General features: G+C 41.9%; 1 protein-coding gene and 2 long non-coding RNA genes across 13 annotated transcripts; 1 reads left to right on the forward strand and 2 right to left on the reverse strand.

Moving 5' to 3' along the window:
* Positions 1–1,992: 1,992 nt before the first annotated feature.
* Positions 1,993–102,496, reverse strand: LOC117557338 (NLR family CARD domain-containing protein 3-like). 11 transcript variants are annotated; one of them, XM_034233140.1, is made up of 16 exons: positions 102,441–102,496; positions 102,101–102,205; positions 94,334–94,438; positions 49,061–49,216; positions 48,780–48,884; positions 46,262–46,366; positions 43,754–43,858; positions 39,639–39,743; positions 38,476–38,711; positions 36,478–38,281; positions 20,372–20,545; positions 18,026–18,196; positions 15,473–15,487; positions 9,533–9,691; positions 4,747–4,790; positions 1,993–2,248 (listed from the first exon to the last, which is right to left on the reverse strand). In XM_034233140.1, coding segments are annotated over exons 3-16 (3,231 nt in total). In that variant the 5' UTR covers positions 94,384–94,438; positions 102,101–102,205; positions 102,441–102,496; the 3' UTR covers positions 1,993–2,246. The 11 variants fall into 11 exon arrangements, with proteins under 11 accessions (XP_034089031.1, XP_034089034.1, XP_034089030.1 ...); XM_034233143.1 differs by lacking the exon at positions 15,473–15,487 and having other exon boundaries at positions 9,533–9,706; positions 36,478–38,278; XM_034233139.1 differs by lacking the exon at positions 15,473–15,487 and having other exon boundaries at positions 9,533–9,706.
* LOC117557339 lies at positions 23,391–27,374 on the forward strand. Its single transcript, XR_004570696.1, has 3 exons — positions 23,391–23,547; positions 26,303–26,441; positions 27,188–27,374. It is a non-coding gene; the product is annotated as an uncharacterized LOC117557339 (long non-coding RNA).
* On the reverse strand, positions 73,635–78,463 carry LOC117557340. The gene is made up of 2 exons (XR_004570697.1): positions 78,308–78,463; positions 73,635–73,890 (listed from the first exon to the last, which is right to left on the reverse strand). It is a non-coding gene; the product is annotated as an uncharacterized LOC117557340 (long non-coding RNA).
* Positions 102,497–109,929: the final 7,433 nt, after the last annotated feature.

Consider the following 109,929-nt stretch of genomic DNA (forward strand, 5'->3'; position numbering starts at 1 on the left):
TGTAATTTAAAACACATTTCCTACATGTCTACACCACCTTGCCCTCTTTGGATTTAATCAAGAAACATTAACCCTGTATAATGTTAAACAAAACTGTAAAATTATGTTATATTACTAAAAACGTATTATTGGGAATCGCGAGAAGTTTCAGAGCGACAGAGACACAGAGCGTCCCCGTAACCATGGTAACTCACTCTCACTCCTGCCTGGTGCGCATGGCGCGAGAGGAGAGGGAGAGACGCAGAAGTGAGACTGATTACTTTGAGCAACATGCATGGGAATAAGTTACAATATAATACATTTGTGTATATTTCTCGCTATTCAGATGGTCATGGTGCTGCTGTTGCGCAATGTGCAGAAGTGTCTTCTTTTCGCACCATGACATTATCAGTTATGAATTTGTTTTTCACTGCTTGAGAAAACGGACTTGTGGCTGAGAGCGTGTGAAAAATGTCAATTGAGAGTTGGCAGCCCTGTGAACTCGCTTGACATTATTATGTATGAAACTGCCAATCAGATTTATTTACTTATTAATCGAAGGTGCCGGAACGCTGTTCTGGATCGTTCCGGCCCACTTTAACCCCTGTGTGTGTGTGTGTGTGTGTGTGTGTGTGTGTGTGTGTGTGTGTGTTGTGTGTGTGTGTGTGTGTGTGTGTGTGTGTGTGTGTGTGTGTGTGTGTGTGTGTGTGTGTGTGTGTGTGTGTGTGTGTGTGTGTGTGTGTGTGTGTGTGTGTGTGTGTGTGTGTGTGTGTGTGTGTGTGTTCTGAAATGCACTTCAAATGATCACTTTTCTCTTGATTTCCCTTTGATATTTTCTTTAGGTACAGTGTTACTTGCAGCTAATTGATTGATTGTTTTATGGGTATTCTGTGTTGAGATGGTGCAAATATTTTTAATACATATCTAATATCTTTCTAATACATTTCTCTTGTGTTGTTCTTTCACATAACTAAGATTATAGAAGTGTAAAAAATAGGCTACGTCAGATTATTCCAAGGGACATACATGTCAAATCAAGTACATTTTTATTTATATAGCCCAAAATCACAAATCAGAATGAGGGGTTCCTTGGTGTATTCTCTATCTTGTAAGGGGTCCTTGGCTGAAAAAAAATTGAGAACCTCTGCCCTAAAGCATGCAGACAACAAAGTATTAGAGATTAAAACAATAAATTATCATTAAAAAAAAGTTACACATTTTACAAAATACACATCCCGTAACAGTTCTGAGGATTTAACAGCCAGATATATATTGCAGTTTTAACGGCATATATATATATATGTATATTGCACATAGTTGGTATTTAACAACAAGGGGTGTTATAGTCTGTGTTGTTGTGTGGGGGGTCTACTAGGGGTCGTGGTGGTTATATAGTCTGACCGCTGCAGGAAGGAAGGACCTGCGGTATCTCTCTAATGTGCAGGTGGTCCAATACTTTTGTCTATATTGTGTATAATTGAGTATCATCTGCATAACAATGAAAATGTCCCGAGTGATTCCTTATCGCCTAAAGGAAGCGTATATAATGTGAACACAATAGGTCTGAGCTCTGAGCCCTTATGCTTTGCTGCGGCAACACTGGCTGGATTCAATCAAACAGAACTCTGAACACATTTTCAGCTCTGCACACAATCTGCAATTCAACTCTGCACTTTCTAAAACCCTGCACACGGCTCTCTGAGTAACACACAGAGATCTGACATATCCACCTGTCAGCCATTTTCAACACACTGCCATTAAACATGCTACATATGAGCCAATGAACAGATACACATGCCAGCTGACCGTTACCGCCTGGCTGCTGTACTGCTGACTCATCAATCAGGATATAAGGACAAACAACAACATCCTGTTTATGAAATACACAAGAAAAGAAAGAAGATTGAAGTCGTTGATTCAGGAGAAAAGCACTCTGATAGAAAGTCAGAAACATTTGATTAAAAGAAATGTAAATAAAATGTCCAAAGAAAGTATTCAGAGTAATTCTTATTACAGTTTTATAATTGTTTTATATATTCCTCAAATGATCTGCTTTGACTGCAGCTGGAGAAGCTTCTGGATTCAGTCTGAAAGCATCCTTTTTTAACTTTAAACATGATCTTTAATAATGTTGTAGTTTAGTTGAACTCTGAGAGGTCGACTGGCTGGACTCCTCACTGGGACTCTGGTTCTGGACCAGCTTGCAGGGTCCAGGAGTTCTTGGAGAGAAGGAGCGCTTCCTGCCGCAGGACTCGGGGGATGGGAGTTCCTGAACATGGAGAAACAGCTTCAGTTATTATGCTCCAAATATCTGGAACAAAGTCACAGAAAGAATGTGTCTGCAGCTCAGAGAGTCCTGCTGGGAACCCACACATGTTGAGGAGCCCAAAGTGTGATGATAGACATGTACAGTACGGGTCCCCAGCACATAGAAGCTGCCGGATGCTAACCTGCATATGTTGGGAGAGCTTTACAGACCAGGAGAGGAACTAAGTACATTTACTCAAGTACTGTACTTAAGTACTATTTAGAGGTACTTGTACTGTACCTGAGTATTTCCATTTTAGGCTACTTTGTACTTCTACTCCACTACAGTTCAGAGGTACATGGTGTACTTTTACTCCACTACAGGTCAGAGGTACATGGTGTACTTTTCCTCCACTGCATGTATTTAACACCTTTAGTTACTTCACAGATGTGGATGAATGATGTGAAATCTAATCAAGTGTTAAATCAGACTTTAGTTCCACCTGGAGTAAATCCACCAGCTACCCTGCAGTATACAAAGCCATTCAAACTAGCTGCACCTTTACCAGCTTTGAGAACACTTTCATGATCAATCATTATAAAACATATCATATATATTATTCTGAAATGGACCAATCTGCACAACGACTACTTTTACTGTCTCTACTTTCACTATATTTTGATGAGAATACTTTTCTACTTTTACTTGAGGAACATTTTGAATGCAGGACTTTTACTGTGACAGAGTATTCCTACACTCTGGTACTTCTACTTTTAATAATAATAATAATAAATGATATTTATATAGCGCCTTTCAAGGGACCCAAGGTCGCTGTACATGGTGGACAAACAGACAATCAACGGGCAAACCAAAGAAATAACTAAAGGATGCCGGGGGGACCAGAAAAAGGGCTAGGGCCCGAAGGCCAGGGGTGAAACAGGTGTGTTTTTAGTGATGATTTGAAGATGTCCAGGGAGGCAGCATTACGGATCTCGGCAGGCAGTGCATTCCAGAGGGTGGGGGCCGCAACACTGAACGCCCTGTCACCAACAGTTCGGAGGTGAGAGCGGGGGATGGAGAGCAGGCCCGTGTCTGAGGACCGTAGACTCCGAGAAGGAGTGTAGGGATGGAGGAGGTCCGATAAGTACTGGGGGGCGAGGGAATGGAGAGACTTGTACGTGAGGATGAGTGTTTTGTATTGAATCCGGGACTTGACCGGCAGCCAGTGTAGGTGGATGAGGGTGGGGGTGATATGGTGCCATGGCTTGGTGTGGGTGAGAAGCCTGGCGGCAGAGTTCTGGACGTATTGGAGCCTATCCAGGGTTTTGCTGGGAACCCCGGACAGGACTCCATTGCAGTAGTCCAGACGGGATGTAATGAAGGCGTGTACCAGGGTTTCTGCCACAGAGTCAGAGAGAGAAGGCCGGATTCTGGCAATGTTTTTAGGTGGTAGGAAGGCGGATTTGGTGACAGATTTGACGGCGCCTGGAAAGAGAGGGTGGTGTCCAGGATGACTCCCAGGTTGCGGACTTCAGTGGACGGGGAGATGGAGCAGCCGTCAATGGAGAGAAGCAGGTCTCCAACCTTCTGGAGCTGCGTCCTGGGAGCCACAATCATGAGCTCTGTTTTATTGCTGTTGATTTTGAGCAGGTTTGATGACATCCAGTTTTTTATGTCCTGTAGGCAGTTGACAAGGGATTGAGGGGGGAGCTGAGTGGACGGTTTGGTGGAGAGATAGAGCTGTGTGTCATCAGCATAAGAGTGAAAGCTGAGACCATGTTGGCGGATTTGACCAAGTGGGAGCATGTAGATATTGAATAGGAGGGGTCCAAGCACAGAGCCTTGAGGTACACCTTGGTTGACTGGGGCGGGAGGGGAGCTGCAGTCACTGATGGTGACAACGTTTTTCCTGTTTTACTCAAGAACAAGGTCTGAGTACTTCTACTTTTACTCAAGTACAAGATCTGAGTACTTCTACTTTTACTCAAGTACAAGATCTGAGTACTTCTACTTTTACTACAAGATCTGAGTACTTCTATTTTTACTCAAGAACAAGATCTGAGTACTTCTACTTTTACTCAAGAAAAATATCTGAGTACTTCTACTTTTACTCAAGTACAAGATCTGAGTACTTCTACTTTTACTCAAGTACAAGATCTGAGCACTTCTACTTTTACTCAAGAACAAGATCTGAGTACTTCTACTTTTACTCAAGAACAAGATCTGAGTACTTCTACTTTTACTGAAGTATCAGATCTGAGTACTTCTACTTGTACATTTTGATGATAATACTGTAGACGACTGGTTATAATGTTGATGTTTTCACGTGTTTTATTCTTCAGAGTTTATTTACATTTTACAGAGTGTCAGTGAACGCGTCACTGTGTTGATAGACAGTTCTTGTGAAGAGAAACAGCCAAAATGATGAAGAGAGAGAAACCAGAGTGTTGTTTTCCTCTGAGGACATGCTCCATCAAAGAGTCTCATATCTGGATGAATGGAGGATATTCAGTACTCACAGGTCTTCTGGATCGTGGCTCTGATCGTCTCATCTCTTCTGATCCTGTAGGGATGAACACAATCCAACAGTTATGGATCCAGTTTAAAATAAGTGTTTGTTCTTTGAGTCAGCTTCAGAGTCCTGATCTCATGCTTTACATCCCATCATATCTTCTCTGCAAACACTACGACTGACTGCCACAGCTCTCAGCTGCATGACAGGAAGTAACAGCCATTAGTCAAGGGCGCCGGAAGCGGGGGGGCCATTGGCCCCCCCACTTTTCAGCCCTGCCCCACATTTTCGCAGCAGCAGATGCCGCGGAAAACTGTACAAATCCCGTTTCAATAATTCCCCTCTACTCTAAAGTCGCATCTAAAACGCGATCTGGTCTAGCTGTGTATATTTTGTTATTTTTTATTGTTATATTCAATCTCACTAGCTACAGGCATGTTTGAAGCTTGTAAAGGGAAGATGACAGCTGGCCTCTCACTCGCCACTCTGCTGTTCCTCAGCGCCGCCCCCCCTCCCTCCCGCTGAAATTATGAATGTAAGGTGTATACTATAGTAATCATAGATAACACAGCAGGGTCCGTTACAGTTTGTTTTTATCTGATTTCAAATAAGCAAAGTCTTGGCTTTCAGAATATTAAACTTTTTTCGGCAAATTCAGATGATAAATACAACTTTGAAGCTTCGGCATAATTACAAGCGGAGAACGGAGTAACTTAACGTCACTGCAGGCATAACAACAGCCGGTGTTTCTCGTGAGTGTTTTCCCCGGGAAACAAACACAATACACACAAACGCAAAAATACACAAACACGTATATATACGCGGCACGGAACACTGTACAAATCCCGTTTCAATAATTCCCCTCTACTCTAAAGTTGCATCTAAAACGCGATCTGATCTAGCTGTGTACATTTTGTTATTTTTTATTGTTAATATATTCAATCTCAGTAGCTACACGCATTTTTTTAAGCTTGTAAAGGGACGAACACAGCTCGCCTCTCACTGGCCACTCTGCTTTTCCACAGCGCCGCTCCCCCTCCCTCCGGCTGAAATTATGAATGTAAGGCGTATAGTAATCATAGATAACACGGCAGGGTCCGTTACAGTTTGTTTTCATCTGATTTCAAAGAAACAAAGTCTTGGCTTTCAGAATATTAAACTTGTTTCAACAAATTCAGATGATAAATACAGGTTCGAAGCTTCGGCATAATTACAAGCGGAGAACGGAGTAACTTAACGTCACAACAGGCATAACAACAGCCGGTGTTTCCCGTGAGTGCAGTAATCCAAACGAAAATATCTTCCCTCCATAGTATTTTGATCATTTGCTCCGCTAATAATCAATCAGATCGATCCAGAGAAGAGGACACTTTAAAGGCCTTTTTCTCAAAATGATGACTATGTAACAGTCATTATATAATGTGACATATTTTGCTTAATATTTGGAGTAGCCTACAAAACAATCCTGATATCATTATAAAGCTAGGAATCAAAATGTGTCTTCGGGTCAATGCGACTGATTTCGATGGAGCAGCAGGTCACTTTGCATTAGTTAAAATAAAGCAGGCTGACATAACAGGAAGAATATGTTGGCCTACATTTTAACCCAATCAAATAGGACATTGTCACACCATTCTAATGTATCCATGTAAATTACAACCAATAAAAAAGCTTAGATTTGTTTATTTGTTACGTTGTTTACTTTATTTGTTACGTTGTTCTGTGTGTGTCAGCCGTTAACCTAGATATAATATATACACTTGCAAACATGTCAGAAGAACCAGCGCAGAAGAAAACTAAATACAGTCAATCTAAACTTAAATTTAACAACTGGAAGGTCACATCCCTGACATCCACATCTCCGGAGCCTGGACCTTCTTCAAACAGTGAAGCCAGATGAACCCAAAAGCAGCAGACGACGTCGTCTGCTGCCTTTTTTTTTATTTTCACAAATAGAATTAAGGTTTCACAAATCTAAAACCGTGCTATAAAGAATCTTTAGAGTCTCTGGGATAATCCAGTCCAAATAAATCAGCTATGCAGCGATTTAAGAGGTTCAAACACGGAGGATTGTTCGCTCAGCGCTGTCAATTAAATGTCCCTTAACTTTCCCCTTAACTGCCGAATCGGATGCTCTGAATCGGAAGCCAACTTCAGCGTCGTAAGCAGCAGCTCTGCGGCCGCAGAAACTGTCAAAACCGCCGCCGCCGCCGTTGTTGAACCGAAACAGGCTGGTTCCGACTGCATGGAGGTTTGTTGTCGGGACATTGAGGCGGGTAAAGCATACTTGCCAACCTGGAGACCTCAGAAATCGGGAGCATTCCAAAACCACCATGGGGGGGGGGGGGGGGGGTGCTAGTGGATCGCCGGAGCTGGATTAACATTAACATGCTTATTGTAGTTGTAAGGGCACTGCCTTGCGGCCTGTACCATCCTTTATGGAGCATATGTGAAGGACAGGAGTGAGCAGAGTTGTCAATTATTGTTCTGTTTTCTGTGACTATTTTCCTGCACCCTCTCAGACTTTCAGTTGCGTGCGCTGCTAAAGAGACGCGCTATGGAAACCAAACAATGGTGTAGCTGTATTAAAGTCCGAGTGGAAACAGTCCTGAGTAAATCTGATTTTGTCAGAAATCGGGAGAAATATGACCCTGGGAGGAAACCGGGAGAGGCCAGTGAAGTCTCCCGCGAAAATCGGGAGGGTTGGCAAGTATGGGGTAAAGCTGTACAGCCAGGGCCGTCCCTGGCCAACTTGGGGCCCCAAGCGACATTGTGAGATGAGGCCCCCCCCCCCAACCGACAGGAGTGAAACACATTTTTTTGGAAACAAAGTACTTTGCAAATATAATTCCTGTTTATTATTAGTATCAACACAGTTACTTTTGTATACAGTGAGGTAAATGGTAAATGTGCATGTATGTCGTTCAGTATGCGTTTACAGGTGAATACGTCTGCATTTCCTGCCAAATACTAGCCTCAAAAAGATTAAAATATAATGAATGCAAATAAACTACTTCTACTAATAATAATAATCATAATCAATTCAATAATATAAATACTATATTATTTTATTATAATATAGTTGTAATATAGTCAAGACAAAACATGCTATGACATGCTCAAAACTGATATTTCTTAAATCTGTATTCTAGTTCCCTCTGTCAGCAATGTGTCAACAACTACACACACATTTCTATCAGTATTTGTCTGTGTTGTTGTTGACATGATGATGACTGTTAGGAGTTAAGGGGAGAGGCTGAGCGTCACCATGAAATGTGCAAATTGACATAAAAATGAATAAAAGGGGAAAAATGCTCCACGTTTTTTAAGCTGTAAACTTGAACTGTTATGTAAGCCAAGTAGACAGACAGTGTATCACTCTTCCTCCTGTACATTAGCAGATAAAAGGCATCACATACATGAATGAATGTTAAATAAAGAATGCTGGAAATAACTGCATCTCCATTAGCCTATACGCTCTGCAGAGACTGCCTTCTTCATGTCGTGAATTGCAGCTGATGTTTTAATATGGCAATTGGCAATTTGACTTATACAACATTCGCAAGTTGTACATTTGACTCATACAATAACCCACCTTCGAGTGATGCTCTAGTTTCTTCATGTTTTGTTTTTTGCGCCGGACTGAAACTGTCTTTTCACCGACATCTCTTCACCTGCACTAGTGGCCGTATCAAAGCCGTGATTGGTCAGATCTCGATTCATTGCAACGGTGTCGGGTTACAGACGTGCTCCCCTTCTCACCTCTCACTCTCACTCTCGCGGAGAACTGAGCGGAGAACTGTGCACAGCAGCTGAGGCCCTCTGGGCGGGGCCCCCTGTGCAAGGCAGGGCCCCATGCAGCCTGCGTGATTGGCCTGTAGGGAGGGGCGGCCCTGTGTACAGCTAACTATCGGAAAAAAGGAGACCGCTAGTAGATTATTTGGGCAAAGAGAATGTACTTCAATGCAGAATGGTACAACAACAGAGAGTGGTTAATTCTTTGCAAAACCACTAAACGATAGTGATAAATTGCAATGTTAACAACCTCATGATAACCACATATATTTTTTAATTTAGGATGATACCTGTGTTTAGTCTAGAAAAAGGTAATTGTGTGCATTTTATTATAAAGTTGTGTATATTTACAGACTGTTGCAAAAACTAAGAAACTATAAACTAAAAAAACTAAAATAGCTTTACAAAAAAGTAACACAATTAAAGATGTTTGGAGTTGTATTTGATTTATTAATTTACATTTTTTGTCAAAGAGATGCTGATTTGAAACTGTTGTTAGGCCTACATACAGTTACGGCATTTCCTGTTTCTGCCGGAGAGAGGAGAGGCCGTCCCAAAGCTTGCTGCTGTGTTTACTCCCTCCATCTGACAGGAGGGAGCTTAATGTGTCACTCCACGCAGTTCACTCCGTCACAGAGGGGGAGTGTGTAGGGGTAGGGTGAAGGGCGTGGTTTGGGATTGGGCCATACACACGCACTTTTTTTGGCCCCCCCACTTCTAAAATGAATCCGGCGCGCCTGCCATTAGTCAAGGAACTAAAAACATCCCATCAAACACAGACTACCTTTTCCACTCTTCTGTCAAACCCCATATGTCTGGTGGAAAGTTGATGACTTACTAAATGTGGCTTTGCATTTCCAGCTGGCCTTCTCTAGTTGATGGAAGAATGAGAGAGCCTGCAGTCAGTGGGTAACATCACTGATCTGTTTCCCCAGTGAGAGAAACACCTCCCTGTGTTTCATACAATACTGCTGAACCAGCAGAGACCCCTTACTGACCTGAGGGTCTCCAGTCTGCAGTCTGGACTCTCCAGAAGATCTCTCAGCAGCTTCACATCTGAGTCCTGCAGAGCGTTGTTCCGACTCAGGTCCAGATCTTTCAGATGGAGGTTGGACTTCAGAGCTGAGATCAGAGCAGAACAGCTGATCTCTGACAACCTGCAGCCCCTCAGTCTGAATAAAGAAAACATGATGAGGATAAACATCTGTTTATAATCCAATGAGATGTTTCTCAACATTTAAATGAATCTGAACAGAAAAATTTGTCTACTTCAGAAAGTGAACTTTATCATGTAAAACTAATATTACTTCAGATGACCTTTATTCAGACGTTATCGTTTACTAAATATTAAATACACAGATTTACTTTTTACAACTAACATCTATTACAGTTCCTTTAAGAAACAGTCAACATTTATGTCTGCAGTTCTTACTTCAGTACGTAAACATGAAATATGAATATAAGGACATTTACAACTTTATGGATGTAAGTTAATAATGAATATAAATGAGGTTCAATTACAAAGTGACAGTGTTGTAGTCAAGTCACCAATTCACGAGTCCAAGTCACTCTCGAGTCACCATTCTTCGAGTTCGAGTCCAAGTCCGAGTCACCCAAGGAGTGTCTGAGTCGAGTCCGAGTCATCATTACCTGTGTTCGAGTCCGAGTCCAAGTCCGAGTTACCTAAGAAGAGTCCAAGTCAAGTCCGAGTCGCAAGTCTTCATGTATTAATCTTCGTGGATATATGTGTTGAAATGTTGTTGCTCCTTTACATTGCTTTTATCCTGTCATGTTATACTAATCTGTCTATTGAACTGCTGTGAAGCGAGTTTGGCTACAATTCTTGTAACAGGTGCTATACAAATATAAAGCTTATTACTAATATTAATATTATTATTATTATTTTATTATATATAAATAAACTATATTTAAAATGAGTTACCTTTTAGAGAAGTGATTATATATGTATGCCAATATTTTCCTATGGTAAAGTTGATAAGATCGGGACTCTTATTTTGAAGGAACTTTTATCTGTTAAATCAGTTTACTGAGCCAGAAAGCACATGGCTACTTAGCATGCAAAATGACATCATTCTGCATGTTAAGTAGCCATGTGCTTTTGTGTTATCGGCTGAATCTTTATTTATTGATTAGATCACCTGATGATAGTGTTCAAGACAGCCTATATGTCTGAACTCGATCCTTAGAGTAATGTGTTACGGAGCCTTCTTTTCAATATTGTTTCCACATAACGAGCATTTTGCGCTGCTCTTTTCCATTGTGGAAGCAGAATGTGTGAAAGCATACAGCATGATGCGGGGTGTGTCTCGAGACATCTGTGTCTCGAGACACGTGAACTCGCCTCGCAGGTGCACACGCCAGGATAGAGGACATCAGACTCCAGAGAAAATTAGCTCGAGTCCGAGTCCATGTCAGAGCGTCAATGTTACGAGTCGAGTACGAGTCATCGTGGGGGGAAAACTTCACTAGTCCGAGTCCAAGTCAGCATATGCGATAATTCACGAGTCCGAGTCCAAGTCATCGTGCGCGAGAATTCACGAGTCCGAGTCGAGTCAATCAGTGTGCGAGTCCGAGTCGAGTCACGAGTCCAGGAACTGACCTGAGAGTCTCCAGTCTGCAGTCTGGACTCTCAAGAAGATCTCTCAGCAGCTCCACTCCTGAATCCTGCAGATCGTTGAGACTCAGGTCCAGATCTCTCAGATGGATGTTGGACTTCAGAGCTGAGATCAGAGCAGAACAGCTGATCTCTGACAAACTGCAGTCCTTCAGTCTGAATAAAGAAAACATGATACATACAAATCTGTTTATAATATAATCAGATGTTACTCAAACATTTAAATGAATGGGAACAGAAACATCTGTCTACTTCAGAAAGTGAACTTTATCATGTACTGTATGTAGTATAACTGATGTCCCTTCCATCACATTAGTATGCATAAAAAGTGACAGGTGGGCCCGCTCCCCAATTATGCTAATGAACATCCCTTTGTTCGAGGTGTAATCACAGGTAGGTGTGAGATCCTCTGATGTGAGGGGTGAGGTGTAATCACATAGGTGTGAAATGCCCCCCCTCTAGTAGCGCCTTTGTTGTCTAATCTAATTAGCCTATGATGTCTGTCCTTTGATGCACCCTTGTAGTAGAGCTTTTGTTTTCTAATCTAATTAGCCTTTGATGTCTGTCCTTTGATGTGAGGGTTGAGGTGTTATAACATGCCTGTGTGATATTGCTTCGGTATGTTATAAGCCTTTGATGTTAAGCTATGTGTTGATTAAGGCAGTCTCTTTGAAGTTGTGTGTGAGCCTGTCTCCCACCGTCCCCCTCACAACCCCTGCCTCACACCCCTTCCTCTCACCCCTTCCTGTCACCCCCCCCTTCCTTTGGCTGTGAGGCCAGAAGATAGTGGGGGTGGAGTTAGGTAAAAGACTGTGACTCTAAAAGGCAAGTTTGTGATTTTAACACTGATTTACTGACACTAGGCAGATTTTGGCTTTTTTCTCTTTTCTTGTGTTACTAAGATACTTTTAGACACACTTTGATGTATGCAACACTTAAAAACTGGTAGAATATGAAGTACTTTGTAAGGAAATCGGTTTCTTTTAATGGCCGTTTTATAAACACTTGTTCAGTTAAACAATGTAGGGTTTTTTCTGATAACCTTACATATTTTAGTTATTTTCTGCTACCAAGATATTTTTAGATACACTTTGATGTACGCAACACTTAACAAAGGGTATAATATGAAGTACTTTGTAAGGAATGGGGTTTTCTTTAATGGATGCAAAACTTTAGAACTGGGTAAAATATTCATTAATTTGTAATGAATTGAGTTTCTTTTTTTGTATTTCCAACATACTATTGTACACAATGACTTTTCCATATATATATTTTTTCTGACAAACTATACTTTTGACTTTTTCCGTAAAATCATGATAAAACTATTACTTATTCTTAAATTTGACCTCTTGCTGCTTGGTTGGAAATGATAGATGAAAAAGCTACAAAGCTTAAAGAACTTTTTAAAAACTCTCAATTTCTACAGATGACTCCCCCCATTCAACGCAATAAGTCCCACCCTCCACTCAGCAAATCATCTAGAACGAAGGACCCCACTAAGACGACCGTTGAAAACTAGCCATGGATCTGAGAAAAACCAAGTCTCCCCCCGCGAGTTGCAGCCAGGAACAAACTCCTGGACTACCATCATCACAACCATTTTGGACACCCGAATCTTGCAGTACTACTGCTGCTGATGTTACTCCTGGGGCCAAGACGTCTCTGTTTATGGACACAGTGAAATCGGTGTTGGTTGATATTGTGGAGAGGGTGATACATCGGTACAGAGAAGAAATAGGGACGGGTGGCGCAGTGGTCTGTGCATCTGATCATCAGATCAAGGGGGGTGCTGGGGAACTCCAGTTCGAAACCCGCTCCTGCCGCCACTGCATCAGGCCGTTGTGTCCTTGGGCAAGACACTTCACCCGGATTTGCTCCTGTGGGTAATGTCCCACCAGTACATGTATGATTCAATGTGTACTTGTAAAGCGCCTCGATGACTTTGAGGCGTGAAGAGGACGGTTGTGGCGCAGTGCGCTGTGCAATGATCATCAGATCAAGGGGTGAAAACCCGCCGCTGCTGCGTCTGTAAAGCCGTTGTGTCCTTGGGCAAGACACTTCACCTGAACTTGCTCCTGTGGGTATTGTCCACAGTGACCATTGCATGTATAAAAAAAATATATATGTGTAATGTGTATTTGTAAAGCGCTTTGAGCATCTGGAAAAGCGCTATAATAAATGTAAGGAATTATTATTATTAAATATGCAACGGATGCCGAGTCAGTCACCCCGGCCAGAGGCAACACGATTGTCTGAATGACATGCCCGATTTTTTCTTCAGAAACAATTACAACGCGTTAATGAAAAGACTTTGGCTCTCCGACTTCATTACTGAGATTGACCAGACTCTTATTGATAAAGACATTTTCACGGATGAATGGAGGATCCAAGGCGATCCGAGGCTTTTCTGCACAATCTCAAAAATTTCAGACGCCTCAAGGAGAGACTTGAAAAGATCCATGCCAAGTTGGATGGAGAAAAAGAAGACTAATAACCAGACGGGGAGTTTTTTTTTTTCCGATACATTGACTTTTTCTTTAAAGTAAAATAAAAATGGGGAACTACTATGCAAAACGCTCTGTATATATTGATCAGAATGTAGTCAATACCCTTTTAATAAGTGTGGTGATGAGGACGATTGAAAACAGAATGAGTAGTGACCCCCGTGTAAACAGAATGGCTGAAGTTTGTAAACTGGAAGACATTTTGGATATCGTTCGTTCTGTTAGTACTATTCCGGGTTATTGGGAAACGATTGTAAACGAAACATTTAAAGTGGTCCTGGAATCTTCATTTCAACTTGGCATTGATCTTTTCAAGTCTCTCCTTGAGGCATCTGCAATTTTTGAGATTGTGCAGAAAAGCCTCCGAAGGGTGTCGGATCCTCCATTCATCCGTGTAAATGTCTTTATCAATAAGAGTCTGGTCAATCTCAGTAATGAAGTCGGCGAGCCAAAGTCTTTTCATTAACGCGTTGTAATTGTTTCTGAAGAAAAAATCGAGCATGTCATTCAGACAATCGTGTTGCCTCTGGCCGGGGTGACTGACTCGGCATACGTTTACTTTAGTTAACAACAACTTCATAGGGGCTTTTAAAGTTGTGTGAAGTAATTAAACATTAAAAATACAAGATCAGGGGGTCATTAAGATCTTTTAAATTATTATTACCCCTCTTCATAAAAGAGACTTCCTTATAGTTAATAAAGTAATTACACATTATTTCACAAGCCATACAACTTAAAAAAGAACATCTTTAGTTAAATCATATTAAAAAACTAATCTATTTTAGAGAGGGCAATACAAGTTTTTTAGGTGTCTTAGTGAGTGAAAATGAATGGCTTTTTATTTAGTTTGAGCGTATTTCTTTTTTACCTAACTCCACCCCCACTATCTTCTGGCCTCACAGCCAAAGGAAGGGGGGTGTGACAGGAAGGGGTGAGAGGAAACGGTGTGAGGCAGGGGGTGTGAGGCAGGGGGTGTGAGGGGGACGGTGGGAGACAGGCTCACACACAACTTCAAAGAGACTGCCTTAATCAACACATAGATTAACATCACAGGCTTATAACATGCCGGTGCGATGTCACACCGGCATGTTATAACACCTCAACCCTCACATCAAAGGACAGACATCAAAGGCTAATTAGATTAGACAACAAAGGCGCTACTACAGGGGGGCATTTCACACCTACGTGTGGTTACACCTCCCCCCTCACATCAAAGGATCTCACACCTACGTTTGATATCACACCTACATGTGATCACACCTCGAACAAAAGGAGGCGGGACTTAGCTCATTAGCATAATTGGGGGTGGACCCACCTGTCACTTTTTATGCATACTAATGTGATGGAAGGGACATCAGTTATACTACTCATGTAAAACTAAAATGACTTCAGATGACCTTTATTCAGACGTTATCGTTTACTAAATATTAAATACATAGATGTACTTTTTACAACTAACATCTAATACAGTTACTTTAAGAAACAGTCAACATTTATGTCTGCAGTTCTTACTTCTTACTCTTAAAAATGAAATATGAATAAAAGGACATTTACAACTCTATGGATGAAAGTTATTAATGAATATAAATGAGGTTAAATTACAAAGTGAACATGTGAGATCTCCAGCAGTAACAGAGAGTCAGTGAACTGACCTGAGAGTCTCCAGTCTACAGTCTGGACTCTCCAGAAGAAGCTCCACTCCTGAATCCTGCACAGCGTTCCAACTCAGGTCCAGATCTCTCAGATGGATGTTGGACTTCAGAGCTGAGATCAGAGCAGAACAGCTGATCTCTGACAACCTGCAGAACCTCAGACTGAATAAAGAAAACATGATGAGGATAAACATCTGTTTATAATCCAATCAGATGTTTCTCAACATTTAAATGAATGGGAACAGAAAAATGTGTCTACTTCAGAAAGTGAACTTTATCATGTATGTAATAGAAACATATTATACTCACTTACTTTAATAATATTATTGTGTGATTCTTATTTGCTAATGTTTATCTATATTTACTACTTCTCCCACTTCTTAGCTAAGCTTGGGGAAAGTCCTTATTGAGAAGATGTGTTGCAGTGTTGTTAGTGACTCTCTCTGTGCACCAACAGTATGACCTTCACCTCAGGTGAGCTGAGAACTTCCTGATACGGCCTCCCTAACTCCCTGACTCCCAGAATGCTCCTTCATCATCACCAAGCTTCCCCCTCCCTTTCTCTTCTCTCTGTGTTTAAATATGCAATCCAAACTCTACTCTTCGTCTTCCTCTCTGCAGACTGTGTGCTCTCTGTGTGACCGACTGAACTTTCTTCAAGGAATGAAATACCACAAAGAGCTGAATGCTTTGACTCTCCATCTGCATTTGATCAATAAATTCCCACCACAATGTAAAACTAAAATGACTTCAGATGACCTTTATTCAGACGTTATCGTTTACTAAATATTAAATACAGAGATTTACTTTGAACTACTAACATCTATTACAGTTCCTTTAAGAAACAGTCAACATGTATGTCTGCAGTTCTTACTTCTTACTCTTAAAAATGAAACATGAATAAAAGGACATTTACAACTCTATGGATGTTAGTTATTAACGTATGGGGTCCCCCCATCCAGGATTTGGGCCAATGAGAAATCAGGGCTGATTGAAAACATTAAATTGTTGTATTATTATGTTTAGTGTTGTTATTTGTAGGGCTTTGTCCTTATATGTATTTTTTGTATTAAACTATGTTGAAAGATTAGTGTAATATCATGTTTTTATTTAGCTATGAAACTCTGAATGAAAGTCTGTGTGATCTTGGAGATGTTAGTTTTCTACTTCCAGAGGACCTTGGCGTGGATAAACCAAAACAGGAATTCCTGGATAGTTTCCCCTCTCGGCTCTTCTCCGGGAAACAAACGTAGTTTTTCCAGCTCATGGTACCAACACCGACCCTGGCTTGAATACTCCGTGAAAGGCGAGGCTGCGTATTTCCCATGCAGAAAGTTTAAGGCTCATCATCATGAAGCATCGTTCACCGTAAAAGGCTTCAAAGACTGGAAGCATGCCTTACAAAAGGACACAGCTCTTCCAAGGAACATTTTGTGTGTGAGACAACACAATCAAAAGTCAACTTCATACTGTCTAATTACGCTTTCTTTATACATTTTCTTAAACATAAAAATGTTCTTACAGCCCTTTAAATCATTCAGCAAATAATTCCACTTCTTTACGCCAAGAGACACATCTGCTTTAAAGCAGGACGTGCAAACGTGCGGTCACCACTAAATGCACTTTAAAGGAGACCTATCATGCTATATTTGAATAATATATTGTAGGGCCATACCTATATAAGGTATGGCCATTTTGCATGATAGGTCACCTTTCAGAAACAGTCAACATGTATGTCTGCAGTTCTCAAAGGCGACTGGTCATTAGGGCCACAGCCCCACCTAGTGTCAGCAGAAAAAAGAATTACAAAAAAAATGCAAAAAAAATACATCTTCAAATATATTTTAAGATCATGTTTAATCATCTGATTCTTCTGTACATTGCTGTTTTAGTCTGTATTTTTCTAATTAGTGTCTACAGTGTGTCTATTGAGCCGTTTTGAGCGATGTGGGTCAAGCCCCGATCTAGCCGCTCTCTCTCACTGTCTAAGTGAATGGGTCCTGTAAAAACTACACTGCGCATGCTCAGAGTATTTTTCAATTCAATGTGTGCGGCAAAAACATAATCACCATAGGGGCCGTGTGCCTTGCATCCCCACCAAACGTAATCTCATAATTCAGAGAGCTGATTGGCTGTAAGTACTAGTGTGTGAAGAGGAGACGAGAGAGAGCAGCCTATAGAGGGGTGCAGTGACACGTCGTTGAGATTTTTGTCCAGAAGGATAGGCAAATGGACTTCATCTTCAAGTCAAGGAAAGATCCCATTTTATTGAAAATGGGATCTTACTAAGAGAGAACAATTCAATATTTAAATTATAAAATTAAATTTTGTGGGTATCCTTTTGTTGAACTGTCTGTTTAAAATTAATCGAAGCATCAGACAAAAAAAAGCTTTTGAAAAAAATATAATATTTTGATTTAGGTCAAAATATAATATTTGTAAACCTGAAGAGTCAGTGCCTCAGCAGCCATGAACCTCACTGCACGTCACTGCAGAAGCTTATATATAAACACCTACGTTTTTTGTGCCCCACCACTTTTGTACATATAAAAACGCCACTTACTTCAGTACGTTAAAAGGAAATATGAATATAAAGACATTTACAACTCTATGGATGTAAGTTATTAATGAATATAAATGAGGTTCAATTAGAAAGTGATCATGTGAGATCTCCAGCAGTGACAGAGTCAGTGAACTGACCTGAGAGTCTCCAGTCTGCAGTCTGGACTCTCCAGAAGATCTCTCAGCAGCTCCACTCCTGAATCCTGCAGAGCGCTCTCACTCAGGTCCAGATGTCTCAGATGGATGTTGGACTTCAGAGCTGAGATCAGAGCAGAACAGCTGATCTCTGACAAACTGCACCACCTCAGTCTGAAGAAAGAAAACATGATGTAACCAGTGGTTGCGTTAGACTTTTTCGTTGTCCGTCATTTTGACGGACAGGATCGTAACATTTCCGTCATAATCCATTATTACCCGTCATTTTATTTTTCATGTTTTAATGATGAGATGAGACATATTTAATATTTATGTTTGGGTACTGAGCAGCAAATGTTCATTCATTCATTATTTTTTAATGATTCATACAGAACTTTTAAGGGCATGGAGAAAAAAAAAGATGAACAGAGACACTGACCGTGTGGTCACTTTTCATGTCAACACGAACATGAATAGGCGCATTCACACCGCAGTACTTTTCCCACAAAGGTTCATGAGAACTTAGTTCATGAGAACTCTTTAGTTCTCATGAACTAAGTACAGATCGCGTTCACACCGGAATAAGCTCCTGAGGGAGGATTAGGCAAATGAAGCCGCTGACATCACTTCTTCTTCTTCTGCTTTGGGTTTACTGGCAGGCCGCAAACCACTTCACGGCGTGTACTGCCGCCCAAAGTCCCCGGCCGGAAAGTCCCCGGAGTTGGGGACTGGTTTCAGTAGAAGCTGCTGGGACTCCCAGCAGCTTCTTCTGAAGCCTTCCGAGTAAATCGCCAGAACGCCGACACCTCCTCATCTCCACCGCTCCCATGTTTTATTTTGTGTTGCCATAAGTTAGTCTCTCTGCGTTTCTGTGCTGGGCTAATGCTAATGCTAATAATGCTAATGCGAGGATAATAAAATGGCGGCTTCACAAAACTTTTTGGGAGTTTTACGGGGCGTGGTTTGCAATCTGCCCAACCAATCAGACATAGGAACCTTTTTCTCCCTGCTCTCTAGCAGGGACTGAAAAGGGGGTGAAAAGGTTCTCATGAACTAATTTTAGTTCCGGCTCTTTTTGGTCTGAACTCAACATTTCTGAACTATATCGGAACTAAAGTGGGAAAAGTACTGCGGTGCGCCTAAGGATTTTTTTTTCCTGCACTGACAGCACAGCAGAGGGGGGCAGAGGCCGCTAAAAACACCACGACCATTGTGCCTAAACAGGCAAATATGAACAATGCCATCGTTTTAAATGAGACAATTACAATCAAAATATGAACAAAACATTTACAAGAACAACTCAATTGACCTGCTGTAGCCTAGCCTGAATGCTGATCTCTGCATCGTCGTGCACCCTCGGACAAATCCGTTACTCATCTTAGCTTTTCTACAGATGTCGCAGAACATTTTGCCGTCTTCCCTCCTCAGCCACTTAAACTCTTGCTCCCACTGAACCCGGTACTCCCGCTTGAACTCCTTGCCACTTGCTTGCCCCTCTGCCGCTGGCTGAACGTTGTCAGTTTTAGTCTTACTGGCTTGTCCTTCATCCTCCACCGCATCAATCCCTCTTTTTTCACCTCGTTTATCCACACCATCACAACTACTGGGCTCATTAAAAAAGCTTCGGACGATCAGCTGCCGTGACATTTTGCGATTGCTAAAGCCGGTTAATCAACGAGGTCAAAAACAAGACTAGACAATAGCTACTTAATATACACACACTCGCCACCAACTGGACAGGGGTGTTAATGACTAAATAATAGTTACAGACTACAGTAGAGTAGATCGCCCTCAGTTGACCTGGCCACTAAGGATGTAATATAATGTGGGCCGTTGGTGAACATTTTGGCGCTGTTCCGAGTTGTGTTCTAATCGGTCAAAATGACGGATTGCTTTCAGATTTTTCCGTCATTGTTAGAAAAAATCCGTCCCTGACGGAAAATATTCGGTTAACGCGACCTCTGGATAACTTTAGAAAACAAAGTTCCTGTTTGAAATAACTCCAGGTTTAATAATCTGTTCACAGTTAAACAGGGTTTTAATGTCAGAGATGATGCAGAAACAATCCACTGATAATCTGGAACTTTAACTTTGATCAGATGTTGAACAACTCCTTCCTCTCCCTCACAGCTCCTCAGTACTGACAGCATCTCCACTGACTCCTGGAGCACAGGGTGAGTCTGTGGAAGCTCAAACTCTCTCCCTCACACATTCACCTTCTCTCTGTTACTCTGATCAATATTCAGTCATTAGCAGAAACGGAACAAATAAAAATAACATTGTATTTGTTCAAATTCAGAAAATCATAAACACAAACAGATCAATATGAACTGCAGTCAGTGAACTGACCTGAGAGCCTCCAGTCTGCAGTTTGGACTCTTTAGTCCAGAACTCAGACGCTTCACTCCTGAATCCTGCAGAGGGTTCTCACCCAGGTCCAGATCTCTCAGATGGGAGGGGTCAGACTTCAGAGCTGAGGCCACGACTTCCCAGTGAGTTGCTGAGAGGTCACAGCCAGTAAGTCTATAATAAAACATATATTACAACATGTGTTAAAAAAAGACGAAACATTATATTGACCTCAAGATTTGACATGTTCTGATAGTGTAGTGGAGAGTTACGGTACGTCCACACAGCCGTGTTAAAAACATCTTGAAAATCTTGAAGGTGGGCGTGTCTGAAGCTTGGGGATTTTTTGCGAGCAACGCGACCAACAACCAATCACATGAATCTCTCGCCCCCGACATACAAAGCAATAGCAATGTTAAAACGAAGTAAACTGGATATAAAATCCCCAAACAGGCGAAAACCTACCAGTTTCACCCACTGTCTCTGCGACCTCCCTCCATGCCTGGTTCCTCCGGTTTGTATCCCGGTAAGTTAATAGGGACTGGTCATAAAGAACCGGGTTATTTGCTACCGCAATAACTAATTTCTCCTCCATTTTCAGGAATGTAGAAAATGAACTGCGGTGGTCTGGCTCTCCCAGCTTGCACGTGGTTTGATTGGCTAGCGCTTGTACTCTCAGATATGCATAAACGGGATTTGATTGGCTGACGCTTTCACCTCAGCTTCAAAAGTTGAACATTGCTCAACTTTTGAATCCTGAAAATCCTGGAAATCTTCGCTTTGCTTCCCACAATGCAGTTCGGCGAAAAGTGAGGCAACGTGACGTCACTCCATTCAAAGTGAATGGGCAGAAGCGTTGGAAGATTTTTTAACGCGGCTGTGTGGACGGGCCGTTAGAGATAACTCAGTGTTGGCACTAGTTTTGTGTCTATCACTAGGTTCACCCCAGTGTGTCGGCAACACATACAGATATGTGTGTGTGTGTGTGTCTGTGTGTGTGGTTTTTCCTCTAAGGGAAATAAACAAAATACAATCAATATAAGATAACTTTTGCATACATAAATAATATACATAATATTCCCAAAGCTTATAGAAATAATAGTCTAGACAAGCTATAATAAAACATGTCTCCCTTCACCTATAATAAAAAACACATTAACACATGATGTCAAACACTCATTATCAGGGACACACAGAGATTCTAAGTTAAGCTACCGCTAATGCTAACGTTCCACTTCCGGTCTTTGGACCTCCTGCAGCTTTACTTCCGGCGCACATCACCCTCTGAAACATGACGTCACCCAAAACACGTGGGTCAGCCCCTCCCCACTATGAAGACACAACTAAACAGGTATCAACTCTGTATAATATATATATATATATATATATATATATACATATATATATATATATATATAACCAGGGTTCGAGTTATAAACTGAGCTCTATGGGGGTCTTTAAAACTAACGTGTGCGTACGCACGCTCACACGCAAACATTATACACCCACCCAGGCCACTACCAGTTTTTTTTTGTGCCATTTTGATGGATTTATTTGTCAATATTTACAGCGTTGCAGCCCATAGTGATAGCCCTATAGTTTAAATCTACTACCCCAGAATAAACACATGGATGTATTTAAAAAAATGTTCAAATGTATTTAGGAACCTATCCATGTAAGATATATTTTTTTATTTTGGAGTTAAATGCATTAATCTGGTGCACTTTGAGGGGAAAATAAATAGACTAGATATGGAAACACCCATATGAAACATAACTGTATTTAAATAATCATAAAATCATAAGAACATGGCCATAACCAATAACATACCATATCCAATATTACAAAACATTGAAACTTGTTTATTTATGTATTTCCCCTCCTGAATCAGCCTAACCTGTCTCCCTCCTCTCCCCCTGCTCCTCTTAGAGGCACCAGCAAAGACTTTAAAAGTGTATCTTACCTTTTTTCTCACCTAGTTAACATTTTCTTTCTTTTTATTCATGCATATTTTTCTAATCACTATTCACTACCCCCTCAAATGGAAATATGTGTTTACATAAATGGTGACCAAACCGTTTGAGAACAACTGAGATAACTGACTAAGTTAACTTGCCCATCTAAACACTCAGAGAGTCCTTAACCTCACACTGTAAAAAAAGATCGTAATTTTACAGGAAATAACTGTACATTGTTATAGTAAGTATCATGTTTTTTTAAATAACTTGCAAAATCCTGTAAAATGACAGATATTAACTATAAATTAACAAGCCAAAACATTATTTTAAGTATTTTGACGATAACAACAAATAATGTTTATTTCCTTCTTTTTTTTTTACAGTAAATGTACTATATAATATTTACAGTATTTTTGCACTTTCAGAAAATACATGCAGATGTACGTAAAATAAAAAGTATTATCTGTAATTAAATATGTAACTTGTAATATAAAAGTGTATTACTATTATAAGACTTTAAGATATTTCTTTGTAATTTTAAGGTAAACATAAAACTGTAAAAAAAAGCATCAAATATATATATTTTTTAAATGTAACACATTTTTACATAAATCATTTTCTCAATATTCGATTGAATCCACCACAAACATAACATATCCAATGTTGAAACAAAAGTAAATAAATATGTTTTCATTAAATTCCTAACTTGTAAACATCTACAGTTGACAATATCATTAAATAAAATAAAAATCATAGAAAGTGGAGAAATCTCTGCAGGGAGGACCAAGGTTTAAACACACACTGTTATTTACTCAACAATAAGTCACAGTTATCCTTGTTTTATTTATGTGTTCTGTTGCTGTGTTTTTTTTTTCTCCATTGGTCAATGTAACCAGTAATAAACCTTAGTTTTACAGTATAATGTATGGTTTTCGGATTCTGGCAGACAGCCAGAGCTACGGCACTTGAAATAGAATTCAGCCAAAACACGGCAAACAAGTCAAGCATGTTTGGAATGAGTCCACAACACTCCTGATTGGTTAATATAAACGTAATCAAATAAACCTGCCAATGAGAACTGTCAGCGCCTGCGGGTCTCCTCCAAGCTGTCTGTATGTCTGCTGCAGGAGTTTATGGATTAATATCGGGATCGTTTTACATCTACAGGTTAAATATGAGCATCGGGACGTCAACAAAGAACAGAAGACTTGAGATCTGGTGAGTCCCGCAACTGTAATGGAGTTAATCATGTATTTAGATAATCCTTAGTTTGTGAATGTTTTATTTTGTATTTAAGGTTACGTTTCTTCTTCTAGTTAGCTGAGTTTCTTCCCGTTAAGTTGGTATGCATAATTAATAGGTTGTTAAATGTTAAGAAGCCCTGAGATGCTGTTTCTTGCAAGATGTTGGTGCTCCCGGGAAACCCGGCTTAACAGGTGGCAGCTAACATTAGCTTACAGTTTATTGCAGTGCTGCCCCCCCTCTCGTCTCCAACACGGGAGAATTACACATAAACATGCAGCGGGGTGTCACAGTGTTGTCGCCAAGTTTAATGTAAAGTTTCACAGCTTTCTTACAGCGGAATCTAGTTTGTTAATGTTCAGTAGCCAACAGCTAGCATAGCATAAACAGCTAACCGCTAATGTTCGGCTAACTTGCTAGTTAGCTCTGCTCTATATATTACAAGCTAACATGACTAGCTAATGTCACACTGTGTGAACTAAAATACTTTTTGTATTACTACATCATACATGCTTGGTCCAAATCACTGCTAAAAGTAATTATTTTTGAAAATGCATAGTAAAGAAACACTCAGCCATGCATGAAATAACATAGCAAAATAATACAGGTAATGTTTGACCCATGTTGTGCCTTAGAAGTGTAGTGATAAAAACATGATTTTTATTCAAAAAGTAAGAAAGGGAAAAATAAGAATTGGTGTTGATCCAAAACAGGTTAATTGAGGAATACCTGGAATCCTGAATGGTTAAAGTAATGTATTGCAAATATATTTACAATTAAAACTAATTCGGGTCACTTTTGACACATGTTGGTTGTATGTTGTGTAGGGATGGGAATTTGAAAGCAAATGTATATTCGACCCCCCAAAAAGTATTTTTTTTGTATTTTTTTTTACCCAATTTTTTTTCAATAATTTTTGGAACTAAAAACATACATGTTCAAATAAGTGTAGAAACCAAGTCGAATTTGTCAAATGTATTGAACTGGTGATCACAGTTTGACAGCTATAGGCCTACAGCTTTCATGTGCGGAGGCGATTCACAATCAGCCCAGCTGTAGAGAAGACCATCTCAGCTGGAACGGAGGTTGCGGGTATAGCAAGGTATAGCACAGTGGTTCCCAAACGGTGTGCCGCGAGGCAAGTCCGGGTGTGCCGTGGGATTTTGTGCAACCATACGTTATTCTTGCAATATACAACTACACAAAAATAATTATTTTTTAATTTACTATCAGTACTTTGTAGGTTTATATGTACGTAATCTGCGCGACTTGTGCGTCCACATCTCCACGTGAAGTGCTGCATAAACATGGCTGAGTCAGCGATAACTCTCGAGGGGTGGAGGTATGCCCATTACTTTGAGTTTGTCCGAAGAATAGACAGGAATGTGACGGTGAGGTGCAAACTGTGTCCAGGCCAGAAGCTGTTATCCACTGCTGGAAACACCACGTGGTCAAACCTCAACAACACCTGCAAAGAACACATGCTAAGGTGAAGCTAACGCACACGCTATTTGTTGTTTGTTTATATCACGTTTAAAGTAATACATTTATAATTTATAATTTGTAGTTCAGGACCATGGACAATGCAGCTGCCTTGCATTGACAGTTCTCTGTGCTGAATTTCTGCTGGGTTTCCTTTGCCTCATTTTTAATGTTGTGACCTGTCTGGTTTAAATGAGTGTGTTGCTGCTTTGATGAAGCCTAATTTGATAAAGTTTCAAATTAATTTCTGAAATATTTCACGAGTAATATAGTTGTCTTTGTCACATTTTATTTGGCATTAGTAAATAATTATGCACATTTACAGATATTTTACATGATATGAGTGATAACACGTGTTATAAGGGCTATTTTGCACAATAGGTGTGCCTTGAGATTTTTATTATAGATAATAATAATTATAGAAATTATATATATATATATAATTTAATTTGGCATAGTTTGACCTCTACACCGCACTCACTAACCTGGTCGAAATATTACTCCTTTTTGACGCCATGTCTGTTGTGTAGGACTCTTCTTAGTGTAAATAATTACCGGACTATGACTGGTAAAATATGTTGAATACCGGCAAAACTAAATCTCTCCAGTCAAAATGTCTATGTACTTTGCCGCCACACACGGTTGCCAAGCAGCGCTTATTGTTGTTTAGGCTGGCCACTCATGTGTCGCGAGTGTTGACAGGGGGCGGGGGAGCACGCTCATGAACTGTTAGCGCCGTAACCTCGCAACGGCTGCGGAGCGCATTTGCGCCACATTTGGTTTGAGTCTGCGTGATCTGCGTGTAGGGAGGGGCAGCAGCCATATCTTTAGCTAGAACTAGCTAGATCTGATGGATTTGGACATAAACACGAGTGAAGTATAACCGGACGCGAGAGAGAGAGAGAGATCAGCACCTGCAGCTCTGCCCGCTGTGAGGAACCGGTGAGCGGAGCAAAACACACCTTTTAGACGTCAACTAACACATTTAGCTATGGCACTGTCGTGTGTATATATATATATATATATATATATATATATATACATTGAATTATTCAATTATTCAATTTGATAATATGTAATCAACTTAGGCATCACTCCCAAAAAAATAATAATTCATAACTCATATTTGAACACATGAATAATTATTTGAATACCTGAATAATTTCGAATATTCGATTAATTGTTCCCATCCATAATGTTGTGTAACAAATGGTTAACATGACAGCTGTGATGTTCACTCTTTTGACAGAGCACCAGTGGACAGTGAGGACCATGGAAGAGAAGATGTGATGGCTTTGTGTGGAAAGCTGCTTACGCCAGCTCCTCGTCAGTTTCTCCAGGCAGCACCCAGCTATTCTTCCATCTTGCAGATGAAAATACTTTGATATGTAAGTAATGACTAACTTGTGTCTAACATAATATTGAATGTGGTTTAGTAAAGTATTTAAAAATACCCCACATTGTACATGTACAGGACAATCAGACCTTGTTCAACAAAGATCATCAGACAATTGTTTTGTCTTTGAGGTACAGCCGCAGCAGAGAGTCTGAGTTTGAAGAAAACACTAACATTTTATTTAGTGTTGTTTAATCAATCAATATTTACTGGTCTTGAATTTCCTCACTGGATTACAAAATGCTCGAATCTTATTGTCCAGGGACATTATGCAGATGTAATCACTTGAAGATGAAAATATAGGTTCAGCGATATGTACAATTTTAAGGAAATAGACTGTTAGCGGTATTCACCGAAGCTCCGCAGCTGTAGCTAGGCGCTGCTAATGGAAACTCAAGTGCTCAATTTGTTTGTCTTCGAAATCCCAGTTGTACTTCGCTAACACGCAGTGCCTGGGAGGGTGCGCTTTATTGTTCCCACCCTTACCTCATTTATGGACTAGGTCATGTTAGACAAGCAACCCAGTGGTTAGTTTTAGGGTAAGTTCCATTGTGTTTTTATTTATTTATTCACTTTAAGAGAAAGGGATTTCAGAAACAAGTCTCAAGTTTTGCTCGAGGTAAAATTAACGTGTGTGTGTGTGTGTGTTATAAGATTTAGGGGATCTATTGGCAGCTGCTGATAATAACATCCATCATTATGGTTTACTAATAGTTATCACTTCACTTCCTCCTCCAGCACCTGGACACAGCAGGAACATACGCCAGGACCCTGTTTGTGGACTTCAGCTCTGCCTTCAACATAACCCTCTGGCAGGAGGCTGCGCTCCATCAGGACCAGAACCTCTCTCCATCAGGACCAGAACCTCTCTTCATCAGGACCAGAACCTCTCTTCATCAGGACCAGAACCTCTCTCCATCAGGACCAGAACCTCTCTTCATCAGGACCAGAACCTCTCTCCATCAGGACCAGAACCTCTCTCCATCAGGACCAGAACCTCTCTCCATCAGGACCAACACCTCTCTCCATCAGGACCAGAACCTCTCTCCATCAGGACCAGAACCTCTCTCCATCGGGACCAACACCCCTCTCCATCGGGAACAACACCTCTCTCCATCGGGACCAGAACCTCTCCATCGGGACCAAAACCTCTCTACATCGGGACCGACACCTCTCTCCATCGGGACCAACACCTCTCTCCATCGGGACCAGAACCTCTCCATCAGGACCAGAACCTCTCTCCATCAGTACCAACACCATCAGTACCAACACCTCTCTCCATCAGGACCAGAACCTCTCTCCATCAGGACCAGAACCTCTCTCCATCAGGACCAGAACCTCTCTCCATCAGGACCAGAACCTATCGCCACCTCAACAAGGCCCGCCCCCCCACTGACACGTTACCTCAGCCACAACGCAGACTCTATGCATTACATAATGGAGATCACAGGATGGTAAATAATGCAATGTTTAAATATTGCTTACAGCACATATTTTATATTCTATGATTTATTGCATTCTATTTCGTAAATAGTAATAGTATGTAAATTACTGCTTTATTTTATTTCTATCTTACTATATTTTTATTACAGTGTTCTTAATATCTGTGTACTTTTTTAGATTTTTATTTGTACGACACCTAGTCAAATTCCTCGTACGTGTGAACCTACCTGGCAATAAACCTGTTTCTGATTCTGATCTGTTTGTCCTCTAGGTTGCACTGCCACGTCTACAGTAGCGCAGAATGGACAGAGGAAACATGATTGGGCCTCGAGTTTTTTGCAGCCAATATTCATTCTCCTACAAACTTGGGATAGGAGGGTGAATGAACAAGTTATCCATTGGTTGGAACCTACCATTGTTAGACGTACTAAATCCTGCACACTGCTCCTTCAAATTGACAATGTGAACATATGTCGCCATTTTGCAATTTTTGTTATTTTCAGTTGAGAATGTTTCAAAAAAAATTCAACTTACTTTTTGTTTCTACTGTTTATAAGTATGGTGTTTACATATTAAATGCTGTATTCATTTGTTGGACTATAATTCTACAAATATTTTTATATTTTAAGTTTTCAGAGTAATTGTTTCCTACAGAACATTTTGTGATGTCATTTTGTTGAACCTGTAAAAAAACAAACAGCTGTAAGATAACAGTATTCTAGCTGTAGAACTTTAGGTTTTGTATTTATTTTAGTGTTTGATCATACAAATCTAATAAAAAAAAATGTAAAACTGTTTTTCTCATCAGAACTTTATTCAAGGTATTTTAATGTAACATTTTAAGACAATGGATTTTGAAAAGAGAGGAAAGTTTCCTCTAAAAATCTTTAAGGACAATTTCTGTATACTAATTGCTTTTGCGCTTTATTTCAGTTAAAGTATTTTTACTTTAATTTTATGGTTTTTGTTTGGCAGTCATTTTGACATTTTTTTTACGGATTTTTGCACGTAGAAGTTTTAGTGCTGTAATTGTATTAAAGGTTATTGACTGTAAAAAGAGACGATAAATCTTTAAGATTACAGTGTTTTCCTGTAAAATTGTTAAGGACTATTCCTGTAAATTAATGGCTTATTCACTTTATTTCAGTTAAAGTATTTTACTTTAATTTAAGGGTTTTTGTTTGTCAGCCGCTGCTGCCAGTACTTTGACCATTTTTTTTTACGAGTTTTTTTTTTTTATTACCCTTGGCACCTGAGCTATAGTTATCAGAGGCTCTCAGTCTGACAGTAGAGCTCTCCCTCCACCTTGTTGTTGAAACATCTCCTTAAATCCATTAGCGTAGCTAGCTAGCACCAGTGCTAACAACAATACAAGTAACCGGTGCGCGCGCTCTCTCTCTCTCGCGCGCCACAGGAAACCTCGCGGTCCTCCCGATGGCCAGTCCGGGCCTGCACACACACACACACACACACACTCAGTAGCAGCCCTCTAATGCTACAAATGTAAATATGAAAAGGTTCAACTATGCACACACATCATCTCGGCTCGCGCAGCACGCTCACAGGCATAGATTGGAGGTGCAGTGCAGGCATATTGTCATTCAAGAGATCCGTAGTTCTTTTGGAAAACATGTTTTTCTTTTAGCCTATTTACCTTGTTAAAGTAAATAATACTCATTACATTGACACATGCATTATTTGTGATTCAAATAATGGTTGTTGGTAATGTATAGAGTGGCGATGTCACGCCCATCTACTTCCGGTCCATGGGACTTTATTTCGGAAAAATTATGTATTGAAGTCAATGGAGAGAGAAAACGTATCTTTCGATCCAGTTTTAATTGTGCCATGAATCACACATGATGTTTGTCAATCTTAACAAATAATTTCCATGTCAAAAAAGTCACAGTTTGTTGTAAAACTGTTGAAATATAAGACTATGAAAAATACGCAACTAGAAAGACTAAAAATCCCAGAGTCGCGTAAGTGATGTCATAACTGTTTTCCTCCACTAAGAGATAGCTCAGATCAGTGCCATATAGATATAATCTATCTATATGGCGCTGGCTAAGATAAGATAACTTTAACAAGATGCCTGTGTGCTTATTACCAGGTTGTTATCATACCAGCAGTCTTGCTCGTTCTTTCGCTTCCCGTCTTTTCAAAGGACCAGGAGTGGCTGGATCAAGTTAGCTACCTAGCTAGTAGCTAGCACGTTAGTTAGCATTACAGCCTTGTCATTTGTATTAGCCTTAATATGAAGTAACATTAATTAACCCAACATGTTAAACAGTAAGAGTAGTAGTCATATTTCGTGAACCCTTTGAAGAGTACTGTCACACCGGTGTGATCATTCTATAATACACAATTTAAGCCCGGGGGAGAAATGCTTACGCTACATTGGCGATCGCCGATCTTTTCTACTTCATGCTATCTGCACAAATGGTTGACATTAAACATTAAAAAGACCAGGCAGTTCAGAGAGAATCAAAGGAAGGCAGGCAGGCAGCTTTGAATGACATTCTTCTGGACCTGTTTCATTGTGGTGATAGTGAGGATAGTTCATCCTTTTGTTGACAAGACAGTAGTGACGGCCATCTTGGTGACGTGTGTTGTTGTGCAAGACCAGAGATGTAGTTCATTCAGCGTTTCACACAAACAAATGTGTTACTTCACAGTTTTACGACACATTCTTTTCTTTTTGACTTGCAAAATTATCTTTTAAATTGACAAACATCATATGTGTAATTCGTGGCACAATTCAAACGGGATCGAAAGATAATCTTTCTCTCTCCATTGACTTCAATACATAATTTTTTCCAAATAAGGTCCCATGGAGGTCCACCGGAAGGGGAGGGACTTCGCCACTCTATTCGCGACCCCCACAGATGTATGATTTCACTGCGTCCGTGGGAGCTCCCACATAACTTGAACCCTGTATATAACTATAACTTTGGTGCCTTTTCTACAGATAGACCTTTGCTGTTAGTGCATTTAATATAATGTATAATAATATATGATAATAGAGTGTAATGAGTTGTCAGTGTGATCTGATCACATCTGATCTGTGCTCCTGCTGTCACTGACTGTTGCCAAAAGAAACAGAAATTAAATGAATCACTTGACAATATTAGAGATGTACATATTTAAATGTTAGTTAACATTTGGATGTGAATGATGGATGAAGGATGTTTTGGCTTCTCTGAGCATCTGGACATTTATTGCGCACACAAACACAATTAACAAACCAATAAAGTTTCAATATGTTCAACTTGATACCATCAGATTTTCCCAGTATATCAGCATTAAGACATAACTCTGTTATTGGTGGGAAATTATATAGATCTGATTTTAAACTCGAACACATTGTGATCAAAACATGTGTTTAATGATAAAGAAACTACTAGAAAGTAATCATTACAAAATGGGTTGTTGCTACACTTGAGGTTTGGAGGGAAGTCTGTCGTAATCAAAAACTATATGAAGATTTAATCTTCCTGAAAGGAATGCGAACTGATCAAGACTTCCCTCCTCACAAACTTAACAAAGACCATCACATGTTTAAACTATGGGCTTCTAAGGGCTTGAGGACATTTGGACAAATGTTCGGTGATAAAGACGTGAAATCCTTTGAACAGCGTTCGTTACAATATGATTTACTGAAATACCATTTATTCAGATTCTTTCAGTGATGAGTTATCTTTCCGGCATTTAAAAAAGAGATCTTTTCATGACATCAAGCCATTGATAAAATACATGCTTACAGTTTATGACCCTGGAGTGGAAACAACATTTCTAACTAAGATGGTTCAAATATTACAATTAAAAAATCAAGATGAACACAGTATTATTAATGCAACAGATCAATGGGGAAATGAATGATCCTGCAATATACCAGTAGATTGGGAACAAATGTGCAGAAACATTCATAACACAACCAACTCAAACTAATGAAGCTTAGCGCAAGTTCAAGCAGGAAGACCAAGCTCTTTATTCATATTACACGTCACTTCTTTACCCTCTCCTCCCTCATTAAGTGATCGGGGAGGTCACTCCTCAGCTCTCACAAGCCTATCGTTGCACCCGCTAATCCCTTTATATCTGCTCTTCCCTCTTGTCAGCTGTCATTCCATGTGACAATACGCAAATGGTAGTACACTAATACTCCTCTTCCGTTAAACACTCAGGAATATATAACCTCAAGATGTCTAATTCAGACTTTTCCGACAACGAACCTTTTTCGAAGGATCTCGATCCTGGCTCCGACGTACCTCCAGAAGTAGCTTCCAACTCCTCAAACCACCGGCGCATGAGCGCCCGTCTGGCTTCCCGTGGCGGCTCACGTACGGCAGAGGCAGACTTCCTCTTCTCCCATCTACTGCAGCAGGGTATTTCTGCAGCCCCAGATCTCCCTCTCTCCCAGCTTCGGGAGCTCTCGGACCAAGTCTCCGGCGCGGTCCCCCAGCCCAAGCCAGCAGCTCCAGCCAGCTCTCCCGAGAGATCAGGGTGAGGGCGCGGGAGCAGCCGCGGGGGAAAAAGGACAAGGAAGGCGAGTCCTCCACGAGCTCGCTCGTCGAAAAAATCCACCCCTTCCCAGGCTCACCCCAGCGCCGACCAGCCCGGGAGCACCGGAAACCAGCCCCTCACGGACGTTAGCTTAGCAAATACCCTGCAATCTCTGGCAAGCTCCTTGCTGCTAATCAACGCTCGCCTCCAGTCCATGGAAAAGGGCCCTGCTGGAGCTTCAACCTCTTCCGCGAACAGGGCCGGATCTTCTGCTTCGGTACCGCCAGGGTTTATGCCGGGTCAGTCTTTTACATCCACAAGCGGTAGCTCCCTCTCACTCCCTGGCTTCCGCCCTCCCAGCTCCTCCTTCAGGCAGGATTCACATTCCCCAAGCCGCTAACATTTCCTCACGGTTTAGAGCTAAAATTCTCGAAGGGAAAGACATTAATCTCGTCAGCCTTATTTTGCCTTCCCCGGAGTGCGACAAGTCCATTGCCACAGGAGGAAGCATCACTGCCGTCTTCAAGTCTTCAGACCCCCGGCTCCTCAAAGACCTCAGCATAGGGCAATTTCTGGTTGCTTTTGGCATCTTTCGGGACGTTCTCTGTTCAGTTTACCCCGAAAGAAGGATCGAATTAGATGCTTATCTGGCCATGATCGGTGATCTTCACCTTAAATACGGAAGATCCGTTTTCTACTTTTACCATAAAAGTTTTTCAAGCAAAGCAGCGCTTCACTTAGCCCATCACAACGTTCGCCTGGATTGGTCCATGCTGGACACCGAGCTGCTCGTGATGGCTACCGGCGGCCATCAAGTCGCTACGTGCAACAGCTGCGGGGCGCAGGGCCACACCTCCCCTTTCTGCCCTTCGGTACCTCTCTCCGGGCCTAGAGTCTTTCCCACGCCGTTTTACGGGAATAATAGTCAAAGCCGTCAGGTGCAGCATAGGCAAGACGAGAAGATTTGTCATAACTTTAACGAAAACGTGTGCTCCCACCCATATTGTACATTCCTCCACATCTGCAGTTCCTGCAAGGACGCTCATCCGAGGTCTGTATGCCCCAGGCGCAACCGCAGCTTTGCCACTACTTCGCGCCAGGAACCACGTGGCAGATAATCTTTCGAACCATCCCCCCCTACCCCCATTAACGCCACACATTAGCAGCGGCCTTATCTACTCACTCAGACACTCAATGAGTCTTCTTTTTTTTTTATTCACGGATGCTGCCCCATCCGTGGTTTTGGGGGGTTTCTTTCAGGGAGAAAGAGAAGTTCATGTAAGATGATAGAAGACAGTCTAATCACCCAATCCTATGTCTCACCGTGGCGTAATTAAACTGCTAATTAAGCTAGTCCTATCATTTTATGCTGCGCATATTGCACTCATTTATATTTGGTTTCATGCTCACATGGCTTACGATAAACCAGGGTATGATATTCATGCATTATTGTACTCAAGCTAACAGCTGCATTACATTGTCTACATCTCCCTCTTCGCCCGGACATCGGCTCGTGCCGGCAATCAAAGATCTCTCCAGTTTACCTATGGTAAACATGCATATAACTAGTGGTGGTGTCTTAATAGCATTTCAGGGCTTCGTCCAGGATAGGTGCAGCAACCCTGCCGCAATCAAGGTAATTATTCCTCATCCCTACAACAACCGGACGGTGGTCCTCCTCTGCCTTCACATCCTACATTCGCCCGGACAGCAACGTCGCACGGCCATCCAAAGATCTCTCTCTAACCTGGTATTTATGCATTTTAGTGGTAGTGTTCATCTGTGTATGTTTAACCCTGCATCGCAGGTCATCGACCATCGTGTCGGCAATGTTTAGTGGTAGTGTTCACGTAAGCCCGGCACTGATTCCGGCAGTCGACCTCCGGGTCAGCATCTTATGATGTACAGTAAGCCCGGCAGCGATTCCGGCTGTTGTTTAGTGGTAGTACGTAAGCCCGGCACTGATTCCGGCCGTCGGCTCAAGCATCCTATGATGTACAGTAAGCCCGGCAGCGATTCCGGCCGTTGTTTATTATTATTACATGTTACTTGTTAGACGCTTTTATCCAAAGCGACTTACATACTCAATACTGTGGGCAATCCCCACAGGAGCAATTTGGGGTGAAGTGTCTTGCCCAGGGACACAACGACATGCTGACTGCAGCGAGGTTTGAACCTGTGACCCCCTGATCCGAACACCTACGGACAACCCACTACGCCACACGCCTTTAGTGGTAGTACGTAAGCCCGGCAGTGATTCCGGCCGTTGTTTAGTGGTAGTGTTCTCGTAAGTCCGGCGCTGATTCCGGCCGTCGACCTTTGGGTCAGCATCTTATGATGTACAGTAAACCCGGCAGTGATTCCGGCCGATTGTTTAATCCACATGTTAATCTCTCATTTCATCCATAGATCACCGCAGTCAGCCCACAAGGTAAGAAACTCATTACAGCTCAGTATGTCATACTTCACTTCTTTGGGGGTTTCTTCTGAGCGGTTCTTCCCCTCCTGAATGATAATCCTGCAAACCGGGGCCTAATCGCCAAACACCATTCCATTCTCCTGTCTCAATTCTAGCAATCATTATTTCATTCATATGACGTGTCCAAGTAATAAATATGTATTTCATACATCAACGTCTCTCCTGATTGAAATGAAGCTTAGTGCAAGTTCAAGCAGGAAGACCAAGCTCTGCATTCATATTACACGTCACTTCTTTACCCTCTCCTCCCTCATTAAGTGATCGGGGGCGTCACTGCCCAGCTAACCAATCACTCCTCTCTCCATTCTCACAAGCCTATCGTTGCACCCACTAATCCCTTTATATCTGCTCTTCCCTCTTGTCAGCTGTCATTCCAGGTGACAATACGCAACCCTCCTCCACCCCTTTCGGTTCCCGTCTCCTACAGGACCAAGCTAATCCTTCTCCCTTCAGACCGGTCCCACCTACTTATCACCACCACCAGTGTCTAGACCCCGGGTGTTTCTTCGGAGCGGTTCTTCCCCTCCTGAATGATAATCCTGCAAACCGGGGCCTAATCGCCAAACACCATTCCATTCTCCTGTCTCAATTCTGGCAATCATTATTTCATTCATATGACGTGTCCCAGTAATAAATATGTATTTCATACATCAATGTCTCTCCTGATTGAACTGGAAAGAATACACATGAAGCTTTTAATTCCACACTTTAAGACACCCCAGATTCAAAGTGAATACAAAGAAAGCCTCACTTCCAAACGCTGGAGAGAACGCGCTGAGCAGAAACCAGACACATATATTCTGGGCCTGTAATGTGTTGGGAGACTTCTGGGAAACAGTTTGAAGAGAAATGTCCAATATCTTGATCTCTCAACAAAAACCCATTGTCCCTATTACTGGGGGAACACCAGAGGAGATACAAAAAGATTCCTATCTATTTCTGGTCATTAGAAAAGAGATCAAACAAATGACAAGGAATTGTCTGAAAGATAATAACTTAGTAAACTTACAATGGAATAACTTAGTAAATGAAATCTATGTAACGGAGAAAATCAACTAGATTAGAAACCAAATGCATATCTTTGAGGAAAGGGGGGAGGAATGGGTCAGTGTAGAACAATATAGTGAATATAATTAATGTGTACCTGAGTATTCATAATGTATTCATAATGTATCCATTCTTTTATTTCTAATATTATTAATACTATTATGTTATTGTGTCTTTTCTGATTGGTCATCTGTTATGTAGTTCATCTATGTACTGAGATGTGTTTATTTTGTTCTGAATGTTTTGTGAATATTTTCTTAAAAAGCAAAGAAAGTAATAATAACATGTTTCTGTGATAACTGTAAGTCCTGCTGTGTGGTGTGATCACATGCTGAGAAACCTCTCAAGTCCTTCATGTGTTTGACATGTCGCCTCCTTCACTCAATATGAAGAGAGAAACGCTTCAGTTTAAATAAATTTTAAATAAATAGAAGAACAGTGTTGGTTTTATTTTGCCCTCAGTATTTAAACAGCAGAAATGTTATCGTGTTTATTTGAATAATTAAACTCCTGATCCACTTTAGATTACAAAGTTAATCACATCTGGACTTACTTGGCCTTCCTGCAGTTCCTCACAGCTGGAAGCAGTCTATGTCGTCCATCCAATGATGTTTTGTACTTCTCCAGGTCAAACTCATCCAGAACCTCCTCTGACATCTGCAGCATGTAGGCCAGAGCAGAGCAGTGGATCTCAGAGAGTCTCTCCTCTGATCTGTTCTCTGACTTCAGGAACTCTGTGATCTCCTGATGTACTGAGAGGTCTTTCATCTCTGTCAGACAGTGGAAGATGTTGATCATCCTGTCGGGAGACATTTTATAACTGCTCATCTCCTTCAGGTTGCTGATGGCTCTCTGGATGGTTTCTGGTCTGTTGTCTGTGCGACCCAGCAGGCCTCCTAACAGACTCTGGTTGGACTCCAGAGAGAGGCCGTGGAGAAAGCGGACAAACAGGTCCAGGTGGCCATTTTCACTCCAGACGGATTTCTGCATGGCTCCCTTCAGGAAGACATCCAGGGATGGGTAATCCTGATCTCTGTTGTTGTTAAAGTCTCCCTGCAGGAAGTCCTTCAGTACCTCTGTGTCTCTGTTGGTGTAACAGTGCAACAAGTAGACTGCAGCCAGAAACTCCTGAATGCTCAGATGAACAAAGCAGTAGACTGTTTTCTGGAAGATCACACTCTCTCTTTTGAAGATCTCTGTACAAACTCCTGAGTGCACCAAGGCCTCAGTGACATCAAGACCACAGCGCTGCAGGTCTTCTTGGTAGAACATGATGTGTCCTTTCTCCAGATGTTCAAACGCCAGCCTCCCCAGCTTCAGAAGAACCTCCCTGTCAGCCTCCGTCAGCTGCTGTGGACTCGTCTCATGTCCCTCTTCATACTTCTGCTTCTTCCTCTTGGTCTGGACCAGCAGGAAGTGTGAGTACATGCCAGTGAGGGTCTGGGGCAGCTCTCCTCTCTGGTCTGTAGTCAACATGTGGTCCAGAACTGCAGCAGTGATCCAGCAGAAGACTGGGATCAGACACATGATGTGGAGGCTCCTGGAGCTCTTGATGTGAGAGATGATTCTGCTGGACAGGTCTTCATCACTCGATCTCCTCCTGAAGTACTCCTCCTTCTGGGCGTCAGTGAAGCCTCGTACTTCTGTTACCCTGTCCACACACTCAGGAGGGATCTGATTGGCCGCTGCAGGTCTGGAAGTTATCCAGACGAGAGCCGAGGGAAGCAGCTTCCCCCTGATGAGGTTTGTCAGCAGCACGTTGACTGAGGACTGCTGAGAGACATCAGACACAACCTCACTGTTTCTGAAGTCCAGAGAAAGTCTGCTTTCATCCAGGCCGTCAAAGATGAGCAGCACTTTACAGACAGCCAGCTGCTCTGCTGTGACCTCCTGTAAGGTTGGATGGAAAACATGGAGCAGCCTGAGAAGACTGTACTGCTCTCCTTTGACCAGGTTCAGCTCCCTGAAGGAGAGCGGGATCACCAGACTGACATCTTGGTTTCCCAAACCCTCAGCCCAGTCCAGAGTGAACTTCTGCACTGAGAAGGTTTTTCCAACTCCAGCGACTCCGTTGGTCAGGACCGCTCTGATGGGAGTCTGTTGGTCCGGTAAGGCTTTAAAGATGTCCTGGCACTTGATTGGAGTGTCCTGGAGGGGCTTCTTCTTGGAAGCTGTCTCCAGCTGCCTCACCTCATGTTGGGTATTAACCTCTTCACTCTGGCCTTGTGTGATGTAGAGCTCAGTGAAGATGCTGTTGAGGAGGGTTTCACTTTGACCAGTTCCTTCAGTCACACGTTCACATCTCCTCCTCAGACTGAGCCTATGTTCATCTAGAACCTCCTGCAGACCACGTTCTGCTGGAAGAGAAGGGAACGTGAGAGAATGAGGAAAATGCTCTGAGAATCTAATTATAACAATAAAACAACAAACAACAGACTGAGTTTAAATGTTGTATAAACAGCTTACTGTCTCTGCTCTACAACAGTATACATATTCAGAAACAAAGGAACCAGGACGAGGAATACAACGCTGCGTGTGTTCGGCCTCTTACCTCGTACAGTTCTGGTCTGGCTGGCTGTCTGCAGTCCAGCTCTGGTTCTGGGTCTTTCTCCACACTGGGGACAGGAGGGGTCTCCTGATGGAGGTCTCTGCTCCCAGTATGAGGTGATGCACTGTCTGCAGAACCAGTGTCCACAGCTGGTAGAGATTGGATCCTTCAGGACGTCCTGACACAGAGCACAGCTGGACAGCTGCTCCTCCACAGGAACACCACTCTTCCTCTTCCCTCTGTGGAGATGAACACATCCTTTACAGCACGTTACATTAGTGGAGCTGATTCTCACCAATGGGCAGAGCGTCACAAACGTCTCTCTCAAGACTCTTCTCCTCCAGTAGGACTCAGGTGAGGGTGCTGCACTTTTCCTTGTTCATGTGATGTTTTGGTGTTTTGTTTTGTTTCTTTCCGTTAACTGTCAAGTGGGAACTAAGTATTTTTGTTAGTTCGTGTTTGTGTTTCTCTTATTATCCTACGATGCTGTGATGTGTGGCTGTGAATAAGAACATATGAAGGACAGACCATCTGTTTATGTTTTTAGAAAGGGGCAGGTCATAGAAGATTATTTTCTGCTCCCTGCTCCTTTTCGGTCAAAGGTGTGTTCATAGAGACGTGTTTTGTAAATGTTTGTTATACGTTAAGTTGTGCATACCATGAACGGAACAAATACAAATAAAAATGAAATGAAAGATGAAATGTGTCACGCTGCACGAATACGCAGCTGACATGAATTTCACCTCTTCACTTTCTTGGTGTTGCCAGGCACGGATCTGGGTCTTTGCATTGACTCTACATGTAATCACACAACTCTGTTATATCTGCTAATGCTAAACACAACCAGCTCACCAGGTCATCACTATCATTAAGAAACATCTTTAAAATACATCATAAACATGCCCAAGTAGTAAAACATGTTTTGGACGATATATTTAGTTTCTAGTGAGTATTTATCAATATCTTTGCCATTTAAAACCATGTTCTGCCACTGATACAATGATGCTATCAATGCATATTGAAATAACCTCAAATAATGTTAGCTAGCTCTGCTGCCTTTGTTCTGTACTATACTGCACACATGATATTATTAAAGAACAGTTTAACATATTAGATTATATAAGAACTGGATCCTCTTCAGGTCAGGTTACAGCAGAAACTCTTACTTTGTGTCTGAGGGTCCAGGTTCATTACTGAAGTATGGATTTTCCTCTTTAGACAGGTCACTCTTCAGAGACAGACAGCTGGGGACTGGAAACTCTGCTCTCTGTCTGTGGAAACAACACATGTTTTAAACATCATTAGTTCATTCAGAGAGCAGTTTTTGACTTCTGTCTGTGTGTAGATTATTTACTATCGCTGATGACGCCAGGGATCAAGAGTTTAAACTTTATTACTGTACTGTTACTAAATTTCTTTACTGCGATAATTAAAGCCTCTCTGAAGAACCAGCACCTTACCGTGGTAGAGAGGTTTGTGTGCCCTGATGAACCTGGGGGCTGTGTTGTCTGGAACCTTGTGTTCCTGGTAGGGTCTCCCATGGCAAATTGGTCTCAGGCAAGGGGCCAGACTAAGATTGGTTCAAAAGACCTCATGAAAGAACAACAAAGAAGTGAGGATACCCGGCCCGGAGGAAGCCCGGGGTCCCCTTCTGGAGCCAGGCCCAGAAGGAGGACTCGTCGGCGAGCGTCTGGTGGCCGGGCTTGCCACGGAGCCCGGCCGGGCCCAGCCCGAAAAGGCAACGTGGGCAACACCTCCGCTTCTCCGTCCCGCGGGCCCACCACCTACGGGAAACATCGATGGGGTCGGGTGCGCTGCCAGAAGGGTGGCAGTGAAAGCGGAGGGTCTCGACGGACCAGACCCGGGCGACAGAAGCTGGCTTTGGGGACGTGGAACGTCACCTATCTGGGGGGGAAGGAGCCGGAGCTTGTGCGGGAGGTGGAGCGTTACCAGTTGGATCTGGTTGGGCTCACCTCTACGCACAGCGTCGGCTCTGGAACCTTACTTCTGGATAGGGGTTGGACTCTATTCTTCTCCGGAGTTGCTCAAGGTGTGAGGCGCCGGGCGGGTGTGGGGATACTCACAAGTCCCCGGTTAGGTGCTTCGTTGTTGGAGTTTACCCCAGTGGACGAGAGGGTCGCCTCCCTACGCCTGCGGGTTATGGGGGGGAAAACTCTGCCTGTTGTGTGTGCTTATGCACCCAACAGCAGTTCAGAGTATACGGCCTTCTTGGAGACCCTGGAAAGAGTCCTGTATGGGGCTCCTGAAGGGGACTCTTTAATCTTGCTGGGAGACTTCAACGCACATGTGGGCAATGATGGAGACACTTGGAGGGGCATGATTGGGAGGAACGGCCCCCCTGATCTGAACCGGAGTGGTGGTTTGTTACTGGACTTCTGTGCTAGTCATGGATTGGCCATAACAAACACCATGTTCGAACATAAGGATGCTCATAAGTGTACGTGGTACCAGAGCACCCTAGGCAGAAGGTCCATGATCGATTTCGTTATCGTATCATCGGACCTGAGGCCGTATGTTTTGGACACTCGGGTAAAGAGAGGGGCGGAGTTGTCAACTGATCACCATCTGGTGGTGAGTTGGGTCGAGTGGCGGGGGAAGCCTCTGGATAGACCTGGTAAGCCCAAACGTGTAGTTCGGGTGAACTGGGAACGTCTGGAGGAGGCCCAAGTTCAGGAGGCCTTCAACTCACACCTCCGGCGGAGCTTTTCGGGCATTCCTGTGGAGGTTGGGGACATTGAACCAGAGTGGTCGGTGTTCAAAGCCTCTATTGCCGAAGCCGCGGGGAGCTGTGGTCTCAAGGTCCTAGGTGCCTCAAGGGGCGGTAACCCTCGAACCTCCTGGTGGACACCGGTGGTCAGGGAAGCCGTCCGACTGAAGAAGGAGGCCTTCAGGGATTTGTTATCCCGGGGGACTCCCGAGGCAGTTGCAAGGTACCGACAGGCCCGAAGGGCAGCAGCCTCATCCGTGGCCGAGGCAAAGCAGCGGGTGTGGGAGAAGTTCGGAGAAGACATGGAGAAGGACTTTCGGGCGGCACCAAAGTTGTTCTGGAAAACTGTCCGACACCTCAGGAGGGGGAAGCAGGGAACCATCCAAGCTGTGTACAGTAAGGATGGGACGTTGTTGACCTCAACTGATGGAGTGTTAGGGCGTTGGAAGGAACACTTTGAGGAACTCCTGAACCCGACAACTCCGCCCTCTATGTTCGAGGGAGAGCTGGAGTATGACGGGGGATCAACACCAATCTCCCGGGGGGAGGTCACTGAGGTCGTCAAACAACTCCACAGTGGCAAAGCCCCGGGGGTGGATGAGATCCGCCCGGAAATGCTGAAGGCTCTGGGTGTTGAGGGACTGTCATGGTTGACACGTCTCATCAACGTTGCATGGAAGTCGGAAACAGTACCGAAGGAGTGGCAGACCGGGGTGGTGGTTCCCCTTTTTAAAAAGGGGGATCAGAGGGTGTGTGCCAATTACAGAGGCATCACACTACTCAGCCTCCCTGGGAAAGTTTACTCTAAGGTACTCGAAAGGAGGGTCAGGCCGATTGTCGAACCTCAGATTGAGGAGGAACAATGCGGATTCCGTCCTGGTCGTGGAACGACGGATCAGCTTTTTACTCTCGCAAGGATCCTGGAGGGGGCCTGGGAATGCGCTTATCCGGTCTACATGTGTTTTGTAGACTTGGAGAAGGCGTATGACCGAGTTCCCAGGGAGTTACTGTGGGAGGTGCTGCGGGAGTATGGGGTGAGGGGGGTCTCTACTCAGGGCCATCCAATCTCTGTACTCCCAAAGCGAGAGCTGTGTCCGGGTCCTCGGCAGTAAGTCGGACCCATTTCCGGTGAGGGTTGGCCTCCGCCAGGGCTGCGCTTTGTCACCAATCCTGTTTGTAATATACATGGATCGGATTTCGAGGCGTAGTCGTGGGGGAGGTGGTCTGCAGTTCGGTGGACTAAGGATTGCACCACTGCTTTTTGCAGATGATGTGGTTCTAATGGCTTCATCGGTCTGCGACCTTCAGCACTCACTGGATCGGTTCGCAACCGAGTGTGAAGCGGCTGGGATGAGGATCAGCACCTCCAAATCTGAGGCCATGGTTCTCAGCATGAAACCGATGGACTGTCCACTCCAAGTAGGGAATGAGTCCTTACCCCAAGTGAAGGAGTTCAAGTATCTCGGGGTCTTGTTCTCGAGTCAGGGAACAATGGAGCGTGAGATGGGCCGGAGAATCGGAGCAGCGGGAGCGGTACAGCAGTCGCTTTACCGCACTGTTGTGACGAAAAGGGAGCTGAGCCAGAAGGCAAAGCTCTCTGTTTACCGGGCCATTTTCGTTCCTACCCTCACCTATGGTCATGAAGGAAGGGTCATGACCGAAAGAACGAGATCGCGGATACAAGCGGCCGAGATGGGTTTTCTCCGCAGGGTGGCTGGTGTCTCCCTTAGGGATAAGGTGAGAAGTTCAGTCATCCGGGAGGGACTGGGAGTTGAGCCGCTCCTCCTTCGTGTCGAAAGGAGCCATTTGAGGTGGTTCGGGCTCCTAGTTAGGATGCCACCTGGGCGCCTCCCTAGGGAGGTGTTCCAGGCACGTCCAGCTGGGAAGAGACAAAGGGGTAGACCTAGGACCAGGTGGAGGGATTATATCTCTTCGCTGGCCTGGGAGCGCCTTGGGATCCCCCAGTCAGAGCTGGTTGATGTGGCCAGGGAAAAAAAAGTTTGGGGCTCTCTGCTGGAACTGCTACCCCCGAGACCCGACCACGGATAAGCGGGAGAAGATGGATGGATGGAATGATGTCACAGGAGTGTAGGGTTTGGGACTTATGGCAGGTTTAAAAAAAATGTTTAGGCGAATTTCAAGCTCTCCTCCACTCTGTTTTGAGATCAAAGCACTCTAGACTTAACGAGTGGTGCACACTAATGTTACAATCTGAAGAAGGCCTCTCTACCAAGCTCCAAACTAAGTTAAATATTTCAAAAAGTGTAAAAGATATAAAAAAGCTGGATGCAAGTTTAACAGCTGAATTTCTTTTGACCGTTTTAAAGTTGGAATGAAGTCTCTAGCTGAAAGTATGTGGAAGGAGTAGCATTTTGCGCACAGTGTAGCTAAAAGAGGATTTGAAGGTTCCTCCCATTGAGTTACATTGTAAAAATAAAAGTTTAAAAAGCTGAATATCATAAAGAGCATACATGTTGCTCAGCATTCACACTAATTATCAGATAACATAAAAACGGAATCCTCTTCAGGTCAGGTTACAGCAGAAACTCTTACTTTATGTCTGAGGGTCCAGGTTCATTACTGAAGTTTAGAGGTGGATGATTAGACCAGTCACTCTTCAGAGACAGACAGCTGGGGACTGGAGACTCTGCTCTCTGTCTGTGGAAACAACACATGTTTTAAACATCATTAGTTCATTCAGAGAGCACATTTTGACTTCTGTCTGTATGTAGATTAATTACTATCGCTGATGACGCCAGGGATCAAGAGTTTAAACTTTGTTACTGTACTGTTACTAAGTTTCTTTACTGCGATAATTAAAGAACAGGTTAGATTAGAAAAGGCATTTCCTGCTGAAAATGCGTGTGAATAATGTAAGCTGTGCAAATGTGTTTCTGAACTTTGCTGAAAATGCAGAGAAAGCTGAATATTTGAATATTTGAAAAGCTGAATGGTGACTGTAGCTGTATAAACAAGTGGCTTTTAGCAATAATGTTTAAAAGATGTGCAATAGTTTAAGTATAGTTAATCAATCTCCACTAAGTATGTGTTATCCTGCAATAACTAGCTGATACATTGTAGTAAGGCAAGGCAAGGCAAGTTTATTTATATAGCACTTTTCAACACAAGGCAATTCAAAGTGCTTTACAAAAAATGAAAGACATTAAGAAAAAGGCATTTAAAATCAGTCATTAAAAAGAAAAGCTAGTAAAATGAATGTTGGAATGGAACCGCAACCTTATAGTTGAGGGACCAATGCAGTGACACAGAGCCACAGTCACACCTGGTGATAGGTAGTGTGGCTGGCTGTTCTAAAGGTTACATGAACAGTGGGGGCTTGAATGTGTAGTAAAAAAAGAAAAGAAAGTAAAAATGCTGGGAAAAGCAAAAAAATATTTTAACTGCATGTTTTTGAACTGCAACCATATGTCCCCAATAATCTTGAAGATATGTGGAAAATGTTAAAGTGTGTATGACGTTTCCATCAGATAGTATAGAATAGGCTGAGCCAGTGTGTTAAACTCCAGTCTGTGGGCCCTTCTCACTTCGGTTAAATGGATTCCTTGCTTCCCTCACTTGCGTCGTTTCCCTGCGACTAGTCCCTCCCACCAGGGAAGCATGGAGAGACGCAAGGAAACCACGAGAAGCAGGGAAATAAGTTTTAAGAGCAATGGGACGTCCTTTCCTCCAGCGTCACGTGAAGTGACGTCCGTTTGTGATGACGCTGCACAGCTGATCGTCTGACAGCAGCTCTGTCCCCGTTCTTTCCACAAACACCCCCGCCTCTGTTAGTACACATTTATTGACACAAACATTTGTATCATCTGTTGTAGACCCAAATACATGAAATAAAATAAGAACTCATTCTCAAAAAAGATAAACGCCATTCTTAAAATGTATAAACGAAAAAAGCGATCATGAAAATGTTTCCAAAAAATGAATAAAATGATTTTTGAGCACTTTGTTGTTCAGATATATCACATATTTGTAACTAAATGAAACATGAATTGAAACAAAACACGGTATAAACTGAGGAGTGACTCTCGTGAGGTTCATGTGTTTTCTTCACTCCGCTGGGAAACGGCTCTCATGTCAAGAAGCATCAGATCAGTGCATGCACTGCCTCGTCCAATCAGTGAGCGATACACAGTAAGGGGGCGGGGCGAGTGTCTGAGGATTTCATCGGAGGATGGTCTGGTGGTTCCTCGGTTATAGCTCCTCCATTATCGCTCCTCGCTCCTCCGGCAAAAATAAGGCCATTGGGACGCTACTCAAGATGGCGCAGACAAATCAACTTCCGGTGAGACCGAGACCGAGGAGCGAGGAAATGAAAAATAAGAGAAGTGAGAAGGGCCCTGTGTGTCTGTGTCTGAGCTGAGCTCCTAATCAGAACACCTGTGTCTGAGTCCAGAGATCAAAGGTTTCCATGGAGATGTGATCAGTGATCAGTGAAAGGAGAGGGTTTCATGTGAAAGGTTTTTGTCACATCCTTGCCCTCAACAGACATTTTTAAAAGTTCTACACTTAAATGTTTTCATTTTTCAACCTAAGAGATGTTTTCCTACATTTTCATCAACAAATGAAGTCACAGGAGTTTAGGGTTTGGGACTTATGGCAGGTTGAAAAAAAAATGTTTAGGCAAATTTTAAGCTCTCCTCCACTCTGTTTTGAGATCAAAGCACTCTAGACTTAACGAGTGGTGCACACTAATGTTAAAATCTGAAGAAGGCCTCTTTACCAAGCTCCAAACTAAGTTAAATATTTCAAAAAGTGTAAAAGATATAAAAAAGCTGGATGCAAGTTTAACAGCTGAATTTCTTTTGACCGTTTTAAAGTTGGAATGAAGTCTCTAGCTGAAAGTATGTGGAAGGAGTAGCATTTTGCGCACAGTGTAGTTAAAAGAGGATTTGAAGGTTCCTCCCATTGAGTTACATTGTAAAAATAAAAGTTTTAAAAGCTGAATATCATAAAGAGCATACATGTTGCTCAGCATTCACACTAATTATCAGATAACATAATAACTGGATCCTCTTCAGGTCAGGTTACAGCAGAAACTCTTACTTTATGTCTGAGGGTCCAGGTTCATTACTGAAGTTTAGAGGTGGATGATTAGACCAGTCACTCTTCAGAGACAGACAGCTGGGGACTGGAGACTCTGCTCTCTGTCTGTGGAAACAACACATGTTTTAAACATCATTAGTTCATTCAGAGAGCACATTTTGACTTCTGTCTGTATGTAGATTAATTACTATCGCTGATGACGCCAGGGATCAAGAGTTTAAACTTTGTTACTGTACTGTTACTAAGTTTCTTTACTGCGATAATTAAAGAACAGGTTAGATTAGAAAAGGCATTTCCTTCTGAAAATGCGTGTGAATAATGTAAGCTGTGCAAATGTGTTTCTGAACTTTGCTGAAAATGCAGAGAAAGCTGAATATTTGAATATTTGAATATTTGAAAAGCTGAATGGTGACTGTAGCTGTATAAACAAGTGGCTTTTAGCAATAATGTTTAAAAGATGTGCAATAGTTTAAGTATAGTTAATCAATCTCCACTAAGTATGTGTTATCCTGCAATAACTAGCTGATACATTGTAGTAAGGCAAGGCAAGGCAAGTTTATTTATATAGCACTTTTCAACACAAGGCAATTCAAAGTGCTTTACAAAAAATGAAAGACATTAAGAAAAAGGCATTTAAAATCAGTCATTAAAAAGAAAAGCTAGTAAAATGAATGTTGGAATGGAACCGCAACCTTATAGTTGAGGGACCAATGCAGTGACACAGAGCCACAGTCACACCTGGTGATAGGTAGTGTGGCTGGCTGTTAGAAAGGTTACATGAACAGTGGGGGCTTGAATGTGTAGTAAAAAAAGAAAAGAAAGTAAAAATGCTGGGAAAAGCAAAAAAATATTTTAACTGCATGTTTTTGAACTGCAACCATATGTCCCCAATAATCTTGAAGATATGTGGAAAATGTTAAAGTGTGTATGACGTTTCCATCAGATAGTATAGAATAGGCTGAGCCAGTGTGTTAAACTCCAGTCTGTGGGCCCTTCTCACTTCGGTTAAATGGATTCCTTGCTTCCCTCACTTGCGTCGTTTCCCTGCGACTAGTCCCTCCCACCAGGGAAGCATGGAGAGACGCAAGGAAACCACGAGAAGCAGGGAAATGAGTTTTAAGAGCAATGGGACGTCCTTTCCTCCGGAGCGTCACGTGAAGTGACGTCCGTTTGTGATGACGCTGCACAGCTGATCGTCTGACAGCAGCTCTGTCCCCGTTCTTTCCACAAACACCCCCGCCTCTGTTAGTACACATTTATTGACACAAACATTTGTATCATCTGTTGTAGACCCAAATACATGAAATAAAATAAGAACTCATTCTCAAAAAAGATAAACGCCATTCTTAAAATGTATAAACGAAAAAAGCGATCATGAAAATGTTTCCAAAAAATCAATAAAATGATTTTTGAGCACTTTGTTGGTCAGATATATCACATATTTGTAACTAAATGAAACATGAATTGAAACAAAACACGGTATAAACTGAGGAGTGACTCTCGTGAGGTTCATGTGTTTTCTTCACTCCGCTGGGAAACTGCTCTCATGTCAAGAAGCATCAGATCAGTGCATGCACTGCCTCGTCCAATCAGTGAGCGATACACAGTAAGGGGGCGGGGCGAGTGTCTGAGGATTTCATCGGAGGATGGTCTGGTGGTTCCTCGGTTATAGCTCCTCCATTATCGCTCCTCGCTCCTCCGGCAAAAATAAGGCCATTGGGACGCTACTCAAGATGGCGCAGACAAATCAACTTCCGGTGAGACCGAGACCGAGGAGCGAGGAAATGAAAAATAAGAGAAGTGAGAAGGGCCCTGTGTGTCTGTGTCTGAGCTGAGCTCCTAATCAGAACACCTGTGTCTGAGTCCAGAGATCAAAGGTTTCCATGGAGATGTGATCAGTGATCAGTGAAAGGAGAGGGTTTCATGTGAAAGGTTTTTGTCACATCCTTGCCCTCAACAGACATTTTTAAAAGTTCTACACTTAAATGTTTTCATTTTTCAACCTAAGAGATGTTTTCCTACATTTTCATCAACAAATGAAGTCACAGGAGTTTAGGGTTTGGGACTTATGGCAGGTTGAAAAAAAAATGTTTAGGCAAATTTTAAGTTCTCCTCCACTCTGTTTTGAGATCAAAGCACTCTAGACTTAACGAGTGGTGCACACTAATGTTAAAATCTGAAGAAGGCCTCTTTACCAAGCTCCAAACTAAGTTAAATATTTCAAAAAGTGTAAAAGATATAAAAAAGCTGGATGCAAGTTTAACAGCTGAATTTCTTTTGACCGTTTTAAAGTTGGAATGAAGTCTCTAGCTGAAAGTATGTGGAAGGAGTAGCATTTTGCGCACAGTGTAGCTAAAAGAGGATTTGAAGGTTCCTCCCATTGAGTTACATTATAAAAATAAAAGTTTTAAAAGCTGAATATCATAAAGAGCATACATGTTGCTCAGCATTCATACTAATTATCAGATAACATAAAAACTGGATGCTCTTCAGGTCAGGTTACAGCAGAAACTCTTACTTTGTGTCTGAGGGTCCAGGTTCATTACTGAAGTTTAGCGGTGGATGATTAGACCAGTCACTCTTCAGAGACAGACAGCTGGGGACTGGAGACTCTGCTCTCTGTCTGTGGAAACAACACATGTTTTAAACATCATTAGTTCATTCAGAGAGCAGTTTTTGACTTCTGTCTCTGTGTAGATTATTTACTATCGCTGATGCGATCATTAAAGAACAGGTTAGATTATCAGATAACATAAAAACTGGATGCTCTTCAGGTCAGGTTACAGCAGAAACTCTTACTTTGTGTCTGAGGGTCCAGGTTCATTACTGAAGTTTAGAGGTCTGTCTTTAGACCAGTCACTCTTCAGAGACAGACAGCTGGAGACTGAAGATGTGTCCTCTTCCTCATCTTTTAAACCACTCATCTTCTCCAGTCTGAGAGATACACCAGTAACACTGGAGACACACACACACACTATATGAGAGAGAGAGAGAGAGAGAGAGAGAGAGAGAGAGAGATAGAGAGAGAGAGAGATAGAGAGAGAGAGAGAGAGAGAGAGAGAGGAGAGAGAGATAGAGAGAGAGAGAGACAGACCAACCCAGTCTCACGGCATTTCGTGTTCACCAACACGATTTTTAATCTATTGATTCGTGTTCCCCAACACAATTTGCCCTTTTTTTTCGTGTTGCACATCACGATTCTTTTTCGTGTTGCACAGCACGATTTTAAAAGCAATGTATTTCTACTGCTTGCAGCACGTCTTTTTCTCCGGTCGGGTCGAGGAAGACCTGAAGCTGTGTGGTTCATAAAAACATGTTCTTACTCAATATCAAGCCACAATTATTGCTTTTATTTTAAATCGTATAATTTCGGACTTTTGTTGCCGTCTGTGAGGAAAATAAATGGGGCTCAGAGCCTCAGAATACTGAAATCTGTATTTTTTTAAATATTTGTTTCCTTCTAATTTGTTATTATTTTCAAAATAACACACTGTCATTTACTCACCAATAACACACAATTATGCTTGATTTTATTTATTGGTTTAATTCCATAATCTCGGGCTTTTTTGGCCTCCGTCAGGGACTGCATTTCAAAATAAAAATAACCGGACATAGGCATTACCCAAGATCCTCAGCTATGGTTTTAAGCTCGCTTATTGGATGTTTTTAGCCGCAATGCATGCTGGGATTTGGTGTTTATATGATATGAAATCCGGAAAACATTTGTGTACCTTGTGTGCATCTAGTGGTTAAAGCACATTATTGAATTATTGTGTTTGATTAAAAAAATATTAAGAGTACATACTTTCATAGGGGGAAAGTATAAATATAGAAATATAGAATATAAAAAATCAAGAAGATACTATAAAGTGATCTCTACAATAAAACAGTTTAGTGCAGCATGTACAAAGATATTAATAGGAGGAAGTGCAAAACAGAAAAACGAATGAACCTTTATTTAAACATTAAATAACAGATTAAGGTCTTCTTTTAAATAAGAAAAAAACGTTGGGGGTATCTATCTACAGATAAATATTAAGCCTGACAAAGTACTTAACGTCTAATATATTGCTTTCCTGCAATGTTAACTATGTTGAAGCACTTATTTTAACTGATATTATACATATGAATTATACTTGTATGTATGTAGATAGAATAAGAAATGTGCAGAATATGACAGTTTAATGGTGGAGGTACACACATATTGATAGATGTCTTGTAATGCACTGTTGAGGAACCTGTGACCCAAGTGTTTCATTCATTGCATAACTACACCGTAGTTGTGTATATGATATGTCAATAAACCTTTGAAAATCTTGAAAGGGATGTGCAAAATAGCCATAATATACAGTCTTTAATTAACTATTAGTAGAGAATAACGGGTAATGAATATACTTTATTACTCGTTTCCATTCATATCAATTGCAGATACATGTTTAGTCTTCTCAAGCACCAACTATCAAATATCTCTCCTGATTGTTGGCACTTGACAATCACCTTCCCTGAATTTTACTCAGGTGTAACTAAAGTCTGATTTAAGGGTTGTTTATATTTCACATAATTAATCAGAATCTGCAAAGTAACTCAAATAAATGCAGTGGAGTAAAAATACCAGGTTAACCTCTGAATTGTAGTGGAGTAGAATTACAAAGTAACAATGAGCTGTCATGTGGGTATATATATAGCGATTTTCACTCATTTATTAATTATAATAAATAATATATAATAGTTTTACATTTGATAACGCCAATGTGTTTAATACTGGCAACTTCTAATTGTGGGAAAAACAAAAACGTTCAGTAGAGACGTCCCATAGAACATTTGGCGAAACACAATAGCCAGCATCCAGCATGTGTAGTTCTGGGGGGGCGTTCGATTCCAGTTTTGGATAGTCTGGCGTGGTTTCGTTCCATTTCACACAGCTGTTTGACGCTCTGCGTAACCTTACGGGACTGTAGTCCTAAACGATAGCTGGGGATTATGGGTAGTGTAGTGTCTTCGGCCATCCTAAACTCAGAAAGGTTGACAATCGCAATAACGCTCGAAATGTCCCTTCTACGTCTGTTTCCGGATATTTTATTTTGAAATTCAGTCCCTGATGGATGCCAAAAAAGCCAGAGATTATGGAATTAAACCAATAAATAAAAGCAAGCATAATTGTGTATTATTGGTGAGTAAATAACAGTGTGTTATTTTGAAAAGAATAACAAATTAGAAGACAAAAAATATTTAAAAAATACAGATTTCAGTATTCTGAGGCTCTGAGCCCCATTTATTTTCCTCACAGACGGCAACAAAAGTCCCAAATTATACGATTTAAAATAAAAACAATAATTGTGGCTTGATATTGAGTAAGAACATGTTTTTATGAACCACACAGCTTCAGGTCTTCCTCGACCCGACCGGAGAAAAAGACGTGCTGCAGGCAGTAGAAATACATTGCTTTTAAAATCGTGCTGTGCAACACGAAAACAAATCGTGCTGTGCAACACGAAAACAAATCGTGCTGTGCAACACGAAAAAAAGGGGCAAATCGTGTTGGGGAACACGAATCAATAGATTAAAAATCGTGTTGGTGAACACGAAATGCCGTGAGACTGGGTTGGACAGACAGACAGACAGACAGTTATTGAAGTGAACGAAACAGCAGCAAAGGTCTGTCGAGTGTCTTCAAAGTTAGATCTGTAACAAAGACCTTAATAAATGCAACGGCCTCCCAAAGAAGAACTCGCCTCTCAGCCTTATTGAAAAGTGGGTTATTGAACCCGAAGTGTGTTGCTTCAGCCCTGGAAGACTGCAGAGAGTCACCCCTGCTTCCTCCACTACGGTCTGGGAGCCGACAGGAAAGTTTAACACTTGGTTCAAATACATCAAATCAGTCAGACTTCAGACAGGCCGCTCTCCATTTTGACTGCGCTGGGCTGTCGCATGTTATGTTGCTTTGGTGAATCAGAAAACAGGAAATAAAACCAGTTCACACCACTTGTAGAAGTCTCTTTGGACTCTAGGACGCTGATGTTCTGACATCCAGTAAAACAGAGTAAATAATGTGTTAGAAAGCAGATCCTGGTGTTAACACTCACCCTGTTCTCCTCCTGCTCCGTCCAGGTGTAAAATGGCGTCTGGCAGTCTGACTTCATACTTGGACTTTAACACCCTCACCTGTCTGCAGCTCCTCCTCTTGATTCATAACCAGCCTTATCAGCTGAACCAGTTCACAGTCATACGGGACTTTGTTCAGTGAGATGGAAATAGAGATAAAAACAAGCTCAACAAAGTTATTGACCCCACCTCTTAAAGGTGGGGTAGGTAATTCAATTCAGAAACACTTTTTGTTATATTCCATGGAATGCTCTTAACATCCCGATAGCCATGACTAAATTAAATGCTTTGACAATAAATATATATTAATATATCGTCTGTGTAAGCCGTGGCGCTGTAAAAAGCACATCCAGTTATCTGCCTCGGCCCGGCTAAAGTAACTGGATGGCCTACCTGCCTGTCAGCCTTCCATCTGTGCACAAACTTATCTCGTGCCCTCATTGGTCATGTGCGCGTTCGTGTGTGTTGGAGGAGGGGCTCTGTAAGGAAGTCTGAAGGAAGCGGCAGATTCATTTTGGTTGTGTACTTTCAAGTTCTAGTGCACTCGAGCTGGTTTCTCCTTTCTTACCGACCCTACCTTTAATACCACAGTGTGAACATCACCCAGTAAACATCCTGCATTCAAAACTTGACTTAAGGTCACCTATTATACTGTTTTTCATCAATATATCACAGGTCTCAGATATATCCAGAGCCTGTCTCTGATTGGCTGAAACACCAAACAGATCATTGCAGCATTACCCATAATCCCCTCTGTTTTAGCCCTGTTTCCAAAGTGCTGATTCTCTGTCTGTTACTTTAGATGAAAATAAGGAGCCCCTCCCCACGCCCCTCCGAGAGAGGTTTGGTTACAAAGAACTCAATGGTGCTCTAGGAGGAGATTCAGGTGATAAGGAGGGGGGGGGGGTACCTTGGTTGCTGATTGGCTAATGGTTACACAAGACAAACATCGTTATGACATCATCAAGTGGCCAAAATCTGATCAGCTCATTTTCAGACAGGTTTTTATAGAAATGGATCAAAAAGAGAGAGAATCTTTGTTCCTGAAACTTTCAGAGTCTCTTTCCACAGAGGGGACACATGTTGATGTAGAAGAGACATGAAGAAGAGGGGACACATGTTGATGTAGAAGAGACATGAAGAAGAGGGGACACATGTTGATGTAGAAGAGACATGAAGAAGAGGGGACACATGTTGATGTAGAAGAGACATGAAGAAGAGGGGACACATGTTGATGTAGAAGAGACATGAAGAAGAGGGGACACATGTTGATGTAGAAGAGACATGAAGAAGAGGGGACACATGTTGATGTAGAGGAGACATGAAGAAGAGGGGACACATGTTGATATAGAAGAGACATGAAGAAGAGGGGACACATGTTGATGTAGAAGAGACATGAAGAAGAGGGGACACATGTTGATGTAGAAGAGACATGGAGAAGAGGGGACACATGTTGATGTAGAAGAGACATGAAGAAGAGGGGACACATGTTGATGAAGAAGAGACATGAAGAAGAGGGGACACATGTTGATGTAGAAGAGACATGAAGAAGAGGGGACACATGTTGATGTAGAAGAGACATGAAGAAGAGGGGACACATGTTGATGTAGAAGAGACATGGAGAAGAGGGGACACATGTTGATGTAGAAGAGACATGAAGAAGAGGGGACACATGTTGATGTAGAAGAGACATGGAGAAGAGGGGACACATGTTGATGTAGAAGAGACATGAAGAAGAGGGGACACATGTTGATGTAGAAGAGACATGAAGAAGAGGGGACACATGTTGATGTAGAAGAGACATGAAGAAGAGGGGACACATGTTGATGTAGAAGAGACATGAAGAAGAGGGGACACATGTTGATGTAGATGAGACATGAAGAAGAGGGGACACATGTTGATGTAGAAGAGACATGAAGAAGAGGGGACACATGTTGATGTAGAAGAGACATGAAGAAGAGGGGACACATGTTGATGTAGAAGAGACATGAAGAAGAGGGGACACATGTTGATGAAGAAGAGACATGAAGAAGATGGGACACATGTTGATGTAGAAGAGACATGAAGAAGAGGGGACACATGTTGATGTAGAAGAGAAAACTTACCTGAGACGTATTTTAGTTGGAGTCAAGCTTGTTGCTACTTGTGGATATATACATGTTTGGATTAGAGGGAACTACGGACACCTTTTGGGGGACTGCAGGCGGGCCACGGTCCTCCAGGATCTGAACTCGGGGCTTCTTCGGATCCTCCAGAGCTTTACGAGTCTCTTCCTCCGCCTCCCGCTGGAACTCCTCCTCCGTCAGCAGGCGGCGAGGCTCCGTCTTCCAGCGAACTGCAGCTCTGAGCCGCCTGCAGGAGCAGAGAGGACATCCGTCAGTCACAGGTATTCAAATGGCACTTTAAACATATGTATGGTATGATATTAATATATGTCTTTGGTAGTTAATTATCTAATTTATTGTCATTGTAAATGTGGGAAACAAATGTATAAAGTAAATGGAAAAAATAAATAAATAATGTTTTAGAGAACAGTAACATTTATTATTATTATTAATAATACATATAATTACAATAATAATTAATAAATTAAAGATAGAAAAGTAAATGGAAATAGTGATTTCAAAAATAAATAAAAAACATTTTATTTTTGATATATAATATTAAATGTTTTAGCCAAATGTCAATTAAATGTTATTTATATAACCCAATATCACAAATAACACTTGCTCAGGGGCTTCACAGCGCAGAACAACTCACCTGAATGACAGAATTAAAGGGGAAAATGTTCATCATTAATAATAATAATAATAATAAAACAAGTGAACAAAGCAAAGTGAATAACAAATACATTAGAAATAAAAAAGATTAGAAATAAACAATCCTCTGTATAATTGGATGAACGACAAACCACCTTACAGCGAGAAGATGTTTGAGTTAGTAAGTGGAAGAAATGGATGATTTATGACGGAGGAAAAGTGATGCATGATTTTATTTGTTATACTTGAATTAATATTTAAAATACTACTTGATGAATGTATAACTAAATAAATATTAGAGATTAGACCGTTTATTTTTTAATCCTGTAGATACAATAACAAAGAGTGCTCTGGGCAGGGGCGGTTCTAGGGGGGGCCAGGGGGGCCAGTGCCCCCTAACACTGACCCCCTGTGGCCCCCCTAACAATGAAAAGTTTTGTTTTTTAAAAATGTATATTTTCTGGTACTCGGTTGGCCAAAAACCGCAGGATTTTGTTGCTGTAATGTGAGATTGTGCAGACACCCTTATGTAAAGTAGAGATGTAACTGTTCATTGCCTTTATTTTTATATAAATATGGTGTTAGTGCAAACATTGCACTATAACCTAAGCTGAAGCTAACAGTAATAACTATAAGATCTATCTGAAATAAATAAGTGTTCTGAAACAAATACCAATAACTGTATTGCATTGTTTTCTTATGGGCAATTACTTCATACTGTCTAGTTCTCTTTTTCGTCCTGCATTTATTGTGCCCCCCTCAGAAAATAACTGGCCCCCCAGTCAAATTGGTCTAGAACCGCCACTGGCTCTGGGTAATAAAAACACATCACACAACCTGAGGGACACCATTGAAGGTCCTCAGACATCGTGAAAAGTGATGTCTGATTTTCAAGAGAATAGACTTTGTATCCGTCTCTGAATTGTTGGTCATTTAAATATTTTATTGTTGTACTTTTTGATACTCTCTCCCTTTGTTCTAGGCTCTAAGAAGTTAACATGTAAAGTACTACTTGATGAATGTACAAACTCAATAAATGTTAGAGATGTTATCCTGTACAATAACAAAGAGTGCTCTGGGTAATAAAACCACATCATCACAGCCTGAGGAACACCATTGAAGCTCTTTCAGATTGAAATGCCCCCCCCTGCTCAAAATACTATACATTGTTTTAATTCATTTTAGATTTCTTACATTGTGTAATTCATCATTGATTAGCAAGAATACTTTTTTGAGTTTTGCATTTTATTTTTTGTGCAAAACACCAAGAAACTCTCAATCAGGTGGAAACAGCCAGAAACTAGGGGCACCGAACTCTCATCTTTCTACATGTGACTGGTGCTTGTGATAAATGTGGTTTTATTGCTTGATTTTAATCACTTTTATCTTCTTTACTTACCTCTGTAAAGCGTCTTTGAGCTCCTGATGAAGCGCTTGATGAATGAAATGTATTATTGTTATTAGCTATGGTTTACCTGAGGATCAAAGGGAACGTGTGTGTCCTTAAGGCTCTGTCTGTCTGTATTTTGGATACACACTTTATCACAGAAACTAGCATTTAGCTTCCAACATGTAAAATAAAAAGGTCATAAATGTCCGTGGTGAAGCAGAGGGTTAAAGAGGCGGAAGGTCATCAGATAAAGCTCCGTGTGGGAGATCAACTCGCTCTACTTTCCTGGTACCAACACTGTGAGATAACACTCATCTGATATATTCACTTTGATATAAACTCAGATAAGACTCACTCCACACGACGTGGATTCAAAACAGAGGTCACTTTGTTTTGATTGTAATTATTTGAGGTGAGAAAGGTCAGAACATTTTCTACTTCCTGAGACCTCTGAAGACAATACGATGACAGGGACTTCAAAAGGGAGATGTGGTTTCAGCTGGAAGTCTATATCTAAAACAAAGATGTCATTTATAACGCTGACTTTCCAAATATGCAGATTGCTGAGTCAGCATTGATCACAGTTAGCGTCTGCTGCCCTCTGCTGTCTGGGAAGAGGAACACAGTCTCATTCCTCCCTCTAGTCCAGGGGGTCAAACTCAATTTCATCTCGAGCCACATCAGCATTATGGTTGCACTCAAAGGGCCAGTTTTATATATAAGACTCTATAAATATACATATATAAATATTTAATATACAAAAATAATGTATTATATTACATGATTGCCTCTGCATTGGATTATTATCAGATAGGGTAATAACTTCATAATTAACTACGTCTGAAAGCAGAAGTATATGGCAAATATTTGCAAGTCTCTTCAGTGAGAATGTCACAAAATGATTTAAAAAGAAAAGCCAAATTCTGGAGAAAAAAGTAAAAATTAATAAAAATAAATGAAAATTCGAAAAAAACAAGTTACATTTGAAAAAAAAGTAACATTTTGAGAAAGAAAATCACATTTGAGATGCATTGTGGGACATGTAGTTTATGGGCAACGTGCTTCTGTAAATCATCATGTAACCGTATAATAAACATATTATATTCTTGGCAAGCTCTTGTGGGGCCTCATGAAGTGAAGTCACTGGCCGGATTTGGCCCCCGGGCCTTGAGTTTGACACCCCTGATCTAGATGATTCTTTTTTAAGAGCGGTTTAATGACTGCAGTTTTCAGGGCCTGTGGAAAAACACCTGAGTGAAGAGACTTGTTCACTATATGAAGCAGATCTGAATACATTCAATGAAAAGCGTTTTTTAAAAACCCTGTTGGAATAATATCAAGGCAGCAGGAGGAGGATTTCAGAAGGTGAATAATGTCCTCTAGGTCTTCATCATTAATCTGATGGAACTGTGTCATGGTGTCTGAATGGCCACAGCTAAGAAACACAGAAAAAGAAGAGCGAATATCATCAACCTTTTATTCAAAGTGGTTAACAAAGTCGCTTGACATAAACCCCAATGTTCATATATATATAATAATGAATTTGTTACCATTGTATTTAATAAACACAGTAATAATACAAACACAATGCGTTCCTTCCTCTTTTTTTTGTTTTACTTTTTATTATCATTTCTCACATCGCATACAAACATATTTGCAAAAAACGTATTTACCACCAAATAAATAAGTTATAATAACATTAATAATGACAATAAAGACACAAAATGATATATACAAAGAAACAAAAATATCAAGACAGCAATGAGAAAGGGAAAGGAAGAGACGTGCAGTAGAGAGAGTATTGTGCTAATGTGTTACTGTGAGGGGATCCTTTGTTGTGAAGTGTCCAGCCAAACGTGTGTGAAGAGGAATCTGCTCTGGATGTAGAGCATGAAAGGAGACAGGTTTTATTGACGGGGTTATATTGTCATTTTGTGTTGAAGAGAGTTTTCCCAAGTCTGCATGATCTGTTGAACGATTGAGCGAATGGTTAATCGATCATTTTGTTCTGTCTCTCCAGTTGAGTAGAATAGTTTTTCTTAAAGTTATTGCTACGATAATGAAAGTTTGGAGATGTAGTGTTAGAGTGATGGAGGATACATCTCCTATAAGAGAGCGATGGAGGGGGTGAGGGGTTGCCGATTTTGAGGTCCTCTGACAGCTTTCTCATGACCTCCGACCGAAACCGGGTCACTTGTTTTTAATGAGTTGTATTTCAGTTACGGGACATGCTAAATGTTTTATTACTGATGGTGTGGCAGTTAATGTCTGTCTGATTTGGATCTGATACCCATTTGTGTGTTGGTATGGAAACAGTGTTGTTGTGTTGAGACAATAGTTCGTACATTTGTGATGATGTCTTTTTTGGTTGTAATGAAGGAGGGAGATTGTCAAAGTGAGTCATATCCATTGTCTTATATGGCCTCCTTCAAATGTAGGGACTGGAAGTTGTCAGGGTTGGGGAAAATCAGGACCCAAATGCAGTTAAGAGGACAAAAGGTCAGGTAACAAAAAACAAGCTTTATTAAAAAGCCGATGACAGGAAAAAACAAGAAACTTAACATGAACAAAAAGCGGGGAGCAGGACAGACAGGAACACACTTACAGAAGGGAACAGGCAGGTAGCACGGACAAGGAAGACGAGCAGGTAACATGGACCAACATGGAGCGTGACATGAAAGACGATCGGACATGGAGAGCAGGGGAAGACAAGACTAAATACACAGAAGGGTAATCACAGGACAAGACACAGCTGGGCAAAATGTGAAACCAAAATGTTGATAACATATTTTCTGTCTGCGACCAGGTAACAGACAGAACTGCATTGTGAAGCGAGGCGTTCAGGGAACCGATCTAAACACCAATGGCGTCATTATTCTAAGCCATATCATTGAAATGTTATATATTTTGAAGGAGATAATGTTAGTATTATGATCTCTACTTTCTAACTCTTCCTGTAATATTTCTTTCTGCCTGTTCACATCTAGATCTAAATTGCTGTTGTCTCAGATGTTGGTGAGATCTCAGGCTCTATGAACACAGTCACTCTTTTTTCAGCTGCTTTACACTTTGTCATATTTTTGACTTTTTGTTTAATATCAGTTAGGACGAATAAGGTGGTGTTGAAGATCAGATAAAGCACACATAATTCTGCTACTTCCTGCCTGTAGATGTTTTGTAACATTGTGTTCTTTAAAAGTCAGACTTTGTAACTATACTGCATTTATTGAGGAAGCAAAGAGAGAAAATATATTTGATAGTCATCTGACTTTGGTTTCTGGAAAGTCTTTGATCATATCAGCCAATGAACAGCCTCATTGAGGTCACCTTATCTCACTGTCATTAATGTTTGAACAAGTGGATGATCATTATTTTATTGACCTTGACCTATTTTCACTGACCTGCCATGAAGTGATTTTAATAAACAAATATTTTAATATTTGATAAACCACATTATATATTTTTATTGTTTTATAAAGAATACTAAAATAATACCAACATATTTCCTTCACACTAATGCACACCATTCATTGTAGATATTACAATAAACAATGTTTGGCCTTTAGAGATAATGCACTTTGGCAATGAAATGTGTTTGAGTTTATATATATTGTACATTGTTGAAAATGTCAGCTATTTCATTTGTTCTTCAACTTGTAAACAAGTCGATGTCTCCGTCGCTCAGCCTCCATATTGTTTAGCTGTGTTAGAGAAAGCAAGAGACAGTCTGCCCTCACTGTAACTCTTTCTCTCTCTTTGTCTCTGAGCTTCTGTAAAGCCTGCTCCTTCTCACAACAGTAATCTACTTCCATCCGTGTCTCAAACTAAACTGTGTTGGGTCCTTGAATTTGAGGGAATACGGCCTGTAAAGTCCTTGAAAAGTCCTTGAATTCGATTTTTAGGAAGGTGTAGAAACCATAAACATACTTTTTGAATATTGGTAAACTGATTATCAAAATATTTGGTATCCTCACTCCATCATACAGGTACTTCTAGATCATTTACAGTATGTTTGTATGCTGTGTTTTATTGTTGTTTTCCTGATAACATGCTCAAAGTACTAAGTGTTATCAGCATTAGTTTTTTCTACATGTTTATAGTCAATATGTTCAGCAATGATTGATCAGCAGAAGACACTATATAAAGCTGGCACAGAAGCTCTAAAGTAGATCAGAACAGACTGCCACTTTGAGAATGGAGAGGACCATGTGTTTTCCTCTGTTGCTGCTGATCTGCTCTCTCTCTACGGCTCAGCTTCAGTCTGACAATGGCATTGTTCCACATCCTGCTGAATCCCAGGGAGGAGAACCACCAAATGTGTCTGAGCACCAACAGAGCTGTCCTCAAGACATCCACGCTGTGCTGAGAGAGATGAGCGCCTCTTTGGCTGAACAGAGGGTGGAGACGAGGCACCTTCAGAGAGAGAACGAAGGTACTGTGGTGTGTAAGGTGCGGACATATGGAAACCGTTCTTGTATAAAGTTTTTTCTCTAAACCAGTTTACAGGATTACTTGCTGATAATGATACTGTTCTCTTTACACTCTTCTTCTGTTTGCTACATGTAGAGATCACAACAGTCGTTAAAGTGTTCAGGGAACCTCATGTGGCCTTCTTCTCAACGTTGCATGTGTAAGAATACATGCATTAACAGATGTAACATCTTTCAGTCTGAAAAACTATTGTTATATGCTAGTTCACCTTTTATTTTAGAACAACAGCAATAATCTGATGTTGCAGAGAACATGTTCGACAATCACAACTTCATTTCTAAAGCAAGGAGGTTATCAAAAGACTAGTTTGGCATGTTAGCATGCTGCTAACATATGCTAATCAGCACCTCAGCAACATACAGCTGAGGCTGATGGGAGCATCTGTAGTTGAGTTATAAACCAAGCTATTGGACCAATGTCCACTTGTTGTGTCCAACCCAGTTTGTCACTCAAAATGTCTTTCTGGTGGCAGTCAAATCACAATGTCTGGAGCAACTGAATAACCCACATTTGCCGATCCAGAGTCATGTTGTTAACGTGGCTTAAATAGGAACTACACAAATAAGTGAAATAGTAAGGGACGATGTGCAGCGAGGCGGTCCTTAATGGAAAAGAACACTGGGTGATCATGGAGCCCAACGTGAAGCGGAGCGATTTTGATCCCAACAAACCAACGACTTGAGTCACTATTCGTTTTTAAATGATTTGATTGACTTAAAACGTATCGTATTGCTCATAAAAATGCTCCGTTCCACTGCGTACCAACGGCTGGAACTGCAGAATGTCTGAACTTAAGATGAATGGCAGCACTGATCGGGGTTAACTGTTACTGTGCGAGTACGTTCACACTTTCTTTTCCACTAACAAGTCCTTAAACAATGCCAGAACAGCCCATAATGTGTTCCTGTTAGTGTTTACTTCCTGTCTGCCATCTTCTGTTGTTTTCTTAGACGTTCAACGCTCTGCCTTTGAAGCTCTTTCCTTATCTCCCTTGATTCTCCTTAGCAACGGTCATTATGTTTGCTAAGCAGCTGTGTGTTATCTTGTGTTAACAACCTCTGCAATTTGAAAATTGACCAATCAGAATCCAGTATTCAACTAAGCTGTGAAATAAACGAAAGTAGTGCAGGAATTAATTTGTTTTCATTGTTCAATAAATAACTATACATTTTTGATTATTTAATAAAGCACAAACCGCTAAACTGGAGTTACAGAAGACTGCGCTGGAGAAGCAGAAGACTGAGGGGGAGTTACAGAAGACTGAGGGGGACAAGCTAAAGCAACAACTTCAAGGTAATGTGTGGACAAGATCATGGCTCAAACTATTTATAGAGGAAATTATTTATGATAGTGTATCTTAAGCAAGGAGAAAACCCTGTTTGAGCAGACACATATATTATAATATATTATATATGTATTGTTTTAAAACATAAATGTACCATAGGCAAAGCTAACCTTGATGAAGACAGTGATGATGAAATACTTGTAACTATCAAACACTATTTCTTTCAGACTCAAATATGTAATGATGTAACTTTCTTCACAGTACAAGCAGCAGAGCTGATCACTGTGAGAGCCAGGTCAAATGTCACAGAAAACCAGGTGGAGGCTCTGAAGAGAGACGCAGAAGGTAAAACATAGATCTAAATGATTACATTAGGTTTTGAACAGGCTCATTCCCAAATATGTGCATATTTCAAAAACTTGAATTCACAGTAAAAAACAATAAAATGACTGCCTCTCTCTCAGTCAAACAGGTGGCTTTCTCAGCCTCTCTGTTGGCTTCAGGCTCAGGAACTATCGGACCATTTAACACTCAAACTAATCTGGTCTTCAGATACGTCTTCTCAAACATTGGGAATGCCTACAACCCAAACACAGGTACTCAAATGTCCACACTCTAAATCACAAAATCAAACGTGTTTGGCTATGCACATTTCAAATCAACAAACACATGTCAAGTTTCCTTCACCGACAAAACATTTCCCACAGGTTTTTTCATTGCACCAGTGAGAGGAGCCTACCACTTTGAGTTCTACATCGGCGCTACAGGACATTCTTCATATGCTTCGGGAGCTGCGTTGTTCAAGAACGGAGAGCATGTTTGCATTGCATATGAACACCAGCCTTCAGGTCACGGAACATCAGCAAACGGTGCCACGCTGCTTCTAGAGGTCGGAGATGTTGTGTTTTTGCGTTTGTGGGGAAACACAAGGATATATGACGATGGGAATCATCATAGCACCTTTAGTGGTCATCTGCTTTTCACCATGTAAAACAATTAAACTGTTTTTTTTTTGCAATAGTACTTGTTGAAAAAAGTGTTATTCATTTGTCCTTAATATGAAATCTGATTTACAACGCTGCATGTTGCATGTTGCAATAATATTTGTTCATGTTCTCATACATTTGAATAAGAGCACAAACAAATCACTGCAATACTCCTTCAGGACTTTTCTTCACAATGATGGTTTGAAAATAAAAGAACATGTTATTGTTCGAAAACCAATAATAAACCAATAATAAAATAGAAGTGTCTTATATATTTCGAAATACATATTATAACGTTACATTGCATTACATTACATTGCATTTAGCTGACGCTTTTATCCAAAGCGACTTACAATAAGTGCGTTCGACCAACAAGATACAACCTTGAAGAAAACAGAATCATAAAGTACATCAGGTTTCATAGAGCCAAAACATTTCAAGTGCTACTCAACAGGCTTTAGATAAGCCAGTCCTTTATTAGTATATAAGTGCTTTGTTAATAGTTCTATCGCTCGAAGTGGAGTCGATGACATTGCCTCTCCAGGCTCTTATTGATTCTGGTGCGGAGGATAGCTTTTTGGACCAGGAGCTAGCTGAACAGCTGGGACTCTGCATGGAGCCGCTAGAGCAGGGGTGCCCACACTTTTTGGGCTGGTGAGCTACTTTTGAAATGACCAGCTCACCGAGGTCTACCAACCAAAAATAAAATCCCAAATTGCAAGGGTTGCTGAATAACACGTTTTATTTATACATGGGATAATAGGGCTGCAACAAACGACTCATTTGATAATCGATTAATCTATCGATTAATGAAACGACTAATCGACTATTCAGACTATTACTGTATGCCTTGCACAATTTCTCAAACCCTCTTGTTTAGCCATCAACTTTTAGATTTAGCTTGAGGTTGTTTTAGGCATGTGGAAACTAACAATGAAGACAATAAAGATGAATACTTGATTCAAAAATACATATATTATTAAATTAACAAATTGTGAACAAAACTAACATTGCTTTTTATTTAAATTAAATAAATAATATTTCACATCAAAAGAAACAACAATGTTTTAACAAATCGTATTAAATAATCTGATGACAGAACTGTGAACAGAATAGCTGAAACTTTAACAAAATAAAGAATAACTCAGTTTCCTATAATCATTAACCCATGTTTGAATCATTGAGTTAACTGCGTGTGTTGCTGCTAGCATACATAACACCTGACGTGGAAACGTTACTCGTGGATGGGGCTGCAGAGCTGCTAGAAAGACAGTCGAACCCGGTGCATTCCTCCGTCTGGATGTGGTGCACTTTTGCTAAATGTTTAGACACATTGCTCGTGTTACCGCCCTCACATGCGGCCCGTCCACACAGCGGCGTGCGTTGAAGCTTCCAACGCTTCTGCCCATTCACTTTGAATGGGGTGACGTCACTTTTAGCCGAAATGCATTTTGGGAAGCGACGTGGAGCGTTGCTGGCGTAGCTGGCGTCAAAAGTTGAGCAATGTTCAACTTTTGACGCCTCGACGGAGGCGTCAGCCAATGAAATCCCGTTTATGCAAATCTGCCAGTACAATCGCATAGCCAATCAAACCGCGTGTATGCTGGGAGAGACTACGCAGGTCATTTCCTCATATTCAAAAAAATTGAGGGGAAATTCATTGTAGCGGTAGTGAATCACCCGGTGCTGTATGATCAGTCTCTGTTCATCTACCGGGATACAAACCGGAGGAGCGAGGCATGGAGGGAGGTGGCAGAGACAGTGGGTGAAACTGGTAGGTTTTCGCCTGTTTGGGGATTTTATATCCAGTTTACTTCGTTTTAACATTGCTATTGCTTTGTATGTCGGGGGCGGGAGATTCATGTGATTGGTTGTTGGTCGTGTTGCTCGCAAAAAATCCCCAAGCTTCAGACACGCCCACCTCCAAGCGTCAACGCACGCTGCTGTGTGGACGCTCAACTCTCTTGGCAAGGAGCATTGTCCACCTCAAGACGGGTAACATTTAACCACACCTTGGAGCGCTTCTCTCCGCCATCTCCTCCGTGTGTTGCTGCTTGTAGCAGCCGCGTGTGTGTAAACTGCCCCGCCCCCTCGCGCACAGACGGGGGAGAGAGATCTCGTCTCGATTGGAAAGATCGAAAATACACCGACATTTGTTTGTCTTTTTGCATGTTAGAAACGAGTTGGCGACACTAAGACTGCGAGATAATATTTGTGTAGCAATAATACATGACCTTTCTCAACTCGCTACTCGGAGGGAAGTCGCTGTCATATGCCTTGTGAACACTCCGATAATGCCTCTCCACGTTACCTTTCTTTGGCAGAGCGACGCTTGCTTTACAAATAAGGCAAATAACCTTTGAATGTGACATCACAAACAAATATTCTTCCTCCCATTCTGGGTGGAAGTGGTATGTCTTTAGCTTCTTGCTCGGTCCCGCACTCATTTTGTTGTTTGTCTCTTTAACTTAATTTGAGTTTTCCCGGCACTTGACTGATTTTGTATCGCTTTGCATTCTGGGTTAACAGACTGGAAAGCGATTGGTCGCTTTTTCTGTCAATCAAGTAAACTCCTGAATTAAGTGGCAGGGAGGCCAAGGGAGGAGGGATCAAAACCTGTTTTGTCTATTTTAACGGAACAGGATTTTTTTTTTTATGAATGACTCGCGATCTACCAGCATTGCCCCCGCGGTCGACCGGTCGCCCGCGGTCGACGTACTGGGCGCTAGATGAACCGTTAACTGCCTATGCTCTAAATCAGGGGTGGGCAATTATTTTTTAATTGTATTTCTTTATAAAAAGCAGTAAATAGCATTGTTTTGACAAGCTGGTAAGAGTATATGTTATAGTTGAGCAATGAAAAAGTGAGGTTGCCTTACAAAAAATGTAATTTATTCAATCAAATTTCCCAAAACAATGGTAAACAAAATGTGAACATTTTTCACCATTTCTGACTCATATTAGTGAACATTTTCAGTCACATTTTCAGTCACATTTTCAGTCACATTTTCAGTCACATTCACTACAAAACACATTTTTAGTTGATATACTGTTGGAAAGTTGTGTAAAGGTTCTTAGCATTCTTAAGACATCACAACATTGTCTTTGTGCTCCAAATATTCAGCAAGATACATCATATTGAACTGTCACTGAACATCACTGAACTGTGATTTTGAGAAAAAGGCTTCCAAAGAAAGTGTCCCAGTTCACTGCTAGTTGGTGCCTTTACGTGCCTGCAGTCTAACCGCCTCATTTGGTGTTTTTAAGTTCTCTTTTCTTGTTCAGTGAGAGAAATCTAGTCTCTGCTGGGCTTTAACGAGTGCATCGAAGTCAGGTTGAATGTCTGAGGTGGAGATGAAGCACAGCTGACAGATGATCATCAGTGAGAGAGGATCTATACCTGGATTTCATAAACTTCATCTTTGAAAATGTTTGTTCACATATGTAGGTAGAGCCAAAGAGAACCAACATCTTCTGAGCATGTCTCCTCATGTTTGGAAAGTTCTCCTCCTCGAGAGAAGAGTAGAAATCCAGCAGAGATCCTGACTTAAAGCGCTCTACCAGTACTGCATCAGACTGCAGGTCGATGAGTTCCAGCTGAACATCAGTGGGTGCATTATCCACACTGCAGTTAAAGGGAGGAAATCATGAGCATTTCATCCTCCATTGTTCGGAGATCTTCAAATCGCCTTGAAAACTCACCATGCAATGCTCCTCCTAACATGGATGAGTACCTGCGGAGGTGATCAGCTGATGGTGTGACTTCTTTCAGGGTTTGCATGTGAGTGAGAGTGTTGCTCTCCAGTTGGCCATGAAAGCCTTCACCAGGCTGTGCATTTCATGAACAAAAAGGCCCTTGCCTTGCAGTTTGGTGTTCAGTTCATTCATCAGTGCAGTCACATCAACAGCAAATGCAAAATCTGCCATCCAGTCCTCATCTGAGAGCTCTGGGATGTCTTTGCCTTTCTTCTCACAAAACTCTTGAATCTCTGCTTTCAGGTCCCAAACTCTTTTTAGCACTTTGCCCAGGCTGAGCCATCTGATAGCTGTGTGGTAGCCGATGTCACTATGCTCAGTCTCATGCTCCTCCAAAAGTGCAACAAACTGTCTGTGATTCAAAGCCCGTGCCCTGATGAAGTTTACTATTTTAGTAACAACATCAATAACATGGTGAATTGTTAGCACTGACTTGCACAACACATGTTGGTGTATAATAGGGATCGACCGATATGGCTTTTTCAAGGCCGATACCGATACCGATTATTAGTAATCAAGGAGACCGATAACCGATATTTGGAACCGATATACATTTGCAGTAAAATCAGAAAATCTTGGTGTCAAAATGTAGAATAACACAAACTCCAACACAACTCAACACAACTTCTTTGAAATGCATTTAAGCATATATTATGTTTAATTAACTTTTAAACATCTTACAACTGGTTTCCTCTCTGTGCCCTTTTCTTTAGTGCAGCCATCTGCAATGAGTTAGAGAGAGAGACAGGAAGTGGGGCTGCAGGCTGACATGCTTAACTAACAATAATGCTTAATTTATTATATCTGTCTATCTAGCATAAAATCCCAATAAGCTGCTAGCAACTGCAAAACACTAGTGCTAGCTAATATTTTGCAAACTATTAAAAGTGAGGCTATCACAGTAGACCTAACGTTAGTCTAGTAGCCTCACTTCTAATATTTTGCTAAACATTTGCTAGATACATGTTGGCTAATGAGCTTCACATATCAACCTGAAAAACTGCGAGGCTCCACTCGTGTTGGTGAACACGAAATGCCATGAGACTGGGTTGTCCCATAATAAGAAGTTGCCAGTATTAAACTGTGTACATCCCTGGAGGTTTAGGGGATAGGAAACACTCAAATTTAAAACATATAATTAATAAATGGGTGAAAATAGCTTGTGCCCATAATGGGCAGCATTAATATATATATATATACACACATGCCAGCTAAGGTCAGAAGAGCTTTATTTAACAGCTGGTCTTATGTTTGTGACCCCTCCTGTTGTTAATTGATAACATTACATTAATTGATAAGCCTGAAACATGCACTTGTTAAGGTTCAGAGGCACATTTTGCAAATATGGCAGTAGCCATCGATCAGCTTAAGATAAGATATACTTTATTGATCCCAAGTTGGAACATTTGCGTTACATCAGCATGTGTAACAGTTGTAAATATGCAGTGGTGTTTATTTGTAAATAATTTAGTATAATCACACAAATTCTGTGTTTTATATTTAACAATTCTGTGTTCTTTATTGATTGATTGTTCAATACCTGACAAGGCCGGAGATGAAATATCTACATACATCTTATAAGAGTATAATACATTATCTATAATATCAGTTAAAATAAGTGCTTCAACATAGTTAACATTGCTGGAGGTAGCACACATATTGATAGATGTCTTGTAATGCACTATTGAGAAACCTGCGACCCAAGTTTTGCATTCAATGCATAACTACACCATAGTTGTGTGGGCCTATATGATATGTCAATAAACCTTAGAACATCTTGAAATCTTGAAAGGGATGTGCAAAATAGTCATTATATACAGTCTTTAATTAACTATTAGTAGAGAATAACGAGTAATGAATATACTTTATAAGGATCCTATTAATATCTAATAATAAAAATAATGAAATTCAATAACATGCTTTAACCACTAGGTGTCCCTTTATATCAGCTGTGCACCTTTATGGTGTAAATACAGCCTATCTACCAATTTCATCAAATATAAAAGTCAGCCGAATTAGTGTTGATACTGCAAGGAGACGTATTGTGTGAAAAGAAATGTAAGATGTTGTTTAATGGCTGATACATTTATGATCCACGTCACGTTTTCAGTTCCTCATGTTTGTCTAGAAGTCTTCTCATCAGGGCTCTATAAATACAGAACTACGGCAGATATGTAATATTTAATGCAGCCGAACCGTGTATTACAATGCCGTTATGTGATGACTTCCAAAGAGAAAAGCAAGCACACTCGGAATAAAGTATTATTTTATTTTTTTAAATGTTTTCGGTCTGTTTCCGGTATTTGTTAATGACGATGTGCTGTGAGATGTGAGACTGGAATTGCACAGGGGGAAATAACGTAGGCTATCTTTAGATGCGGATTTTGTTAAACTAATACGTTTGCGCTGTGGACCAACACTATACATTGACGGGGAAGGGGGTAGCAATAAAGATAACACCATTAAACAGTTACACAACATAACAGAAATAATATCGATAGCAGCGTCCCTAGCAACCACCTTGGTAACAATGAAAACGTTCTATGGACGCAATTTCCTGAAGTAATCTTCGTAATAACTAGCAAACTAAAGATCATGTCAATCCACTGCACACATAATCTGAAATAACAACTCATATTTCTCGCATCAAATGACATCAAAACGCATTTTAATGGCCAAACTAACTTTAAAATAGGCATTTTCCACCGAGAATAAAACGAAGTTCGGCCATGTTTTTTTTTCTTCTGCAGGGAGAAATTTGAAGATCACGTGACATAGACGCCAGCCATTGGAATGAATGGTGAAAAAAAACGGGGTTTGTCAAACAGAGCACATGGTGTAGTCCTAAACGATAGCTGGGGATTCTGGGTAGTGTAGTGTCTTCTGCCATCCTTTACTCCGAAAAAATATTTGTTTCTCCGAATCGAAGGGGAAAAATACAAAAGCATTGCACACAATTTAAACCAATCAATGTTGTGTAATTAACAAGGATAATCTGGTGTTTTTTAGTAAGTAATTTAATAAAAATCACAGTTGTATTGAGATGCACTGTTTTTTGAGAACAGAAATTGATAAATAATGCACCATAATACATTCTGACGAAAAATACAAATTATTATGAATACAAATAAAATAAAAGAAGCCTCCCGTGAGTTACTACAAGCTATAAAGTAGATTTAAAAAACGTTTTATAGAATACAAAGCTCACTGCAGGACGTTGTAGAAATGCGTGTGTGCACCACGACAAAGGAGCCTCATTCACTTAACATTGGGGTTGTTTGCGTGGTGCAGACACGTAAATGTAGCAAAGTTCGTCACTCCACCACGCAATGTGGTGTTAAGGAATCGTGGTGCAGTCACGCATTTTTTAAATGGCTAATATTGGCCTACAATACCACTTTATTGATCAAATAGGAATATAATTGTCTTTTAAAAAACGTAAACTAAAGGGAACAATCTATTTGACACAGCTGAAGCTCTGGCCTTCCTTAAAAACTAAGTAATTTAAATCACAGTTGTATTACACACAATGCACTGTTTTTTGAGAACAAAAATTGGTAAATAATGCAACATAATACATTCTGACGAAAAACATGTTTTATTATGAATACAAATAATATAAAAGAAGTATGGAAGCCTGTTTGCACCACAGGGAAAAAATAAATAAATATCCTGTAAGTCATTATAATGACTTAGCTATCTCATTATAATGACTTAGCTATCTCATTATAATGACTTACTATCTCATTATAATGACTTAGTTATATCATTATATTAACTTATAAGTGTTGGTAATATGAGAGGATAAATCAGGCCTTGTTTGGATACTGAATATATACCAAGGTCAAAGCATACACTGTATTATGACTCCTAATCAAACGTATATCTTTACAATCATATATTTATTTGTTTGTGACTGTAGCTGTACCCACTGGATTGTTTCTGAGTGTTTCAAACACAGCAACATGTATACTGTACTATCACTGAAGCCACAAGAAACCCAGCTTTATTTCAAACATCAGCCAATTATAGATCATTTAAAAAAGGATTTTATCATCTGCAGATGAGCGCGTGTGGGCCTATATAGTGTCTATAAATGCCTCTTTAAATTGATTACACATAACATTGACCAGCTTTTGTGTTAGTTTGCTATACCATAGTGCTTCAGGTGTAGATTATACAATATATAACATGTCCAAATATGAGAGAAGGCCTAGGTACAATGAAACGTAAACAAAGAAAGAGTCTGACTGAGAGGCCAAACAAACGTCAGGAGAGAGAAAAGAGAGATTTGTCTCAAGTCTTGAGGTAAGCAATGTGTTTCAGTATAATGCCCTACAGACCATCATACAGTTACAATCATTAATTCTCTATATACAAACTGATTTACATACACTGTACTGCGCCTCAGTTTAAAAATGTCAAAACTAAATGTGAAATCAAATATATGGTGCAATTTATTTTTAGAGGGAGGACTCCACGAAGTTTAATGAGGTGGGCGATAATGGACATTATGGCTATTGATGATGGCCTGTTTCCTCTTGCATAGTACGTCACACACACTATCAAATATCTACAACAGTGAAACTTTTCCTGTTCGATCAAAACACTTGCAAACAATTGGCTAAACTACATCAACTCATTTTTTGAAGGTATTTCGTGGAGAACGGAGATGGCAAACTATCCGAGTGGACCATAGTGTATCTTTATGTATATATCCTTTAGGCCTGCATGTTTGAGGGTCACATCGACTCTGTTTACTGCGTTACATGAATGGAGGAAGTCTAATGTGGCACGGTGGCTCAAATGAAAGAAAACAAAACAAAAAGGAAGCAAGGACAAACCAGCGCTCTACCCCTCGTGGCTCCACTGTCTCTACTGTAGGCTATTTTTATTATATGTACAGCACTTTGGCTCGACCAAAAATCGTTTATAAATGTGCTCTATAAATAAAACTTGATTTGATTTGATCCACTGGAAGTAGGCACCGTTTTTACTGTTACCTTCTTAGAAGACAAGGTTGAGCTCAATAACACGTCAAGCCTATCCCACATCTCTCCGAAACATACGCTGCGCCACCTAAATGTGTGTCTACTGAGGGAGGCCTGATTTGAGATATTAAGTCAATATAATGAGATAACTAAGTCAATATAATGAGATATTAAGTCAATATAATGAGATAACTAAGTCAATATAATGAGATATTAAGTCAATATAATGAGATATTAAGTCAATATAATGAGATAGTAAGTCAATATAATGAGATAGTAAGTCATTATAATGAGATAGTAAGTCATTATAATGAGATAACTAAGTCAATATAATGAGATAACTAAGTCAATATAATGAGATATTAAGTCAATATAATGAGATAGTAAGTCATTATAATGAGATAGTAAGTCATTATAATGAGATAACTAAGTCATTATAATGAGATAACTAAGTCAATATAATGAGATAACTAAGTCAATATAATGAGATATTAAGTCAATATAATGAGATAGTAAGTCATTATAATGAGATAACTAAGTCATTATAATGAGATAACTAAGTCAATATAATGAGATATTAAGTCAATATAATGAGATAGTAAGTCATTATAATGAGATAGTAAGTCATTATAATGAGATAACTAAGTCAATATAATGAGATAACTAAGTCAATATAATGAGATATTAAGTCAATATAATGAGATAGTAAGTCATTATAATGAGATAACTAAGTCAATATAATGAGATAACTAAGTCAATATAATGAGATATTAAGTCAATATAATGAGATAGTAAGTCATTATAATGAGATAACTAAGTCATTATAATGAGATAACTAAGTCAATATAATGAGATAACTAAGTCATTATAATGAGATAGTAAGTCATTATAATGAGATAGTAAGTCATTATAATGAGATAGTAAGTCATTATAATGAGATAGTAAGTCATTATAATGAGATAACTAAGTCTAGGGGTCGTGGTGATTATATAGTCTGACCGCTGCAGGAAGGAAGGACCTGCGGTATCTCTCTAATGTGTAGGTGGTCCAATACTTTTGTCTATATTGTGTATAATTGAGTATCATCTGCATAACAATGAAAATGTACCGAGTGATTCCTTATCGCCTAAAGGAAGCGTATATAATGTGAACACAATAGGTCCGAGCTCTGAGCCCTTATGCTTTGCTGCGGCAACACTGGCTGGATTCAATCAAACAGAACTCTAAACACATTTTCAGCTCTGCACACAATCTGCAATTCAACTCTGCACTTTCTAAAACCCTGCACACGGCTCTCTGAGTAACACACAGAGATCTGACATATCCACCTGGCAGCCATTTTCAAAACACTGCCATTAAACATGCTACACATATGAGCCAATGAACAGATACACATGCCAGCTGACCGTTACCGCCTGGCTGCTGTACTGCTGACTCATCAATCAGCATATAAGGACAAACAACAATATCCTGTTTATGAAATACACAAGAAAAGAAAGAAGATTGAAGTCGTTAATTCATGAGAAAAGCACTCAGATAGAAAGTCAGAAACATTTGATTAAAATAAATGTAAATAAAATGTCCAAAGAAAGTATTCAGAGTAATTCTTATTACAGTTTTATAATTGTTTTATATATTCCTCAAATGATCTGCTTTGACTGCAGCTGGAGAAGCTTCTGGATTCAGTCTGAAAGCATCCTTTTTTAACTTTAAACATGATCTTTAATAATGTTGTAGTTTGGTTGAACTCTGAGAGGTCGACTGGCTGGACTCCTCACTGGGACTCTGGTTCTGGACCAACTTGCAGGGTCCAGGAGTTCTTGGAGAGAAGGAGCGCTTCCTGCCGCAGGACTCGGGGGATGGGAGTTCCTGAACATGGAGAAACAGCTTCAGTTATTATGCTCCAAATATCTGGATCAAAGTCACAGAAAGAATGTGTCTGCAGCTCAGAGAGTCCTGCTGGGAACCCACACATGTTGAGGAGCCCAAAGTGTGATGATAGACATGTACAGTACGGGTCCCCAGCACATAGAAGCTGCCGGATGCTAACCTGCATATGTTGGGAGAGCTTTACAGATCAGGAGAGGAACTAAGTACATTTACTCAAGTACTGTACTTAAGTACAATGTTAAGGTACTTATACTTTACCTGAGTATTTCCATTTGATGCTACTGTGTACTTCTACACTTCTACTCCACTACAGTTCAGAGGTACATGGTGTACTTTTCCTCCACTACATGTATTTGTGTGCATCTGGACCCGGTGACAACATTACCTATTGACGCAGCAACCACTGTAAGTTATATTCTTGTTTAATTAGACTTCTCGGTTTCATTTATTCGACTCTGTATAATTGTTACTGTAGCTAAAACGGCTAAATCGCTTTTGAGAGATTTTAAATCTCAGATCTGCTCAGGCGAAACCTGCTTTACAGCTCTCAGCACTCAAGCCTGCATTATTAACATAGGCAGGGCCAGTCTATTGTCGCCCATCAGCTGTAGATAGTTAACTAATTAACTTCAGCTGTGAGAACTGAGCAATCAGGCGTCCATTTCGGGTAGCTCTTTCCTGGAGCGGCAGCTTCAGCGGCAGACAGGCTAAGACTGACAAAGACATTAGAGTCCTACGGGAGTAAGACTGACAAAGACATTAGAGTCCTACGGGAGTCACGAGGGAGGCAAAGAGGAGGCAAATCCTACTTTGATTGAGCTAAGTATCGTTGGCGTTTTTAATTTTTACTTTTGTTGTTTAGCCCCTCATGCTATAATCATGTGTATTTTCTCCATTCCTGTTCATGTGTCTTCTCGCAATTATCACTGGCCCCGTGTATCTCGTAATCGATATAACCGGCCTGCTCTCGTCTATCCCACGTGCTCCACTGAGATCCAACATCTAGTTTCAGGTGGCCTGTGGAACTGCCAGTCAGCTGTTCCTAAGGCTGACTTCATCTCTGGCTACTTCTCCCTGCAGTCTCTGGATTTCCTTGCTCTCACTGAGACCTGGATTACTCCATCCAACACATCCACCCCAGCAGCTCTCTCCACAGCATATTCCTTCTCCCATACACCCAGACCCACTGGCAGAGGAGGTGGCACTGGTCTCCTGCTCTCTCCCAAATGGAGCTTTTCCCTCTTCAAGCTACCTAACTTTACTCCTTCCACCTTTGAGTTCCATGCCGTCACAGTAACCCATCCTATACAGTTAACCATTGTTGTTCTCTACCGTCCACCAGGCGCCTTGGGGGACTTCTTGGAGGAATTAGATCATCTCCTCTCACACATCCCTGAAACTGGCCCTCCCGCTGTACTTCTCGGAGACTTCAACCTCCAGATGGGGAAGATAGACGAACTAACATCTCTGTTAACCGCCTTTGCTTTCTCACTCTCTCCGTCCCCACCGACTCATAAAGCTGGCAATGTCCTTGATCTCATATTCTCAAGGAACTGCGCTACTTCTAACCTCTCTGTAAACCCGCTCCACACATCCGATCACTTCTTCATTTCATTCTCTCTATCCCTTTCCAAACATAACAAACTAATCTCTTCCCATCCTACACTTGTCCGCCGTAACCTTCGCTCCCTCTCTCCCTCTACCTTTGCCTCGTCGGTGCTCTCAGCCCTCCCTTCCTCTGATTCGTTCCAACTACTGCCTCCAAACTCTGCTGCAGAAACTCTCCTCTCTACTCTCTCATCCACTCTGGACTCGCTCTGTCCTCTGACATCTCGGCAGGCTCGTCAGTCCCCTCCGGCTCCCTGGCTAAATGATGCACTGCGTGCTAATAGAACCGTCCTTAGGGCAGCAGAGTGGAAATGGTGGAAATCCAAACACCGTGACGACCTCCTAACCTATCAAGCTCTCCTCTCCTCTTTCTCTGCTTCGATCTCTCAGGCAAAAAGCACTTTCTTTCAAGATAAGATCCAATCTTCCTATTCCAATCCTAAAAAACTATTTTCCATCTTCTCCACCCTCTTGGACCCTCCAAAAGCTCCTCCCCCCTCCTCACTTCTGTCAAGCGACTTTGTTACCCACTTTGAAAAAAAGGTTAATGATATTCGCTCTTCTTTTTCTGACTCACCTTTACTCACCACTGGGTCACCAGACCTTCCTTCCACCAACACACTAACCTCCTTTTCCCCTCTCTCTCCAAGTGAGGTTCTTACCCTCATTACCTCTGCCCGCCCTACCACCTGTCCTCTGGACCCTATCCCTTCAAACCTCCTTCAGACTATCGCTCCTGATATTCTACCGTTTCTCACCCATTTCATCAACACTTCTGGTCACTTTCCAAACAGTCTCAAGGAGGCAAGAGTAAACCCTCTCGTAAAGAAACCCACTCTCAACCCGTCTGATGTTATAAACTACAGGCCTGTCTCTCTCCTCCCGTTCCTGTCTAAATCACTTGAACGCGCTGTCTTTAAACAACTCTCCTGTTATCTCAATCAGAACAACCTTCTGGATCCGCACCAGTCTGGTTTCAAGGCAGGTCACTCCACAGAAACTGCTCTCACTGCTGTCACTGAGGAACTGCACACTGCCAAAACTGCATCCCTCTCCTCTGTCATCATCCTGTTGGACCTGTCTGCTGCATTCGACACGGTGAATCATCAGATCCTCCTTCGCACTCTCCAAAAACTTGGAGTTTCAGGCTCTGCACTTTCCCTCCTCACCTCATACCTGAAAGACCGTACCTACAGGGTGACTTGGAGAGGGTCTGAGTCCGACCCTTGTCAATTAACTACGGGGGTCCCTCAGGGCTCTGTTCTTGGTCCCCTCCTCTTCTCCTTGTACACAAACTCGCTCGGATCAGTCATTAGCCCGCATGGTTTTTCTTACCACTGCTACGCTGACGACACCCAATTAATTCTGTCCTTTCCCCGCTCAGAGACCCAGGTCGTCGCACGCATCTCTGCTTGTCTAGCTGACATCTCTCAGTGGATGTCTGCTCACCACCTCAAGCTCAACCTTGACAAGACTGAGCTGCTCTTCCTCCCGGGAAAAGATTGTCCAACTCTTGACCTGACAATCAACATCGGCACCTCAGTTGTTTCCCCGACTCAGACTGCAAGGAATCTGGGTGTGACCCTAGATAACAACCTGTCCTTCACTGCAAACATCGCTGCTACAACCCGCTGCTGCAGATACACGCTTTACAACATCAGGAAGATACGTCCCCAGCTGACTCAGAAAGCGACTCAGGTTCTGGTCCAGGCTCTCGTCATCTCACGCCTAGACTACTGCAACTCCCTCCTGGCTGGTCTACCTGCATGTGCCATCCGACCTCTGCAGCTCATCCAGAATGCAGCGGCTCGTCTGGTTTTCAACCTTCCTAAATTCTCCCACACCACTCCGCTCCTCCGCTCCCTTCACTGGCTTCCGGTAACTGCTAGAATCCACTTCAAGACACTGGTACTTGCTTACCGTGCTGCGAATGGATCTGGCCCTTCCTACATCCAGGACATGGTTAAACCGTACACCCCAGCGCGTGCACTACGCTCTGCATCAGCCAAACGACTCGTTGCGCCCTCGCTGCGAGGGGGACCCAAGTTCCCATCGGCGAAAACACGTGGGTTTGCTATCCTGGCTCCAAGATGGTGGAATGAGCTCCCCATTGACATCAGGACGGCAGATATCTTGCACATCTTCCGGCGCAAACTGAAAACTCATCTCTTTCGACTCCACTTCGAGCGTTAGAACGATTAACGAAGCACTTTTATACCAATAAAGGACTGGCTTATCTACAGCCAGTTGAGTAGCACTTGAAATGTTTGGCTCTATGAAACCTGATGTACTTATATGATTCTGTTTTCTTCAAGGTTGTGTCTTCCTGGTCGAATGTACTTATTGTAAGTCGCTTTGGACAAAAGCGTCAGCTAAATGCAATGTAATGTAATGTAATGTAATAATATTTAATACCTTTAGTTACTTCACAGATGTGGATGAATGATGTGAAATCTAACCAAGTGTTAAATCAGACTTTAGTTCCACCTGGAGTAAATCCACAAGCTACCCTGCAGTATACAAAGTCATTCAAACTAGCTGCACCTTCACCAGCTTTGAGAACACTTTCATGATCAATCATTATAAAACATATCATATATATTATTCTGAAATGGACCAGTCTGCACAACGACTACTTTTACTGTCGTTACTAGATCTGAGTACTTCTACTTTTACTCAAGTAAAATATCTGAGTACTTCTACTTGTACTGAAGTATATTTTGAGGGTAATACGGAGTATTTATAATGTTGATGTTTTCATGTGTTTTATTCTTCAGAGTTTATTTACATTTTACAGAGTGTCAGTGAACGCGTCACTGTGTTGATAGACAGTTCTTGTGAAGAGAAACAGCCAAAATGATGAAGAGAGAAACCAGAGTGTTGTTTTCCTCTGAGGACATGCTCCATCAAAGAGTCTCATATCTGGATGAATGGAGGATATTCAGTACTCACAGGTCTTCTGGATCTTGGCTCTGATCGTCTCTCCTCTGATCCTGTAGGGATGAACACAATCCAACTGTTATGATCCAGTTTAAAATAAGTGTTTGTTCTTTGAGTCAGCTTCAGAGTCCTGATCTCATGCTTTACATCCCATCATATCTTCTCTGCAAACACTACGACTGACTGCCACAGCTCTCAGCTGCATGACAGGAAGTAACAGCCATTAGTCAAGGAACTAAAAACATCCCATCAAACACAGACTACCTTTTCCACTCTTCTGTCAAACCCCATATGTCTGGTGGAAAGTTGATTACTTAATGAAGCTCAGCGCAAATTCAACCAGGAAGACCGTCTTTACTCTTCATGTATTTCTATTCCCATGCTACTCTCTCTCCTCTCAATAAGTGACCGGGGGCGTCACTCTTCAGCTTAACCAATCACCTAGCTCTATTCCCAAGAGCCTATCATAACGCTCTGTCAAACCTTTTAAATCTGCTCTTCCCCCTCTGACAGCTGTCATTTCAGGTGACTCGACGCAACCCTCCTCCACCCCTTTTCACCTCCTGTCTGTTATGATTCTGTTTAGTTTTATTTTTGTTGTGTGCTTTTGTGTGCTTTTTCCTGTCTCACCCCTCTCTTCTCTGTGTTCCTCTGCAGGGCTGGCGTGTGACAGGGAGTTGGCTGGCTCCTCCCAGGAGCAGACGAGGCACACCTGTTTCCACTCACCTCTTCACCTGTAGATTTATAAGCCCGGTCCTCATGCCACTTCCCTGCCAGATAATTCCTCTGTGTTTCGACCCTCCGGTGTGTCTCGCTGCTCTCCTCGTCGTTTGGATTAAGTGTTTGGATTTTTGCCTCCTGTCCCTGACGACTCAGTGCCAGCCAACTTCCTGACTCCACTGCCGTATTTTCTGTTTTCTGCTTGAATAAAGCTTTTTGTTTATTGACCATCTCTCTCCAGTCTTTTGCTTTGGGGTCCAAAATTCTATAGGCCGTAACACTGTCCCTCTGATTCCAGGGTCAAGCTAAGCCCCTCCCCTTCAGACCGACCCCAACTATCCATTCACCACCACCAGGGTCAAGCTAAGCCCCTCCCCTTCAGACCGACCCCAACTATCCATTCACCACCACCAGGGTCAAGCTAAGCCCCTCCCCTTCAGACCGACCCCAACTATCCATTCACCACCACCAGGGTCAAGCTAAGCCCCTCCCCTTCAGACCGACCCCAACTATCCATTCACCACTACCAGGGTCAAGCTAAGCCGCTTGTTGAGATCATAGTATGAAGTGAATACTTAAAAACGAAAGTTAATTATAAATCATATATGATCAATCATATTCTTGTATAAACCCATAATGAGAATGCTTCTTGACGGTTTTTGAATATGTAGCCTATGTATGCTTACAATTTTTTCTGTTGCTATTTGATAACTTTGCGTTTTGAAAAGAGGGTGTTGTGAGTTTTCATAGTATGTTTAATACTTAAAACGAAAGTTAGTTATAATCAAATATAATCAATTATATTTTTGTATAACCCACAATGAAAAATACTTCATATTTTAGGTTTTTCTATAGTTACAGTATAAACAAAACCAAGTGGTTTGTTAAGTTGAGTGTACAGCCTAAAAAGAGTTATGGGTGTTTTGGATAAGAGATAGGCCGTTTTCTCCCTCTCCTCTGGCAGCAGTTCACAGGGAGGGGGGCTCCAAGCTTAAGGAGAAACACATTAGAGGCCTAAAGGGGTCATGTCCTTTTTACACTAACATGGGAAGGTGTATCTTATGCCATAAGATATGGAACATGTCGGGTCATGTCCAGCCTTGTACATTAGAGGGCATGCCCAGTTTTCCACAAATTGGGTGTAGAGGAGGAGTTTGTTTTTTTGGGGTTTCGATCCAGTTTTTTGAGCATAAAGAGACTGGTTTTTTGAGAGAGCGCGAGAGAGAGGGGGGGAAACCCCTGGTAGACTCTCTCCCGGTAGGCTGTGTCCTTCAGAGCTGGGTTAATAGCTCTCGGTAAGGTCCTCACACACGTGGTAAATATCTCTCAAATTTCTTGGTTGTTGGCTGAGTGGAATGATTTGATGAGAGATGTGTTTGTGAATATTATAACCCGCCACCTGTGAGGAATCTTCCTCCGAATTAATGCGGATAGGAATGGGTTTTTGAATGTTAAATCCGCCGTCTGTGTCGGAAAAAGTGTATGAATATTATAACCCGCGACCTGTGAGGAATCTTCCTCCGAATTAATGCGGATAGGAATGGGTTTTTGAATGTTATACCCGCCGTCTGTGTCGGAAAAAAAGGTATGAAACTGATGTGAATTGATTTGGTGAATAAAAAGTTGAATGCGCTTTTTATTGTCACCGGTCTTTTTATGAGGAAATACCTCTAAATTCTATCGGGAGATTTTAAAATGTCACAACTGAATTGGGCAGTTGAAATTAAAACATTTTGGTAATAAATGTAAGACTGTGAATTAAAGTTTCATATTTGAACATGATCACAGCACCATTTTTTTAGTATGATTATAATGTTGTAAAGAGAGAAGGTAAAAACCCTGTATTAGTTTGGACCTATTTTTCTTCAAATAAACTGATCCCACCTTTTGGACTGGGATAATTTAAAAGACAACCTGTGCACTCCTCTCCTGCTTCAAAGGTAAGATTGCACCCTGCCACACTCACACTTAGGTAGGAGCACACTCCATTTACTGATATCAAAATCCTTCGGGATCCCTTAAACATATTAAAAAAGAGTTGTCTGAATTGAAACAGCAGTTAATTGAACCTAGGTTCTTCGGGGAGTTATAGAGGTGAGATCTTGCTGACGTTGGTGGATCTGAGCCAAGCAGCAACCTTACATAGACTCAATAACTTCGGAAAGGTCAATTAGTAGGTCAGAGTAATTTACCGGAATAAATTATGAGGACCTCTCCGACTCTAAACACCCTCCCCTTCAGACCGACCCCAACTATCCATTCACCACCACCAGTGTCTAGACCCCAGGGGGGTTTCATCGGATCGGCTCTACCCTCCCGAATGATTACAGCCCTTCCCGGGGCCTAATCACCAAAATTACCATTACATTCATTTGTGCATCTGCGCAATAAATATGTATTATTACATCAAAAGCTCTCCTGATTGAACTAAACGTGGCTTTGCATTTCCAGCTGGCCTTCTCTAGTTGATGGAAGAATGAGAGAGCCTGCAGTCAGTGGGTAACATCACTGATCTGTTTCCCCAGTGAGAGAAACACCTCCCTGTGTTTCATACAATACTGCTGAACCAGCAGAGACCCCTTACTGACCTGAGAGTCTCCAGTCTGCAGTCTGCACTCTCCAGAAGATCTCTCAGCAGCTTCACATCTGAATCCTGCAGAGCGTTCTTACTCAGGTCCAGATCTCTCAGATGGATGTTGGACTTCAGAGCTGAGATCAGAGCAGAACAGCTGATCTCTGACAACCTGCAGCTCCTCAGACTGAATAAAGAAACCATGATGTAAGTTTAGAAAACAAAGTTCCTGTTTGAAATAACTCAATGTTTAATAATCTGTTCAAAGTCAAACAGGGTTTTAATGTCAGAGATGATGCAGAAACAATCCACTGATAATCTGGAACTTTAACTTTGATCAGATGTTGAACAACTCCTTCATCTCCCTCACAGCTCCTCAGTACTGACAGCATCTCCACTGACTCCTGGAGCACAGGGTGAGTCTGTGGAAGCTCAAACTCTCTCCCTCACACATTCACCTTCTCTCTGTTACTCTGATCAATATTCAGTCATTAGCAGAAACGGAACAAATAACAATAACATTGTATTTGTTCAAATTCAGAAAATCATAAACACAAACAGATCAATATGAACTGCAGTCAGTGAACTGACCTGAGAGCCTCCAGTCTGCAGTTTGGACTCTTTAGTCCAGAAATCAGCAGCTCCACTCCTGAAACCTGCAGAGGGATGTGACTCAGCTCCAGATCTCTCAGATGGGAGGGGTCAGACTTCAGAGCTGAGGCCACGACTTCACAGTCAGTCTCTGTGATTATCCAGCCAGCAAGTCTATAATAAAACATATATTACAACATGTGTTAAAAAGAGAGGAAACATTATATTAACCTCAAGCATTTGATGAAAAAAAGATGTGACATGTTCTGATAGACCTTTGCTGTTAGTCCATTTAATATAATATACAATAATATATTATAATAGAGTGTAATGAGTAGTCAGTGTGATCTGATCACATGTCTGTGCTCCTGCTGTCACTGACTGTTACCAAAAGAAACAGAAATTAAATGAACCACTTGACGATATTAGAGATGTACATATTTAAATGTTAGTTAATATTTGGATGTGAATGATGGATGAAGGATGTTTTGGCTTCTCTGAGCTTCTGAACATTTACTGCGCACACAAACACAATTAACAAACCAATACAGTTTCAATATGTTCAACTTGATACCATCAGATGTTCCCAGTATATCAGCATTAAGACATAACTCTGTTATTGGGGGGAAATGATATAGATCTGATTTTAAACTCGAACACATCGTGATCAAAACATGTTCGGTGATAAAGACGTGAAATCCTTTGAACAGCGTTCGTTACAATATGATTTACTCAAATAGCATTTATTCAGATTCTTCAAGTGAGGAGTTATCTTTCCGGCATTTCAAAAAGAGTTCAAACGGGAGAGACGTGATGTATGAAATACATGTTTATTACCGGACACGTGGTATAGAAAATTATGATTGACAGATTACAACAATGAATCAACTGATGTTTGGAGATTAGGCCCCGGTTTGTAGGATAATCATTCGGGAGGGGAAAACCGCTCCGATGAACCCCCCGGGGTCTAGACACTGGTGGTGGTGATAAGTGGTTCGGTCTGGTCTGGAGGAAGAAGGATTAGCTTGGCCCTGAATTAGGAGACACGAGGCAAAGGGGTGGAGGCGGGTTGTGCGTTGACACCTGAAATGATAACTGACAGAGAGGGAAGAGCAGATTTAAGGGGTTTAGCAGGTGCAATGATTGCTAGCTGGGGAGTACCGCCTCTGATTACTTAATGGGAGAGGAGCTTGCAGTGACGTGTAACACCAGGGGTATGGTCTTCCTTCTTGAACTTGCGCTAAGCTTCATTTCAAACAGGAGAGACGTGATGTATGAAATACATGTTTATTACCGGACACGTGGTATAGAAAATTATGATGACAGATTACAACAATGAATCAACTGATGTTTGGAGATTAGGCCCCGGTTTGTAGGATAATCATTCGGGAGGGGAAAACCGCTCCGATGAACCCCCAAAGAGAAGAGAAGTGAGAAGTGCTGAGATGTGAAGCATTTATTACCTTGCTGGCTGATTGAGGAGATCTGTGGATGAAATGAGATAACACGGGGACATGATGAGAATGTCGGAATAACTGTAGGGTTAATGTGAACGCCAACCATGCTTAGCGCCTGCATGTTGGATTAGACGATGCTGACCCACTGGCCGCAACCTGCACGCGCAGGGTTAAACATGACGCTGACCCACCGGCCGCAACCTGCACGCGCAGGTTTAAACATGACGCTGACCCGCTGGCCGCAACCTGTACGCACAGGGTTAAACAAAAGCTGACCCATAGGCCGCAACCTGTACACACAGGGTTAAACAAAAGCTGACCCATAGGCCGCAACCTGCACACGCAGGGTTAAACAAAAGCTGACCCATAGGCCGCAACTTGTACACACAGGGTTAAACAAAATGCTGACCCATAGGCCGCAACCTGCACATGCAGGGTTAAACAAAAGCTGACCCATAGGCCGCAACCTGCACATGCAGGGTTAAACAAAAGCTGACCCATAGGCCGCAACCTGTACACACAGGGTTAAACAAAATGCTGACCCATAGGCCGCAACCTGTACACACAGGGTTAAACAAAATGCTGACCCATAGGCCGCAACCTGTACACACAGGGTTAAACAAAAGCTGACCCATAGGCCGCAACCTGTACACACAGGGTTAAACAAAATGCTGACCCATAGTCCGCAACCTGTACACACAGGGTTAAACATGACACTGACCTACTGGCCCTGCACGTGCAGGGTTTAAACATAATGCGGACCCACTGGCCGCAACCTGCGCGGCAGGATTCAATACAATGCGAACCCGAAGGTCACAACGATATGAAGTGTTTAAACATGAACACGGTGACACGTAAATGTGCTGACTTGCTAAGACCACCACCAGTTGTATGTATAAATACCGTTTAGTGTTTGGACCTTGGATAGCCAGCACGCACGGATGTCCGGGCGAATGTTGGATATGAAGGCGGAGGAGGACCACCGTCCGAGTTTGCAGGGAGGAGGGAGATATGCCTTGAATGGCTGCACCTGTCTGAACGAAAGCCCTGATATGCTATTAGACGCCACCACCAGTTATATGCATATTTACCATAGGTAAACTGAAGAGATCTTGATTGGCGGCACGAGCCGATATCCGGGTGAAGAGGGAGATGTAGACGATATAATGCCCGAGAGCTGTTAGCTTGAGTACGGTGATGCATGAATATCGTAACCTGGCTTACCACGAGCCAAGTGAGCATGAACCCGAGAATATGAATGAAGTGCAGGATGCACGCAGAAAAGACGTACACTTAGTTAAATACTGAGACACGACCCATGATATAGTATATCTTAATTAGCGTTAAGTGTGCCGGGATGAGTCATAGATGCTGATGAGCTGATTGAGTGATTAAGACTGTCTTCTATCATCTGAAGTGAGGATGATGGAGGGACGCTAGTGTTAGATCCAGCAAGTGTGATAATAAATGTGTAGCAATAGTGGAAATCTGAGTGTGCCGCTATGCGAATGATCTCATGCAGATATCCCCCCCAAAACGGAGGATGTGCAGTGCACGTCCTTAAGTCGGGGGAAACACGGTCGTCGTGAGGCCGGCGGATGCCACGTCCAGGAAACGGGAGATGATGCGTGCCGAAGAATCCGCATGCAAAGTACGGTTGCCCGGTGAGGAAGAGCAACTGTCGTTGAAGACGTTTATGTGGATGCACGCAGTTGGTTAGAGGAACGTTAATACCATGAGCTTGATGTGATGGCTAGGAACTCCGGTGTGAGACTGGGCCTGTAGTTCCTCATGATTAGGAACGCTGTGCTCCTGGAGGAGTCTCTTCTTGCTTCTTCTTCTCTCTTCTTGTTTCTTCTTCTCTTTTCCCAGTTGAGCGGAGTTGTAGTTTAGTAATGTTGTATTTGAACGCTAGATGCGTGAAGGCAACGCATTAGGAGATCTCCCTGAGCAGTGGGTGATTTGAACTGGGGAGAGACGCTATTAATATTATTTACCCGAATAGCCGGTGCACGCGTAGTTTCTCCTACTTGACTTAAGGCTGAAAGAGTTCCGCTGAACGATGATGGGAACTTTAAAGCGCGTCGTAATATCTGCTTTGAAGAGCCAGCCTTGGCCTGCACGCTATTAGATTACATTATCTCCGTGCGTTGAAAGGGGGGAACATGACCTTGTCATCGAAATTGCCCTGAGCATTTACCGAATCGTATTAGATAATCTGTCGACAGGCTGTAAACAGAAAAGCTGAAATTGAAACTAATAAATACTCAGTTACCTCTAATCATTAACCCAGTTTGTATAATGTAGTTACTCTGTGTGTTGCTGCTAGCATACATAACATCTGACGTGGGAACGTTACTCGTGAATGGAGCTACAGAGCTGCTAGAAAGACAGTGGAACCCGGTGCATTCCTCCGTCTGGATGTGGAGCACTTTTGATAAATGTTTAGACAAAGTGCTCGTGTTACGCCCTTACATGATAAACTCTTATTGCACTTTGGCAACGAGCATTCTCCACATCGAAGCGGGTGAAGTTTAACCACGCCTCGGAGCGCGTTCTCTCCGCCACCTCCGCAGTGTGCTCCGCTGCATGTAGCAGCTGTGTGTGTAAACTGCCCCGCCCCCTCGCGATGGGGGAGAGAGATCTCATCTGATCGAAAATACATCATAGGCGCATTTGTTTGTCCTTTGCATATTAGAACGAGTTGTGACACTAGACTGCGATATAATGTTTTTGTAGCAATAAACATGACATATATTTATAAATGTCTCCGGTACTGATAAAAAGACCAATAACGTTGGAGCTTACGCACGTAAACACACTGCTGACGTCACAATGAATCGACGACTGAATTAGTTGCAACTAATTTGGTAATCGATTTGATCGATTAGTCGATTAGTTGTTGCACCCTCAGTCGCTGCAACTCTGACTACTTTTAAATCCAGGCTGAAGACTTTTCTTTTGTCGCTGCTTTTAATTGAACTATTCATATCTTAGACTGCACTGTACTTTGATCCATGTACTTTTTCTTTTAATGTTTATTTTATTAGCTTCCTTTTAAATGACTGATTTTAAATGCCATTTCTTAATGTCTTTCATTTTTTAAAGCAATTTGAATTGCCTTGTATTGAAAAGTGCTATATAAATAAACTTGCCTTGCTGCCAAGGAGATGTTGTTGTCGCAGATCTAGCCGTTGGTGCACCAAGAAACGGAATATTCTTAGTGGAGAAGAAAAAGAGAAAAACTGATCATTTAGTCAATAATCATTAAATTAATATTGGGAGTGAATTCCTAATTTATTTAGTATCTGGTCGTGTCATAAACAGGATAATGTGCAGCGACTTGTTCATTGAGGAAAAGAAGCCCTACGAAACGCCATTCATTTCAGGAAACGCTGTGTTGAAGCTTGAACCTGCGTTAGTTACTGAGCATTGTAATGAGTAATTACCCGACTGCATTAGTAATGCAAGTAATACGTTACTGAAACTCCATACTGTAGCACGTTACCCCCAACACTGCCTGAAGCTCACCTTAACCCTGACTAGAGGTAGCAATGCATAGTGTTGAACTTCCTGTCGGCTCCCAGACCGTAGTCGAGGAAACGGGGGGGGGGGGTGACTCTCTGTCGTCTCCCAGGGCAGAAGCACACGCTTCTGGTTCAATAACCCATTTTATCGGAAAGACTGGAGAGAGGCGAGCTCTTCTTGGGAGGTCGTTGCATTATTTAGCTCTCCTGTTTCGCAAGATAGATTTCGCAAGATCGCAGACCTTCCTTTTTTCTGCTGCCTCGTTTATTTCTTAAAACATGTATCCCGCTCGCTCATACCATGCCCACGCACACATGCACACGCCACACCCCTCTCTTAAGGGGTAGCGATCTCACTCTGCATGACCCAAATGTCGTAACGATATACGAAACATCTCGTCAATTTGTTGCAACTGCCTTTGCCAACGTTACCCTGACGCCTGTTGAAGTGAGCGCAGGAGGAATAGCTTCAATGGGATAGCTTAAGCCCTGCCTGCCTGCCTGTTGTAGTTGAAGCCAGAATGGGTAAAACTCCGCATGTGATGAGGACCCGTTCCGCGTGAAGCCGGAAGCGCCGCATTAGGCGGCCCTGATGCCAGTGATGCGATTGCCTTCTCAAGAGACTGAAGCGTACGTCAGTTGTTTGCGTGAAGTAGCCATTCCCATTAGGCCGGAGGAACTTCCATGCACAATAGAAATAAAATAATTGAGAGAAGAAAAAGAGATATGTTATCTATCAAAACCCAGTTAGATTAAGATTCATTGGATTGCACACTTTGTTTGTTTGTTTGGATATGTAGTAAATTAACATTTTAAATAGCACTTAATGACTGACTGAATGGAAATGACAATAAATGAAAATGTAAAACGAAAAAAGCGATCATGAAAATGTTTCCAAAAAATGAATTAATGATTTTTCACCACTTTGTTGTTCAGATATATCACATATTTGTAACTAAATGATACATGAATTGAAACAAAACACGGTATAAACTGAGGAGTGACTCCCGTGAGGTTCATGTATTTTCTTCACACTGCTCTCATGTCAAGAAGCATCAGATCAGTGCATGCACTGCCTCGTCCAATCAGTGAGCGATACACAGTAAGGGGGCGGGGTGAGTATCTGAGGATTTCATCGGAGGATGGTCTGGTGGTTCCTCGGTTATCGCTCCTCCATGATCGCGCTGTCTTTTCCTCCCGCGTCCGGGCTTGCGGGACGGCCGGTGTTCCGGATTAAACTGGTTCCCCGATCAACTGGTTGACAGATGTGGAGGCGTGGCCTTCGACTGAAATACACATTTCGATCGCTTCTTCTGTCGTTTACATTCATCTTTTGGTATATTTGGCTGGATAGGAACACTTTGATGCACATTCAGTACCAGTGTGTGAGGTTGTGGTTACGATGGCGATATCCGGACGCAAACAGCGAGGACTACAAAAAATAAAAACGAGTTGACATGGGGATGTCTGTTCAAAACATTGCGAGCTCCAATAAATCATTTAAACCAGCTATTGTTGCCAGACTAATTACTGAATATCGTTCTTAATGTGATACCAAGTCCATCTGAGACCTGTGTACACCTTCAGACAGCCTCCAAGTGAAGCACACGTTGTTTACTCACAGTTTGAAAGCAGCGTGGAGAAGTCTTCTGCTGTGTTAAGTTGTGATCCGCTCGAATACATCCTTAAAACCAGCTATTGTTGCCCGACTTATCACTGAATATCGTTCCTAATGTGATACCAAGTCCATCTGAGACATGTGTACACCTTCAGACAGCCTCCCAGTGAAGCGTACGTTGTTTACTCAGAGTTTGAAAGCAGCGTGGAGAAGTTTTCAGCTGTGATAAACTGTGATCCTCTCAGGTAAACTGTGATTCGCTCAGGGTCAACTGGGATCCACCCATGGGAAAATGGGATCCGCCCAGGTTAAACTGTGTTACGACTTCTGTGGCTATCTACCAGCGATCATGTTTAATATGAAAGACACACACATATACATCCCTTATAAAAACGGCATTCTGCAGCACTCATCCAGATAACACATCAAGAACGATATTCAGAAATAAGTCTGGCAACAATAGCTGGTTTAAATGATTTATTGGAGCTCGCAATGTTTTGAACAGACAACCCCATGTCAACTCGTTTTTCTTTTTGTAGTCCTCGCTGTTCGCGTCCGGATATCGCCATTGTAACCACAACCTCACACACTGGTACTGAATGTGCATCAAAGTGTTCCTATCCAGCCAAATATACCAAAAGATTTATGAAAACGACAGAAGAAGCGATCGAAATGTGTATTTCAGTCGAAGGCCACGCCTCCACATCTGTCAACCAGTTGATCGGGGAACCAGTTAATCCGGAACACCGGCTGACCGCGACCCGACTGGGGGAACGCCGCCTGTAGCTTAATTCCGCGATACTGCGGAGCTGATGAATAAATGCCTGGAGCTGAAACGAAGCCCTCAGCTAGGACAAAGCCCTGCTGCTGCTTGGCTAACCATGAACACCGTGACGCGTACACTTGTGCGTTGACACCTGAAATGACAACAGAGAGGGAAGAGAAGATTTAAAGGGTTTAGCAGGTGCAATGATTGCTAGCTGGGGAGTACCGCCCCTGATTACTTAATGGGAGAGGAGCTTGCAGTGACGTGTAACACCAGGGGTATGGTCTTCCTTTTTGAACTTGCGCTAAGCTTCATATATTTTCAAGACATCAAGCCATTGATAAAATACATGCTTACAGTTTATGACCCTGGAGTGGAAACAACATTTCTAACTAAGATGGTTCAAATATTAGAATAAAGAAATCAAGATGAACACAGTATTATTAATGCAACAGATCAATGGGGAAATGAATGATCCTGCAATATACCAGTAGATTGGGAACAAATTATTATTAATGTAACTTTTATTTATTTATAAAGCTTTGTTGGGTAAACTCCCGTATTACATCTGCTCTCTGATAACACAGAGAGTTGCAAGCAGCTATTGTCTGAGATGGCATGATGTAGTATTGTTAGATGTGCCAAGAGCAAGGACTGTCTTAGGTAAGACAGCTTTTATGTGCGCAGCTCCACTTGCTTGGAACAATCTTCAGCAAGAATTGAAACTGAGCAATCTCATTCCTCTGCAGGTCTTTAAAGCAAGGCTAAATGAAATGCTCGTTGATACTATGGGCACTTGTAAATGTCTATAACTATGTAAATGTATCCTGTAAATATAATGTATGATGTCCTTTATTGTTTTATGTTTCATGTGGAACCTATATGCTGCAGGTCTCCCTTGAAAAAGAGATCTATGATCTCAATGGGACCAATCTGGTTAAATAAAGGTTTGAAATGAAATGAACACAGTATTATTAATGCAACAGATCAATGGGGAAATGAATGATCCTGCAATATACCAGTAGATTGGGAACACATGTGCAGAAACATTCATAACACAACCAACTCAAACTACTGGAAAGAAAACACATGAAGCTTTTAATTCCACACTTTAAGACACCCCAGATTCAAAGTGAATACAAAGAAAGCCTCACTTCCAAACGCTGGAGAGAACGCGCTGAGCAGAAACCAGACACATATATTCTGGGCCTGTAATGTGTTGGGAGACTTCTGGGAAACAGTTTGAAGAGAAATGTCCAATATCTTGTTCTCTCAACAAAAACCCATTCTCCCTATCACTGGGGGAACACCAGAGGAGATACAAAAAGATTCCTATCTATTTCTGGTCATTAGAAAAGAGATCAAACAAATGACAAGGAATTGTCTGAAAGATAATAACTTAGTAAACTCACGATGGAATAACTTAATAAATGAAATCTATGTAACGGAGAAATCAACTAGATTAGAAACCAAATGCATATCTTTGAGGAAAGGTGGGAGGAATGGGTCAGTGTAGAACAATATAGTGAATATAATTAATGTATACCTGAGTATTCATAATGTATTCACAATGTATCCATTCTTTTATTTGTAATACTATTATGTTGTTGTGTCTTTTCTGATTGGTCATCTGTTATGTAGTTCATCTATGTACTGAGATGTGTTTATTTTGTTCTGAATGTTTTGTGAATATTTTCTTAAAAAGCAAAGAAAGTAATAATAACATGTTTCTGTGATAACTGTAAGTCCTGCTGTGTGGTGTGATCACATGCTGAGAACCCTCTCAAGTCCTTCATGTGTTCGACATGTCGCCTCCTTCACTCAATATGAAGAGAGGAACGCGTCAGTTTAACTAACATTATAAATAAATAGAAGAACAGTGTTGGTTTTATTTTGCCCTCAGTATTTAAACAGCAGAAATGTTAAAGTGTTTATTTGAATAATTAAACTCCTGATCCACTTTAGTTTATAAAGTTAATCACATCTGGACTTACTTGGCCTTCCTGCAGTTCCTCACAGCTGGAAGCAGTCTCAGTCGTCCCTCCCATGATGTGTTGTATTTATTCAGGTCCAACTCATCCAGAACCTCCTCTGACATCTGCAGCATGTTGGCCAGAGCAGAGCAGTGGATCTCAGAGAGTCTCTTCTCTGATCTGTTCTCTGACTTCAGGAACTCTGTGATCTCCTGATGTACTGAGAGGTCCTTCATCTCTGTCAGACAGTGGAAGATGTTGATGCTCCTGTCAGGAGAGATATATCTACTGCTCATCTCCTTCAGGTTGCTGATGGCTCTCTGGATGGTTTCTGGTCTGTTGTCTGTGCGACCCAGCAGGCCTCCTAACAGCCTCTGGTTGGACTCCAGAGAGAGGCCGTGGAGAAAGCGGACAAACAGGTCCAGGTGGCCATTTTTACTTCTGAGAGATTTCTCCACGGCTCCCTTCAGGAAGACAGGCAGGGATGGGTAATCCTGATCACTGATGTTATAGTCTCTACTCAGGAAGTCCTTCAGTACCGCTGTGTCTCTGTTGGTGTAACAGTGCAACATGTAGACTGCAGCCAGAAACTCCTGAACGCTCAGATGAACGAAGCAGTAGACTGTTTTCTGGAAGATCACACTCTCTCTTTTGAAGATCTGTGTACAAACTCCTGAGTGCACCAAGGCCTCGTTGACCTCAAGACCACAGCGCTGCAGGTCTTCTTGGTAGAACATGATGTCTCCTTTCTCCAGATGTTCAAACGCCAGCCTCCCCAGCTTCAGAAGAACCTCCCTGTCAGCCTCCGTCAGCTGCTGTGGACTCGTCTCATGTCCCTCTTCATACTTCTGCTTCTTCCTCTTGGTCTGGACCAGCAGGAAGTGTGAGTACATGTCAGTGAGGGTCTGGGGCAGCTCTCCTCTCTGGTCTGTAGTCAACATGTGGTCCAGAACTGCAGCAGTGATCCAGCAGAAGACTGGGATCTGACACATGATGTGGAGGCTCCTGGAGCTCTTGATGTGAGAGATGATTCTGCTGGACAGGTCTTCATCACTCGCTCTCCTCCTGAAGTACTCCTCCTTCTGGGCGTCAGTGAAGCCTCGTACTTCTGTTACCCTGTCCACACACTCAGGAGGGATCTGATTGGCCGCTGCAGGTCTGGAAGTTATCCAGACGAGAGCCGAGGGGAAGCAGCTTCCCCCTGATGAGGTTTGTCAGCAGCACGTTGACTGAGGACTGCTGTGAGACATCAGACACAACCTCATTGTTTCTGAAGTCCAGAGAAAGTCTGCTTTCATCCAGGCCGTCAAAGATGAGCAGCACTTTGCAGACAGCCAGCTGCTCTGCTGTGACCTTCTGTAAGGTTGGATGGAAAACATGGAGCAGCCTGAGAAGACTGTACTGCTCTCCTTTGACCAGGTTCAGCTCCCTGAAGGAGAGCGGGATCACCAGACTGACATCTTGGTTTCCCAAACCCTCGGCCCAGTCCAGAGTGAACTTCTGCACTGAGAAGCTTTTTCCAACTCCAGCGACTCCGTTGGTCAGGACCGCTCTGATGGGAGTCTGTTGGTCAGGTAAGGCTTTAAAGATGTCCTGGCACTTGATTGGAGTGTCATGGAGGGGCTTCTTCTTGGAAGCTGCCTCCAGCTGCCTCACCTCATGTTGGGTATTAACCTCTTTACTCAGGCCTTGTGTGATGTAGAGCTCAGTGAAGATGCTGTTGAGGAGGGTTTCACTTTGATCAGTTCCTTCAGTCACACGTTCACATCTCCTCCTCAGACTGAGCCTATGTTCATCTAGAACCTCCTGCAGACCACTATCTGCTGGAAGAGAAGGAAACATGAGAGAATGAGGAAAATGCTCTGAGAATCTAATTATAACAATAAACAACAAACAGACTGAGTTTAAATGTTGTATAAACAGCTTACTGTCTCTGCTCTACAACAGTATACCTATTCAGAAACATAAGGAACCAGGAAGAGGAATAAAGACGCTGCGTGTGTTCGGCCTCTTACCTCGTACAGTTCTGGTCTGGCTGGCTGTCTGCAGTCCAGCTCTGGTTCTGGATCTCTTCCCACACTGGGGACAGGAGGGGTCTCCTGATGGAGGTCTCTGCTCCCAGTATGAGGTGATGCACTGTCTGCAGAACCAGTGTCCACAGCTGGTAGAGACTGGATCCTTCAGGACGTCCTGACACAGAGCACAGCTGGACAGCTGCTCCTCCACAGGAACACCACTCTTCCTCTTCCCTCTGTGGAGATGAACACATCCTTTACAGCACGTTACATTAGTGGAGCTGATTCTCACCAATGGGCAGAGCGTCACAAACGTCTCTCTCAAGACTCTTCCTCTCCAGGAGGACTCAGGTGAGGGTGCTGCACTTTTCCTTGTTCATGTGATGTTTTGGTGTTGTTGTTGTTGTTGTTGTTGTTGTTTAGTTTCTTTCCGTTAACTGTCAAGAGGGAACTAAGTCTTTTTGTTAGTTCGTGTTTGTGTTTCTCTTATTATCCTACGATGCTGTGATGTGTGGCTGTGAATAAGAACATATGAAGGACAGACCATCTATTTATGTTTTTAGAGAACAGTTGAATATATTAGATTATATAAAAACTGGATGCTCTTCAGGTCAGGTTACAGCAGAAACTCTTACTTTGTGTCTGAGGGTCCAGGTTCATTACTGAAGTGTATAGGCTCCCACATAGACCGGTCACTCTTCAGAGACAGACAGCTGGGGACTGGAGACTCTGCTCTCTGTCTGTGGAAACAACACATGTTTTAAACATCATTAGTTCATTCAGAGAGAACATTTTGACTTCTGTCTGTATGTAGATTATTTACTATCGCTGATGACGCCAGGGATCAAGAGTTTATGCTTTGTTACTGTACTGTTACTAAGTTTCTTTACTGCGATCATTAAAGAACAGTTTATACTAGAAAAGACATTTCCTGCTGAAAAAGCAGAGAAAGCTGAGTATTTGAAAAGCTGAATGGTGACTGCAGCTGAATAAACAAGTGGCTTTTAGCAATAATGTTTAAAAGATGTGCAATAGTTTAAGTAGTTGATCAATCTCCACTAAGTAGGTGTTATCCTGCAATAACTAGCTGATACATTGTAGTAAGGGAAACTTCCTCTTTTTGGACACAAATAACGTGGGACGCTTCGTGCCATTGGACAAACTTCCGCACAATGGAAATGTGATGTCCACTTAAAGAGAGAGTGTCATTAACTGTTACCCAGAGAACAGTCTGCAGCACCCTCACTTTCTAACCCACGATTTTAAACCGGTTAAAAAGCACCAAGTGATTTAAGTGCAGTTCCTATGTTTCCACACAGGAGGGCTCATCACCCGACATGGGCACAGTGCATTAACAGTAGAAAATACAATAAAAAAAGGCAAATCAGTTAATTTAAAGTGCAGGGAGGCTCCACACCAGACACAGGAACATTCCTCAATCCCAACAATAGTGACACTGATGATTTAAAGCCGTTTCTGGGGAAAAAGAGTGCTAAAAGTCTGATCAAAGTCTGATAAAAGTCAGATTGTTTCAGAGACCCATAGTAATGATACAATAAACCATTTACATCTAAAAGTATTGATTAAAATTCATTTTTAGAGGAAGCCTGAAAATGCCTCTCCAGGGCCCGGAGAGCTCCCAGGTGCTGAAGAGGGGGAGACGGGCTCCTGGGACCTCCAGCATAGGAGCCCCTCTCTGACCCATAAGAAGCGCCTATCCCTCCATACTCTTTGCTTACGGCCATACCACCCTGATCCGCTCGAGGCACAGAGTGTGAGTGTGAGGTAAACAGCGTGCTGAACTGTTTTGATTTGGAAGCTCCAGTTTATTGTGGGAAGAAGGGAAGAAATGGTGTCTGATGATGGGGAGGGGCAGACTGAGGAGGAGGAGTCTGATGATGGGGAGGGGCAGACGGATGAGGAGGAGGAGTCTGATGATGGGGAGGGGCAGACGGAGGAGGAGTCTGATGATGGGGAGGGACAGGACTGAGGAGGAGGAGTCTGATGATGGGGAGGGGCAGACTGAGGAGGAGGAGTCTGATGATGGGGAGGAGGAGTCTGATGATGGGGAGGGGCAGACTGAGGAGGAGGAGTCTGATGATGGGGAGGGGCAGACGGAGGAGGAGGAGTCTGATAATGGGGAGGAGGAGTCTGATGATGGGGAGGGGCAGACTGAGGAGGAGGAGTCTGATGATGGGGAGGGGCAGACGGAGGAGGAGGAGGCTGATGATGGGGAGGAGGAGTCTGATGATGGGGAGGGGCAGACGGAGGAGGAGTCTGATGATGGGGAGGGACAGACGGAGGAGGAGTCTGATGATGGGGAGGGGCAGATGGAGGAGGAGTCTGATGATGGGGAGGGACAGACGGAGGAGGAGTCTGATGATGGGGAGTGGCAGACGGAGGAGGAGTCTGATGATGGGGAGGGGCAGACGGAGGAGGAGTCTGATGATGGGGAGGGGCAGACGGAGGAGGAGTCTGATGATGGGGAGGGGCAGACGGAGGAGGAGGAGTCTGATGATGGAGAGGGGCAGACGGAGGAGGAGGAGGAGGAGTCTGATGATGGGGAGGGGCAGACGGAGGAGGAGGAGGAGTCTGATGATGGGGAGCTGGAGATGGGAGGTTGAGCTGTGCGGGAGAGGATGAAGATGATGGGAAGATGGAGATGGAGATGGAGAAGCAGCCGAGCGAGGAGGAGAGCGGGGTCGTGGCTGTGGAGGAGGCTTCATCAGCGTCGGATGGGGAGATAGTCCAGGTGCTGGTGGGAGAGCAGGATCTGGACGATGGCTGGGTCTTCGATAATAAGAACCAGACGCAGAAGAACCGGAGCTGCAACAGAAAGTCTGCAGACGATAAAGTGGATATGAAGGAGAGAGAGGACGGGATGGGAGAGGAGGCTCTGAGAGGTGCAGGGGTCCCTGGGAGTTCCTGTGTGACGGCGAGGGGACGAGCCAGAGGAAGAGAGACGATGGGGAGGAAAACGCAAGATGCAAGGGGGCAGGTCCAGACACGGGGTAAGGAATGGAGAATTTAATGTTTCTAGGGGTGTAACGGTATTTGTATTCGTCCATGTTCGGCACATGCAATCACACGACAAATACGCCTTTTTTTTACGAGTGGGAAAAAAGTCTGTCATTCAGGGCAGTATCCACTACACTTTATATAATCCAGGGGGCGGTATTGCGCCTAAAGCTGTTTGCCAGCCGCCCTTAAACAACAAATGAAGAAGAAGAAAACACAACAAAACGAACAAAATACAAGAAGAAGAAAAGTTAGTATGGCGAGTTCAGATAACACACAGGAGCTAGAACCCACCTGCTTCTTTTAAATCAGCTGTGTGGGAACATTTCGGGTTCCCTGTGGACTAAATAACGATGAAGTGTGCGAGTGGACGAGGACGGTGTGTCGGCGTTGTTCGATAGCAGTGCGGTATGCTAATGGTAACATACGCCAAACATGCTAAATCATATCAGAAGGCATCACCCAGATGTTCCAATCACCGGAAGCTGGCAAAAGACAACAGCAGTTCAACAGCTGATCCCCGCTGTTTTTAAGAAGCCAATAGACATGAAAGCCGAGAGACCAAAATAAATAACGGAAGCTTTTGGCATATGTTTTTCAACGGCTATGCTGCGCCCTTATGCAATAGTGGAGGACCCCGGCTTTTATTGATTGCGATTGAAACACTTTCTTATTATTTATTTTGTAATATTTTCAAGACATTCTTTTTAGTTTTACAGCTTATTGAACCTTTTTTGTTTGACATCAGCCATTATAGATAATATGGCCATATGAGTGTGTGTGGTACTGTTTGTTTTTAACTGTGTAATAAAGTTAATTATTCAAAATGTTCCTTAAAAAAAAGGTTCCTTATTTTGTAAACTGAAACTTGCACTACTGTTCAAAATAAATAACAACAAACCTGGAATTATGCATTTGGGACTTTGTTTTGCTTTTTCTTGTTGTACCGAACCCGTACCGAACCGTGACCCCCAAACCGAGGGTACATACCAAACCGTGAATGCTGTGAACCGTTTACACCCCTAAATGTTTCTCTCCCTCTTCGTAATCAACATGGTGTCTTTGGCTTCATTTAATGGATATGGGCTTAAGAAGAAGGACAGGAGGGAGCAAGCTGTTATTTTGTGTGCCACGGACATGATCTGTTTTCAGGAGACACATTGGGATGAAAGGTGTGTAGAGGATGTTAAGAAGGGGTGGATGGGTGATGTGTTTGTGAACGGGGGTGTGAATGCTAGGGGGGGGGGGGCGATTTGAGTTAAAACAGGTGGTAGAGAATGTGAGGAAAGATGAGGATGATGGTGATGGTGAAATGATTGGTGTGGTGTTTGAGTATATGGGGAAGTGTTTAAACTAATCAATGTAAATGCGCCGAATGAGGAAAAGGGGAGGGGGATGTTTTTGAGGGTTTGGGAAGTGTGGGGAAACTGTATGGTTGTTGGTGATTTCAATGTGTGGTGTGGGAGAATATATGTGTTTTCAAAGTGATTCTTCACGGGGTATGTTACAAAAGGTAATGAGGGATAACGGTATGAAGGATGTATGGAGGGGGGGGAAAGGTGTATGGGCGGGTGTTTTCTATGAAGCAGGTGGTTGGGGGGTGGGGGGGGGGAGGGGGGGGTTTTAAACAGAGTAGGATTGATCTATTGTTGTGTAATGGGGATATGGGGTGGAACAACTGGTCAAATTGAATACATAAGGAATGGTTTGAGTGATCATTCTATACTTTATTTTGGGTTTCAGTAATGAACGTGGGGGGAAAGGTGGGGTTTCAATGCAATGTTGTTAAAGGAAGAGAAATATAGAGAAAAAGTTAATGAGTGTTCAGTAAAAAAAAGAAGTATGAATGTTGATGTGGCGGTTTGGTGGGAGGGTTTTAAAAAAAGAGATTAAGAATATGAGCATTAAATATAGTAGTGTGAGAAGAGAGAGAGAGAGAGAGAGATATTTCCATCATCCATGAAAACCCCCAGTAAATCCACCTCTTTCTATCCGCTCCAAGACCCTCAAAGGGCGGCCTCATGAGTACCAGCATGACCCCCACCTCCATAACCCGGCGCACCAGGCGAACCTGTGTACCCACACTTAAGCACACCTCTCGGACTAAACCAAAGGGACACCCCGGTCAGAAGTTCGTGCCCCTGGTAAACCTAAAAGGGGGTGGATTTTGTGTTTCTTTGATGTCCGCCCCTCAGCATCCAGGCCGGGCCGGCAGAGGCCCTCCGATGGCGGGTCGCGTTTGCCATTCGATCAGTGAGAGGAGAGGAGAAGGACGCAGCAAAAAATGAAATAGGGGGGAAAAAGAAAAAAAGTATCCGAAAATAGGCACTCATGAGGCGGGTAAAGTCCCCTGTCGACTCCCGTTACATTCCTCCGGCACATTGCCTAAGTCAACTTTTATGAGAACCAGGCTGGGGGGTCTTTGTGGCACAAAATAAGGCCCACCCAAAGTGCTTGGTGAGCGGACACATCACCTCCGTATTTTCAGACAGCCCTCAAAAACCGGGTTTCTCATTTTGTGAAATGGATGAATACAATTTTTCAGAGAAGGGGAACTGAAGCCCACTGGAAAAAGGGGCCGAAGCGGGAAACGTCTGGTCGCTTCTCCGGTGGGCACTAATGGCACGTTTCCACTGCAGGCCTCACTCGGTTTGGTAAGGCCTTATTAGGCCCGGCTCACTTTAATGCTGCGCATTACAGTTTAGGAACTGGGGCAGTTACTATAGTAACCACAGTGTAGGCGGAGCCGTGACGTCATCTTCAATGAGAGCCCCAGAAAAACAACACAGCCGTTAGCTCTTAGCCCTCAGAGCTCACAGCTCTTCATATCTGTTCAGAAACTAGACAAAAGTTAAACAAGTACAAACCACAGACTGCCTGTGTCATGGCGAATACAGTCGCTGGTTTATTTATGTCTGTATAGGCCGTTGTTGTGAGTGTGGACGGTCGGAGCATATATAACGTTAGCTTAGCCAAGCTACATTTAGTAACACGCATTTTTAAAAGGGTTTTTCGCCTGCCGTCTGTCTGCAGACTTGTCAAAGCATTAATTCATGGTTTTTACTAACCGGTATCAGTATGTTGTTACTTCGGCATCATTTTGAAACGTTGTATTATCAATTAAATCACGGTCAAATATGTTCATCTTTGTTGTAGTTTGTAGCCCCCCTTGCCAGCGATTCTCTCCTCTAGTTTAGCATACTCAGCCCGACTCAGCCTGGTTGTTCCTGGCCCTAGAACCACGATTTAGTCGAGGCCAGAAAAAAGGTGAAAAAGTAGCCCCCAAAACTAGGCCAAGTGGAAACGCAACCAAAAAACGGGCCCCGCACGGCTCGGCACGCTTAAAGCAAGCTACCCGCTGCAGTGGAAACGCGCCCATTAGTCATTTTCTCCAACATTTTTTTATTTCTTTTTTTATTATTTAAAAATATAGTTAACCATTTTTTTCACTTTTTTCTTCTTTCCACGGATGGGTAGAGCCTGGCAGGCCGTCTGTGAGCACACATATCTGGCCTGGAACCTCCAGAATGTTTGAGCTAAGCTCCATAAACTGACAAAATCACCCAGACATTTCACTTTTATAGGTCAAAAATATATAATACAAATACATTTTAAATAGTATAAGGTGCAAATGTGCTCCGGATTACCCGGGGATGGATTTATATAGCTCCATGATAGTAATTAAAAATCATTTTCATGGAAAAAAGTGTTAACAACGCCTAGATAACGCCTAAAATAAATCACTTGAATGTAAATATAATGATTATAAATCATTTGTAGTGAGAAGCAAGCTGAGCACCTGACTTTCTAAACCAAGAAATTGCTTTAAACCTGGGGGAAAGCCTTCTAAATGTCGGGGGAACTGTTTTAATAGGGACAGAGAGTACCAGAGGACCAGGGCTGCAGCACCTGCTTTCTAAGGGAAGTAAAGGTGCAGCAAACCTGGGGAAAAGTGTTCTAAATGTCGGGGAAACTGTTTTAAATAGGAGGAGAGTGTCATTAAACTGTTACCCAGAGAGAAACAGTCTGCAGCACCTCACTTTCTAGCCCAGGAAAAGTGTTCATGCAGCCCCTTAATAACGGTAATAATGATTAGAAAATCATTTCAGGCAAAAGGGTGGAGATATACCTTAATGCCGTGTGTTTGTACATCAAGTGGACTGTCAACTGGAAAAAGCCCTAACGGTGAGGAAGGTATAAAGATATTAACATGATGACTGTTGGAATGGAACCGGCACCTTATAATTGAGAGACCAATGCAGTAACACAGAGCCACAGTCACACCTGGCAATAGGTAGTGTGGCTGTTTTAAAGGGTACATGAACAGTGGGGGCTTGAATGTGTAGTAAGAAAAGAAAAGAAAGAAAAAACGCTGGGAAAAGCAGCAAAAATATTTTAACTGCATGTTTTTGAACTACAACCATATGTCCCCAATAATCTGGAAGATATGTGGAACATGTTAAAGTGTGTATGAGGTTTCCTTCAGATAGTATAGAATAGGCTGAGACAGTGTGTTAAACTCCAGTCTGTGTGTCTGTGTCTGAGCTGAGCTCCTAATCAGAACACCTGTCTGAGTCCAGAGATCAAAGGTTTCCATGGAGATGTGATCAGTGATCAGTGAAAGGAGAGGGTTTCATGTGAAAAGTTTTTCTCACATCCTTGCCCTCAACAGATATGTTTTAAAGTTCTATACTTAAATGTTTTTATTTTCAACCTAAGAGATGTTTTCCTACATTTTCATCAACAAATGATGTCACAGGAGGGTAGGGTTTGGGACTTATGGCAGGTTTAACATTTTTATTTTAGGCGGATTTCAAGCTCTCCTCCACTCTGTTTTGAGATCAAAGCTCTCTAGACTTAACGAGCGGCGCACACTAAGGTTAAAATATGAAGAAGGCCTCTTTACCAAGCTCCAAGCTAAGTTTAATATTTCAAAAACTGTAAAAGATATCAAATAGCTGAATGCAAGTTTAATAGCTGAATGCCTTGTGACCGTTTTAAAGTTGGAATGAAGTCTCTAGCTGAAAGTATGTGGAAGGAGAAGCATTTTGCACACGGTGTAGCTAAAAGAGGATTTGAAGGATCCTCCCATTGAGTTACATTGTAAAAATAAAAGTTTAAAAAGCTGAATATTATAAAAAGTATAAATGTCCTAAACAAGGAAAGTCATAGCAGTTATGTCCTGAAGGAGCTGAACATTTTAATATTTGAATGGTTTCTGTAGCTGAAAGTATGCTGAAGAAGTTAAACTGCAAACATTGGTTGAAATAAATTGAAGAATAAAGATTTGAAGAACAATAGTCTGTTGCTCAGCATTCACACTAATTATCAGATAACATAAAAACTGGATCCTCTTCAGGTCAGGTTACAGCAGAAACTCTTACTTTGTGTCTGAGGGTCCAGGTTCATTACTGAAGTTTAGAGGTATATCTTTAGACCAGTCACTCTTCAGAGACAGACAGCTGGGGACTGGAGACTCTGCTCTCTGTCTGTGGAAACAACACATGTTTTAAACATCATTAGTTCATTCAGAGAGCATTTTTGACTTCTGTCTGTATGTAGATTATTTACTATCGCTGATGACGCCAGGGATCAAGAGTTTAACTTTGTTACTGTATGTTACGCTAAGTTTTCTTTACTGCGATCATTAATAACAGGTTTAGATTATCAGGTAACCATAAAACTGGATCCTCTTCAGGTTCAGGTTACAGCAGAAACTCTTACTTTGTGTCTGAGGGTCCATGTTCATTACTTGAAGTATGGAGGATTCAACTCTTTAGGACCAGTCACTCTTCAGAGACAGCACAGCTGGAGACTGAAAGATGTGTCCTCTTCCTCCTCTTTAAACAACTCATCTTCTCCAGTCTGAAGAGATAAACCACTAAAACTGGAGACACAGACACACAACACACTATCAACACACAGACACACAACACACTATCAATAACACACTTGTTTCAATCATAACCATCCATAATAATACACTTGTTGTTATTATGATATTAGGGTCATGCAGAGTCAGACAGCTATCCCTTTAAGAGGAGTGAGATGAGAGAGAGAACACATCGAGAGAGAGACTGACGAGATCAGGCAGAGAGAGAGAGAGAGAGAGAGAGAGAGAGAGAGAGAGAGAGAGGAGAGAGAGAGAGAAGAGGAGAGAGAAGAGAGAGAGGCAGCTGACTCATATACTCATAGATACACCTAGATGGAGTCATTTTAAAACCCTTCATTTACAGTAGCAGAGAAAAGCCTGTGAGATGAGGGGGGGCCGCTTGCATGTGTGCTGCGCATGGTAGAAGCGGACGGGAGAGAGAGCGAGCAGTGGTGTGTTTTTCGAAGTGAACGAAACAGCCAGCAAAGGTTCTGTCGAGTGTCCTTCAAAAGTTAGATCTGTACAAAGACCTTAATAAATGCAACGGCCTCCCCAAAGAAAGAGCTCGCCTGTGTGCCTTATTGGAAAGTGGGTTATTGGAACCCTAAGTGTGTGTGCTGCTTCGGGCCCTGGTGAGAGACTGCAGAGAGTCACCCCTGCCCCTTCCCTCCCCTCCCTACGTTCTGTGGAGCCGACAGGAAAGTGTAACACTTGGTTCGAACATCAAAGTCAGTCAGACTTCCGACATTGGCCCGACTCCCCAGTTTGACTGCGCTGGGGCTGCTCGCATGTTATGTTGCTTTGATGAGTCAGAAAACAGGAAATGAAACCAGTTCACACCACTTGTAGAAGTCTCTTTGGACTCTAGGACGCTGATGTTCTGACATCCAGTAAAACAGAAGGTAAATAATGTGTTAGAAAGCAGATCCTGGTGTTAACACTCACCCTGTTCTCCTCCTGCTCCGTCCAGGTGTAAATGGCGTCTGGCAGTCTGACTTCATATTGGACTTGAACACCCTCACCTGTCTGCAGCTCCTCCTCTTGATTCATAACCATCCTTACCAGCTGAACCAGTTCACAGTCATACAGGGACTATGTTCAGTGTGATATAAATAGAGCTAAAAACAAGCTCAGCAAAGTTATTGAAATAAACATTAAAACCACAGTGTGAAAATCCCCCAGTAAACATCCTGCATTCAAAACCTCAGTTAAAGGTCCCCTATTATACTGTTTTTCATCAATATATTATAGGTCCAGATATACACAGAACATGTCTCTGGAGTGTTTGGGTGTGTATGGGAGATTGACTGACTGATTGATTGAAAAGTTTATTAACAGCTTGTATATTGGGTACAGTACAGTACAGCTCAAAACATACAATTGTTAAGGGGATGCAGACCAGAGAAAGACTTTCGTCTTGTTTACATCAGGGTCCCCCATTTCCAATTCGTCATGTAAGACATATAAGACATATTTGACATACAGATGGCTTATTTACAATTTACATACAGGTGGTTTTTACATACAGATTGCTTGTTTACAATTTTCATTTTAGATTTCGTTCTAATACATCCTAACCGGACATTTAAGACATACCAAGTCTACAGATATACAGTTAGTAACAGAGTCTAAAATGCGAGTATATACATAGATGGGGGGGGGGAAGCTGTCCATTGAACGACAGGTTGAGATTTGTACCATTACCGGGGCCAGTTTTGCAATGCTCTCCCCCGAAGGTGCTCTTTAAGAGAGGTTTTGAAGGTAAGTATAGTTTTACTTTCCTTTACAGTTGTGGGGAAGAGCGTTCCACCTTGATGTGGCATAATTGCGAAACGTGTATTCCCCCTTTTTTGTGCCAAATCTGGGTTTCACATGATTTGTGGAGCTCCCTCTGGTGTTATGATCATGGTATTCCTTGACCTTTGGGAAGAATTTTGACATGAGAGTTAAGGCTTGGAGTGACATCAGCGGGCGGAGCGGCAGAGGGAGTCCCAGTGCCGTCCCTGGCCAACTTGAGGCCCCATGCAAAGTTATATGATGAGGCCCTCTGTTTCGCAAGCGTCGACGGGGGGGGGGGAGAAAACGTGCCGCGCCACACTACTTCAACACACTCAACTTCAACACTAATTGCGCTGCACAGGCGCATAGGTACAAGATGAGGCCCCCTCCGCCAGGTGAGGCCCCACACCGTCTGCGTGATCGGCCTGTAGGGAGGGACGACCCTGAGTCCGCTGTTAGAGCCATGAAGACGGATTAAAAGAACGAGCAAACCAGCCTCTCGTGTTCTTGTTTATTTTCTTATTATCAGATATCTCTGCACCCCATCCTCCTGTCAGCTGCCCCGCGCTCAGGCTGGATCAACGTGATGACGTATCAGTGGCGGAATGTCACTCAGTATTTTTACTCAAATACCTGAGTACATTATGAGGTAAGTGTACTTTTGTTTGTTGGTATTTATACTCCACTAAATCCATTTCCAATACAACAATAAACTAAAGTAATACAATCTAAAAGTCTATTTGATATTTCTGATTCAGTTTTCTGCTTTGGTGTAATGTTGTGGATTGTATCTATAGTTTGTTGACTCCTTGTATCAGTGAAAGTGCATCGATGTGGTTTCCTTTCGTATCGCGCCTGACGTCATCACGTAACGTCTTTTCCCGATTCTTCCACCTTTAGCTGATCCGCCATGTTTGCTTGTTCAGGTGTTTTTCACAACAGCTAAGTGAAATGAATACAGGTTATATTTGGCATATACAGAATAATGTTCAATATCAGGGATAAAATGGTCCAGCTGGATTGTTTAAATGTTGTTGGTCTTAAGCATTAAGTAATGAAAGCTTTAGCGCAAGTTCAATAAGGAAGACCTAACACTAGTCACTTACACGTCACTCTATGGCTCCCTTCCCCCCTCATTAAATACGAGGGCGTCACCCCTCAGCAGCCAATCGCTGCACATGCTAAATTCCTTAAATGCCTGCTCTTCCTCCCTGTCAGTTGTCATTGCAGATGATCACACGCAACCCGCCTCCACCCCTCTCGCCTCCCGTCTCCTTCAGGACAAAGCTCAACCTTCCTCCTTCAGACCGGTCTCACCTACTCATCACCACCACCAGTGTCTAGACCCCGGGGATTTCATCGGAGCGGTTCTTTCCCTCCTGAATGATTATCCTGCAAACCGGGGCCTAATCGCCAAACACCATTACATTCTCCTGTTGTATTATCGTGGCAATCATTTCATTCATATGACGTGTAAACAATAAATATGTAATTCTTACATCACGTCTCTCCGGTTTGAAATATCTTCATGATGTTTGATTGATATTGGGAATACTGTTTTGCAGTGGCGGCCGGCCCACAGGGGCGTTAGGGGCGCCCCCCCCCCCTCTTCCCACATGTTTGATTGTCATTAAAAAATAAAATTTAAAATTTAAAATATATTTAAATAATAAAATGTTGTTTAAAATTGTGTTACGATGTCTAAAGTTACTGATAAGTCACATGTTTCCTGCCTGGCCGCATTACCCTCTCTCGTCTGGGCGCTAAGAAAGGAGCCCTCAGCCAGAGCGGCAGCAGCCAACACATTGCTGACTGTTGCTATTGTAAACTATGCCGCCGAAACATAATTTCAGCCAATCAGCGTCGTCAGATCTGATGGTCATAGGGTGCCAATGTCAGCGCCCGATGCAGTCTGAGAGGATAAAATGGTCCAGCTGGATTGTTTAAATGTTGTTGTGTAAGTCTTAAGCATTAATAATAACTTCATGATGTTTGATTGATATTGGGAATACTGTTTTGGCTTTATATTCAAACCACTGGTGTTATCTGCCCAGTGATAATGTAGCTGTTAGCATTGCTATGTGCCCTGCTGCTCTTCCAGTTAGCATGTTGCTATCAAGTCTAGTTGGTTTCATTATGAATTAAGTATTAAAATAAGCTCCACATGTAATACTCCTTTCCGTCACAAGAGGGGGCACAGTGCAAGGGGAAATGCCACGGGGTGAGATTCAAGGTTCAAGGCTTCTATTGTCATTTGAACATAGCTAGAGTGTAGATATATCAATGAGAATCTGAGGTCTCAGGTATGGAGTCAGATTTGGGTCAATATTCTAGCGCGTAAAACAAGCTACTCACGAGCGGAAAATGTGCTTTTACACGCGCATAAAATGACTCTGCGCTCGCTCGCGAGAGAGACAGCCCTCTTGCTCGCTCGCGGGAGTATCAGCCTCGCGGAGTCTGTCTACGCGCGCGTGAAAAGTTTCTGGCACTTTGGGGCGGAGCCACTGGACTTTGATTGACAGCTGCCAGGAAACCCGGAGTTGCCAGGTTTGATAAATGCCTGAAGTACCAAGAGCCGAGGAGTGACGGCAGCAAAATCAGTTGGACGAGATTGAATGGTAAAGTTGTCCATAAAAAACTATTATATTCGTACAGTGTACAGCTAATATATATAAATTAATTTTATATAAAACAATATATTTTTGAGTGGGCTGTATCTGTCGAAAATTGCATATATATATATATATAAATATAATTGGTTGTAAAAATTGTTTTTTTATACAAAAGGACATTCTTTATAACCAATTGTTTATTATCACGCATTTGTAATATTTGTATGCTAGAACTGTTGTATTCTTTTTGAAAAATGAAAAATAAATAGCTCACTTGTCATTCATTTTTATCCTTAATTATCCATCCAACACTGAAAAGGTGGTCCTTGTGAAGAATCTCATCACTATATTCCCTCAGCTGAAAGTCATTTACAACAATAGTTTGCTGAAGATTAAGTTTGTTTTAACCAAGGACATAAGGTTTTTTTAGGTGTGATTTTATGAATGATCTATTCTGTCAACATTTGATGAATTAGAAAAATATTAATATTTTTAAATGTTAACAATTATTTTCTTTATGACATATTGTGCTAATGAAATCCTTGTAAATAAATGTCCAATGAATGTATTCTTGCATTCGATTTTTTGAATAAAAACCATATCCACCACCTGGTACTTCCAGTAATCGTCATTGACACACAATGTGCAGATATAACACAATCAAATGTTAATTCTGGTTAAAGAAATATAACACAAAATGTGCAGAAATACAAATGAGTGTGTTCATCTTGGTTACACATTTATGACACACAATGTGTAAAATGTGCACATTGTGTGTTGGGGCATGTAACACATTTTGTGTGTAAAATGATTTACACATAAATAAACACAACACGTGTTGTCCCTGAGCACACTCTGTAGGTGTGTTGAAATTCAACACATGTTGTGTTTTTTACACATCCCTTCTAAGAGTGTACAACAGACTAGCTAGCAATTTTCGACAGATACAGCCCACTCAAAAATATATTGTGTTATAAAATTAATTTTATATATATATATATATGCAATTTTCGACAGATACAGCCCACTCAAAATATATTGTTTTATATAAAATTAATTTATATATATATATATATATATGCAATTTTGACAGATACAGCCCACTCAAAAATATATTGTTTTATATAAAATTAATTTATATATATATATATATATTATATATATATATATATATATTAGCTGTACACTTTACGAATATAATAGTTTTTTATGGACAACTTTACCATTCAATCTCGTCCAACTGATTTTGCTGCCGTCACTCCTCGGCTCTTGGTAGTTCAGGCATTTATCAAACCTGGCAACTCCGGGTTTCCTGGCAGCTGTCAATCAAAGTCCAGTGGCTCCGCCCCAAAGTGCCAGAAACGTTTCACGCGCGCGTACACAGACTCCGCGAGGCTGATACTCCCGCGAGCGAGCAAGAAGGCTGTCTCGCCGCTCGCGGGGGTTTAATCTGCGCGCGAGGGTCATTTTATGCGCATGTAAAAGCACATTTTCCGCTCGTGAGTATTTTCCGCTCGTGAGTAGCTTGTTTTACGCGCTAGAATATTGACCCAAATCTGACTCCATACCAGGCTCCTCCAACAGAGCAACACAATAACACAGATACAATAGTTAGAATAGTGCGAGGAGAAAGGGTCTGCAGAATCAGAACATCCCCAAACCCATTGAATATATTTTATTTGTATTTCTTTACAAATTTCTTTTTTTTTTTAAATGTTTTTAAAAAGCTATACCTAAGAGGACAACATTATTATGAATAAACAATAAAGTATTTTTTATGTGTAAAATTGGCTCCAACATTGACTTTGATGCATTTTTTACATTTATTATTTATTCTTCAAAGTGTGTAACTCGCCAATGATTAGCAAGAATACTTTGAATTTGAGCATTTTGTTGTTGTTGTGAAAAACACCAAGAAACTCAAGTCTCAATCTGGTGGAAAACAGCCAAAATTAGGGGAATTTTCATTCAGGCTCGAAGGAGAATAGAGAATATAATTTCAAAGCAGGTTTCACTGGATCCAAAGATCTGTTATATGAATATAGAGAGTCCTCAGCTCGCTCTAAGCCAAAACCTGGATGGCATTGTTTTGGGAAAAGTCACTCATCACTCATTGGCTGCCACGGATGCTGTAAGGCCTCCCATTGGACGAGATATCCTATATATTAAGAGCTAGACAGCCTGTGTTTGAGACCCTATGGAGACCCTTTATTGATCATGGGAAGGATCTGAATTGATCTGATGGTCAAGACGATGAATAGGTGCAGTTCCTGAGACGTTGTAACTGTGTATTTTCTTTCTATGCATAATGTTTCCATCTGATTGCCTCGTGTTACACGGATACAGACGGAGCAGAGAGTATATCCCTTTCCAGCACTTCAGAAATCTCCTCTGCAGCCACTTAAATAACAGCTTCATGGCTTCAAGTGAGACATGCGTGATTACCCAAAGCCTCGTGGACTTCCCTTATCTTTCATTACCTCACAATGAAGCTAATGGAAACACATCAGAGCTCAATTCATAGTTTTTTATTCAAAATACTTTGGGGACACTTCCTGTGTTCATGTCCATTAAATTGAAAACAGTGAAACACAAACAAAGGTCAGACACACTGAACGTAAAAACCTCTCCTGAGCTAAAGACAACACAAACAGCGTCAAGCATTTATTCAAGAAACAGAGATTATTTCATCTCAACGTTTGGAGAAATCGTGGAAATAAATACTGTTTGTTTTTCTGAATTAACGGGAAACATCGGCAGGGCTGCACGAAACACCGCTGTAGTACTGCGTGATAAATACTTAAAGAAAGACTCATATTTATACTCTGGGACTTTTAGAGTTGAAAATCGACTGTATTTAATCAGGGTCAAATGTTCAATAAAACAAATAAAGCAGAATTGCAAAACTGATGGGGGATTATTAATCACAAGACTTCTTATTTATAAATGA

The sequence above is a fragment of the Gymnodraco acuticeps genome, unplaced genomic scaffold (assembly GCF_902827175.1).
Source record: "Gymnodraco acuticeps unplaced genomic scaffold, fGymAcu1.1, whole genome shotgun sequence".
NCBI lineage: Eukaryota > Metazoa > Chordata > Actinopteri > Perciformes > Bathydraconidae > Gymnodraco > Gymnodraco acuticeps.

Bases quoted from the DNA above. Each gene is read 5' to 3' on its own strand.
- LOC117557338 (XM_034233139.1), bottom strand. From the start codon at position 94,383: ATGTGGGAGCCTATACACTTCAGTAATGAACCTGGACCCTCAGACACA. The intron at 49,217-94,333 runs GTAAGAGTTTCT...GTGTGTCTCCAG, and splicing joins CCTGGACCCTCAGACACAAA to TGTTACTGGTGTATCTCTCA. The intron at 38,282-38,475 runs GTAAGAGGCCGA...CTTCTCTTCCAG, and splicing joins CCAGACCAGAACTGTACGAG to CAGAACGTGGTCTGCAGGAG.